The 120371-nt window shown below is 45.8% G+C and overlaps 2 protein-coding genes and 1 pseudogene across 3 annotated transcripts; all 3 read left to right on the forward strand.

Annotated features, from left to right (window-relative positions):
* The first annotated feature begins 3178 nt into the window (after positions 1 to 3178).
* Positions 3179 to 46596, forward strand: Tmem87b (transmembrane protein 87B). Of its 2 annotated transcripts, none has more exons than XM_042276207.2 (19): positions 3179 to 3677; positions 7648 to 7708; positions 9330 to 9424; positions 11930 to 12061; positions 14195 to 14245; positions 16099 to 16189; positions 16625 to 16686; positions 17237 to 17420; positions 20152 to 20251; positions 24565 to 24658; positions 28271 to 28342; positions 30253 to 30361; positions 30443 to 30501; positions 32679 to 32782; positions 36614 to 36687; positions 38028 to 38098; positions 40748 to 40800; positions 42438 to 42468; positions 43434 to 46596. In XM_042276207.2, exons 1-19 carry the CDS (start codon positions 3513 to 3515, stop codon positions 43491 to 43493), a joined length of 1668 nt encoding a protein of 555 aa, XP_042132141.1. In that variant the 5' UTR covers positions 3179 to 3512; the 3' UTR covers positions 43494 to 46596. The 2 variants fall into 2 exon arrangements, with proteins under 2 accessions (XP_042132141.1, XP_076426729.1); XM_076570614.1 differs by lacking the exon at positions 28271 to 28342 and adding an exon at positions 26546 to 26616 and having other exon boundaries at positions 3463 to 3677; positions 30252 to 30361.
* Positions 38826 to 40607, forward strand: LOC121829186 (large ribosomal subunit protein eL33 pseudogene; annotated as a pseudogene).
* Positions 46597 to 63270: 16674 nt separating the features above from the next.
* On the forward strand, positions 63271 to 104034 carry Fbln7 (fibulin 7). Its single transcript, XM_042276210.2, has 8 exons — positions 63271 to 63492; positions 78684 to 78843; positions 81339 to 81509; positions 93353 to 93478; positions 96692 to 96832; positions 97986 to 98123; positions 100663 to 100801; positions 101077 to 104034. Exons 1-8 carry the CDS (start codon positions 63418 to 63420, stop codon positions 101447 to 101449), a joined length of 1323 nt encoding a protein of 440 aa, XP_042132144.2. The 5' UTR covers positions 63271 to 63417; the 3' UTR covers positions 101450 to 104034.
* Positions 104035 to 120371: the final 16337 nt, after the last annotated feature.

Here is a 120371-nt window from a genome sequence, read left to right on the forward strand (position 1 = left end):
GTGCAATGTCAATTTTTGTTTCATTTTATTCTATGCCAATAAATAAATAAAATTGTTTCCACTATAAAGCAGAGAGAGAGAACGAGTTGGGATATGGTGGTGTACTCCTGTGATTCTACCACTCAGGAGGTAGAAGCAGGGCATCATGAGTTCAAGGACTGGGATATATAGTGAGACTATAAAGATAGGCATTTGATGCATCTGGCCTGCAAGCAGCCCAGCTCAGCAGCATAGCATACTACAGAGTTTCTTCCATTTTGTTAGTTGACTTCAGGCTGCCCAGGACCACCAAAAGAGCACCACATCATACATCTCCAGCCAAGGACAGATCGACATTCAAAACACAGTCTGTACTGAGTGTGTGGTGCTTCTATAATATCATAAAGGTGAAAAACTCTGAGTCTGTCCTAGGCCGGGAACCATCTACACACACACACACACACACACACACACACACACACACACACACACACACACAATCCAGCTTCCTGGTTAGGTGACTCCGGGACATTGCTCACACACTTATCCAAAGTCTCTTTGAGATTACGTGCCATTTGCCACCGTGGTAGCTGACTGGATGGTTATCTTGTTTTTATTGTTCCCGTTCCATTCCCTGTCACATCTGCTCACTGTCTGGACTGATTTGTTATGACTGACAAGCAAGACAGCAGGAGGCTAGACGACACCACGTGAGCTCCTTGTGGTTGAGGCTGAAAGTCCAAGACAAAGCTGTTGACACAGGTAGGTTCTTCTGACTGCCTCTGCCTTGGGCTGACCCTGCCTTGGGCTTGTCGCTGTTCCTTTAGTCTATAGTATCCTCCCCAGGCTGTGAATGTGTCCTGAGTTCATTCTGTGCAAGGGATGCTGGTCAGGCTGGATAAGGGCCCACCCTTAATTATGTCTTTCTGTAAATATCCACATTTGATGGAACTGGTGCTGTGGAATGTCTTTCTGTATACTGTGTTGCAATGATTGGTTAATAAAGAACCTGCTCTGGCCTATGGCAAGTCAGGATATAGCCAGGCAAGAAATCCAAGAGAGATACAAGAAGAAGAAAGGCAGAGTCAGAGGGAACGCCATTCTGCTGTCCAAGGAGCAGCATGTAATGGCACACAGGTAAAGTCACGGAACGCATGGCGACATATAGATTAATAGAAATGGGCTGAGTTTAGTTATAAAAGCTGGCTAACAAGAAGCTTGAGCCATAGGCCACAGCCATACAGTTTGTAATTAATATAATAGAATAGAAGCCTCTGTGTGTTTATTTGGAGATTAGAACTGTAGCACATGACTGAATTTCAGGGCACAGTATCTGCCCCACAAGGCTAACTTATTGGTGTTTACGATCCTTTCCTGACAAACTTGGAGTCTTGACCCCAGAGACTACTTCTAGAAACATCTAAATCAAAGAACTCTGTAAAATATAAGGATTTTTTTTTTTAAAAAAAACGTTACTTATAGACTTTTACAATAAAAAATACTTTTAGGTTTATTTGTTTTATCATGTGCTTGAGTATTTTGCCTGTATGCATGAACGTGGACCACATGGGTGCCTGGTGCCCTGGAACATCAGAAGAGAGGGCAACAGATCCCCTGGAACTGGAGCTGAAGAAGGCTGTGAGCTGCCATGTGAGTGTTGGGAAGAGAACGCTGGTCCTCTGTAACAGCAGCCAGTGCTCTTACCTCTGAGCCATGTCTCCAGACACCTCAGGATGTGACCAGCTTCTCCTGTCTATTAGCTCTTTCTGGAGTGCCGGGGATCCAACCAGGGCAGGGTACATTGGTCAATGCTATATCCACTGCCTACTGATGGATCTTCCTGTGTGTTAGGTTTTATTGATCTTATCCAGGTAGAATGCTGTGGATGTAGGAGGTAACAAATGCAGCCTGACTTAAAGAAACCATGTTAGTACCACAGCTCCTTGGAAATGAAATGACCCTAGAATGAGAACCATTACAAAAGTAATTACTCTTTAAAAAATTTAATTACATTTTATTTATGTATTGAGCGGGGAGCATGTGGAGGTTCAAGAACAACATGTCACAGTCTGTTCTCTCCTTACACCATGTGGGTGCCAGGGATAGAACTCAGGCAGTCTGGCTTGGCAGCAAGTGCCTTTAATGGACCAGCTCACTAGTCCCTGTGCTCTTTAATAATGTAAAATCCCTGCTGAGTCTATTACTCGAAATTGGTACCACTGTGCGCTACTTAATGAGTAGTAAGACACAGGTGTTCTGAATTGATTACTGGTTTAATGATCTCTTTTAAAGGCATTTCTTGTAGCATGAGATGTTGCTTAGGTGGGGGGAGGCTTGTTGGGAAGACCAAGGAGATATTAGAACTCTAGAGATAAATTCCTATTTCACTGTAAACTTGAATGTGCCTGCAAAATAATTAACTAAAAATAAGTAAATCAGAGATATGGACAGCAACTCCTACTGAAGTTAGCAACTGTTATCTAATAAGGAGAAAAAAGGCCTTCGGGGAAGATTCAACTTTAAATAAAACATCATCAACTTACTAGTGCCACCTACTGGTGCGATCTAACTATTGCTCAGAAACGATTTTTTTTTTCCTTTAGAGCCCGTTTTGATGGTTATTTAACAAGCGGTCGTTTTTTTTTTTTTTTTTTTTTTTTTTTGGTTTTTCGAGACAGGGTTTCTCTGCCTAGTTTTGCGCCTTTCCTGGAGCTCACTTGGTAGCCCAGGCTGGCCTTGAACTCACAGCGATCCGCCTGGCTCTGCCTCCCGAGTGCTGGGATTAAAGGCGTGCGCCGCCACCGCCCGGCTCGGTTGTTTTGTTTTGCTTTTAGACAAGGGCTCACGTAGCTCACGCTGGCCTCAAGCATGCTATGTTGCTTAGGCTGTCTTTGAATTTCCTCCTACCTCCACCTCCCAGTGCTGGGATCTTCATTTCTGCCAACTCCTAATTAAGAGTCCCATTATCCTCCAGACCAGATCTTTACTTTCTAGGCTCCCTGCAGGCCCTGCCTCTTTTTCCTCCCCTTCCTCTCCCCGCTCCTGTCCCCGCCTCCATGTCCCTACACTCAAGCTTCCCCTCCAGGCTGCTTCTAGCTCCGCCCACCCGGCCCTTTAGTTTCGTGGCCGTCCAGCCTCCCCCCACTCTCCCGGGAAGGCCCCGCCTCCTGACCACGCCCCGCGTCCATAAACCCGCCCTAATTAAACTTTGGCCCCGCCTCAGCCCTCAGCCCCGCCTCCTCCCTGGGTCCCGCCCCCTCCCTGGGCCTGCAGGTCCTTCTCCCGACCCTCCTCCCTCCCCTCCACGCTTCCTCGGTTTCTCTCAGGCCTGTCCCTGGAACCCACCTCCAGGTTCCGCCCCGCTCCCCAGACTCTGCCCGCGCCTCCTCGCCTCAGCCCTAGACGCCCTCCTCACTCGGGCTCGAGCGCGATTTCCCGCCGTGGCCCCGCCCCCTCTGGGGGCGGAGCCACGCCAGGTGCGGCCCCGGGGCGTGGCCGGGTTCCGGGAGCGCAGGTGCGGCTTCCGCGTCAAGATGGCCGCCGCCTGTCGCTCTTCGGCTTGGCTCCCTCCCGGGCTCCTCGGCCGCCTGCCCGCCGGGGCCCAGCTGCTGCGCGTTGCCCTGTGCCTCCTGTGCTGGGCCCCAGCGGCTGTGGACGCCGTCCCTGAGCTCGGGCTTTGGACGAGGACGGTCAATGACGTAAGTACAATGGAGGGGCTGAGGCGTGGCGCCTTTCAGGCTCTCAGGGCCCGGGCAGGGTAGCTCCGCCCGCTCAGGGATCTGGCCTTGGGCTTGTTCTCGAGCGCTCCGTCGGGCCAGCAGTGGGTCCTCTGACAGTCTAGACTGGGCTCTGGGAAAGGAGCGTCCCCTGCTCTGCCCGGCGTGGGCTTCAGGGAAGAGCGATCCCCGTTGTCCCTGGGCCGGCTTCCCCTTCCGAACGCTCTTGCTGTTCATGGGGCGCCCCGCCCGCTTCGTCCTGGCCCCTCACGGTGCCCTGACACAGTGGGTCTAGATCGTGCCTTTATTTGTTCAGAGTCCCCCCGTCTCTGCATTCGCAGCGGCATCGTTGGGACTGAACCCTTCGGCTTAGATTACTGCCACAGGGGCCACATGCTCAAGGCCACGGGTTCGTCTAGCCCTTCTGTTAGAGTGTACATTTAATGTGCTCCGTAGCCGTGTGTACAGTCACCTTGCCTTTCTTTTACTTGCGTTTCTGTATATTCCTTTGCGGTCCTATCACAATTCAGGGACTTCTACGTGTGTAGGCGGGGCAAGTGTGTGTCTAGGGAGTGTTTAAAAGGCGAGTCTGGAGGCTTGGGTGGATGAAAATTTCCTTAACTGGGCAGGCCATTAGAGAACTGAACGTTCTGTGTGGTTAAGAGATGATGTGGGGGAAAATGCCGGGGTAGAATTATGGAAAGTCTTGCAAAAGAGACAGGATATTGGGAAGCGGCATTGTCTCTAGTTTCTCTAGAGGATGACTCACCCAGATCTGCTTAGGGTGCATAGAAACGACGTTCAAGTTTTAAAGATGAAATTTATATATTTCTTCAACCAAAAGTAATATCAGAAGCTGCACATGGCTCAGTGTAGCATTTCTTTTAAGATTGTTCTGAGTCGGTGTCCTGTGTTATATATAGACATATATAGATAGGGGCTGCCCATCTCAATTGCAACGTTTGTTGAAGCACACTTCACAGTTTCCTGCTGCCTCTGTGGTGAATGTGATTAAGCCATTGTTTGTAAACTCAAAATAAAAACACTACACAAACACTGTTGCTCTACTTAAGCATGTATGTAAAGATCATTGCCAAGCATACACTAGATGGTAAGAATCCCATGGGGTAGAATGGCAGGGTCTTTTGACAAGCAGCAAAGCTTGTTTCTTGACTGTAATGTGCTATAGTATGGCTGAGTTTATTTCCTATGTAGCTCAGGCCAGTGGTATCAGCAAGCCTTTCTTTGCAAAAAGCAGGCTGATTATTTTCTTCTTAAATTAACTTGTCAGAATTTGTCTTTTACAACAGAGAGAATGAGACTTTCACTTGTTTTGTGAATTCATCGAAAGAAAAATAAAAGGTTCTTTGAGACATAAAAACCGGTTTGCGCACTGCCATGTGCCATGTTCTAGGCTGGCCGTTACGCTTGCAGAGATGAATTTTAGAGACAGTGCCTTCTCTCAAGAAGCTGACACAGTATGGGGACAACAGTTCTGAGTAGACACTTAGCCCATAGCATTCTTGGGATATGAGTATTCAAGTACTGGTGGTGGAGCCGGCCTGACCCTGGTTTGTGGCCATGGGTAGCTAGTCTGAAAAGGTGAATAGGTATCTCCTTTGTAAGAAAAGGAGTGGAACAATAGCAGTGTGGGTAATCCTTGGTGTTTGTTGAATGACGTCCTAGAAGGTTGGGGACTAAGGTCACCATAGGCCTCCCTCACTAGACTTCAGCCTTAAACTCTAGGACCTACAGGGCTGAGACAGAGCATGTCTGAAGTAAGCTCAGTTTGGACAGCATGTCACTTGAAATTGGTAACTGTTATGCGACTTTCCCTCTGAGACTGTTTCTAATAGAACAATGACAGAGGAAAGAAAGGACTCTGGAAGTCCAGCTTAGTGAATCCGTGAGTACATTGGGGTTCCTCGTAAGAACAAGGGTGCCCCTGGCACGGGTGAGAACTGAACACTGTGTCCCTGAAGTTCCACCATACAACGTGCAGGCAGCTACTCCACCCCAGCAGTGGTTCCCTGCTCCTGTCACTTCAGGGAGGACCCTTGTCAGCCTCGTGAGCTTCTTGAGCTTTAGACCGCCCTCTCCCCTCAGGAAGAAAGTTTGAAGCCAGCTATACAGAGCAACTGCCATTTGGCTCCAGAGGAGGAAACACTCTGGTTCACAGGCACAGAATTGCCAGAACTCCTTTCAAGTAAAGCCCAAAGCAATATGCTTATTATGCCACCTAACTTGGATTTTTTTTTTTTAATTGCTCATCATGGGCCAGACATGCACCTTCCCCACATTTTGAGGTTTGATTAGGCCCTGGGATCATCAGTAGCTAGTTTTGGATATGAATAACAGAGAGCCATTACAGAGATATTGCTAATTATTCTGGCTGTCACCTAAGGATAAATTGTAGGCTCAGGTCTGGAGACAGAAGCACCAGTTGTCCTGTTGAGGTCAAAGCAGAAATGTTGAAGGGCAGCATGACCACCATGTTGGTAGGTGTGGGGAGAGGGCAGCTCCATGTGAGAAGCATGCGCAGTAACCAGGCATGTGCTGGGGGTTGGGGTTGGAAGTGGGAGTGATGACTTGGGGGACTGGAGGGAGGAGGGTTTGATCTTCACGGCAGACTGTGTAAGACTTGGTGAGAACCGAGAGGAGTGGGCCTGGTTACTGCAGGTTAGCGTAACGTGCCTGTGGAACAGATCCGTGAGTGTGTGGCCCTGGAGATCAGAGGAGGGATCTGGGCTGCTGGTTTTGTTACTGTGGAAACTGTTGGGGAGGGGAAAAGGTTACCAAAAAAGGTGACCTGTCCTGTCGGGGGCGCTACCCTTCCTCACTGCTCTTCGTTCAGCATGGCTCCTTCTTGCAGGATTTTTGTCCTTGGGAAGAACTGTTTGACTTGAATCAGGGTTAATGTTGTGAGGCACAGGGGCTGCTAGAGCCTGCATAAAGGAGGGAAGGAGGGATGGGGTCCCTGGGGAGCACACCCAGGGTCGGAAGCACGTGCAGCTGGCTCTCTAGCTACATACTCCCAGGCAGCAATGGGATGTTGAGCTGGCTCTTGAGGTAAGGAGCTAAGCAGGTGAAGGAAAAGCGTGAGAGGGGTTTGCAGTTTTCAGGTCTGCTGCTGAGGTCCTAGCAGCAGGAGTTCTCCAGAAAGCGAACATTGCTGGAGAGGCGAGCCGGCTTTGATTGTTTGGGGTCTGTAGGATTTAGGCCCGCTGTAAGTACAGTGGTAAACAAAGTCAGTTTGGAGAGGGATGTTATTTATTGAAAATACTTTTAACTTTGATACCAAGAGAAGAGCATGCAAAAGGGTGGTTTGTGTTACGTCCAAGAGCACTGACCATGACGGCCAAAGCCCTTCTGCCTTGTCTGTCACCAAGCTCCAACTTTGACTTTTTGAGGTCTTTTGTTTTTTTCCAAAGTTCACTGTGTGACTCAGGCTGGCCTTGAACTCAGGCTCTTCAAAGGCAGGGCCATTACTTCTGATCCTTACAACAACTAGGGAATAGACAGAGCAATAATATTTTAAGCCAGCAAGAGGTGTGATCAATTTTGTGTTTTAAAGATTAATTTTTAATTATGTGTATAGGGGTGTGGGAGAATGTGTACATGAATACAAGTACCTGCAGAGGACAGAAGAGGGTACAGATCCCCTTGAGCTGGAGTTATAGGGAGTTGTGAGCCTTGTGTTATGGATGCTGGGAACTTAACTCAAATCCTCTACAAGAGCAGTAGGCATTCTTAACCACCCAGCCATCTATCTAGCCCCAGTTTTATGTTTTTAAAATGTCTTAACTTGAAGGCTAGATGTGGAAGCTTTAAAATATAACCACTCTAATCAGTGTCACAGGAGTAGAGTGCTGTATTTAGAGGATAAAGCTACATTTAAACAATAGAGAAAGAGAGCTTTAACTAAGATTTTTCTGTATTTGTTTTTCTTTAGAAATCAGGACCTTTGATATTTAGAAAAACTATGTTTAACTCTACTGAGATCAAGTTTTCTGGTAAGTATATTAATATACAATTCTGATATATTATAAATGAATACAATAATATACATCAATATAAGATACATTAAGTTGAATTGTGCCAGACTTTTTCTTTTAGGCCACCAATCAGCTCCTAAATCATGACACAGAGACTTATTATTAGCTTTGAATGCTAGGCCTAGCTTAGGCACGTTTCTGGCTAGCTCTTTTGACTTAAATTAACCCATTTCTTTTTATCTACCTTTTGCTTCGGGACTTATTACCTTTCTTACTTCTGTATATCTTGCTTTCACTGCTTGTCTAAGTCTGGCTGGCTAGTGTCTGCCTGGCTTCTTGCCCTGAGTATGACCCTCATTCTCTCCTCCTTCCTTGTTTGTTTGTTTTTCTCTCTTAAGCCTAGATTTCTCTTCCTATTTATTGTCTCTGTCCACCAGCTCCACCTATCCTTTCTTCTGCCTATGGGCCATTCAGCTCTTTATTAAACCAATCAGGTGCCTTAAGCAGGCAAGGTGAAACAAATACAACACAGCTTTACATGATTAAACAAATGTAGCATAAACAAAAGTAACACACCTTTACATGGTTAAGGTAATATTCTGCAGCATAAACAAATGCAACATGTCATTGCCCAGTTAAAATAATATTCTACAACACTGAATGTTTTGTTTTTAAACTGATTCTAAAATTTTAGAATTTTGTTTCATTTAAGGCTTAGTTATTTGCAAGAGTCGAGTTTTTTCTAAAATTCTATCAGCCTTATCTGTGGGCTCTGTTTGGGTTACTATCCTCTAAGATGATACTCCGTGTTCCTCACCTTCTGGTACTCATTATCCACCATAGTCTACAGGGTTGCTCTTAAATGTCTGAGGCTATGTTGCAAAAAGATACTCTGGCTTCTCTGCCCTTTCCTGATCCTTTGCTCTGGGGAAGCCAGCTGTAGTGGCATAAGACACTCCCAACAAGTGTTTTCTCTGGCTTTAGACCTAACCCTTTCAGTCTTAATCATACCACCTAGAACTTTAAGCATTGGTGGTGCTTTATGGTATTCAAACTAAAGGTCGGATTGCTTGGTCTGTTTGAACCATATCTAGGCAGTCATCCTTGGTCTGGGCTCACACTTAGACTAGGCTGGAGTGCATCTCTTTACCCTCCTCTTCACTTGATTAGCTCCTGCTTTTCTTCCTCCCTAGATCATGTCAGATGTCCAGTGCCCTGTTCTCAGCCTCTTGGGCTTCTCAGAGCACCCACTTGTTAACTCCCACAGCATTTTAGTTCATAAAAAGCAGTTGTTCTTGTTAGCTGCTGGCCTTTCATGGTACACAGGCAGGAATTCATTCAGCATGTTTTGGATGAGTAAGTGAGTGAGAGAATGTGGTAGACCGAGAGAAGCCATAGCTGAACAAGCCAGGATGCTCAGTTGATTACATTGGACTTACATTTGAATAGCTGTAGCAAGTTCTGGCCAGCTGTTAAAGTTTAATGAATTTATCCTTCTCATTTTACAGTGATTTAGAGAAATTAGGTAATGTTTTACTCGTGTTATCATTAAAACAGGCAGTTTCAGACAGTATTCTTGAAGTCTCAAGTTCATACTAGACTGTTATTAATGTACAATAAAAGTGTTTTGTCTGAACAGTGAAGTCGTTCAGTTGTTCTGGACCTGTGAAGTTCACCATAGAGTGGCACTTGAAGTACCATACCTGTCACAATGAGTACCCTGAGCTGGAGGAGGTAAGTGAAAACAAGTCTTCAATGTGTTCAGCGCTGTGAAGGGAAAACTATAAAATGGACAGATGTAATAGCACCCTGGGTGAGGAGGCTGGAAGTGGAGCTCACCATTTGAGAGATGCTCCACATTGGAAGTGTCTGCTTCTTGACAAAACTGTAAGCTTTGTAATCTTGTGAGGTATCTCATTAAAAAAAAAAAAAAAAAAAAAAAAAGTTTAAATCAGCCTTATAGGAGCCGTTGATAAAAGGGCTATGGCAAGTCAACTTAATTTGAGAAGGAAATTGAAGTTTCACGTCATTCAAACAATGAGTTGCGTAGGAGCACGAGTAGATTTCGTGAGTTCACACCAGTCTCTGAGGAGAGAAGAGTAGAGACATCTGAGGAAGGGCAGAGAAGAAGGAGGCTGTGCCAGGGCTGGCTTCTCCTCTCTTGGATGGGAGGCGCTCTTTTGTTGTTTCTGCTCTTTTTACTCTTTTGGGGGCCCACCATCCAGCTCCCAATAAATCACACACACAGGCGTATTCTTTAATTATAAATGTCTGGCCTTAGCTTGGTTTGTTTACTGCCAGTCCTTAACTTTCCGTTACCCCATCTACCTTTTGCCTCTGGGCTTGTCCCGTTTTCTTACTTCTATAAATCTTACTCTTACCTTACTCCATTGCTTGCTGTGTAGCTGGGTGGCTGGCCCCTGGAGTCCCCCTCCTTCTCTGGCTCTTTCTTTTTCCTCCTAGATTTCTCCTTCTGTTTATCCTCTCTGCCTGCCATCCCCGCCTATTTCTCTCTCCTGCCTCATTATTGGCCGTTCAGTTCTTGTATTAGACCATCAGATGTTTTAGACAGTCACAGTAATGCAGCTTTACAGAGTTAAAGAAATACAACATAAACAAAAGTAATACACCTTAAAATAATATTCCCTAACAGCTTTTCTTGTGGCCCCTTACAAGGTGCTCTTTGATGAGTCTCATGACGATTGCCTAGAAAGCTTCTCCATTATGTTTGGCTTCTATCCTGAGTAATGTTGGGTTTCCATTTTATTAGTGCTGTCTTTTCATTTAGAGCAAAATGTCCCTCAATTTAACTAGCTCTGCTTCTTCATGATCAGATTCCAGGTAGGTACTTTTAGCAGGCATTCCACACAATATCGAGTTGTCCTTTGGAGATGTTAACTCAAACAGTTGATAGAGGAAGTATTTGGTGATCCCTCCACTGTAGAGTTACTGCTTTTTGTTGGTGTGTGGGACAGTTTTTTTTACAGCTATAAAAATGTTCTGTTTTGGTTTTTTTTTTTTTCCATCAAATATCTTATCTGTTCATGTTAGCAGCCTTTTATGAGTCTTGCCTTATAAGTCAATTGTAATTGCCAAACAATGATTTTATTATTCCCAGTTTTCTTTTATATTTCTTAGCATTTTTTCTTTATGAATGAGCTGCCCTGTTTCTTCTTTTTTCTGTTGATCCCAGGCAACAGTATGGACACATTAATTTTTACTTTGTTTTATAGGCAATAATCAGTTAATTTTTGTTGTTGTTTTTATGTTTTTGTTTTTTCAAGATAGGGTCTTTCTGTGTAGCCCTGTCTGTCCTGGAACTGTCTTTGTAGACCAGGCTGTCTTCGAATTCACAGTGATCATCCTGCTCTGCCTCCCAAGTGCTGGGATTAAAGGTGTGTGCCATTATTCCCAGCTGTTGTTTTCTTGTTTGAGACAGTCTGCCTGTGTGTCCCAGAGACAATTCATCTTTTTCTTTGCTCCAGTTGTCCTGTGTTTGGTCTGTGAGAGGCAGTTCTTGGAAGACTGGGTGCTTCTGTTAGCGGCTTCGCTTATTCCTCTGTTGTTTGTCCCAAAGTATTCTGTTAGGTTAGCTGCTTTTGCGTTATTCACCATTTTGTTCTGCTTCTTTGTAATTAAATGCTCTGCTCTTCTCTTTGTAATATTTCTTACATAGAGGATAAAGTAGAAGTAGTCCTAGGGCATGCTTTATTTTTTTGGAAGCTATTTCTTTGTGGTAGCACATTGATTTTTGTTTTTGTCTTAAAGCAGGATTTCGTTATGTACCCCTAACTGGCCTGAAACTTAACTAAGCTGGTCTTGAACTCAGAGATCTACCTGCCTCTATCTCCACAGTACTGATATTAAAGATGTGCACCACTAATTCCAGCTACTGTTTTGGTTTTTGAGACAGTTTCTCTGTGTGTCCAAGGTAGTTTTGAATAACCTTCAGTCTTAACTGTCTGGGTTTAACAGTCATGCACCCATACATCTTAATCTCTTTCCTCACAGTAACACCATGATTGTACTTGATACTGGGTACAAACACATTGGAATGGCTAAAATGTAATGGTTATACTTAGAATCACAGCATTTTTTTCTCTTTGGTATTTTATTTTATTACATATTTTCACATATTCCAAACTAAATTAATTCTTGGTATTTTTTAGATATGAAATTTTATTTCTTCTGGGAAAAAATGTAGAAGTAAATTATAACCTAGAATTTTGCCTTGGATAGGAGCTGTCCCAAAAACATGAACTTAATGCTGATGCGGACTTCTGTGCTTATTTCAAGAACGTTGACTGTTGGACAACAAAAAGTGAAAACTTAGATTGCAGCAGTGATTTACAGGCATTTCCCTCATTAAATGTGAGTATCTGCCTTGCCATGATAAAATCAACTCATTTTATTGAAGTGAAGACAAACACCAAGCTTGAATAATGTTTTGTCAGTATTTTCAGAAAGGAAGGTGCTTGTCTTTAAGTCTTAGTTTTAGTTTTTGCATGTGTGCATTAAGATATAAGAAAGAAATTGGTATCCTGTTCATTTTTCTTTTCCTTTTTTTTCTGTTTTTGGAGATAGTCTTATTATGTAGCCCTGACTGACCTGAAATTCTCTATGTAGATGAGGCTGTCCTTGAACTCAGAGAAATGTATCTGCCTCTGCCTGCAGATTGTTGGGATTAAATGTGTGTACCACATGCCTCTGGTTCGTTCTCTTTTCAACCTTACAAGAGGTTTTTATGATCTACTGTCTCCCATTTTATCTCTCACTCTTCTCTTCACTGTTCTCAGGCTTTTGCTCCCAGCATCCTGTCAGATGAGCCCTAGTCAAGGTTACCAGTAACCTACATGTTGTTAAGGCCAGTGATCTGTTACCCTTACCAAAGGTCTTGCCTTGTCACCAGCATTTAACAACCTGAACATTCTTATGCGCTGGTTTCCTCTCCCAGCAAGTGGAGTTATAAATGTTAATAAAACAGTCATATCTGGTATCCTGGGTTTTTTTGCCGGGGGCAGGTCAACTTGACACAAGCTAGAGTTATCTGGGAAGAGGAGCTTTAATTGAGAAAATGCCTCCATCAGATTGCCTGTAGGCAAGTCTTTGGGGCATTTTCTTGATTAATGATTAATGTGGGAGGGTCCAGTTCATTGTGGGTGGTGGCACAGGATCACTGGGCAGATATTCCTGGGTTGTATCAGAAAACAGGCTGAGAAAGCCACAGGGAGCAGCCAGTAAGCAGTGTTTCTCCATGGCTTCAGCTTCAGTCCTCCCTCCAGGATCCTGCCCTGACTTCCCTCAGTGATGGAGTATTACGTAAGCATCATAGAATTAAAGCTTATCACAGCAATAGAAATCCTAACTAATGTAAGTGGATAGGAAGATTATGGAGCATTATAATTTACTTTTTCCTAATTCTAAAATGAAAATGCCTTTAGTAAAAAATGTAAAGTTCTTTTAAAAATGTGTTTAAAAGCATAATGAACATACAGAAAAGTAGACATATATGCCTCAGTGGTTTTCAGAACTACAGGTCTCAACCAAGTACAGAATGTTAGCACCTAGAGCCCCTGCTCATTTCCTACACTTTCCCTGACAGTACCCTGTAGCTAGAGTTTTCCTGCCTTGTCCACAGTCAGGACAAATCTTTGTCACCCGCCAGTCCCACAGCCGCTCAGACCCAACCAAGTAAACAGAGACTTATATTGCTTACACACTGTATGGCCGTGGCAGGCTTCTTGCTAACTGTTCTTATAGCTTAAATTAATCCATTTCCATAAATCTATACCTTGCCACGTGGCTGGTGGCTTACTGGTGTCTTCACATGCTGCTGGTCCTGGCGGCGGCGGCTCGCAATGTCTCTCTGCCTCAGCCTTCCGCTTCCCAGAATTCTCCTCTCTCCTTGTCCCACCTACTTCCTGCCTGGCCACTGGCCAATCAGTGTTTTATTTATTGACCAATCAGAGCAATTTGACATACAGACCATCCCACAGCAGTACCCACTCCAACATTAATCACACTATAAAGGAAGCAATTTTTAAGCAGAAGAACTTTTTTTTTAAGGTAACACTTTTTTAAACTTGATTTATTTTTATTTTATGTGTGTTGGTGTTTTGCCTACATGTTTGTGTGAGGATGCCAGATCCCCTTGAACTGGAGTTACAGACAGTTTTGAGCTGCTGTGTGGGTACTGGGAATTTAACCCTGGTCCTCTGGAAGAGCAGCCAGTATTCTTAACCGCTGAGCCATCTCTCCAGTCCTGAAGAAGAACTTTTTAAATTCATGTTCAGAGTACAATGAGACTTGTTCTCTGATATTCAACTTTTAAATCTATTTTCTTCTAACACTTTTGTCTTAATTGTTAAAAACTACTTTTCTCTAATTTAGAATGGATTGTTATTAAATAATTGTTGTAATTAGATAATTAGGCAATAAATCCATTGTTTGGAATGGATTATCATCAGCAGTAATATAGAATGGTATTGTTTTATTCTTTTCCAGAATAAAGAGCTAACAGGTAGCAGAAATGTTTCAAGCCAAGAAGGAGCAACGGTAAACCCTTTTGTCTTTAAATCCAATATGCACAAATTATAGTGAGATTAAAAATTCAATCTGATGGCTGCTTGAAGAATGATAATTATAAAGTTGGAAAAGAAAAAGAGAAACTATTTAAAACAGTATATTTTCTTTTGTTTCAATATATATTTTACATATACTATTTCTGCTTTTTAAGAAAAATCTCTTTGAAGACTAGCTCTGCAGCCAGTTTTTTTCTTTAAAAAAAACAATTCCAGTTCTCATTGTGCAGGACACCATAGCTGTCGGCTGCTGCTGTCACCCTGCAGTGAGAAAGGAGTGTAGCACAGCAGGGGATTGTGGCATTGGGGGAATTACTAAGAGTCAGACTGAGTAAGATGTACAGAGGCTCGGGAGGAGTTATGTGCAGGTACTGAATTGGACATAGGACAGCTTAAATTTAGCTTTTAGATACTGACTTCACATGTTTCCTCAGCCATTCCAAAGAGAAATCTAATAGGAAGACATTTTCTGCAGTGGCTGGGACAGGACAGACTCTTGGCACAAACTGTCGTATTTTGTAGAAGAGTAAGAAATGAAAGGAAGAAAGTACTCACAGATGTGGACTGTGCCATATTGATTTTATGTCATTCCCTAGACAATCCTCTATAACAACTGTTTGTATAGTATTTACATTCTATTAGGTAATAGAAATAATCTAGAGATGATTCTAAGTATACAGACGGAGACTGCAAATACATGGCATTTTATATGAAGGACTTGAGCATTCAAGGATTTTGGTACCTATTGGGGGTGGTGCCTATCCCTTGTGGAGACTGAGGAACAATTCTGTGATTTCATTTTGTTTTGTGACATGGTCTGCTCAGACTGGCCTCAGACTCAAGCTCTCTGGCAAGTCAGACTTATTTTTGACATTATCTCACTTCTCTCTCATCTCCGTTTTTCTTTCTTTTTCTTTTTCTTCTTCTTTTTTCTTTTTTCTCTTTCCTTTTTTCTTTTTTTTGAGCTGAGGACCGAACCCGGGGCCTTGCACTTGCTAGGCAAGCCCTCTACCACTGAGCTACATCCCCAACCCTTATGGGTTTTGAACTTTTACTCATCTGATTCTACTTCTCTGGTGCTGGAATTCTAGACATGCACCATCAGACCAGGTTCATGCCTTTCAGTTTTTAAAAAAACAACATTTTTGTTAGCATGCTTGGTAATATTAGGATGGAAGGTAAGGATTCCAATATTAGATTTTTTTTTTTTTCTTTTAAGACAGGGTCTCACTCTATAGTCCTAGATAGCCTGAAACTTTATGTAGACCAACCTGGATTGAACCCACCCACAGAGATCCACTTGTCTCTGCCTCCTAAGTATTGGGATAAAGGCCTGTGCCACCAAGACTAACCTAGAAAAAAATATTTGAATGATAATCTTTTTTTTTTTTTTTTTCTTTTTTTTTGGTTTTTCGAGACAGGGTTTCTCTATGTAGCTTTGCGCCTTTCCTGGATCTTGCTCTGTAGACCAGGCTGGCCTTGAACTCACAAAGATCCCCTGCCTCTGCCTCCTGAGTGCTGGGATTAAAAGCGTGCGCTGCCGCCACCGCCCGGCTTTGAATGATAATCTTAAAGAAAACATAGAATGAGAATCTAGGGAAACATGTGGCAGTATATGTAGTAGAAGAAACTGAGGATGAGGACATTTGTCCCCCTCTTGGGTATGGGGGTGTAGGGTAAGAAAAAATTGGCAGCAATGTCTTCTTCCACTGCCTGCCATTCCTTCCCTCACTGTCTGTTTAGTTACTAAAACTTTAGAAATGTTGACTGTCTGTGTCTCACACACTGATCTGTTTAAAGAACAAAGGCTTCTTCTCCCTCTTGCAGGATGTTGTAGCCAGGACCCAGAAAGATGGCTTCCATATTTTCATCGTGTCTATTAAAACGGAAAAAACAGATGCAGTCTGGGATTTGAATGGTATAGTTAACTCCTTTGTATTCATTCTCTGTGTTCTATAGTTTTTGTCATTAATGTGAATCTATATTGTCTGTTTAAAACATGTCTTTCAAACATGGATTTATTAGCCATACACCTATTTTGAATGCTTAATATTAATATACTTTTTTAATAGATAGGGAGAAATGAGCTTATGTTTAAAATGTTTTTAAAAACCTGATTATTACCAGGCATGATAGTGCACACCTTTAATCCCAGTACTTGGGAAGCAAAGGCAGGTGGATCTCTGTGAGTTCAACACCTGCCTGGTCTACAAAACAAGTTCTAGGACAGCTAGGGCTACACAGGGAAATCCTGTCTCAAAAGACCTAAAAACAGAACAAAACAAAACAAAAAAAACCTGATTATTAATTAACTCTTGTATCTCTTCTTCTCCCTCCCTTCTCCTGTCATTAGTTTCTCTTTCTATGGTGGGGCCTCATGGATATATCTCTGCATCAGACTGGCCTCTAATGATTGTGAGTATGTCTCATCCTTTTTCCAAATGAATTTTTAAAAAAATAATTATTTAATGTATATGAGTGACCTGTCTTCAGGGACACCAGAAGAGGGAATCAGATCCCATTATAGATGGTTGTGAGCCACCATGTAGTTGCTGGGAATTGAACTCAGGACCTCTGGAAGAGCAGCCAGTGCTCTTAACCACTCAGCTATCTCTCCAGCCCCAAATGAATTTTTTTTTTGGGGGGGGGGGGGGCGGATTTGAGCCAGGGTTTCTCTGTGTAGTTTTTGGTGCCTGTCCTGGATCTTGCTCTGTAGACCAGGATGGCCTCGAACTCACAGAGATCCACCTGACTCTGCCTCCTGAGGTTAAAGGCATGTGCCACCGTCACCTGGCCCAAATGAATTTTTAAGGGTTCAGTAGTATAACTTCTCTGTAGGTATGCTCTGACAAGCCCTCTATTTCTGCTTCCAGAGTGACGAGAAAATGGAGTGGGGGAGGCTCCTGAGATATCAGCTCTCTAGAGTCAGGAGGATCAGAAGCTAACACTGTTTTTCTTCCTGCAGTTTTACATGGTGATGTGTATTGTTTACATATTATATGGTGTCCTCTGGCTGATGTGGTCCGCCTGTTACTGGAAAGATATATTAAGAATCCAGTTCTGGATTGCAGCTGTTATTTTCCTAGGAATGCTTGAGAAAGCAGTTTTTTATAGTGAATACCAAAACATCAACAGCACTGGACTGTCAAGTAAGTTTTGACTGTTTCCATGAGTTCTGTGTAGTGTGTTTTAGCTAGTGTGAGCAGAGCCTCTTTTTGTACATAGGTGAAGAGGATAGAAGCCAACCAGAGAATGTCAGGACGCTGGGAACATAGCTCAGTCCATAAAGCACTTACTACATGCATGAGGACCTGAGGCAGGATTCCAGTACTCACGTCAGAGCCAGATGTGGCTGCACACACACTTCCAACCCCAGCACTGGAGGGATCCGTGAGCTTCCTTGCTAGCAGCCTAGCTGCAGGTCCAGTGAGAGTCTCCCTCCCAGGGAATGAAGTGGAGAGTGAATAAATGAGGACACTGTGTCCTCGGCTGTATAGACACGTGTAGGCATGCGTGCTCTCCACACCTACACAAAAGTGAGAGTGTTAGAGTGGGAACCCGATCATCTGAGCTCGTATATGTGTTCTCTCCATTTGTTTTCTTTCTGCTAATTTTCCCTTCACCTTTTTTTTTCTGGAAAAAGAAAATTCCTATTCTCTACCAGTATTAAAACAGTACCAAGACATGGGTAAGGGTACCTTAGGTGTGGCCAATGCTTTTGATATTTTTCCTTCTCTACTTTTTTTATCTCTTTGAAAAAGAAAAGAGAGCCACTTAGGCCCCAGAGAGTGAAATGAATAGCACTGAATTGTGTGGTATCTGTAGTCTGTGTTCTCCTCTTCTCTTCACCCTGCAAGAGCTCCTTAGGACCAAAGGAGGCACTGCTGTGGTTTGCACAGTGGGATGTTTGAAGCTGGGAAGGATGCTGCTACACATTTCAGATGTGTGCTTCAGGCTTGTAGAAGACAAAGTCAAACAGGCTGGAAAAGTGAGGGGTCGCTCTTACTGCTGACACTTTGGAAGTGGTAAAGGAGAGAGGATCTCAGAGGGGTAAAAATGACCTTTTGAGTGCAGTTACAAATGGTCTTGGCATAGATTATTAAAAGGAATAGTGATGCTGGCCAACTCCAGGAAAAAAACTGAGTTCAAATACACATGAAACCACTTTGGACTCAAGTTGCTATTTATTGAAGCTGAGTGATAGGTTTGTAGAAGTTTATTATACTAATTTTTTTCTGTTGAGGAATGTTGGAAATTCATCAAAATAGAAAGGCTAAAAGCATATCTACAAAAGACTAAACAAAGGGCCAACATGGAGGTCTGCATAGTAGAGCTGCTGCTGCTGTATGTGTGCTTGTGTATACTTGCACACAGATGTTTGCACATGTGCTCTAAGTCAGAGTGAAGTGCGGGGGAGTATCCCAGTGGTAGATAACTTGCCTAGCATACATAGGCTCTGCATTCCTTCCCAAGCTCTGTCAGGGGCACGTTGGGGGTAGTATCAGATGGTAAGGATTGAAACCTGACTGGGTGTCAGTGAAGGCAGTTCCTTCCTTTTGTGTTCTGTTAAGTACCTAGAGAGAGCAAGGGTGGTGTGAACTGAAGAACAGCAAAAGCCAGAGATCCATGAAGAGATGGTGTGCCATTGTGGCCATCAGGGAATCCAAGTCCTTCATCTGAGGTGTCGCTAGAGGGGTGGTCAAAGAAGCTATGAGTCACTTTCAGTATGTTTGAAGAGTTGTGTAAAGGCCTGGCCATGTATTTTTAGCTTTGCACACCACATGGTCTCTGTTGTAATCACTCAGCTCTGCCATTATGAAAAGTAGCCACAGACAACAATAAATAAGCATGTCTGTGTTATGATAAAACTTGATTTACAGAAATATGCAAGGCCAGATTTAGTCCCTGGGCTGTAGTTTACCAATTCCTCTGCTGTATTTACTGTGGTTGACTTCCCGCTGCTCTTAACATCAAGTCTGGACTCCATAACAGAGTGTCCAGAGCCATGAATGGTCCTGGTCCTGGCCTCTATCCCACCTACCTCTTCTCTGTTTCCTGTTGACTTCCACTGCCTTCAGCATTGTCTAGACTCGGTAACAGAGTCTCCTGAACCATGAGTGGTCCTAGCTTCTTTCTAGTCTATGTTCTTTTCTTGGCATCCGATGTTGCACTCAGCTGCATACACACTCTGAGTTTCTCTTCTTCATGCTTCCTTCCACACATACGTCCACTTAGTCTTGAAGTCCTCATTTGTTCACTTTGTGTGGGTTTTCCAGACCAACTGTGTACTGTGTATTAGGTTGTTCTTTCTCCTAGTCCAGTGCCACTGAGTCACATGTAGCACTCCCCATGCTGAGTTGTGTCTGTGTCCATGGCCTAACCAGAGGTCAGAGTCTGTGCAGACAGGGGCCGAGATGCCGCTTTTATTATTACAGTCATATGGCAGGAGTGCAATGAATACTTTCATTGCTTTTTGTGGTGTTAGGGTTTGAACCCAGGGCCTTGCACATTCTAGGCTAGCACTTTACTGCTATAAATATACATTTTAAGGGAATAAATGATGAAGGCACATGGAGAAAAGAGAACTCCAGAGAGCATGATGGCTTTCAGATATTTGCTGGACATGAAGAGGGATGTAGCTGGAGGGTTGGCATGAGAAAACTGCCCAGTAGACCTGATCAGACTTGAGGTGAGACTTGAGGAGGTAGTACCACCTTCCTCTGAGGTCTGTAATATCAGTTGGATTAAATGGCTTGGAAATCACTTATGTTTAGTTAATCTGAGGTCAGTGTCATTGCACATGGTAATTTTTTACAGTCTTAGTTAAAAGGCCTTTAAAAGTGCACATAATGAGTTGGGTTTTTTTTTCTTCCCCCTCAGCCCAAGGTTTACTGATATTTGCGGAGTTGATATCTGCAGTTAAGAGGACATTGGCTCGCCTACTTGTGATCATTGTGAGCTTGGGCTATGGCATTGTGAAGTAAGTATTGCTGCTTGAACAGCTCCTGACTCTCCAGTCTAGTGCTTCAGCCCATGCATACCACGACTTCTGCAGAACTCAGGCTTGTCAGTATTGCAGCCTGAATCCCCAAGAGAAAACTCTACAAGGGCACAGGTTTTTGTTTATTTATTTATTTAATTTTATTTTTTGTTTTTTTGGAGACAGGGTTTCTCTGTGTAGCTTTGCACCTTTTCTGGAACTCACTCTGTAGCCCAGGCTGGCCTCGAACTCACAGAGATCCACCTGGCTCTGCCTTCCGAGTGCTGGGATTAAAGGTGTGTGCCACCACTGCCCGGCCTACAAGGGCACAGGTTTAAAAACGTGTTTGGACTAGTCATTTTATCCTTTCCAAATGAAGATCCTGATTGAAGCCCAGTAGCCTGAGGTGGCCTGAGCCTCCCAGAGTGCTGGGATTCTAGGCATGTGCCACCACACCTATCTCTTAGGCAGTCTGTGTCTTACTGTAAAGGTGCAGCAAATCCAGGCCAGAGTACAGAACCATCATAACTAGGGACCACCACTTTTTTTTCCACTGGACATATGACCTTCCCTGGCCTACAGACAAAACCATGATGTTCTGGACACCATGTTCTAACATTAGAGCCGCTGAGAGCTCCATGCAAGGTACAGAAACTGCAAGTGAAGGCAGGAGGATGGGTCACACTACACTGACTCCTCCTTTCTCAGGACCTCATTTACCTGTGTCTCGACTTCTGTTTTAACAAGCTTACAGAAGAGGCTAAGGGCTGGTAGAAGAACTGTGCATCGAATGAGATGTACCTAGGTAGACAAGAAACATGGGATGGGCCCAACTTGCAGGGTTCCACTGGTAATAGTAGTGGCAGAGGGCTGGTGCTCCCAGCCATCCAGGTAGCAACACTGTTACTGTCTATAAAGCAATCTAGGGTGGGTGTGTGTACCCAGACAGGAACTGGTGCTTGGGAGGGCTGTAACCCACAGGAACACCTACCCTTCTTTTGTGGGTGCTCTCTGGTAGGAGACTGGGAAAATGGTCATCATCTGGGTCACTCCCATCTGCAGGATTCACAATGGGCTGTGGTACCACTGACCTACCCAGGGAACCAGGAGAGGCCATGCACTCCCAGAGTAGCCCTCCCACCTGAGGCTAACCCCACCCCTGCAGCTCAGGCACAGGCAGCTTGGAGAGGTGAGAGGATGGTCTTTGTGAAGTAGAAAGCCCTGTGTGTAGCTTCAGCTGGTCTCTGCACGGTGCGAATGTTTGGCGGGTGTTTTAGGTGCATGTCTCAGGATGTTTTCAAGTTAAGGTAGGCTCCCTGGGGAAGCAGCATTGACGTCCACTAATAAAATCACCAGGATAATCTAGGAAGTGGTTACTGAAGTGTCCCTGGCGAAGGCAGAGATAGAAAGGTGGTACTGAGAGTGTGGCTTCAGGGGTCTGCATTCCTTACGTCTTCTCGGCGATTCTCACTGTGTTTGGGAGCACAGCCAGCACCGAGATGTCAGGCTCCCAGGCCCTTCTGAAGAGTTGACAGGGTGAAGCTGAAGCAAATGATGGAGTTGGCTTCCGTTGACTATGGGATCCAGGCAGAGGTGACGTTGCTGTGTCTGATGTTTCGTTCCCAAGGGCAGTAGAGACGGTTTAGAAACTGCTCTCTAGGGACTGGAGAGACGGCTCAGTGGTTAAGAGCACTGACTGCTCTTCCACAGGACCCAGGTTCAGTTCCCAGCACCCACGTGGTGCCTCATAATTGCCTGTGACTCCAGTTTCAGGGGATCCAACACCTTTACACAGACATACATGCAGGCAAAACATGAATGTACATGACATAAAAATAAGTAAATTATTTTTTTAAAAAGAAAGAAAGAAAGAAACTGCCATCTAGTCTCAGATGCAAACATGGGAACCGGGCTGTGTCTTTGAATTACAGACCGGCCTTCTTAACTGTCACACTTCTGAGGTGCCACCCCCTCCGGTGTAAGGAGGGCTCTGACCACCAGAAGGACTAAGATGACGTACTTTCATTTAAGCCCTAATCTGTCACATATCATTGGCTAATTTAACTTATAGGTGTCTTGGAGTTCTGGTTGTTTTAGTAAATGGTTTTTTATCTTATTTTACTTCTAATTGAATGTGGCTGGTGTAGCTGGACAACGCTAGAGTAGGGATTAGCCAAGGTGTTCAGCTTTTGATGGTGCCGAGAGCCAGCCTGGTGGTGTTGGCTTTCTAGTAGGGGATCATTATCCTCACGTAGTTCTGCCCAGTTCTTTGCCTGCTAAAGGCAGGAAGGTGAGCAGGAACTGTGCTTCCCTGCAGCTTTCCATGAAGTGTGTCTCCTGAAGGGTTCTGTTACATATATAATTTTCCCAAGGTAATGGGGATGCTTCTCTCCCTAAAGGTGTTGGGCTATTACTGGCTGGTAAAAATTTTCCTCCTTAAATCTTGGCAATAATGGAAAAGCTATCATGATCACTCACAAACAGGCTTTTAGGCTTTCTTATTTTGTTCTTCTTAAGTATCTTGAAATAGACTTGTTAGGTCACAGCTAGGTCTATCAACACCTGTATTCCCAGCACTCAGGGCATGGAGTCCAAATGATCTCCAGTTCAAGGCCAGCCTGGGCTGCATTCCAAGCTCTTTCTTGCCTATAACCTGAAGGAGGCCACCACCCTGATCGCCTACTCCACACCTGACACTTAGCTCCTTGCCTTAGGTTTTGTTGTTTTTTTTTGGTTTTGGTTTTGGGGTTGTTTGTTTGTTTGTTTGTTTTTGTTTTTGTTTTTTGAGACAGGGTTTCTCTGTGTAGCTTTGGAGCCTGTCCTGGAACATGCTCTGTAGACCATGCTGGCCTCGAACTCACAGAAATCTTCCTGACTCTGCCTCCCGAGTGCTGGGATCAAAGGCATGTGCCACCACCACCCGGCCTTATGTTTTAACATGACTGTCTTAGGTTTTCAAAGCCATTTTTTCATACTAATTACTCTGAGAAGAGGGTTTTGAAGTATTGTAAAATGTATGTGCAATCATCTGATTTGTAGATCCCAATCTGTATTCAGATTGTTAATTATAAAAGAAAATACATTTTCCCCTACTCATACATGTTTTAAGAATCAAAAAATATTGGCCGGACGGTGGTGGCTCACGCCTTTAATCCCAGCACTTGGGAGGCAGAAGCAGGCAGATCTTTGTAGCTAGAGTTTTCCGCCTTGCCCACAGTCAGGACAAATATTTGTCACCCGCCAGTCCCACAGCCGCTCAGACCCAACCAAGTAAACACGGAGACTTATATTGCTTACAAACTGTATGGCGTGGCAGGCTTCTTGCTAACTGTGCTTATAGCTTAAATTAGTCCATTTCCATAAATCTATACCTTGCCACGTGGCCGGTGGCTTACCAGCATCTTCACATGCTGCTGGTCATGGCGGCGGCTGGCAGTCAGTCCTTCTGCCTTCCTGTCCTTTTATTTCTCCTCTCTGTTAGTCCCGCCTATCCTTTCCTGCCTAGCCACGGCCGATCAGGTTTTATTTATTAACCAATCAGAGCAACTTGACATACAGACCATCCCCCAGCACAGCCAAGTGCAGACCATCTCAAACACCTGCACTCAGGCCCATGGTCCTAATCATCCTCTATACGGACCTGCTGGGTAACTGCCCAAAGAACCCAAGAAGGGCTCCCACAGGACATACAGAACATCCCACAGCAGATCTTTGTGAGTTCAAGGCCAGCCTGGTCTACAGAGCGAGATCCAGGAAAGGCACAAAGCTACACAGAGAAACCCTGTCTTGGAAAAAAAAAAAAAAAGAATCAAAAATATTATTTTAACTTTTAAGTTGAAAGAGTAAAAACCAAATTATGTTATCACCTCCTCTGCTGTGGATAACAGGCAGGAAAGAGAGGAAGGGCTCTGGGGTTCCTTTTGTTCATACTCTGCTCTGTGGCCAGTCACTAGATCAGTTGGCTCCTCCAAGACTGCATTCTTTGTGGTTTGCAGGTAATGTTAGTAGAAGTTATGATCTCTGTCAGCGGCCCCTAGAAGCTGGCATCTCCCTTCCTAGGTTCACCAGCCTGCCCTCTATTCTCAGTAGTTCTTGGTTCTGTTCATCCTCCTGCTTGAACTTCACATCCTCTGGCACGTGCACAGCTTCAGGTCCTAGAGGAAAGGCCTGGTGTTCCTGGGCCTGTGAGAGAGAATGCAGAGTTCAAGCACAGCCGCGTAACTATATAGTACCCTGTGTGTTGACCCTGTGAGTCGTGTTCAGATGCACCCTACTGACCCATGCTTTCTCTCCCGCCCCCCTTCTCACTCCAGGCCCCGGTTAGGAACAGTCATGCACCGGGTGATTGGACTGGGACTGCTGTACTTGGTCTTTGCGGCTGTCGAAGGCGCCATGAGAGTCCTCGGGGTAAAAGCCACGTGAACCTAACCAAAGAAGGCCGTTGTTCTTAGTCTCTTCATTTTCCATGAGAAAGTCCCAACTCGATCTTTTTCCAGATGGAATAGTCTGCTTTTTTAATACTTGGTGAAGGAAGAGCCCAGCAGACTGCTTCCTAAAATGGCAGACTGTGAAAGACTGCTGATAGCATCCCCCTTGGACGTAGCTCCGTCCAGAACTGTCTGTGTTCATTATTAGTGGCGTCTATTTTTGCCCTTACATAGTTTAAACACAGACATCTCTTTCTTAATCCTGGACTTAGAAGTGGATCGAATGGGCAGAAAGGGAATTACTCCCTTCACTCATGGAAGCATTTCTCCTCTCATTTGGCTCTAACTCTGCCCTGACTGGACTTACTCTCTGTGGAGTCAGAAAGTCCCACAGTGGAAGAACCAGGTCATGTTCAGGGAAGACTCTGGTCATATGGGCAGCAGCACTTTGTCCTCTGAGGAAGTGTTGGATTTTAATCTGTGAAAATCCCTAAGAAAAAAGCAAAACCAAACAACTCGCATGAAAGGAGCTTGGGTTCTTAGGAAGCCAAGTGATTGAGAAGCTTACTGCAGTTTACTTGATTCAGAGACTTGCATTTTACCCAAAACACATTTAAATTCAGTGTGTAGATCAGATCACTGTGCACAGAGCAGTTAATCTGTATGTTCTCATGTAACTTTACCTCACATATTTTTGTTTGGTTTTTTTTTTTTTTTTCTTTTGGTTTTTCGAGACAGGGTTTCTCTGTGTAGCTTTGGAACCTGTCCTGGACTCCTCTGTAGACCAGGCTGGCCTTGAACTCACAGAGATCTGCCTGGCTCTGCCTCCCAAGTGCTGGGATTAAAGGCATGCGCCACCACAGCCCAGCTCTTTGTTTGGTTCTTAAAGAAGGACATTTCTCAACAGTATTAAAAAGCCTCATTCCATTGTCTTGATACATCTACATTCCATGCCACAAACCTGTTCTTTTACTCTTTGAGTATATTTGTTCCTTTGCATAATCATGAAGAATCCCTCATATATGTGTGTGTATACATACGTGTGTGTGTGTACATATATATGTGTATGTATACATACATACGTGTGTGTGTGTGTGTGTGTGTGTGTGTGTGTGTGTGTGTGTGTGTGTGTATGGGGTTTTTTGAAATAAGGTTTCTCGGTAGTGCTGGCTGTCCTGGAACTCACCCTATAGACTAGGCTGGCCTTGAACTCAGAGATCCACCTGCTTCTGTCTTCTGAGTGCTGGGATTAATGGCCTACACCACCACAGCTGGCTAGCCTCATATATATTTAAGTATACATATAATTCATAGGAATTAGTCTTTGCTAAAAAGATTATAGGAAAAGTAACACCCCACATATAAATTCAACATTATACATTTTAAAGTTTACCCAGTCAGCAGTTTAGATAGTGGCTGTTTTAAATGTAACCGTTGAAGCAGGTGTCTAATTTACAGTTTGTTTCTCCCTTTCCACATGTTACCCCGCCTTCCTTAGTTTTTTTTTGTGTGTGAGTGTGTCCCTTTACCATCAGGGGACATCAGGAGCCTGTTCCTTTGATAGACTCGGCTCTGAGTGTGGGGTGATGAGGCAGGAGATTGAAATGGCAGGTCTGGGTGAGACTGGGGCATGGCAAGTGTTTTGTTTATTGCCAGTCTATTTCTAGCATGAAATAAATTGGTAAGAAATTACATTAGTTGTTTCCAAAACAGATGATTTCTATGTGTTAAACACAGTCCCATCAAGATATAAACTCTTAGGTGGCATAGTAGGTGACACAGAGCGAAATTGTTTTTCTTCAGATGATTCTTGTACACTGCAATGAAACTTGTACAAATTTAGGCTTTCCCTACTTTTATCTTCCAGGGTTCTAAACATTTAGCTGTTGTTTTGAGTGACATTATTTTAGCAGTTATTGACTCCATTTTTGTGTGGTTCATATCCTTTATCATGTCCTTCCAAAATAGTTTGTGGTATTATTAAAATTAGATTACTTTTAATTCATAATAATGGTAGAATGAAATATAATTGTGCATTATTGTTTTCTCAATAAAGGAGTTTAGCTAAAGACAAGAAAGTAGTAACTCCCCAGATAGGAATGTCTCTATTTTCCTGTTAGTTCACTAAACATGTAAATGCTCAATGTACACCCACACAGTGAGGCATACACAGAGAATATCGTCTCTGCGTTTACAGAATTCACAGCTGCTAGAGAGACAAAGAGACAACTTCACTGAAACCGCGTAGCAGGAGAAATTGCCATCCTAGAGTGCTGGTGTGAGGGTAGAGGCGAAAGGAAAACTGGCAGAAAAGATAAAGACTGCACAGAAATGGTTGAGTACATAGGAAGAGAATTGAGGGGAAGCATAGTTGAAGTGTGACATAGTTAAAGAGGACAGTGGCAGAATGTCCCAGCTTAGCTTTTCTGCATGTAAATATGGTGGTGAATCATGATAGATGAGACCATGGGGAAAGATGTAATAACATGGGAGGGGCCTGTGCCACCTCGGCAGTGGCTTCTTAGAGATGCTTGCCTTCCTGCAGAGAAGGGGCAGGAAATAGACACCTCTGGAATTGGATGGCAGAGCTTCAGTAGAGATGGGGGCAACCCCGCCTTTAGCAGTACATCTCTGTCCTGATGCTTGTCCTCTGCCACTGTGTATTTAGAAAAGCCTGAGCTGCCCCTTTTGAAATTGCCTCTTTTCTAAAGTAGTTTGTGCTTGGAACTTTTGACAAGTCAGGGACTATGCCCTTGCATTAAGCAATTGAGCTTTAGACTTTTCATCCAGAAGAATTTTGTAGGTGGGTGTGGTGGTGCACGCCTTTAATCTTAGTGCTTGGGAGGCAGAGGCAGGTGATCTCTGCGTTAGAGGCCAGCCTGAGCTTCAAAGAGAGTTCAGAAACAGCCAGGGCTATGTAAAGAGACCCTGTCTCAAAGCAAATAAACAAAACATGCTGTTTTCTCTTGGGATTTACAGATAGATATTCCAGAGATTTCTTCACCATCCACAGAGTGATTCATTGGGAAAAACTCAGGTAGTAACTGGCGGAAAATTCTAAGGAAAAAACTCTGTGTTTTCTGATCCCATCTCTAGGCAAATGTGGGCAGGCCATCTCCTTTGGATAGCATTGACTTTGTTACCTTCCAGTACAGTGAGCAAGTTGGGGTAGGGAGGTAGGGAAAGCAGGATGAGAGGTTTAATTTTCTTGGAGGTTATAAAGAAATGCAGAAATTAAAACTACCCTGGACAGTGTTAAGTGGTGACCAGAAGTAAGTTACTCTAATACTCCTTTCCTTTGAACCTGAATTTGCCGAGTTTGCTATCACCTGCGATTTGGTCATTTTTACCACTGTAAGTGAGAAGTAGGTTTCCTGGATGGTTACAGATGGCAAGCAGATAGAAGCAGGGCTGGATACAAAATTGATGCTTTCGGATGATGACCTTGCTCTCTCTGATTCCAATGAGCCTAACCAAAGGCAGTTGATCCTGTAAGAATCTTCCTGACAGAAATTCAAAGTTGGTGGCCTTTCTTATGTCTCCCAGTGCCCTCCTTTGCTGCTTGGTTATTTGTTTTGCTGTTTTGCTGCAGGCGAATGACTCTGATCTCGTTCTTCTGGCCAGCCTGCCTCTCTCTCTTCTTGACTCGGGCTTGTGCTGGTGGATATCCTTTTCCTGCCGCTGCGGCATGCTCGCCTGGCTCGCTCCACCTTGTGGAGCCTGTGTGCTTCCATCACTGCTTTCTCTTCTGCAGGGGGCGCCGGTGGGGGGCGGGGGAGTTAACCTTGACCTAATTAAACAGTGCCCTGGTAAGTAAAGGCTTAGGCAGCTTCAAATTTGCTTTTGACATTTTTAACCCCTTGGTTTTAAGATCACATTTGGATTTTCAAACAAGAACAGGTTTGTTTGTTTCATCTGATATGTGTAAGGAGTACAGTGTGTTTGCGTTCTGGTAGGATCTCACAGTAGGACCTAATTGGTTAGAGTGTGTTACTGTAGAAGCTGATCTTGCCAGGCATGGTGGTGCACATCTTAATCCCAGCACTTGGAGGCAGGCAGGAGGATCTCTGAGTTCCACACCAGCCATGGCTAGCTACACAGTGAGGCCCTTTCTCAAAGAACTTCTTTAAAAGTAACTAAAACTAAAAAAAAAAAAAGAAAAACGAAAAAAAAAATCCATCTTTACTGTAAAGTATTGGGCATGTAGAATGGTTGAAAAAATAGTTTTTATAAAATAGTTTTAGTATGAACAGGAATTTTTTTGTTTTTTGTTTTTTTAATGAAGTATTTAGTCTTTTGTATTTTTGAGACAGTTTCTCTGTGTAAGAGTTCTGGCTGTCCTGGAACTCTCTTCATAGAACTCTCTTCATAGCCCAGGCTGGCCTCAAACTTACAGAGATCCGCCTGCCTCTGCCTCCTGAGTGCTGGGATCAAAGTTGTGCGCCACCACCGCCCAGTTTTTTGAAGTAGTTAGTCTTTTAAATAGGTATAAATCCAAAGCTTGCCCTGCTCTCTGTTAGTGTTGGTATCTGGTTCATAAATAAAGGCCGTTGGTCTGCATGAGTAGACACCTGCAGGCCTCTGCTGACCTGAGGGTCAGCAAGGAAGTTTCTGTTTCCTCCTTCTGGACGGTGTTAGCCTTCCTTGAGCCTGCTGCTCCTGGAAAGCAACCACTGCTAAAACTCCCTCTCCACCATTTGTGTTCTGGGAAAGGCTTTTGTAAGGCGCTCCCTTCCCATAGGGCTTGGCTCAGAGTCCAGGATGCTCCTACTTTACCTGACTAAGCTGGACCCAGGCCCTCCAAACACCCATTACTGCCTCATGGATGATTAGCTGAGCCTTCTGTGCCCATTATGTAATCAAGACAAATACTAACTTCATCAGACGCCAAGACTTTTCCCTCTGATGTCCTTGAACCTACTGTTAGCCTGAGCCAGTACACAGCCTCTTTAAAGGTCCTCGTGAGAACTGACAGACCTCCAGGAAAGACGTGTATGTTGTCACTGTGCCCGGCCACCTTCCTGTGCTTGCGTCCTTCTGTCCACAGGCCTTTTCTCCCTGGGCTTTAAGTCACTTGAAAAGCTTACATTCCTAGTATGCCCCGTCCTTCCAAAAGATACCACTTAAATTCAGGCTTGTCATTTTTGTTAGTTTTTTAATTTATAAAAAGGAACCGATAGATGCTCTAACTACTCAACTATAGCTATTTAGAGAATAACAAGAATCAACTAGAACAAGAAAAAATAAGAAAGTAACAGTCGTGGTGTCATAGGTAGCAAGAGGTGTCTTAGCTGAGAGTTTCTGCTTTGACTGTGCACACTGCACTGGCCTGTGTCACAGGAACGCATCACAGGTCTTCTTGCCCTTTTTTTTTTTTTTTAAGTCTGTTCATTCATTTCAGACAATGGAAATTTTATATAGAAAACTGTAATTAAATGTAATTTTAGAATGGTATAGATTAAGATACATTTTCTGTGTTTTGCTGTGTTTGGGACTATAGTATAAGATTCTTACTGTGTTTTCTTTTAACTATAGTTTGCCATTTTCCTTGTTTTTCCTTAACTAGTTTTTCACATTTTTATAAGTTTGGCACAGACTATGAAGACTCTAAGGCTAAGAAAGAACACAGTGAAATTTTCATTATATAGGCATTTTACAAATACACTCATCTTTGCTGTTCTGGGTAAGCCATCTCTGCCTCTTTCTAAAACAGCCCATTTCAGTGTTGTATGTTCTTTCAAAGGTGACTATCTCTGTCTTTCAGCTTCTATAGTGTTTATGGTGTGGACAACAAAGACCTTCAGGATTGCAAAATGCCAATCAGTAAGTAAAATCTTAAGTATTTTAAAATTTAATTAAATCATTGGCTAGATAATTAAAGTCGTTTGTTGTGGGGTATTTGTACACTGAGTGAAGATGTATTGGTGTGATTGGTGTAATAAAAAGCTAGATAGCCAATGACTAGGCAAGAGGTATAGACAGGATTTCTGGGGAGAGAAAGGAAGAGGAGGAGGAATCCAGGTGCGCAGGAGATGCCAGGAGACATGGAAAAGAAACCTGAGGTGCAAGATGGATGAGAGGTAATGCATTGTGATAGAATATAGATTAATATAAATGGATTAATTTAAATTGTAAGAGCTAGTTAGAAATAAGCCTAAGCTATAGGCCAAGCTTTTATAATTAAAAAGAAATCTCCATGTCATTATTTGGGAGCTGAATGGCAGGACAGAAAAAGACTTACTACTTATAGCACCCAATCTAGGGCACCAGATGATGTTTATTATCAGTGGCCCCACAGCCCCCTCAGTCAGCATCCTGCCAGCCACTCAAGCCATGGTCTGGCAGGGCTTCTGGTCCCACTGCCCTGGCTTTGCCACCACCTTGATATTTAGGTTTAAATTAAGTCTCCTGTTGTATTTATCAATAAGACTCAGAAGTCAAAGGCTGGGGTAAAAACCTGCTAGCTCAGAGAGACTGACTAGCAACTAGATGACCTTGTTTTTTTGGCCCGAGACACCACAAGAGGTGTGTCATTTTATTTAGGCAAAAGGGGGGAAATGTTATGGGATATTTTGATCACACTCTGACACTCCCTAGACTGATCAATAAAGTTATACCTTGACTCAGGGCGAAGTGAGCAACTGACTTACTGAAATTGGCCATTGAGAAGTCAGTAATTTGGATAGAAAAGATACACAGGAAGGAAAGGGCAGGAACTATAGTTCCTCTTGGGTTCAGGGATGAGGGAAGAGATGTGTTCTTATGGTATCTCCAGCCAGAAAACTAGGTCAGCTAGTTGCTAGCCTCTCTGAGCGATCAGGTTTTTACCTCAGCCTTTGACTCCTCGGTCTTACTGAGAAATAGAATGATGGAGAGCCCTGGCTGCAGGACACAGCCCCACCAGGCAGCGGCCTGCATGGCTGGCGCAGCACTGACTGAGGGGCTGGGGGGCTACAGATGATAATTAAAGTATCCGTAGATTCATGTGCAGCTGCTAAGCTGACAAAAAAAATGACTGCTTAATTAAATTATTAAAGAATTAAAGTGCTTAATTAAATTAAATATTTAAAGTTACTGTTTTTAATTCTGTTTTTTTGTGGAATTTCAAAGTTTAGTTTGTAAAGGTATAATTTTATTGGTCGTTTCCTTTTACTTTGACCAATTTTTTTGTAGAGTTATCAAAACTTTTTTCTTTTAAATAACCTGAAGTTGGAGGTGGATCTCAGTTGGTAGAATGCTTGTCTCACATGCACAAACCCTGGGTTTAATCCTAGCGCCATAGAGACTGTCATAATTGCACGGTCCTGTAATCCCATCACTCAGGAGCTAGAGGAGGCCAGAGGATCAGAAGTTCAAGGCCAGCCAGAAAATACTAAATAGCGGAGCAAGCTCCTCTCAGATTCATTATCCCTTCTTATGAACTTCTTTTTATATACTTGTGCCCTTTTCTCCCTTTCCTTTCTCTGTGCCTTTTGGTGCAGAGATGGCACCAGGGCATTGAGGTGCTCTGCTTCACCGAGCTGCACCCCAGCTGGCTTCGTGCCTGAGTGGGACTGAGCACTAAGGTGGGCTGCTGCTTTGATGTCACACTCTGCATTGGCTTTGCAGGATGTCCCTACTTCATCCTAGTCCTCACTCAGAACCTGTTCTGGAGATGACAGGTGTGCTCACAGAGTGCCCAGAAGCCCTAATCTGCTGCAGTGTAAGAGACCCTGGAAGGAAGAAGCTGAGCCTTTTGCCATTTCCCCCTCTTTAATAATTTCTGCTTGAAGTTCTATGTTTTGATTTTTCCCTACATCTTTCTGTTTATGAAGGGAAACATGTATGCTCTTTAGAAACAATGCTTAAAACATAGGTTTCCTTAGAAGAAAATTATTGTTTATTTGCTAAGAGAACTTGCCAGCTAGAGAGGTCTCGGTACTCCTGTGTACTGTTTGAATGGGACACTTGCACATTTATCAGGAAATTGATGGTTTATGTTTGGATCATCCTTGTTCTAGGATTGGATGGAGCTCTGGGTTGATGATGCGTTTTGGAGCTTTCTCTTTTCACTCATCCTTATTGTGATAATGTTCTTATGGAGGCCATCGGCAAATAATCAGAGGTAACAACATGGGGAATTATGACTCGGAGGCATGTGACTTCTGTGGTGTTGAGAACCCTAGGAGGCACAGCTCACGGAAAGCATTAGACCATGCAGAACTGTTAAACACGGGCTTCTTTCTTCAAGGGAAGGAAGTGACGCCTTTTCACCCAGAGGACAGGAGTGGATGTTGTCTAACAACCTGGTGATCTTTTGCTATTCTATGGAGCCAGACTTTGCTTGAGTTCCCTGAGCTTTGTTTAGGCCCCAATCCCGAGCTTTGTCTCTCACTGAATAGAACCCTTCCTTATGAAAGAGGTCCTGTGTACTTTGCATCCTCCATCGATAGAATCTTTCCTTATGCTTATTACAAATCCTTCCTCCCTAGACCCTTACCCTGAGCACTGTTACCCGTCAGTAGAACTCATTCTTATTGCAGAGGTCCCAGGTGCTTTGCTAGAGAGGTGTGCTTTGCAGGGGAATTTTGATGTTGCCATCCCTGAAGCTTTGTTGTGATCATTGTCACATGGAGACTTTTTCCCAAAGTTTTACTGTGCTTAAATGTATAAGACAAAGAAACTTCGAGGTCAGACTCTAGAAGTCTTGCTAAAGCACGTGCTAAAGTGATGCTGTCCTGAGTTTCATCTCACCTCACTGATCATTTCCCTGCTGACCTTGACGCTTTCAGGGACCCCAACAGAAAGCACACATAGAGACTGCTGGGAAAGACTTTTTTTATGCAGGTGTATAGTAAAGTGAGAAGACAGGCATTGCAAATGGGATACAGGAAGGTAAGGCATTAAGCAGTCCAGGAGGAAGAGGAAGACTCCATGAAGAGCTGGAATTTATGGAACAGCTTTAAGATAGCAATAACACAGTGAAAGATTGGGCTGAGAAAGAATATAGATTTGGGGAGAATTGTGGAAAAGTCATGCATGGTACATAGAAGTCCATGAGGTGTGCAGTATAGTTAGTATGGCAGGTGCAGCATTTTTTTCCTTCTTTGTTTTTATTTATTCAGTGTGTCTTTCACATCATGCAGCTCGATTCCATTCATTTCCCCATCCCTTTGCATCCACCCTCTGCCCCTGCAATTCCTCCAAAATAAAACAATTTAAGAGGAAAAAAAGTAAAAATCTCGTCATGGCAGCTGCAGTGTGACACAGTGAGTTACGCAGTAGACCCTTTGTCCATATAGCTTTACTTGCAAGTGTTCATTGCAAAGAGTCGTTGGTCTGGTTCGAGGCCTCTGGTTTCTGCTACACCATCGATGCTGGGCCCTCTAGGACTCTTCTTGGATATCCTGTTGTTGCCCTGTGTTGTGGAAATCCTGCAGCTTTGGGTCTGTGGGTCAGGTCTCTTCATGTGCTCCAGCAGATCATAGATGGGGTGGATGTTGGGGCAGGCCAAGTCATAACCCTGGTTCTGGGCCTGGGCAGCTGCAGGGTTGGTCCGCCTACCACTTCTCCCCGTCCTCACCACCAGGCTGAGCTTTCCAACATTGCCCCAGATAATTCACCTCTTATAGCAATGAGTGAGGGACGGGGTCAGTTCTCCTGCTTTCACATCTTCGGTGTCCGCTCTGCCCCACCTATGCTATCAGGGCCAGCTCTACTGTGTTCAGGTGCAGCCTTCTTATCCCACGTGCTTAGAAGTGCTTTTGGTTTAGAATACTTGCATAGACTTTACTGGTTAAGCATCCTAATCTGAAATCTAGGATGCTCAGAGTCAGAAACTTCTAGAGCAACTGACCTGATACTCAGACAGGTATACAGTTTGGGATTCAAGATGGTCAGCCTATTTTTTTTTAATTTTAGAAAGCTGTACAGAAAGAGTGAGGTGGAATGGCAAAGGGCTGAGTACCAGTTTGGAAATGTGTACTTTCCACTGTGGTGGCCAGCCCACCTTCTCCTGCCTACCTTCTTCTCCGAGAGAGAACTATTGAGTTTCTTACGTATCCCTCTAGGGAAGATGAGACAGGCATACTGGGCAGTGTGTTTCCTTCTCCCTTTAACGATTAACAGTCACAGTGGCCAGTGAGGTGGCCCAGCAGGTAGAAGCTCTTTCCATCGAGCCTTCGGACCTGAGTTCATTGCCTGGGACCCCGTGTTAGAAGGAGAGAGCCAAATCTAATGAAAATTTAAATAACTAGGCATGTTGGGTCATACTTTTAATCACTTTTAGTCAGGAGGCAGAAACAGGTATATCTCTGAATTCAAGGCCAGCCTAGGATGGATATCAAGACCCTGTCTTTAAAAGAATTTTTAAGCTGTGCAGTGGTGGTGGTGCACGCCTTTAATCTCAGCACTTGGAGGCAGACGCAGGTGAATCTCTTGAGTTCAAGGCCAACCTGGTCTACAAAGCGAGTTCCAGGACAGCCAGAGCTGTTATGCAGAGAAACCTTGTCTTAACCCCCCCCCCCAAAAAAAAAGAATTAAAATAAATAAATTACTGTTCTACAACTTTCTTTTTAAAATATACCTCTGTATCACCATGGATAGATGCATTACAGTAACCAAAGGCTGTGCGGTATTTTATAATGTGATTGGCACCATATATATATATGCGCATTCCAAAAGTACTGGACATTTGACTTTTGCTGTTGTAGATGTAATTCTGAACAGTTTTATTAAATAAGAAACAGAGCCAAATGCAGAGTTAAAAACCAAAGAGGTCAGAGCAACAGCCAAGAGCTACGACCAAGACCTCCTTCTTACCCCTCGCTGTCGCTGTGGTCCTTCCCCTCAGAAAGAGACCTACTTCCTGTGTGTCTGTCTTTTTATTGACTTTCTGTTCTGCCTTCTCATTGGTTGTAAACCCAACCACATGACCTCCTTGTCACTGCCTGTCTATACAGACCTTCAGGTCTCTATGGTTGGTATTGAGATTAAAGGCATGTGTCTCCATGCTGGCTGTATCCTTGAACACACAGACTTTGCCTGCCATGTGATCGGATTAAGGGTATATGCTACCACTGCCAGACTTCTGCTAAATGCCTTGCTATTAGCTCTGACCCCCAGGCAACTTTATTTATTAACATACAAATAAAATCACATTTCAGCGTAAATAAAATATCACCATATGCTATTATCAGCAATATTTCTTGAATGCTTTTGGAGGTACTTTTCTATTGTACTATAAGGCAAAGGGACCTTTACTTTGACAGATATGGACCAAAAGACCTTAGGAAAGATTATTTCCATCAATGGTGCATCACATCATTTATTTAATGTATCATGTATTTAATAATTAAAATACAAAAATGCTTAGAGGATTCTAAAATGTAAATGTTTGTTTAAATATAGATTCATTTGGTGATATGAAAATAGAACATCAGCCCTGTAAACACAATGCTTTTTCATCTATAAACATTTTCTCCTTGATGGCTAGAGAGAGAGCTCAGTGGTTAAGAGCACTAGTTACTCTTGCAGAGGACACAGGTTTAGCTCTCACTAACCACATAGTAGTGACTCCAGCTCCAGGGCATCTGATCCCCTTTTCTGGCCTCTACAGACATTAGGCATGCAATTTAATATATTAAATATATTTAATATATGCAGGCAACACACTCATACACATAAAATAAATAAATCTTAAATGTTTTCCTCCTTGCTATACTGGACAATTTGTAGAAATCAGTTTTGTCATCAACAGTATTTTTGAGAAGGTATTTGCTCTGATCACCTTTAATGTCACTAACCACATTAGCACCTTTCTTTCATTAGAAAAATGCTGAAATGGCGTGGATGGGAGGTTAGTTATTATCTAAGCATAAGAAACTTGGGCAGTACAGTTTTTATGTGCAATTGACTGACAGTGATCAGATTGAAAGGCTCTTTTGTTTTTATCTAGGTATGCCTTCATGCCCTTGATAGATGATTCTGATGATGAAGTCGAGGAATTCATGGTAACATCTGAAAATTTAAGTGCGTGACATGTTTCTTTTCAAATGACTGTTGTACATATTTTAAGAGAAATCTTTACTTGAGATGCAAGGTCACATGTATTGTTTAAATTTTCTCTTAGGATTGAGATGTCTCAACCTGTAAAGTGTTTGCCTTGCAGGCATGAGGACATGAATTCAGTCCCCAGAACCAATGTTAAAAAAAAAAAAAAAAAGCCGGGTAGCATGCATGTACAGCCGCAGTGCTGGAGAGGCGGGTCACTGGAGATCACTGGCCAGCCAACCTGGCCTTCTTGGCTGATTCCAGGCAAGCGTAGGTGGATGGCACCCAAGGAACAACATCAGAGTTGTCCTCTGGCTCCACCACACACAGGCACACAGGCACACAGGCACACCGGGGAGGTGGCCCAGCAGTGTTTGCTAAGCACACAGGAGAACTTGAGTTTGGATCCCAGCACCTACTTAAGACCCGGGTGTAACATCAGTGCTGGAGTGGGGGAGGGAGGCGGAGGCAGTGTAAACAGATCTACTGCAGGGCTTGCTGGCCAGCAGTCTTCCTGAAACAGTAAACTTACTCTAGGCTAAGTGAGAGACGCCACCCTGCCCCCTGAAAAGAAATAAGATAGAGAGTGATAAAGGGAGACATCCGTCGAGAGGTTACCCTCATGCTAAGCAGTGCCAAGCCGACTTGGACGGACAGTATGCACACTGACAGTGCTCGGTGTTCTCAATAGTCAGGGAGACACAGACAGCAGTGAGCTACTGCCAACCCCACAGTGCTTACGTCAGCATGACTGATAGCCGCACACGCCACTTACTACAAGTCATGGCAGTGTGAAGTCTCTAAGAGGAGTGTGACATGCCCACATAGACACGTGCATAATTTTAAAAAGCTTTTATCATATATGAAGAAATAATTTTCGTATTGTATTTTATACCATAAGTATACCCTGCTGTTTATATGTCAAGCAAGTAAAAATTTCTAAGGTGTGTGTGTGTGTGTGTGTGTGTGTGTGTTGGGGTGCTAGTGATGAAACCTAGGGCTTCACACATTCTGGGCAAATGCTCTACCACTGAAATAGAGCCCAAGCCTCCAAAGATGTCTTATTTTTGAAATATTGTAAATCTTATGCATTTATTCTTAAACTTGAAATTGAATTGGGGAAGTGCATTTCAGAACAGCTTGTTGTGAAATACAGTTACCAGAGCCCAAGGCATATTAAAGTTACTCCCCTGGCCAAAGTGGCTACTCCTAACTCTTTAAAAATAATCTTTTTTCTTATTAGGTATTAAGTGTGAGGTTACAGAGGAAAGTATAATTTTGTGATCTTTTATATGTCTCTGTGATGTTTTTCATTGTAGCTGAAGGAATAAAACTAAGAGCCTCAAAAGCGGTTTCAAACGGAACAGCTAAGCCTACTTCTGATAATTTTGTGAGTATCTGTGTATTTAGTGGGGTCTCTGTCTAATACTTTAGAGTCTGTCCATGTCAGAGTCACTGACTGTCAAGGAGCTTTTGCTGAGGTGTGGTGTTACTAAGTTAGCTGTTTCCAGGCACCAGTGCACGTCAGGCCCGGAGCTGCGATGCCGCCGCTGTCTGTTCTCATTTGTCAGGGCCTTTGCTGGAGGTGTAGCACCTCAGGCTTCACCGCCCCGTTTTGTCTGAGGCCGTGGCTGGCCAGGGCTCTACCAGGTTCATCCTACATGGTGAGGCTTTGTCTTGGTAAAAGTCAGTGGTGGCTTTTCAGCACATCCGAGCAATTTCTTTTGAAGCTGCTTTAGGTATTGGTTGTCATCTTTTGGGAAAAGGACTTCTTACGTCCTGTTCACTTTCCAAAATAGCAGACTTTTAAAACCATGAAAGCATGAATAAAATCTAGACTATAAGGCAGGGATGAGTTTATAATTATTTGATTTATTTTTTATGTCTTTGAGTGTTGTTTGCATGTATGTATGTGCATCATGAGTGTGCCTGGTGCCCTCGGGCTAGAGGAGAGTCAGAGCCTCTGGAACTGCAGTTATGGCTGGTTATGAGCCACCACTGGGGTGCAAGGAACTGAACCCAGAGCTCAAGCTGTAGACCTCCAACTCACAGATCTGCCTGCCTCTGCCTCCTGAGTGCTGGGATAAAAGGCCTGCACTGCCACCCCTCAATCAAAGATGAGTCTTAAATCCTTACGTCTGCTGCTGTGCACAGAAGTGGTGGTGATCACAGAGGAGCAGAAGGAAGCCTTACACACCCTTGCATTCCGCTGCCTCGGAATGATGCTGTATAAAATGGCGTTTGTGTGGGAGTTCCATGACAAGTGCTGTGGGACAACACTGTCCTCGGTCAGAGTTGACGAATTCCCTTCTTTTGACTGCTGGCAATCTGTAAAATGTATTCTTCGGGTAGTTTCATGGTAATTTAAGCTTTTAAAAATCTCTAGTTTTACTTAGCTGGTATTAGAGCTTCAGGTAGAGCACTCTAATCTGAAAATTTAAAGCCCCCAAAGTTTTGAGCATCAATGTGACACCACAAGTGAAAAAACGACTGTGAAACTCGATTTCCTCTGCTAAACTCTCACAAATGCTGTATAAAATTGCCTCCGGCCTCTGCATGTAAAGCATATACGTTATAAATGAATTCATGTTTCAGCTTGGATCCCATCCTTATGCTTTTCATTATGTGTATGCAAATGCTTGGAAATATAAAATGTGAAATCTAAAACACTTCTGGCCCCAAGAATTTTAGATGAGGGATACTTAAGCTGTGTTAACGTTTCCACCTTGTTAGTATTTTCCTTTTACATTGCTTATCAGTTTATTTAAAACTCAGTAGTCACAAACATGTCAAAGGATTTCTATTCATTCTTCTAAACTAAGTGTTGTCAACTTTTGATCAGAAGTTAGAGATTTTACTTTTCATTACTAATTTCTACCTGGGACCCCCTCACAGAAACAGGACTCTATTGCCTTCTCTCAGTCAGCAAGGTGCTTCCTGCTTTGAGTAGAGTGACCTGGGTCCACAGGAAAGAAAAACTTGATTTCTGTTGTACTGTCCTTTCTCTTTTCTCCATCTGATTGACACCTAGAAGTCAGTTTCTGTTAGAGGGAAACCCCTCCTACCCCCAGCTGATTGGCCCTCCTTGCCTCAAGTGAGGATATGGACAGGTATAGACACTCCATTTCAGTGCTTTACTGAGGGTGGAGCATTGTCCATTAGCATTTTCAATTGAAAAAAAAAAAAACCCTCCAGAATTTGTACAAATTAGGGATAATGAGGGATAGAAGCAAAAAATCAAAGTGAACCTTGCTGTTTTCTGTCTTACAAATCAATTCTACGTTTTTATTTTGACTTCTGGAGACACAAAGAAAAAGAACAGGCTTTTTCCGCTGTCTTGGTGCCTATGGAGGTAAGGGAGGTTTTTGTTGCTGAACATTGGAGGCAGATTCCTGAGATCCGCTGGAAACAGGACTTCTAAAAGGGCAAATCTGTCTGGAAGGCTGTGGGGTGAGGCCGTGTGTTTGCTGGCTATATGTGAGGTGTCGGGAACCAGAGAGAACACACAGCCCTTCTTAAAACTGGAGGTGTTTGTGCCCAAGAGGAAGCTGAATTCTACCTGAGCAAGAGATGTGCTTATGTGTATAAAGCAAAAAAACAACACAGTGACTCCTGTAGGCAAACCAAACAAAACCAGAGTGATCTGGGGAAAAGTAGTTTGGGCCCGTGGAAACAGTGGCATGCATGGTTCATGACAGTTTCCAAAGCAACCTTCCTGCAAAGGCCACTGGACACAGAATCCATGTGATGCTGTACCCTTCCCAGATGTAAACTAATGAAGAAAAGTAAATAAATAAAAGTGGGAAAAAGCAGTAATATACTTAGCTAAAACCAAGAAACAGAAAAATCAGCAGTTTTCTGTCTGTTTCTGAAACGCTGTCACACTTGGTGGGTGATGCCCTGAGCTCCTTGGAGCACATGTAGTACTAACAGACGCCATGTATCTGATTTCAGTCTGAATTTACAAGCATGCTACCAAAAAATGTATGCTTCCAGGTGATACTTAGCAAATACTAAATATAAATATTTATTTCTACAGGATGAAGATTTGAAGTGGGTGGAAGAAAATATTCCCTCTTCATTCACAGATGTGTAAGTATCGTCTGTTCAAGTTTGAACCTGAGACTAGTTTAAGGGGATTTTGTTGGATGTTTCTCAAACTCTGGGGGGGGGGGGGGGGGTGCGCGCGCGCACATGAGCGTATGTAGGACCCCTGTCACTTCTTACAGAACTGAACACACCCCCAAAGCCCTTTTCCTGCCTTTCTACTGTATAATCATTTCAATGCTAGCAGCCTGCAACTAACTACCTCTCTTTCTGGTTACAGTTTTCAGAATCATTTCTTTTGTTTTAAATTTTTATTACAGAAAAGTTCAGACATATGTAAAACCATTTTTTACATCCCATTGTATATGTGCACACACATGCTCGCCGAGGTTATAACAAAGGTCAGGTGTAGCTAGAGTTTTCCTGCCTTGCCCACAGTCAGGACAAATCTTTGTCACCCACCAGTCCTACAGCCGCTCAGACCCAACCAAGTAAACACAGAGACTTATATTGCTTACAGACTGTATGGCCATGCCAGGCTTCTTGCTAACTGTTCTTATATCTTAAATTAACCCATTTCTATAAATCTATACCTTGCCACGTGGCTCGTGGCTTACTGGTGTCTTCACATGCTACTTGTCATGGCGGCGGCTGGCAGTGTCTCTCTGACCCAGCCTTCCACTTCCCAGAATTCTCCTCTCTCCTTGTCCCACCTATACTTCCTGCCTGGCCACTGGCCAATCAGTGTTTTATTTATACAGAACGATATCCACAGCAGTCAGGTGACAAGTTGTAAACGTTGGTGCCCTCCCTTCCTCTGGGCCCAGTGATCTAATCAGGTCATGTTGGTGGGTACTTTCCCATTGAGTCGTCTCCCCATCCCGACCTTTCAAGACTTTGGAAGGAGTCTACTTGAGTTCTCACCCCTGCATGTTATGTGGACTTCGTTTTGTGTCACTGTAGTTTTATATTTTATGTATTTGCTTTTTTTCCCCAGCTTCCAGTTTTTTTTACATTTCATCCCTAAGTACTGGGAATTTTAGGTGTGTTTGCGTCTGGCACATCAGGCAAAGGCAGTGAGTTAAGGAGAGAGAGAGAGAGCTGGCCCCTGAGTAGCCCTCTGACGCCCACACCTGTGTGCCACGCCCACACCTGATACATACAGTAAATAACTACATCTCCAAACAAATGTTTTCTGTAAAAAAACAAATAGTACCCTTGATAATGTGGTGCTTATCTCTCCTCATTTTCACAAAGGCACGAAATTTGAGTTTTCTAGTTAAGTGGCAGATACCCAGCCAATTGTTAAAGTGAAAAAATAGCCAAGTAAATAGGGAGTGGGTGGTTGTGTTTGAATACTGCTGTGAGTTTTTAACCAGCCGCCCCACGTGTAGAAGGGTTGCCCTTGTACTAGCCTGTTTCCAGTTAAAGTTCAGAGTTTTAAAATATTTCTGTTAATTTAGACTGCACATTTTCAAAGGAACACACATTCTGGAAATTGCATACACCTAGGAAGATGTCAATGCAGTTTTTAAATGAGTCCCTTTCTGTCATCTGAAGGCAGAACACTGCCAGTCCCCCAAGCCCCATACCTGCCGATTCCCCCCCCCCTCCTCTCCGCCCGCACAGCACTGGCTGTAGAGTTCTTGTGGAATTCACTGTTCTTGTCTCTCTTGTTTCAGAGCTCTCCCAGTGTTAGTGGACTCAGATGAGGTAAATCTACTTCTGCTTATTTCCTTAGAGCTGTTTCCATTTTCACAGTGTATTTCAGAAGTTAATTCTGAAAATAACCTTTGAAGCAATTACCAGCTTAGCACAGGGCACAGAAGGACACAGCGCTGGCTTAAGTGTGAAGGATTGTGGGCTAAGTTTCAATGCAGGCAGAAGCAGGATGAAAGATGCTTGGTGTAAATGAAGGGAAGAGGCTTTTCGTGAGATTTTTGTTTGAAAGTCTGATTTTTAAGGCCTCGTGTATCCATTATTTAGCTTCTGACACATGTGGATAATTTATTGGAATAGTTTCTTTCCAGCTTTACTTACTAAGCATGACATTTAAATAAAGGTTTTGTGGGGGAGTTAGCGTTTGGTCAACTAGACATTGCAGGGTAGCCCAAGGAAGGGCACATCTTCAGTGTGTGGATTAAAGGGTCAGTGATGAGCCTCCGTACAGAGGCGGTGGCAGTTAGCAGGTGGTGTGCACTGTGGTGGCGGGTGGGCGAGCATCAGAGCTGGAAGGAAAGAGGCTGGGACGTAGCGCTGTGCTCCTTGGTGACGGTGGAGGAGGGCTTGCCCCAGGACAGACTGGGATCTACAGCCCCAGGGGTGGCTGGGCGGCTCTTCAGTGGTGCACTTCATCGTTTGACATGATAAGTAACTTCTTGGGTCCAGTAACATGAGACAGGTCTCCTGCGTAAGGTCCCTGCTAGCTCTGGTTCTGCCTCTCACAGAGAACCTAAACTCAGTTGTAGGTAGAAGGAAGCTGACCTTTTCTAACCTTGGCTAATATTTGACTTATTGTATTAGAGAGTATGGGGGCCATGGTTTTATCTTATCTGATACTTCCCCAGAGTTAGGTCTATTAAAAGATTAAATGTAGTAACTTGTAAGATTAGAACATTTTGGTAGTTCTGGATATAGCCCCAACAATTGACACTTAACCATTTTTTTTTCCCCCCTAGGAAATTATGACCAGATCTGAAATAGCTGAAAAAATGTTCTCTTCAGAAAAGATAATGTGACTGGGACCTGCAGTCGAGTGATGGGAAAAGCCTGTCTCATCAAAACTGACGGCTTCGCTAGGATACATGTTTTACTGTATTGTCTTGGAGGGCTGTGTATGCAGATAAAGAATTCAGGTGTGGGAGGGTCTGCCACCCTCATAAAGCCATCTTTAAAACTGACTCAGTCAGTTTAGTTGCCATTGTGTTGCCTGAATTTGGAAATAATCTGATAAGTCTTAACGATGTGTGCACAGATGCTGTTAGGTGACAGCCACAGAGATGCGGATTTGTGGTCTCGGTTTTCTGCAGAACAAAGATTCTGTAGCTGGGTGTGCTGGCACATGCCTGGCAGTCAAGTCTCTGTGAGTTCAAGGCCAGCCTGGTCTAGTTCCAGGACAACCAGAGAGAGCTACATAGTGAGACTCTGTCTCCAAAAACACACAGACAGCAAAAACAAAAAAAGACAAAAAAAGAAAAGAATCTCTGAATTCTCCTCCTCCCTCTCACCTTCGGGACCGAGTCTCCTGAGTGGTCCGCAGCAGTGTTCATCTTTTGTAGCGATAATTTTAGTCGATTTTTACACTGACGGGACTTACTGTTGGAACAGGGGACACTCATCCGTTGACGCTTGTCCCCTCTGTCGGTGTACACAGAGCTTTTATTTGTAAATACCACCATGCACTGCACGTCGTGGAGTCTGAGCTCGGGAACATGAGTGCACAGAGATGTCTGAGGGCATGTCCAAAGACTTGCAGGCCACGGGTACACATGCTGCTGCTAATTCCGCAGTGACCCCTGGCCATGTGGCTCCCCTAAAGCACTTTCTTCCAGCCCCTCGGTGCGCTGTTCCTTGTGAGTCTCGTGGGGACTTGCACATTCTCGGTGTTTCTGTTCTGTGATAAACATCTAATTATACCATGCATCAACATGTAATTAACCAGCCCTCAACCATATTTTACACCTTGTTTTGTTAAATTATGTTCATAATGTATGATTGAAAGTTTCTATTCTAATATTTTTAAATATAGAATGTTCTAGACTTGAAAGGCACTTGAATGTAGTGTGATGAAAATGTGAATGAATGCTCCTTTCATGACCAAAGATACCAGGCTAGTGGACTTTTAGTAATGAAAGGCAGGGTCTTATGGCTTTTCTCTGGAAAACTTCAGGCTTTGTGAATTAGAACAACTTGGAATAATTGAGAAAACATGAAAATCTGATGAGGAGCACTTCACCATAACCTGCAGTGATTCTCACTGTGACACAGCAACCAAACCTTTCTTTCAAAAGTCTACTCTCTGAGTTGATTTCCTGCGTACTCATTTCAGAGGGTTGGTAGAGATGTATTCTGAAGTTGTATCTCTGAAACCATGTTCCCCTAGTGAGCACTGGGAAACTGTGCAGTGTTGGCAGAGCTGGTGGAGAAAGGCCGGTTCACAGACCCACTGCTTCCTGGCGCTTCCCAGGGGAGAGGGGCCAGTTCAGCCATGCTGGGTCCATTGATCCTGCCACTTTCCACCATGGTGATGGGCTCCTGTCCACTCTGTTTCCCTGTGTGCTTGTCTGTTTTGGCTTTGGCATAGTCCACCTTCTGACCCGTTGTCTGAGAACTGAAGATGCCCTTGTGGGGGTGGGATTTGCAGGATGTTGCTGTGGCCCAGGCTGATGTTAGATTTGTGAATCTTAAGATTGCAGGCCCACTTACATTTGTATTTAATGCCCTTCCCTCACGGGGTGAGGCAGCTGACCTACAACCCATGTGACTGCAGGAGCTACACACTGAGTAGGGTGTGGTGGTGATGGTGGTGGGGGGGGTTGATGGCCGGAGAAATGCTTTTGACACCACCTCAGTAGTGTTTCTAAAAACAAAACAAGAAAAAACCGGGAAGACAGATGCTGATGCCTCTGGCATAGCTCGAGGCTGAAATGAACACTTCTCTTCCCATCTTACAGAGAGTGGAGTTTCATCTTAACGACCTCTCTAGAAATATTTTGGAAGGGTGCATGTGGTGTCTATTGCTTTTAGTGGTAATTGAGCAGGTGCTAATGTTCAGGGCCTGAGTTGAGTATTTCTTGGGGGGGCCTTCTTAGCCCAGCATGTGTCCCTGAACTGTCAGTGCAGTTCACAAGGACTGGGAGGTCCCCCAGGGCCGCCTTGCAGCTCCTCAGCCTCCTTCCCCATCTGCCCTGAGTCTCCAGACTGTCCGTCTTGGGACTGTCCCGGTGCCCAGCCCCGTTTGTTCAGGATGCTGTTGGATGGGCCTCTCTTTTAATCGAGCATTGTGAGGATAAGGCTTCTGTATTGTGCTCAAGATATCATGTTAGACGGTTCGTGTTAGATTTTGATGATGTATGAAGTTTGCTTGAGACATTTTTCATGATTTGAATTAGGTTAATATTTAAACATGTGCCTTCTGAGGAAGTTATTAATATTTCGATTAAGAATCAAGAGATGGACATTGTAAGCTTGGGAGATGGTAGGATGTCCCCATGCTTTTCTGTTTGTTTTTTGGATTTTGTTCGTGTCTTTTAACTTTTCCTATCCTGTGGAAAGTGCCACCTCTCCCTCTGGATTATGGCACATCATGTTCAGACTACTATAATGTCAAGATTAGGCTTGAAGTGTATAGACAAAGTTGATTTATATGCCCATTTTGAAGGAGATTTGGGGCTGTTGACCTGGCTGTCTATGACTGAAGCTGAGAGAGACTTGCTAGGTTTTGTCTCCTGTTCTGATACTCATGTCTGTGTGTGATTGACAGCATGCAGTTAGCAATACAAAACACCAAGCCTTACACCTATCAGAGGAAGTTTAATATATGAAATTCTGAGCATACAAATGTATATAAGTGACAAACCTAGATTTTTAAGGAAGTGTATGTTATAGGACAGGAACTTGATACTGTATTAAGTACTTTAGAACTAGGAAAACATTCATTCTTTGGGGAGAAAAACTTAGAGGTTAAAAATATACTGTCTATTTAAAAAGGTTAAATTATTATTTGGGAGAAATTTCTTTGAATATAGAATGCAATTTAAAGGACTTTGTTTGAAAAATTGTATTTTTGTGCCTTAATATTTGGGTTGGTTTTTTTTAATAAATTGCTTTCTGACATTTGGAGATTGTTTTCTGAGATTGTCTGTTAGTGCTGCCTCATGAAACTCTGTAGGAAATGCAGACTCCAGGAGATGGCAGGACAGAATTCTTCCAAAGAGGTACAGCTAAAAGTCAGAAGAACGTTCAACCTCAGGTGTGATGAAGCGGAACAGAATGGGGACTATTTAACTCAAGCTAATCTAAGTGTGTACACCTGTGTGTGCATTTGTACATATTCATGAACATGTGTGTGAGCGAGAGACCCGTCACCTCTCAGTCCTAATGAAATGAGAGTGCTCATTCATGATGGCATCATTGATTTGGTCTTTGTGAGAATGTTTAAGACCTTTGAATAATACCAATTCTCTTGATGTTTTCAAAGATGTCTGAAAATACAGAGGAAGGTTTCTGCACATACACACACACACACACACACACACACACACACACACACACACACAAGTAAAGACAAGCTAAATGTCAGCACTAGACAAGAATAGTGAGTGAATTGTGGCCAGTCCACCTCTTACAGGGTGGGTTCAGCTTCTGAGTGAAAATGAAGAATGTGTGATAACAGAAAGTACATAGATGAAGCATGAACAAGGGCACATCTGTGGAGGGATGAGTAGCCCGGTGTTGAGTGGCCCCACAGCTTGCACTGCTGTTGAGTTCCGGTCCCATAACCACAGCTGGGTTCCAGCCCTTCAGAAAATTAAAGTCAAAGCTATCTGGGGCTGGAGATGATGGCTCAGTGGTTAAGAGCACCTGTTCTTGCAGAGGACTTGGGTTTCCCCAGCACCCACATAGCAGCTTACAACTGTCTGTAACTCTGTTCCCAAAGGATCTGATGATGCCTTCCTCTGGCCTTAAAGCATTGCACATGTACATGCAAGCAAGAATTCAGACACATAAAATATGTAAATCTTTAAAAAAAAAAAAACAGATGGGGTTTTAAAAAGTTATCTGAACCAGGCATGCTGTGGGATGATCTGTATGGCAAATGTGTTGCTCTGATTGGTCAATAAATAAAACAATGATTGGCCAGTGGCCAGGCAGGAAGTATAGACGGGACTAACAGAGAGGAGAAAAGAAAGAACAGGAAGGCAGAAGGAATCACTGCCAGCCACCACCATGACAAGCAGAATGTGAAGATGCCGGTAAGCCACGAGCCACGTGGCAAGGTATAGATTTATGGAAATGGATTAATTTCTTTTTTTTTTTTTTTTTTTTTTTTTTTTCCCCGAGACAGGGTTTCTCTGTGTAGCTTTGCGCCTTTCCTGGAACTCACTTGGTAGCCCAGGCTGGCCTCGAACTCACAAAGATCCGCCTGGCTCTGCCTCCCGAGTGCTGGGATTAAAGGCATGCGCCACCACCGCCCGGCTGGAAATGGATTAATTTAAGCTATGAGAACAGTTAGCAAGAAGCCTGCCACGGGCCAGGCGTGGTGGCACACGCCTTTAATCCCAGCACTTGGGAGGCAGAGGCAGGCAGATCTCTGTGAGTTCGAGGCCAGCCTGGACTACCAAGTGAGCTCCAGGAAAGGTGCAAAGCTACACAGAGAAACCCTGTCTCGAAAAAACCAAAAAAAAAAAAAAAAAAAAGCCTGCCACGGCCATACAGTTTGTAAGCAATATAAGTCTCTGTGTTTACTTGGTTGAGTCTGAGCAGCTGTGGGACTGGCGGGTGACAAAGATTTGTCCTGACTGTGGGCAAGACAGGAAAACTCTAGCTACGCCAGGCATAGTGGCACACACTTAATCACAGCACTTGGGAGACAGAGGCAGGCGGGATCTCTGAGTTCAAGGCCAGCCTGATCTACAGAGTGAGTTCCAGGACAGCCAAAGCTGCACAGAGAAACCTTGTATTGACAAACGAAAATAAATAAATGTTATCTGGTCAAATAACAATTCTGGGGTGGTGAAGAGGTAGGAGGAGCAGAGTATGGCCCTGGAGGATCCCATAGTTTATTTCCATCTGTGGAAGCAAGACTGCATCCAGCCAGCAAAAGGCAAGGACATCCTGGAAACTTCAGAGTCTGGACCCTGAAGTGGTGGCCTTTGCTTCTGGGTATGTCTTACAGTCATATGGCCACACCAGTCTGCCAGTTAATGTAGAAAGTGACACAGTCATACGCCTGTCACTGCTCTAGTTCTGCAGGAGACAGACTAAAACTAGGCTGTTTGGGGGCAGTGGATTATGGGAGACGTGAAGCCCTGCCCCCTGCTTTCCTGTTTTCCTAATGTTTTTTAAAGGAAAGCACACTAAAAATAAATACATAAAACAGGGCAGTGCCTTAAGAAAAGGCATGTAAACTGGGTGGGGTGGTGCAGTCTTTAATCTCAGCACTCCAGAGGCAGAGGCAGGTGGATCTCAGTGAGTTGTTCAAGAACAACTTGTCCTACATAGAGAATTCTACATAGAGAATGCCAGCCAGAGTGATATAGTGAGACCTTGTCTCAAGAAAATACATGATATCAGAAAAAAAAGCCAGCGTGGCCTTAGGGCACAGGACTGAAGCACACTGTGCTGTAAGAAGCAGGTATGGGGACGCTTCACAGACATCCTCCCAGGTTTGAGCTGTGCTGGGGAAACCACACGGACAATCTCAGAGGAAAGCCTGAGCTGTTTTGACAACGGCAATAATCTTGGAGGGCCAGGAGTGTTTGCAGGGCTCCAGGCTTTGTTCACTGCTGTACCACCTGAGTTTCAAGGAGGTATATTTCTATAACTCGCCCCTTGGTTTAAAGGTGAGAACACTGAGCGTCACCCTCCTGGCAAAGCGAAGAGGCAAGCATCATCTAGCAGGAATTGTCTGTGAGCGACGGTCCTCACAGTCCTGGGAGAGGGAGAGTTTTATTTACTGGCTGGTCAGATGTGAAGGCAATACAAAAGGGCCTGCCTGGTGTGCAGCCTTCCTAAGGCAGCTGAGGTAGATGTGGAAGCTCCAGCTGAGACTGGGCCGTGGGGAGGCCGTGGCTAAGAAACTCCACCTGAAACATTCGTAGGTTGACCGACTCATATTGAAGGGAAGTTGCCCAGGACAAGCCCCCCTTAAGTGATCATGGATTCACAGTCAAATTCCTTCTACCACAGGCAGTCCTGAAGCTGAACTCAAAGGAAATAACCTTGACAGTAGTTGCTCAAAATCAGATTATAGGCAGGCAAACATACCCAAACTATTCAGCAGGTGGTGCCACACACCATCCCTGAAGAATTCGGTTTTCCTTTCCTGTAACCGGCTCATAAATGCATTTTTCCTTACTAAATGTCAGTCTGTGACTTTGAAGACGAAAGAAAAGACCTTAAAGACACGAAGATACAACATTTCAAAAAGTTTATTTTCTTTTATAGACGGGTTCTGTCTACACAGCCCTGGCTGCAAGGGAACCTACTCTATAGACCAGGCTGGCCGCAAACTCAGAGATCCGGCTGCCTCTGCCTCCTGAGTGCTGAGTTAAAGGTGTGTGCCATCATGCCCAGTGCTTGCTACATATTTAAATGTCAGACTTTCAAAATCTGTTTATTGGCATGAGTCCCTAGGTTCAATTCCTAGTACCACACACACAGAATAATGGAGGAAAGAGCTCTAAAGGGCAGGGTAGCCGGACACAGGTGCTGGAGGGGAGAAATGGGAAAGGGGGAAGGGGTAGTTTGAATGTAATTGGTCCCCATAAGCTCATAGGAAGTGCCATTATTAGGAGGTGTGGCTTTGTTGGAGTGGGTGTGGCCTTGTTGGAGGAAGTGTGTCACTGTGGAGGTGGGCTTTGAGGTTTCCTATGCTCAGGATACCGCCCAGTGTCTCAGTCCACTTCCTGTTGCCTGCACCATGTAGAAGTCTTGGCTACCTCTCCAGCACCATGTCTGCCTGCACACCACGTGTTCCACCATGATGATGATAATGGACTGAAACTCTGAAACTATTATCCACCACCTCAATTAAATGTTTTCCTTTATAAGAGTTGCTGTGGTCAGAGTGTCTCTTCACAGCAATAGAAACCCCAACTAAGACAAGGAGGCAGGAAGAATTTAGCTGGAAATGGGTGAGGGAGGCCAGGACAAAGGGAGAACGTGAGGAGGGATAAATAACATTAAGGTATTTGAAAAACCCTTAGAGAAGCGTAGTTTTATGTTAATTTAAAAATACACATTTTTATACACATATTAGATGATAGATTAGATAGATGGATAGACAGACTGACAGATAGATTTTGAATGGAATTATGTCATTTAGGGTAACAATTCTTTCCTCAAGAACCATAGACTATCTAACATAAACCTGAGTGCCAAGCATAGGAATTCTCCATTCAAACTGTTGGTTGGGGGAATCTAGAAGACTCCCAAAACAATATATGCTATTGCCATTACCCTTTGTTACCTTCCAGAACTTGGGGGTGAGACCTTATGGCCAAAGACACCACACACTTTGGAAACAGTACTTGCATGAATCCCCAGCTGGAAGTGACCAGAAGCCCCTTCCCTGGGGACTAACTCTTAGAGTAGGCAAAGTTGTTGTGCAAACTGCCAAGAGAGAAAAGCAATTGACAGTCCTACCCCTGTGTGACAGTTACAAAACACAACAATGACCCGCATGACAAAATATCTCTAACGTGCAACAGTGGCACTTGTGTCCTGGGGCTAACCAAGAGAGAAGCCACATACTTGGACATAAGGGCCACTCAATAGAGGGGACTTTGTACCTGATACTGTAAACCCAGCCAACTTCATTGTGAGGTCATTGGCCCTAGAGGAGAACATACTATTACCACTTTCCTAAACAAGTACAATTTATTTTATAAAAATATTTATTTTATTTTATGTGAATGGGCATTTTTGCTTGCATGTATGTCTATGTACACATGCATGCCTGGTGCCCACAGAGGCATAAGAGGGCATCAGGTCCCCTGGGACTGGAGTTACAGATGGCTGTTAGCTGACATGTGGGTGCTTGGAACTCAACCATTGTCCTTTGGGAGAATAATCAGTATTTCTAACCACTGAGACATTTCTCTAGCCCCTGATATAATTTCTAGCTGCATGCTAAGTACTTACCCTTGTACCAATAGGTAAGTTAGTTTTTACTCCTCATCAGGGAAGCTTCTTTTTGTAGTAGATAGAGACTATTACAGAAATCCACAGCTGGTCAGAGTTCAGAGAACCACTGACCACAAGGTACCCAGCCCTAACTGGTACAGCTACAACAGAACCCATACAATCTAAAACCCAGGAAATAATGTCAAAGAGAGTGCAGAAAGATTGTAAGAGCCAGAGGACCAGGGCACTTGCTATCGTATCTCATATATATGACAAGAAAACTGTAAATCTCAACAATATGATTGTCTAAACAAGACCTACACAATAACATGTCAACATCAGATGACATGCTGTTGTGGATAGGCGAAATTTCACAAGACTCCACTGTTAGGTAAAGAACTACAGGCAATTAATGGCTGTTGAGAGAAGGAGAATCAGTCTTCTCCAAGGATGAGCCTCCTGATAGGTCCCACGTGTTAAGCCTGTAAGACACATACATGCAAGGAACACTAAATGGACCCCACAGATTGTATTCATGTGTGTGAATGTAAATATAGATAACATTAATAATTAAAGAAGAGGTTATGATTTGAAAAGGAGTTGGGGGCACAGGAGGAGTTTCGGGGGAGAGGATGGGATAGAAATGTGAAAACAGTATTATCTATGCAATTCTCAAAAAAGAAAGTTAATGTTAAATGGTCTGCTCAACAAAATAAAGAACTATGGTGACATCAGGCAAAAAAGAAAAGATAAAAATGTCTGAAAGTTTGCAGTGGTGTTTGAATAGGAATGGCCCCCATTGGCTCATACATTTGAACACTTGGTGACACTGTTTGGAAAGGCTTAGATGTGCCCTTGTTGGAGGAAGTGTCACTGAGGGTGGCTTTTGAGGTTTCAAAAGACTCAGCCCATTCCCAGTGTCCTCTCTGCCCTGTGGTTGATAAGTTGCCATGGCCATGGTGTTTTATCACAGCAATAGAAAAGTAACTAAGACATCACCCTCAAAAATGGTAAAACATCAAACAGAACCTCAACTTAAAAAACAAAACCACAAAACTTTGGAAATTAACCAGTGTTATAACAACCCAAAGAGTGTTTACTCAAGAAAAATGGCTGTGTCAGTAAGAAGAGAAAGCAGGTGGCATTTGGGCTTGCCCAGGTCCCTGACTCTGCCCCCAGTTCAGCAGACGCCTCAAAAATACCAGATATCGTTCCCTGTACTCCTGAGTCGAATGAGTTGGAGGTCTGTTGAAGCTCCATTCCCAAAGATTGTCATTACGTGTGGAATATCCCTTGTCCAAGTTGTGTAGAACCAACAGTATTCCAAATTTGGGGGGGGGGGCATGTTTTGTTTTCGGGTATTGGAATTTTTACATATCCAGAATGAAGGATTTTGGTGGTAAAGCTCAAATCCCAACACAGAGTTCATTCATATTTCATATTCACCTTACACCGATGTACTGATGACGGCAAGAGTTATAGTGCACCTTCATTTTGACTGTAACCTATCACAGAGATCACGTGCGGAAAACCCTGATGGTGGGGTCGTCTTGGCACTCAAAAAGTTCTGGGTTTGGGAACGTTGTGAAGATTTTGGGGGTCCAAATTCTCAATCTGTATTAGACGTATCTGGCAATGCCCTAGATGACTAGAAAGACTTGTCTCATCTGAACCAATCAGGTCTTCCCCCTGCTAAACCTCTTCCCAGCTGATGCTTGTTTCAAAGGCTCATGGGTGCATGCTTTAGGGGCCTTGGTTTTGGGATGGCAACTGTGAATATGAAGGCTGTTGGGCTGTAAGTTTACTTCTAAAATTAAAATGTCCCATTCATTACCTCGGGCGCCCTGGCCCGAGACACAGGTTGGAGAGCACCCCTCACCCCACTTTTCATCTGGACAGTACTGGCGTTATGAGAAGAGTGAGGATTTGTTTGTTTTGTTTTGTTTGTTTTTTTAGGCCTATGGTAACCAGGTTTCTCATGACTGTGATGAATGCCTGTCAGAAACAAATGTAAAGGAGAGAGTTTATGGTTCATGGTTCCAGAGTTTTTAGCACAGTGTCAGGTGGATCCAATGCTTTGGGCCTGCGGTCAGACACAGTGGGAGAGTGTGCAGACTCACCTCATGGTGGCCAGGATGCAGGAAGAGATGGGTGAAAGAGGCTGAGAGAAGATGCGTCTTTGCCAGGACATTTCCCCAAAGGCCTACAAGCATCACCCACTTTCCTTAGATCCATCCCTTCCTAATAGTCCTTCCATGGATTGAATCCATCTGTGAATTAAACCTTGATTTGGCTTTCTAGTGGCCTCTGAATACGCCCTCAAAGGCACACTCAGAAGTTTTACTTATCACCTAGGTGTCTCTCAATCCAATTGAATTGACCATTAAGACTCAACATCTCAAGATGTGACCATCAAAGGGACATCCCTGATAGTCCTGTCTGAATTCATGATTCTGCTCCAGTGAGTACCGAAGTCTTGTTCCTCCTGGCCTACACTTCTGCCATTTTGGATTTCTCCTTCCTATGGTCTTTCTAGATGCTGGTTTCATCAGGGACAGATGGCTGGAGGTCTCAGAGGTTAGTACTGGCTTGTTCCTGCTGATCATTTGCCCGCTGTCCACTCCATGGCTCACTGTGGCAGTCCTGGTGTCAGCCCATGCCTGCCTGCCCTGCACAGTGGGAGGCTGCACATCCAGAAGAGGGTGTCGCCTGGTCTGGAAGGGCTTCTTCCACATCTTCTTCCTTCACCTAGCAGGCCTAAGTATGGCCTTGGGGGACTGAGGTTAACATCTTGGGGAATCAAAGAGGCAGAAGCAGACCCAAACATATGAGGCATGTGTAGTCAGTCTGTCTCTGTACCACCAGGCCCCAAATCATGATACAGAGGCTTATTATTAATTATGAAAGCTCAGCCTTAGCTTAGGCTTTTTTTTCTAGCTAGCTCTTATAAAATTAACCCATTTCTATTCATCTACATGCTGCTATGTGGCTTGTGGATTTTATCTCTCCTCCTGCTTGTCCTGCTTCCTCTCCATTTCCTCTGGTGTCTCCTCCATGCCTAGATTCATCTCTTCTTCTTTTCTCTCTGCCCAGAAGTCCTGCCTAACCTCTTCCTGTCTAGCTATTGGCCATTCAGCTCTTTATTAAGCCAATCAGAAGGCACCTTGGCAAAGACATCTCTTCATAGTGCATAAAAAGATTATTCTACAGCATGGTGTTTGCAGGTAAATAGGGCACTTCCACCTCTCTCATCCCCACCCAGCCTGAAATCCAGCCCCCCTGAGACAAATACTTGAAGAAATTTGAAATACAGTCAACAAGCTGGAAGAAACGGTGTCCTAAAACCAAAGCATGAGGTTGATGTCTGGAGCCAGAAATTTCTCCGGTCCTGCTCAGCCCTGCAGTCAGGATGAATCTCTCCCACCTGAGTCCCACAGCTGCTTGGTCCCAGGTAAACACACAGAGGCTTACATTATTTATAAACTGTATGGCCTATGGGTCAGGCTTCTTGTTAGCTAGCTCTCATAACTTAACACATTTCCTTGGCATTACCAGTCTGTTGGCATCTTGTTGCTCCTTGGGTGGCGGGCTGGCATCTGTCCTGACTCCAACCTTCAGTCTGAATGTGCTGCCTAACCTTATCCTGCTCTGCCATAGGCCAATGCAGCTTTCTTTATCAACCATTCAGAGCAACACATATTCACAGTATACAGAAAGACATCCCACAGCAGATGTCTAAATAGAAAGTATTAATAAAAAAAATGACAATTATAGCTGGGCAGTGGTGACACACACCTTTAATCCCAGCACTTGGCATGCAGAGCCAGGCGGATCTCTGTGAGTTCAAGGCCAACCTGTTCTACAGACTGAGATCCAGGACAGGTACCAAATTACACAGAGAAACCCTGTCTGGAAAAATCAAAAAAAAAAAAAAAAAGATGACAATTATAAAAACATGCCAAGTGGAAATTGTAGTGCTGGAGAGTAACTAAAGTAAATTAATTAATACCCAAGCAGATTTGTTGGACAGAGAAAATAATCAGTGGCTTGAATATTGGCCAGTTTCTGTTACTCTGTCTGAGAAACAAAGAGAAAATAATAGAATGAAGAAAACCCACAGGGTCTTGGAGACTGGTGTGGCAACGCACACACATGAACACACCAGGAGATAGACCACTTATGAACACACACACACATGAACACACCAGGAGACAGAGCACTTACACACACACACACATGAACACACCAGGAGACAGCACACTTACACACACACACACATGAACACACATGAACACACCAGGAGACAGAGCACTTACACACACACACACACACACACACACACACACACATGAACACACCAGGAGACAGAGCACTTACACACACACACATACACACATGAACACACCAAGAGACAGAGCAGGAGGGAGGCAGAAGAATATTTGGAGAAACAATGGCTTAAAAAATAACAATCTGCCCAGCTCAGATGATTAATAAATTTCTGTAAAATAAACTCAGTGACTCATACGAAATACAGCATCATCAAATGGCAAAGGCAAAGGTAAGATTTTTTTTTAATTGTTTTACGCTTTGTTCACTTTTTGTTTGTTGTGGGTTGAGGGTGTGTGTGTGTGTGTGTGTGTGTGTGTGTATGTGTGTGTGTGTGTGTGTGTGTGTGTGTGTGTGTGTGTGTGTCAGAGGACAACTTGCAGGAGTCGGTTCTCTCTTTTTACCATGTAATTCCCAGAGATCAAGCTCATGTTGTCAGATCTGGCAGCCAGCAAACACCTTTACCCTCTGACCCATCTCTCCAACTCCAAAGATAGAATTCGGGTTTTAAAATGTATCTTTATTTATCTACATATTATTGTTTTAAATATATAATATTTGTATTAATTCATTGAGAATTTTGTACAATGTATCTTGATCACATTCATCCCCCACTGCTCCCCAACTCCTCCCATACCCACCCCTTCTCCATACCCCCACCACCTCCTCCCTACTCCTCTAATACTTCCTGTCTTTTTTCTTTTTAGAAGAGACTGTCTCAAAGTAGATGTTCCGATCCTGTGACTCCTACAATCTTTTCCTCTCCTATGATGTTCCCTGAGCCTTAGGAGTTGTGTTATAAAGTCTTGACTGGGGACACACCCCCCACAGTCAGGTGATCTTTTCGGACAATGTGTAGCTTTCTATAATGTCTCCACTTGCTGCAAAAAGAAGCCTCCTTGATGAAGGATAAGAGCTGCACTTATCCGTGAGGATTAGGAAAACTATTTAGGATGCAGTTAGCAATTATACTGGTGTAGGAGGCTGGCAGTAGTAGGGTCTCTGTAGGAGGAGTTTTTTGTAGAGACAGCCAGCTCCCCAATAAACGCACAGACTTAATATTAATTAGAAATGAAAGGTTATTCCACAGCACTCCTCAGATCTCATGGCCTCTCTAGACACAGGTAGTTGACTAGTTTACAGTGCTGGGTGTGGATTCCTCCCTGTTGAGCCAGCCTGAAGTCCAATTAGACAGCTCTTTGTTTGCCCCCAGGACGTAAGAACCACTGTTGCCCTTTCAGAACATCTTGCCGCACTGATGATCGTTGTTGCGGTCTGTGGGTGCTTACCACTGATAAGACTAGTGATTGCCTCTCTCCCTCGGCAGTGTGATGGCTCCATCCGATGCTATGAGAGCTAGTCCCCAGGGAGGAAATTTCCAGGACAATTTCAGCTCCATTCCTTAAAATTCTGTGTCCACCATGTGTGGTATCCTCAGCAGTAGAGTCTCTTCCTGGGAGGCACCAAGGACAACAGCAACAGCCTCTATTGTCTGGGGAGTCTCTCAGACTCTCATGACTAACAGCTCAAAAGGAAGTGTCCCATGCCCGGCCCTGGGGTTTTTGTTAGCTAGTCTGTGATTTTTAGGGGAGGGAGCATTATTATCCCAAGTGATGTAACTTCAATTAAATGATAGATGGTAGGTAGGTAGGTAGATAGATAGATAGATAGATAGATAGATAGATAGATAGATAGATAGATAGATAGATGATAGATAGATAGATAATAGATAGATAGATGGATAGATAGATAGAATAGAGAGATGAGAGAGAGAGAGATGTGTGTCACATAACTTTAAGTAAACATAAAATAATTTCCTGTGACTTCTTCAACCATCCATAGTGTTATTTATACTAACACCTTTATCATGTCTGACTCTTTATTATTTAGGATGCCTTAATATGTGGTGGTATTGTGTTCCCCAAAATATATTTTGGGGAACACCCTAATAAACTTATCTGGGGTCAGAGACAGAACAGTCACTAGATACAAAGGCAAGAAAATGGTGGCACTCACACCTTTAATCCTAGTGTTCCAGAGGTGGAAATTCCTCTGGATCTCCGTGAGTTCAAGGCCACATTGGAAACAGCCAGGCATGGTGACTCACACCTTTAATCCCAGAAAGCCAGCCTTTAATCCCAGGGAGTGGTGGTAGAAAGCAGAAAGGTATATAAGGCATGAGGACCAGAAACTAGAAGTCTTTGGCTGGTTAAACATTTTGGCCTGGTTAAGCATTCAGGCTTTTGAGCAGCAATTCATCTGAGGCCCATTCTGGATGAGGACATAGAGAAGTTTCCAGTCTGAGGAAATAGGACCAGCTGAGAAGTTGGCCAGGGGAGGTTAGCTGTGGTTTGTTCTGTCTCTCTGACCATCCAGCATTTCACCCCAATAACTGGCCCCGGGGTTTGGTTTTATTAATAAGAACTGTTAAGATTCCTGCTACGTTATTAAATCTGATAAATGTTTTTATTCTCATATAAATGAGGAAAGAGATTTCTGCAAAGAATTGGAGTGTTGCAAGTCCCCCTTGGTACGTGCAGGTGATGAGGTTTGGCTCAGGCCTTTGTGACTCCAAGAACTACATTATCCACAACTGAGCCCACTACTCTGCCCCTTCCACAGACATTTAGACTTCATTGTGGAATGGCATTTGTGGATTTTCAAAGCCTCTCTTCCCTTGGCAGACACTGAATGATGCTTGGTCTATAATTATGACACAATGAAGTCTGGCTTTTTTTTTTTTTTAACAGCATTCATCTTGTAAGATTGGAAATCGTCTTCAGGGCATGGCCAGCAGCTTCTGCTGTCTGTGCTGATGTACACAGGCAGACAATGTCTTCAATGTTCTACACGGGACTGCATGGTTGCTGGCCGAATCTCTGGATATAATGTGTAAGCATAATGTAGTGCCTGGCTCAGGCCCAGGCCTGGAGTTGGCACTTGATAAATATTTGTATAATGAAGGAATTGGATGAAGTCATGGCTCTCCTGCTGAGTGATCCCTCCCTCCTCTTGCCCTGGCATCCCCGGTCAGACTAACATGCCAGCTTTGTTCCTGTGACCGTTCGGACTAGCTTCTGAGAGGCTTGATGCCACTGAGAGCCACGGACAGATGCGGAGCTGTGACTGTGCCAGCAGTAAGACTGGGTCACGGATGGATCAGGAGGAAAGCATCACGATGTGGGCACCCTACGAGACCCTGAGGGCTTCACAGGACAGCCCTGGAATCACCGTTTTCCATTGCATGCTGCCAGTGGCCAGGCATACATACATCAACACAGATTTCTACAACAAATCTTTCTCTTTTAGCCAGGGGTGGTGTGGCTTCTGTAACCATAGCCTGGGCTACCTAGCAAGAGCCTGTCAGCTATAAATAAATGAAGTTTAAGTGCTGAGGGATGGTTTGTGCGGTTAAAATGCTTTACTTTGTAAGCATGAGGGCCTGAGTTCGAGCCCCAGAACCCACACATATAAGCCAGGGCGTGGCGGGGCACACTTCTAATCCCAGTGTTTCGGAGGCAAAGACTGAATCCTGGGGCCAGCCAGCCTAGCTTATTTGGCAAATTCCAGGCCAATGAGAGATCCTGTGTCCAAAGAAAAAGGTATAAAGGAGTTTATCTTTGACAGAGAGAGAGAGAGAGAGAGAGAGAGAGAGAGAGAGAGAGAGAGAATATTAATAAAAATTAAAATCCAACCTCCTTCTTCTTTCTTTGCATTCTCATATCACACAGGAAACTGGGGACATTACAGCATCGCCTGTGTAGCCCAGGCTGGCTTCAAGCTCACTATGTAGCTGAGGATGTCCTTGAACTTTAGAACTTCTTACTTCCACCTCCAAGTGCTGGTTTTATAGGTGTGTGCTCCCACACCTGGCTTGTGCGGTGCTGGGGAGTCAATCCAGGTCTTCCATGTTAGTCAGGTACCCTACCAACTGCTGCACTCTTAGCCCCTAGAGCCCTTTCTTTCATTAAAAATAAATCATATTCATTTTATTTATTTATTTTGCACTCTCTTGAACATGATGGCATTCATGGGTAGGGTGGGGAACAACCTGTGGAATTTGGTTCTGTCCTACTGTGTAGATTCAAAGGATCGAATTCAGGTCATCAACCTCAGTGACAAGAACCTTTGTCTGCCAAGTCATCTCACTGGCGCCAAAACAGCCCACCAGTTTCCTCAATAGAGAGGAAATAGAGAGAGCAAACTAGCTGGTATGACCATTTATTAGGCCAGTGGGAAGCCCTAACTGAAGAACTTATTTTCAGAGCCACTGCCTTTTTAGATTTAGATCATACTCATTTGTGTATGAGTGTTTTGCCTGTATGCGTACCACATGCATGCCAGGTGCCACAAAAGCCAAAAGAGGATGTTGAATCCCCTGGAACTGGAAGGAGGGATGGTTATGAGCCATCATGTGGGCAGTGGGAACTGAACCCAGGTCCTCTGCAAGAGCAGCAAGTGCTCTAAACCACTGAGCATTGCTCCAGCTGCTAGCCACTTTTGAAATAGTCTTGGCAAGTTCTGCTGGTGGGGCATCTGCTTTGGGTACCACCTAAGGACACAGAGAAAGGCAGCCAGACCTCAGAAAACCGATTCTGATGAACCCTGAGCACCAAAGGAGTCAGCCACAGGACAAAGGTCCCAAATGGAAGTTAGCAAACAGGGACAACAAAAAAAGCAAAAGTTCCCGTTGACTTTTAGAAACATCAGAAAAGCAAAAACGTCGACAAGCCCGAGGCATCTGTGTCACTTTAAGTAAAATTGCTGAAGTCTTGAGATTCCTAAAAGTAAAGAGAGGACTAGGTCAAGATGGAATGTCCTGGAAGCACTTTTCTGAGAGGGGACATTTAGAATTGAACCTACATTCCCCAGGCTGGTCACTAACCATGCGGTCTTTTATTTGCCTTTTACTGTAACAAGAGGCAACTGAAAGAGGAAGCATTTCTTCAGGCTCATGGGTTGAGTGTAGCATGGAGAAGGATGCAGGTCATCTGGCTTCTGCTTTCTCCACTCTTCCTCAGTCCGGGGACCCCCAGCCCAGGGGATGGTGCCGCCCCCACATTCAGACTGGGTCTTCTCTCCTAATTTAACCTCTCTGGGAACACACTCTTTGACGTGCCTAGAGGTGTATCTCCTAGGTGATTTCAAACCTTGTCAAGCTGACAAAGGAGATTAACCACCAGATACTTTGTTTCATTCTCTTCCTCTGTGAGATCTGGTCTGTTGAATGACTCCGAGGAGAGGGCAACAGGAGAGAAAAGAGGACTTGCTTACATCTGCCCAGCCTCTAGTGTCCAGTATGCAACCAGAGCCAACTAAGAGTGCTTGGAGGTTGCCATGTAAATACAGGGTAGGATAAAACTCAAATAGCCACTCCAAGCAGAATGAAACCTTTCATTCATAGGAGGTAAGCGCAGCCAGGAAACCGGTAGTTCTCTCATAGACAGCAGACACATTGGAGACTGACACGAACCCCATCATCTCGATGTGCTACTCTGGTTTGGCTGCTGTCCTTTTCTCTCTACCTGGACAGTGACAAGCTGTGTTCTGACTAGGTCGCCCTGCAAGACTTCCAAAGCACAAGCACATGGACTTTGCTCTGCTTCAGGGAGCCAGAGGAAACAGTTCAGTGGGATTTGTTGGGCAGCTAAAACTTGGGTGGTCCCCAGGCCCCATGCCCAATGCCCCACGCTCCATGCTTTCCAGGGAACTGGCCATAGTCATATTTTGAACTCCCTCCTCGGTATGGTAGTATTAGGAGATGTGGCCTTAGGATATTTCTGAAATAGATCACTATAATGTTGTTATAAAAGAGGCCTTATATAGGGTGGGGATGGCACATGCCTTTAATCCCAGCACTCAGGAGGTAGAGGCAGGTGGAACTCTGAGTTCAAGTCTAGACTGGTCTACAGAATAAGTTCCAGGGCAGCCAGGGCTACATAGAGAAACCCTGTCTTGAAACACCCCCACCTGCCTCCCCCCAAAAGAGCTCCCCTGCCTGTTCTCACAAGTGAGGATGAAGTAAGCCCTCATCACCACCAAATCTTCCAATAAATACCTAGATCTTGACTTCCTAGCTCCGAGTCTCGAGGCACATGTTTATGTTGTTATACACTGCCTAGTCTGTGATACTTGGTTATAGGAGCCCTCACAGGCCGAGAGAGGACACCCGGCTTGCCTTTTTGATTTCTATTGGAAAACAGCTCCAGGTCAGGGACTGTGAGCTTCAGAACCATTCTGTACAATCAGAGTGAGCTACACAAAACGTTCTTCCAGGGAGAGCTGCATTTTCCGTGGGTAGAGGTCTGAAGCACCTGGTTCACCCACAGCCTGGGTGCAGAGACTTTAGCTTCGAGCCTGTCCATCCCAGGGCTGTTACCTACAAGACCTTAGTGAGGTTCTGTTACTGGGCCTCTACCTGAAACTCTTGGGAAACAGACTGCATGCTAGAAGGCAGGCTGGAGATTCTTAGTCACTGGACATGCGTGCTCCTAAAACCTTGGGGAGCACTATTTTTGAAAATTTTAAGCTTAAAGTAATTCTTTGCTATAAATATAATTTTACCATTTATTAAAGACAAAGGGAAATTTGGTGTGCTTATTTTTTTCACATGAAGAACGAAATCTTGTCTGAATATCTGATATTAAAGAATGAGATGCATTTTTGACACTTTTTTCCAAATTGATTGATAGTTTGATATTGTAATTGTCATACCAAGAACACCACCTCGCATAAATATGTAGTACAAAGTGGCAGAAAATTTTGTATGCACAGTAAAATCACTTCATTTCATAACAGAAATAGTCTTAGATCTGAATCGAGTGTCTTAGGTGTCTCAGGCAGGTTCATTCGTGTGGTGCCCAGGGACAACTGACCAGCACCAGTTATGGAGACCAAGGACACCTTGGATTCATTATATTTGATTCTGAATTAACTTTTGGTCTTCTGTTTTTACCATTTGCTAAATTCAGCAACTCAACTTGCATATTGCAGCCCAAAGTTTAAGAAGACATATTCCATCCTAGGCCAAGTTTATGGAACGGCTCTTCCCGCCACACTAGCCTTGTTCTCTGCTGTCCTGGAGGAAGGTGTCCCTTGTGTGGGCTTTGAGGTAGGATAGACCGAAGTTTGGCTCATCAATTAGCCACGTGTAGCTGGCGGAAGCCTGGGTCGCTCCCGGTGGGAAGTGGGGGCCGTGGGCAGTAGGGCAGTCCAGGGTGGGCACCGGCCACCCTTGGTGGCGCCCGGCCTCCTCCCGGAGTCGCGGCTTGGGCGCGCTCCCAGGCGCATTCCAGGCTCTGCAGCCCCTCCTCTCTCGGCCTCCGCCACGGGGCTGGCGCCTCCCCGCGTCGCCCGGACGGTCTCGTGCAGGCGGCTGCGGACGCTGGTGGCCGCGGGAGCTGCAAGAGACCCGTGCACCGCGCGGACTCAAGGTCGGCCAGGGAACAGCGACCTGCCTTCCTCAGCAGCCAGGTTGTGCTGGGCAAGATGGGGCCCGGCTCTCCGCGCGCGCTCGTCCTTCTCCTGCTGCTCCTCGCCCGCCCCGGAGCGCGGGCTTCCCAGGTCAGTGTCCCCCGCTGCCCCTCCCGGGGTCCGGCTTCCCGAGGAGGTAACGCCGAGGCTGGGACATGCTACGTTCCACTCATGTGCTGGAGTTGAGGGCTTGAAGCGGAATCTCGGGCTGGGGTTCGTTTGTTGGGAGAGAGGAGTGGGGTCCCCCATCTGTCATCGCGACCTGGGAGGATCTGAGCTGCTGCAGCCCAGCAGGGGAAGGCGTGGGAATCGCGGGCAGGGGAGAGTTGCCCTGGGACTTGTGAGGCATTGGTCTTTTGTGGGTCTCGGTGAGAACACCTGGCCGCCCAGTTCTGTTAGAGAATGTTCTCGCCCTCCAAACTCAGCATTTACATTTCTAACTGAAATAGTCTTGCTGCCACCACACCTTCATCGTTCTCAGAACTTCTTGGTTTTGGCCTGGAGGATCCTCAGGTGGTCTTATTCTGAGCACCTGTGGCCTTAGGGTTGCAATTACATTTTCTTATTCATATGGGCAGCGGCAGTTTTTCCTTTCTTTTCTTTCTTTCTTTCTTTTTTTTTTTTTGTCATTTATGTGTCCGAATCCCACTGTGTAATTACTTGATCAGATTCTTTTTCTTTCTTTCTCTCTCTCTTCCTTCCTTTCTTTCTATCTTTCTTTTTTACATTAACCATTGGAAACTGATTTTTACAATTAAAAATGTAAATGAAAATTCATTTTAGGGACTTGGTATTGCCAGGTTCCTGGTTCCAGTAGCCAGAGCAGTCTCCTTTACCCCTGTGAATATCCTGGCGGAGGAGCAGGCCGCCAGCTTCCCATGCCAATAGCATCATAAACAGCTGTAGGATGTGGAGGGATGCTGGGTGCCTGCTGCATGTCAAGATCCTTGCTGGTCTTCCAAGCCTTCTAGAAGGCCACACAGTCAGGGGGAGTGCTAGGAATTCTGTCTGCGGTTGGACTCTGACCTCCTGATCCTTGTCCACACTGCATGTCTTGAAGCTAAAGGCAAGCTTGCCCCGGGGTTACTGAGAAGCCCCCCTGGGGTGCAGCAAGCGTTTCCAGACCTGAAGAATTTGGTTTAGATCAGACCTGCTCATGTTCGTGCAGAAGAAGGTAAGGAGTAGGCGTCACAGGAAGCAGCTGAACAGCCAAATGGCAGAGGCCCAGCCTGGGGCTACAGCGAACCCACCCACAAGAGCAATGGGATCGCCCGTTTTGCAGATTACAAAACCAAACTAAACCTTCATCCCATGCTCAATGCCAGAAGCACAGAAGATACATCTCTGATGGGCTTCTCCACCCCAGGCTGCCAAGGGACAGGACACGAGAGAGGAGATGTTCTAGAGCTCCACCATCTCCTGGTCTCAGCAGGGTGGGCATCTGTCACATGAGGTTACATGGGAAATAGTGGGATCGGGGCAATTGGTGAATCTGGTGTAGAGGCAGCATGGAGCGTGTCTCAGCTGGACCGTGTGCCAGAGTTACTGAGATCCGATCCCTTCCCCGCCCTGGCCAGCTTTTTCTCGTGCCCTTACTGCTCAGTATTGCCTTTTTTTTTTTTTTTTTTTTTTTTTTTTTTTTTTTTTTTTTGGTTTTTCGAGACAGGGTTTCTCTGTGTAGCTTTGCGCCTTTCCTGGAACTCACTTGGTAGCCCAGGCTGGCCTCGAACTCACAGAGATCCACCTGCCTCTGCCTCCTGGGTGCTAGGATTAAAGGTGTTCGCCACCACCGCCCGGCATCAGTATTGCCTTCTTTATCGGCAAAACATTTGCTGCAGGTGAGGTCAAAGGAAGCAAAAAGGATCAGCCATAGATGTCTGTTTCCAAGTTCTAGTGAAATTAAGACGGGCGGTGGTGGCGCACGCCTTTAATCCCAGCACCCAGGAGGCAGAGGCAGGCGGAGCTCTGTGAGGTCCAGGCCAGCCTGGGCTACAGAGTAAGTTCAGGACAGCCAGGGCTGTTACACAGACAAACCCTTTCTGGAGAAGGGGAGGAGGGGGAGTGGGGAGGGGAGGAGGTTCTAGAAAAAAATTGACTAAGTTTGTGGTTGGGACTACCTCGGCCTTCCAGCTCCAGGCTGGGCAAACCCAAGGAAAGAACCACAGGAAGTCTCCGTGTTACCAGGTTCTTTCTCATCTTTCAGATCTGTGCTCTGATAAGCACATCTTTGCAGAGGCTTCCTGGCCCCCTACTCTACATAGATTCCTCCCTGCATCTGTTTTTTGTTTGTTTGTTTGTTTGTTTGTTTGTTTGTTTGTTTTTTCTGCCTTGGTCTCCTGAAGGGCAGATCAACACTGACCAGTGCCAGGGAGTCTCTGGGTAGATCTTGGCTGTCCATAACAGGACCCAAGAGACTTCTAGAAGTCCTGATAACAGCCTTACCTCCAAAGGCAGCTCCAAAGTTTGGGTAATTCTTACAGTGAAAATGCCTGAGACCCAGAGCAAGGCCAGCTCTCAGAGTCACAGTGTGGAGTCAGTTACAGCTCAGGAGAGGTTGAGGTCAGGTTGAGACTTCACAGTGGACTCAGTATGGGACTTATGAGAAACTAAAGTGACATGGTGTACCTGGTGTCTACCTGACAGTATAAACCCCCGAGGCTCTCAGATCCAGCGATGAGACCTCCGGGCAAGCAGAAAGAATGGAGCTTACCCACAGGATCGCCTCTTTTCATGGAGGAGATTGGCTAAGATGGGCAAGGGATGTCAGAAGCCAGAGGGCCACCAAGTGGAGCCATTGTGAGCTCCTGTGGAGGAGCCCTGTCCGGGGTTCCTCTGTGCCTGTAAATGTTCTCATTTTGCTGTCTTCTGTGACATCTAAGAGTGACATTATAGGTGTGTATCTGTGTGAGTGTGTAAGTGCATAAATATGTCTGTGAATTCACAATTGCCTTGTGTGTGATGAAAATAAATGAGTGTTTGCATATGTCAGAGCATGTGAAGGAGTGTGTGTTATTCTGTGTGTATATGAATGCATGGTTGTGTATGTGGTGGTGGGTATATGTGTGTGCATGAGTGGAGATATGTGTGTATGAATGTGTGTACATACGTCAAAGTACATACTGTGCGTTATCATGCGTCTATGTGGTGAAAGCATGGCTATATGAAATGGTGGTATTCTGGTTTGCCATCTATTGCTATGATAAAACACTGACCAAAACCAGTTTGGTGTCACTGTATTGACAAATACTGTCCCGTTTAGGGATGAACACACTTTATGGGTTCACCTATAGAACAACATCCGTGGTGTCATTTCTAGATTTTGGCTATCATGAACAGAGCATCATGGGTCAGGGGAGGGAGCCGGCTCAGCAAGTAAAAGCAGTTGCCATTTAAGGCTGGATGAGCAGTCGGCATCGTGGCACACTCCTTCAGTCCCAGCACTCGGGAGGATCCCTGTGAGTTCGAGGCTAACCTGATTTACAAAGCACATTTCAGGACAACCAGGGCTGTTACATAGAGAAACCCTGTCTCAAAAAACAAAACAAAACAAAACAAACAAAAAAATAAATAAACACACACAAATAAATAAATAAACAAACATTTTTTAAAAGCTTTGCACAGAATTTTGCATAATATAAATTTTCTTTTCTCCAGTGCTGCTTTGTAAGTGTGATGATAGAAATTCAGGTCCCTGAGCCCATAAACACTGGGCGGGTGTGGTGACTGGCTCCCTGATGGCCTCAGCTCATGGGAGGGAGAGGTGGGGGATCTTCAGGGTAAGCGGATAGCCAAAGGAGCCAAAGTGGCATGCTCCAGGTTCATCAAGAGACCCCTTCTCAATATATAGGATGGAGAGCAACTAAGGAAGACACCCAAGGTCAACCTTGTACCTCTGTATGCACACACACACACACACACACACACACACACAATGATTCAAATGGTGTATTTCTAGTAGATAGCAAAGCAATGGGCTTCCCCCCACCCCACACAGGGTTTCTCTGTGTAGCTTTGCACTTTTTCTGGATCTCTCTCTGTAGACCAGGCTGGCCTCGAACTCACAGAGATCCGCCTGCCTCTGCCTCCCAAGTGCTGGGATTAAAGGCGTGAGCCACCACCCACCGCCCGGCGCAATGGGCTTTTTGTGTTGACCTTGTATCTTGTTTATTGTAAAGATAATGACGATTACGATGATGAAGATGATGTTGCTTGACACCTGTGTATAGAACTTCCTGTGCTGGTTCACAGGGGAGAAGACATCTTAGCCTGGTGTCAGAAAACATTGCGCTTCCCAGCACCAAGTGTGGTGCTAGCTCTAGGTGTGTGGTTGCCATGGGTGTGGTCAGCGAGTCCTCCTCATTCTGCCTCAGTGTCACAGAGTACCAACCAGCAACGGATGTTGAGTTTGAAACACATTTTTTTTTCTGCCTCAGTTCATACAATCCTGTAGTTTTTCAGTCCCTTGAAGAAACTGGGTAGAATTGGTGTCAGTGTTTGTCTGTCTGTCTGTGTGTGTGTGTCTGTCTGTCTGTCTGTTTGTTTCAAACAAGGTTCCTCTATGTAGCCCTGGCTGTCCTGGAGCTTGCTCTGTAGACCAGGCTGGCCCCTCAGAGATCTTCATGTCTCTGCCTCCTGAGTGCTGGGGTTAAAGGCATGTGATACTACACCCAGCCTTGGTGTCAGCTTTTGAAATGTGTAGTAGCATTTGCTGATGAGCCCCTGGAGGCCTGGAGATCCTTTTTCTGGAAGATCATACCTACAAATTCAGTTCCTGCCACAGAGCAGAACCATTCCCGTTGCGAAGTGTGTTTCTCTCGGGAAATTAGTGACTGGGCATGACAGCACACACCTGTCATCCTAGCAGTTTGAGGCCAGCCTGGGTTACACAGCAAGACTCTTCATTAAAAGGTGAAAGAAATGAATTCCTAACTCTGCTCCCTTGAATCAGCTCCTTGAAATATAGGCCACTCTGTATGTCTAAAACAGGTGGGCACCTGTTTGTCACCGTATGTCACCACAGGTGGGCACTTGGTTCCATGGTCACCACAGGGCCAGGTGGTCTGCTGTGGTTAACTTCCTGTCTTGTCTAACAGTCTGCATTTCCTGGCATGTTTCCCCTCAGCTGAGTCTGTCTGTCATGGACATTGCCACGACTACTGGCTCTTTCCTATTAGCCATTCAGCCAGGCTGTCTCTTTGAGGCCTGTGCATTCCGGCCCTCTACTTAGGTTTGCAGGGCTTGTGGTCCTGCCTGCTGACGTGGGGACTTGAGGACAGGGCCTCTCTGCTCTCATGAACTTTTTTTTTTTAACATTTGTTTATTTATCATGTATACAGTGTTCTACCAGTATGTCTGCCTACAGGCCAGAAGAGGGCACCAGTTGTGAGCCACCATGTGGTTGCTGGGAATTGAACTCAGGACCTCTGGAAGAGCAGTCAGTGCTCTTAACCGCTGAGCCATCTCTCCAGCCCTCATGAACTTTTTGAGGCTCTGATCATTCTCCTCCTTGGATTGCTCCCTTACATTTTGAGCCTATTGTTATGAAGGTTATTCCTAGCACATGACTGCTGGGCCGGTCAGGTTTGGAGGCTAGCAGATGAGCACAGATACACCGATAGATAAGCTCGAGGGAAGACTGGTCCTCCTCTCTTGAGGAAGGTTGTGCTTGATTAGTGATGTCTGCTGTGGTCACAGCACTAGGAGATTGTCAGCCCTTCAGTACAGGGTTTTAGACTAAATCTATAGAAATTAATTGAAAACAACAGGGTCTTATGAGCCATCCAGATCCAAATGGGGTGTGCCATGAAACAAATATTTGATGCCTTCAACAGCTCCTACAGTAGAAGCAAAACAAACAAGGACCCTGAGTTTGAATAGGGCACTTAGACTAGTATAGGCAGAGCAGGGTGGCAATCTGAGCTGGGCTCAGGTGAGTTGCCCTGATATTCGGGTCCGACTCTACTCCTCTGGATATGGCTTGCTCATTCTCTAGGGTCAGCTGTCAAAGTCAGCTAGTGGGGTGGTCTGTGCATCTTCTCTAGGATATCATGGCTTTGTTCCATGAGGCTAGCTGGAACTTCTCTCACGGAGGTGGAGGACCAAGACTGAATAGAAGAATACAAGGCTTCTGGAGAACCAGCCTTGGAAGTGAGCTGGTGCATGACTTTCACTGCCTTTCATTGGCCAAAGCCAGCCTAGGGGTGTGTGTGTGTGTGTGTGTGTGTGTGTGTGTGTGTGTGTGTGTGTGTGTGTGTATGTGTATATTTGTGTTTCTTCTATGATAGTCAACTGCATCGACCACCCTGTGGGCACATATGTACAAAACAGATTCCCCTCTTGTTGAGGAACTTCAGAGTCCTTTTGTAAATGACCTGGGTGGGCTGTGGTCATATTCTTGCAGACGATCCAGCACTGGGATCCAGAGTTTACCTTCCACAGCACCCGTGCATCCGGAGGGTGGGCTGAGGCTGGGGTGAGCCACACCTCCTGTTTTCTCTAGCAGCCTCATGTGTGCATTCTGAAACATGACCTGGGCCCCGTCAAGGACAGACAGGCTTGACTGCTGGGAAGAAGGAGCCATCTTTGCTCCCAGGGCTAGAAAAGGGAGTAAGTGTTGAACTGAGCCCTGGGAGGCTGGGAGGAGATGTAGGCAGCCATCTGTGTGGCTTCTAGGGAGGCCCTTAAGGAACTGATGTCCTCCTCCATGCTGGTCTATTTGACACAAACTTTAATTCTGAGGAAGGCCAAGCCAAAGCATTATGATATCACTTCTCTCGATACCTGGGCCCTGTCTCTGCCCCGACAGGCTTGCTGGGACCTGCCTCTTGGCCATTTGCCCCACGGAGGATGTCATTGTTCAAGCATAACTGTTCACAGAGACCTGTGAACATTCTGGTCATTCTGGTCACACCCAACACACACAATTTTTAAAATTCTGAGATGGGGTTTTTGTGGCCCATGCTTGAACTTGTAACCCTTCTGCCTCAGACTTCTGCATGCTGGGGTTATGATCTGTAAGTGAAAAGGGGCAACTTATACAGTCCCAGGGCTCTGGGGACAAAGGCAGAGTGGGTAAAACTTTTATATCCTTTCACATTCTCTTCCAGAAACTTCCATGCTCTCAGTAAGCTCCTAGGACTTGTAAGAACAGGACAGCTAAATAAATAAATAAAATATAGGATCTTATTATGTAACCCCTGGCAGGCCTCGACCTCATTATGTAGACCAACCAAGCCTCTAACTAGAAGCAATCCTCCTGCCTCTGCCTCTTGCTGGGATTATAGGTATGCACAACTGCACATATTTTTTATTAAGGAAAAATAGCACCCATAATTTGACAGCATTCAAAGCCACCAGTTTAAGAAAGTGAAATGCACGAGCCTGGGGAATCACCATTTGTAGGAACATGTGCATCCAGAGGAAGCTACTGGGCATGAGACTTGAAGAGACAGACCTGGGCTAGGGGTGAGCAAGACAGGCAGGCAGATAGGCAGGCAAGCAGATAGGCAGACAGGTAGGCAGGCAGGCAGGCAGGCAGGCAGATAGGCAGGCAGGCAGATAGGCAGGCAGGTAGGCAGATAGGTAGGCAGGCAGGCAGGCAGGCAGGCAAGCAGATAGGCAGACAGGTAGGCAGGCAGGCAGGCAGGCAGGCAGGCAGGCAGATAGGCAGGCAAGCAGATAGGCAGACAGGTAGGCAGGCAGGCAGAGAGGCAGGCAGGCAGATAGGCAGACAGGTAGGCAGGCAGGCAGATAGGCAGACAGGTAGGCAGGCAGGCAGATAGGCAGGCAGGCAGATAGGCAGACAGGCAGATAGGCAGGCAAGCAGGCAGATAGGTAGGCAGGCAAGCAGATAGGCAGACAGGTAGGCAGACAGATAGGCAGGCAAGCAGATAGGCAGGAAGGAAGGGAGGAAGGAAGGAAGGAAGGAAGGAAGGAAGGAAGGAAGGAAGGAAGGAAGGAAGGAAGGAAGGAAGGAAGGAAGGAAAAGAAAGAAAAGAAAAAAGATTGGTTGTAGACAAGTGCAGTCATTTACAATGTAGTGTAAAAACACATTAACATGCTGGTGTCATGTGACCATGCCAGTATCACCCTAGAGCATCTGTCCCTGACTTAATGAAAAGAATGCATGTCACTACCCACAGCCTGGTGGAAGCTTAGCTTGCCACCAGGACAGGCACTGTCCCAAAAGGCAGCCGGGGCCAGGTGATACCGACTTCCTATGGTTGGCCCATGTCCTGTCCTGCACAGCCATTTCCTGGCTGGGTACTGGGGCAGGTTTCTGCCCCCTGACACTAGCTTCCTCCTCTGAATAGTGATGGCAATCGATGTCCCTGTCTCGTGGGGCATGGTGAAGAGGAAATGCATAGAAGAGAAGACGTGTGTTGCATGTTTGGCACATGTCAGGGAGAGAAGAATGAGCTGGCTCTGTTCCTGCTGTCACGCAGACTGCTGAGCAGTGAGAAACAGGAGGAGCCAATGTTACTGTTTCCATGACTGAGAAAACAAAAAATACGGTTTGGGTATGAATATAAAATCACCAACAGCCCACAGGGTACAAATTAAAATGGCAGGCTGTGTGTGTGTGGCACAGTGGTAGACACCTGCCTCCTGTGTGTGGATTCCATCCCTGGCACCACAAACACAGGGAACCTCAAAATGCCCTGGGCTCTGGCCCTCAAAGGGAGACTCCAGCAGGAAGCCTTTGATGATTAATTTTGCGTCAGCTTAGCTAAGCCATGGCTTTGCTATATGTCGCTGGGAAAGTGTTATTTAGATGTGATTAACATTTACATCAGTGGCCTTAATAAAAGAGATTATTCTCCTTAATGTGGAGTTTTCATCTTATGCAAATGAGGAGGGAGTTCTTCCAGGCTGCTTTTGAAGGTGCAAGAGCGTCATAGAAACTGACCCACAATTACGGGAGCCGATGAGCTCACCCCATCTCCCACACCTCTCTCTTCCTCTTTCTCTCCCTCATGAGTGTGTGTAGGAATGCAGATCTCACACACACACACACACACACACACATCAAGGGCTGGAGAGTTGGCTTGGTGGTTAAGAACACTTTCTGCTCTTGCAGAGGACCTAGGTTCAGTTCCCAGCACCCACATGGTGGCTTATAACCATCTGTAACTCCAGTTCCAGGGAATCCAGCTTCCTCTTCTGGTCTCCATAGGCACTGCATGCTTTTTGTGTACAACCTACATACCAGCAAAAAACCTATACATATCAAATTTAAAAATAAATCAATCTTAACAATAAGAATATGATATATATCAAATATATATGTTGTACCTTAGATATTAAACATATCCTAGTGTATTAACTACATGGCCATGTTCATTTCCTATTGTCTCTGCTTCTCTGGAGAACCCTAATGCAAGGGCTGCCAACAGCTCCTAACGTGAAATCTCTCTCTCTCTCTCTCTCTCTCTCTCTCTCTCTCTCTCTCACACACACACACACACACACACACACACACACACACTCTTTCTTGTGTGTGTATACGCGCGTGTGTGTGCACGCGTGCGCACATGCATGTACATGCTCAGTGGAGGAGTTACAGCCCTTGACTTGGTCTAAAAGCAAAGCTCTGGAGAAAAGCAATACAGGAATTTGACCATGACTCAGTGGTGAGGGCCTCGAGCCTTGGCTTAGCAGGCCCGAGTTGGCAAGTGCGCTCTGTCCTCTCTGAGACCTAAAGGCACCAAAACATCTGTGTTTCCATTAAGAATATGCTGACGAGACACATAGCTGTGGCTTAGGAGAGAGGAGCATGAGAGGCAACCCCTCCCAGTCTGAGGGGTCATCTGTGGCCGCCTGAGAGCCCAAGACTCCATCAGCAAGGTAACTCTGGAAATTGTTACCATGCTAATACACATCGGCATTGTGAAGAAGACCTCTGAGCTGGGTACAGAAAAGCTTCAAGGACCATCCAGAGCTCTCATCCCACACACCCTGCCTGTGGGAGTCTTGACAGTAGACTCTGGGTCTTGACTTTATTTATAAATTGAGCCTGATAACAAGGAGGCTGCATGGGATGAGAGGGAGGGGAAGGGCTGGGCCTACTGAGTTCTGGGATGGGGACAGGTAATCTTGGGGTCGTACACAATCCTTAGCTGTGGTCGCTTCAGTCAACTGGTGGGATCTGGGTATAAAATGTCTGCAGACTCATTTCTCCTGGTTGATTCCCAAAGAAAGGAGCATGGTAAGTTCTGAGGGACTTTGAGCAAATACTGTGAGAGAGACAAGTATGAAAGAGTGAACAAGGACTTCCCTGAGGAGGAGAGGGGAGATGAAATGTGTGTGTGTGTGCGCGCGCGTGCGTGCGTGTGTGCGTGCGTGCGTACACTTGCTCGTGAAAGCCAGAGGAGGACATCAGGTGCCCTGCTCCATCACTCTATACTGTACTCCCTTGAGACAGACTTTCCCAGTGAACCTGGAGCAAGGTCAACTCCGGTGACCCTCCTGTCATCCACTCCCACAGCCCTAGGGTTACAAATGCATGCACCCATGCCCAGCCTTCTACCTGAGTGCTAGGCAAGCATTCTTACCCATGAAGCCATCTCTCTAGGCCCCATACAGAGTATTCTCATCGCTCTCTAGACCCTTCTGGCGCCTCTGCCTAGTTCTCAGCACTGACATCATATTCTAGAATCATCTATGCCTGAGAAGAGCTGATGGTATGATCCCACTCCTCAATGAAGGCTTCATATCTGTCCACCCTGAGTCAGGGTTTGAGTTAGGTGAAGGGCCGTCCCTCTCAAGAGTAGCGTAACAACAGTGAGAAACCCTAAGCCAGGCATGGTGGCACAGGCCTTTAATCCCGGCAATCAGGAGGCAGAGGTAGGCAGATCTCTGTGAGTTCAAGGCCAGCCTGGTCTACAGACCAAGTTCCACGACAGCCAGGGAAACACAGAGAAACCCTGTCTCAAATAAAAGAAGATAAACTCTGATCTTTTTATTCCCTCAGAAATGGAAGAATTTCCCTGCCCATCTTGGTTTCACCTTAAATGTTATTAAAAAGTAATAGAGACAATTTTCTCATGGGTTCTTGTCAGTGGCATAAGCTGGGTCTGGAGCCTGTGGGTTTTGTTGTTTTGGTTTTCACTTTTGTTTTGGTGGTCATCAAATTAATGGGACAGATGCTCACATCAACCAAGGGAATCTCTTCAAGAAAAAGATGAAAAACAAGCAGAAAAAAAAAAACAAGGTGTTGAGGGTCCTGTGAGAAACCTGTGAGATTGAGGAACCCAGACAGTGTGGGTTCCTTTATCCTCCCTGGGTGTGGGGCCTCCTGCAGCCCTGACTGGGGTTGACCTTGCCTGGTGGCTGCCTTGCTGAATTTCCCCTCCAGATTGGGAGATCCGTTGCAGTAGGTGGTGGGGAGCCCAAGGTCACCTTGTACAGGCTGAGTCTGGGATCTTCTAGTGAGGAGGACTGGGCCCCGTCAGCCTTTAGCTGCCAAGCAGGGTTGCCTCTTACCCTCCGCCGTTCCTCGGGTGACCTCAGCAAAGGCTGTATTTGAGAAGTAGGAAATGGTTTGTTCCCATGCCTCTGGTGCTTGCGCTCTGAGCAGAGGATGGTGGTAGGTGGAAGAGCGCAGTGGACAGAGGGATGGGAAAAAGGAGCCCCCCTCCAGACTAAAAAAAGTCCACAGAGGAATGGAAGTGGAGATCCAGAATGAGACAGCCTGTGCCCACCGATGTGAAAGTAACACCACATCCAACATGAGAAGAAATCGACAGAATCGTGTCGTGAGTGACCTGGCCTCTCCAGATGACACTGCGCATGTGCGTATTTGGTCCAACGCGGAAAGTAACGCGGAGTAGGAAGTCAACGTTGGTCTCTTTTTGTTTGAATCAGTTTTGTGTTTTGAATTGATTTGCAAGGTGGATGCTTTCCCTGAACAAGTGAAGATGATAAATACTGTCTCAGTTTGAAAACGGGGACCATTTGGACCCTTTATCTTCTTCCTCCATGACCCACTTGTCCCCCAAACTCATGCCTCTTGAGCACCTGCCCTGGCTGAACAGGGGTTCCAGCCCCATCACCCCATTTGCAGGCGGACTTGGATTCTGGATTGGGGAAGCAAATTCTGAGCCTGCCTCCCACCAGCTCCAGGTTTAACACTTTGGAATTAGAGACCTGCCTGGTTAGTGGTGGCTGCGGTAAGGACCCTCAGACTCCCTGTGGAAAGTGCCATTCCCTCAGCCCTGCCTCTCATATGCAGGACAGCTAGCTGAGAGCACCTGAGATCTTCCTTACACTACCTGAGACGGGTCAGACAGGGGTGTGTGTGTGAGAGAGAGCCTTCCGCCTGCCTTATTGAGTCACCACAGACCTTCCAGCTGGCTCCCTCTTGGCCTGTGTTGTCAGCACTGCTAGGTCACGCCCCAGTGACAGTTGGAGGGATGAAGCATCTGGTGGTAGGTGTCCTTAGGGGCAGCTCTGAGGCTAGAGAAACCTGGCTGCCCAGTGGCCACATGGTAACCCGCCCTTTCCCCGACAGTCGCTACTTCCTGGGGCCCCAGGGCTTTGCTCCAGGTTCCCATGTGCTCGCCTTTCCCAGCAAAGCGTCAGGCATTGAGAAGTCTTCCCTTCAACACGGAGCCCTTGCACATCCCTGGACCCAGCAAGATCCCTCCCACACATCATGACCTGACATCTGGGTGAGCAGAGGTACCTCCCCACACTACTACCTTCCTGTCCCAGTGTTAAATCTCCAACTTGCACAAGAGTTAAACATTCACTCCAGGGGTGTTAATTCCTAGTGTAAATTCCAGAAAAAGATCCCACCACACAGTGTTATGTGAGAACAAGGGAGTCTGCTCCTTGGGGAAGGTTGGAAGTCACAGGTGTCCAGACTCTTCCACTCACAGATTACATGATTTGAGTCAAATCACTTGACTTTCAGCCTCTGTGTGACATGGGGACTATCATAATCCTAATAATAATTACATGTAGAGGCTGCTTTCTCCACACGTGGATGCCAGCCAGCTGCCAAGCAGCCTCTGAGCAAGAGAGCATGTCTTTATAGGCAGAAGCACATCCCAAATGGAACTGACACAAGCCACAAAGACATCCGTTTTCTTTTTTAGCACAGAAAGATTAGGCGTGGGAGCTCAGGTCTGAGGGAGTTGGCCACCCAGTGCCAGGCAGGTAAGAACTGGTCATCACCCAGATGCCCGGGACTGGAGTGGAAAGGATGGCCAACAGAGGGGGAGTAGAAAAACAAACTTCTCTTCCCGGTAGTTGCTTTTGGGGCCATGCTTCATCAGGCCCCGGTTATGGTGGAGGCCAAGGAGCCCCTGTGGATTAACGAGTTCCAGGGGCAACTGGGAACTCGATTTTGTCAAAAGCATCCATTGACTCTAGCCCGTGAGTCATGCCTTTGGTGAAAACAAGGTGGGACGGCCTGGCAGTCTCTCCGGGAGAGTGGCCCGTTGTGACCACAGCGGCTCCACCGAGACGTTGGACACTGCCCAGGCTGTGGAGGCCACATACCTCAGCTGCCCAGCTGCCTCACTGACTTGTACGCATTTCTTTTAATTATAAAACTTTTACAGGGGGCTGGGGAGATGGGTAAAGCGCCCGTAGAAACAAGAGAGCATGAGTTCAGATCTCCAGCGGCCATGTAAGAGGCTGGGGAGCCTGTAATCTCAAAGCTGGGGAGGCAGAGGCGGGAGAATCCCTGGAGTTTGCCGGACAGCTGGTCTACTGGAACCAGTAAGCTCTGTGGTCAGCGAGAAAGCAATTGGGGAAAACATAAACATCAACCTCTGGCCTCTGCATATGTCCATTTGCACACACATGGCCACACACATGAACATATATATACACAGTACAATACACACAACTGATACTCAGGAAAGAGCCCAAATTAAAAATGATCCAAGTCCCTAAAGATGCATCATCACAGTGTTAATGTATTGCCTTTCCTCCTGTGCAAGTAATCCAAGCCAGGTCAGACAGATTATGCTTCATGATTTACAGTTCCCAAATGAATGAGAATGACCTTAGGCCAGAATCGATTACCCAAGGCTAAGGGCCTTTCTCCTTCCTGGATACTCCCTTTCTTGCCCCCACCCACGGCTCTTTTTAAGATTTCTACTATTTCAACTATGTGTATATGTGTGTGAGGGGTGGGGTAGGGGAGCGGCAGTGTGTGAATGTGTATGTGCAGAAGGCCTCAGAATCCGGAAGACGGCGGTGTCAGATCCCCTGGAGCTTTCAATGTCTCAGCTGCTTTTATGTGTGTTGGAAACTGAACTCGGGTTCTCTGCAAGAGCGGGAAGCTATCCTCACTGCTGAGCCATCTCTCCGGCCCCTGATGTCCTCACTCTTGATAGTCATGGAGACTGCAAGGAAACCTTGCCATTTTTATCATCCAATATGATGCTGAAGTTGCTTTAAGTCAGATAGTCTTTGCCATTGTTAAGTACAATCCCATTTCCCTCAAAAAAAAAAAAAAAAAACTATTAAAAATCATCAAAACTGGACATTTGACTGTAACACCTCTTTCTCCTGTTTTCCCCTTATTTTACTTGTTACGTTTTTAAAAGCCGAGGCACCACCAGGGGTCCCTGACTGTCTGTATGCTTCACTGTTGTCTTATTTTTCAAAGTGTCTAATGGAAAAAGAAAGGGAATGTCACCCAGCCTGGAACTGAGTCTTCACTCAGAGTGAGGAGGAATTCGTGTGTCTTTTGGAGTGACAGACCAGTGACTATAGGAACTTGGGGTTCACTGGTTGCTTCAGCCCCTGGTCATTCAGTCACCAGCTCTGCCTTTGTTTTGTGGTGTCAAGGGGGTGCAGTGGGGCTATGGCGTGTGTCTTGGGCTGTCACCAAGCAACTTAACCCTGTAGATGCCGTTGTTCAGGTAGAGCTGTAATTCTCAACCTTCTCAATGCTGCGATCCTTTAATCCCATTCCTGGTGCTGTGGTGGCTGAGACCATAAAATTATTTTCCTTGTGATTTCATAACGGCAATTTTGCTACTGTGATGAATCCTACATATCTGATTTGCCGAGGGTCTTAGGCAACCCCTGTAACAGGGTTGTTCAACCCCCAAAGGGGTCGACACTCAGAGGTTGAGAACAGATGAGGCGGAGTACCTGGCAGGGAGGGGTGCCGGGGAGAGGCTGCTCGACCAAGGCGATTTACTAGGCGCCGGGGAGTTTGAAGCCGGTGGTTCGGATTTCTGAAACCCAGAAGCACGACGGCAGGATGAGCACTGTGGTAGAAGGAAGCCCGCTACAACAGTCTCTTCTCTCCCCAGAGCTGTCTCAACAAACAGCAGCTCCTGACAACCATCCGCCAGCTGCAGCAGCTGCTGAAGGGCCAGGAGACCCGCTTCGCTGAAGGCATCAGAAACATGAAGAGTCGGCTGGCTGCCCTGCAAAACACTGTGAGCAAAGTGGCCCCAGATGCACCTCCAGGTGGGTCCCGAATCATCAGGCCAGGGCCAAGAACTGCACTCAGGAACCTTCTGGGCAACTCTCTCCATCCAGTCTGCCCCTCGTGTGTGTGTGTGTGTGTGTGTGTGTGTGTGTGTGTGTGTGTGTGTGTCTGTGTATGTGTATGTGTATGTGTGTGTGCACACACAGGCACACACACATGTGCTCACTAAGGTTACTCCTCTCCCCATATTTGACAGTCACCTATTTCCAAGTTGTTGGGTTTTTTTTTTTTAATGATTTATTTATGTGTACCTGTGTGTATGCACATGTGTGTGCATATGCCCGAGGAGGCCAGAAGAGGGCACTGGATCCCTGGTCCTTTGCAAGAGCAGCAAGCCCTCTTACCCACTGAACCATCTCCTCAGCCCCCTTGTTTTGTGTTTATCTTTTTTTTTTTTTTTTTTTTTTTTTTTTTTTTTTTTTTTTTTTTGGTTTTTCGAGACAGGGTTTCTCTGTGTAGCTTTGCGCCTTTCCTGGGACTCACTTGGTAGTCCAGGCTGGCCTCGAACTCACAGAGATCCGCCCGCCTCTGCCTCCCGAGTGCTGGGATTAAAGGCGTGCGCCACCACCGCCCGGCTGTGTTTATCTTATATAGCTCAAGTTGACCTCAAACTTGCTGTGTAACCAAGGATAATCTTGAACTCCTGATCCATCTGCCTCTGCCTCCTGAGTGCTGGGATTATGATTTGCATCTCCAGGCCTTTTTTTTTTTTTTTTTTTTTTAAGATTTATTTATTTATTTATTATGTGTACAGCATGTATGAGTACAGGCCAGAAGAGGGCACCAGATCCCATTACAGATGGTTGTGAGCCACCATGTGGTTGCTGGGAATTGAACTCAGGACCTCTGGAATAGCAGTTAGTGCTCTTAACCTCTGAGCCATCTCTCCAGCCCCAGGCCTTTTTTTTTTTTAATGACAGAGTCTGGCCTGGATCTCAAAATCCTCTCATCTCTGCCTCCCAAGAGCTATGGTTTCTCACCACACCCGGCCCATTTCCTATTACACCTTTTATTCTAGGCTTAATAGCTACATAGGTAGCAACCTATGATCCCACAGAATTGTCAAACACATCACTCTGTAAGTCTAGGTGCCTTTCACCTCTCCCTGCCCTCCCCAGAGAGCACAATGGACTCTGATTTTGCTTTTGTTCCTGTTTTATTTTTAGTGTAACAGTCTATTTTCCAAACTGGTTTTTAAGTTCGCAGCCTGGAAGGCCCAGACATTTCTTACACATGCCCTCCACCCAGGCTCACCTTCCACCCCGACCTGCCCAGAAGGTTGCACTTACAGTATTTGCTATTTTCCATGAACCAGCATGGCTCTGGCTTTTCTTTTTTCTTTTCTTTTCTTTTCTTTTCTTTTCTTTTCTTTTATTTTATTTTATTTTATTTTATTTTATTTTATTTTATTTGTTTTTAGTCTTTTGAGACAGAGTTTCTCTGTGTAGCTTTGGAGCCTGTCCTGGAACTTGCTCTGTAGACCAGGCTGGACTCGAACTCACAGACATCCACCTGCCTCTGCCTCTCAAGTGCTGGGATTAAAGGTGTGTGCCACCACTGCCCAGCCGGCTCTGGCTTTTCATACCTGAAAGCACATTCTTCAGGGACTCCACCCAGTTGGGGTGAGAAGAGGGCTTCTAGGATAAGTCCCACTTGTCTGGGTTACAATGGGACACCCCAGTTTCCCCTCCACTAATGGGAGAGCTCTAACACTGGGTCATGTTCTCCTGGTGACATCTTTTACACTATTGGTCCCCTGTGACTGTTGTCTTCGGGTCTTCTTAGTTGTGTGAGGTAACATTTCCTGGGGAAGGCTTTCTTCAGAGGTTCAGTCAAGCATGTTTCTCTCAAGGCTCACTTGTAGAACATACTCTGTGTGCCATGCACTCGGCTGGGGACAGCAGAAAGGACACAGGCCAGATTGCACTCAGGCAGAGAACGCAGAGAGCAAGCGTGAAGACACACTGCAGTCGTCACAGACGCTAAGAAGAAGGCAAAGTGGCCTGCAGACAGAGATGCTTGTTAGCCAGGGACCCCTCTGGGAGGTGGTGACATCTGAGTAGAGACCTGGAGAGCAGGAAGGAGGGGCTGGCCTGGTGGTAGGGTGAGGCTGCTCGGGAGACTTAGGACATCCGGGAGGCTGGCAACAAGAGAAAGCAGAGGCAGCTGAGTGTTGGCCTCATCAATCTGATGCTTGGCACTGCACTCTATGGCCCTGTGGTCTCTGAGTGACCCAGGGCCTCTGAGTATCAGTTTCCCCAGCTTTCACTAGGCCAACTGTGTGTTCCCTTCCTGGTCTTCAAGAACACAGGGAGGGTTTCGTGAGATGTGGCATTTAGAAGGTCCAGCTCCATGCCCAGTCTGCAACAGTCATTCAATGGGGTGGGGGTGGGGGGTTCTTCTGAGTGACCTCCATGCCTCCACAGCTGCAGCCCAGGGGGAGGGCTCCTAATCCTTCCTCTTTGCCTTACAGTTTCCTGCCCCGCTCTGGACGCCCCTCCTGATGGCAAGAAGTTCGGAAGCAAGTACTTGGTGGACCATGAAGTCCATTTTACCTGCAACCCTGGGTTCCGGCTGGTTGGTCCCAGCAGTGTGGTGTGTCTTGCTAACGGCACCTGGACTGGAGAAAAGCCCCATTGCAGAGGTATGGCCGTCTGCCCTGTCCACAGTACACAGCGTGGGTATGCTGGTCAAAAAGGGTCATCCCAGAGACACACCTGATTCTCTGTCTCTCTGTCTCTCTGTCTCTCTGTCTCTCTCTCTGTCTCTCTCTCTCTGGTGTGTGTGTGTGTGTGTGTGTGTGTGTGTGTGTGTGTGTGTGTGTGTGTGAGAGAGAGAGAGAGAGAGAGAGAGAGAGAGAGAGAGAGAGAGAGAGAGGGAGAGAGAGACAGAGAGACAGAGAGAGAGAGAGAGGGAGGGAGGGAGGGAGGGAGAGAGAGAGAGAAAGAAAGAAAGGGAGAAGTTCAGGTGAATACATGCCACTGTAGTCAAGGCTAGCCCTCATTCCTCCCCCTGTCTCACTGTTTGCCGCTGTGTATGCCGGGCTGACGGGTCAGCAAACTTGCAGGGTTGTCTTGTCTCTGTTTCTCATCTCACGGCAGGAGCGCTGGGTTCCAGGCACTGCTTCCCAAGTCTATGGGTAGGTTCTGGAGATCCAAACTCAGGTTTTCACTCCTAAGTGGCAAACATTTCGCCCACTCAGCCATCTCCCGCTCCCCATGGTTCTTCAACCATTCCTCAGCTGAGACACAGGTGAACATATCTGCTCCCTCACCGCTACGTCAGGCCTGAGTGGTTTCCATCACGAGCTTGCTTAGTCTTGGTCTGCCTATAGAGAATCTGAGGTGCAGATTGGGTAAGGAGCACAAAAAGCCACTCTCTGCTTCTCAACAGCTCACCCTGTCCTGGACTCCAGTGATGACTGAATATGTTTGTTGTTTGTTTGTTTGTTTGTCTGATATAGGGTCTTATATAGCCCAGGCTGACCTTAAACTCACTTTACAGCTGGGGTTGGCCTTGAACTCCTGGTCTTCCTGCCTCTACCTCCCACCTTCCAAATGCTAAGCTTACAGTCGGTTGCCACTTGCCTGGCTGCACACTTTTAATCCCAGCACTTGGGAGGCAGAGGCAGGCAGATCTCTGAGTCTGAGGCCAGCCTGGTCTACAGAGCTAGTTCCAGGACAACCAGGGCTACACAGAGAAACCCTATCTAAAAAAAAAAAAAAGAATGGCTCTTATCTGGGTAAAGTGTCTCCAAATATAATCCCAGCACTTAAAAGGCTGAGGTGGGTGGGCTGCCTGGAGTCTGAGATTAACCTGGGCTACAGAGTCTGAGATCCATATCAATGTCATGGCCTGGGTCCATCGAGGCTAAGAGGAGGAACTAGAAGAGAGGACAGCTGAGCTGCCCTGGGGCTGTGAGGCTCCTGGTATAGTCTAGGGAAGAAGAAATCCCTCAGCTGTCCTTTCAGTCTGGCTGGGGCTTGGTATGGACAGCTCCAGGAGAGACCTTCCTGAGAGCATCACGGGAAGAAAAGTTTTCTCTGCATTGGGCTTGAGAACAGAACTGTTTTGACAATAGAGAATAGTGAGGCCGGGCACACGTAATTTATTGACTTTTCAAAAGCCTATAGACTGCAATTAAAAAAAAATTCATGGCTATCAATCATTTTTAGGCATCCATGGAGCATCTTTTGAGGCAAGATGCCCATGATTTTAGCCAGGATTAAAGGGAGCATAAATCTTTTTAATTTATTTATATTTTATGTATGAGTGTTCTGCATGTATACCTTCATGCCAGAAGGGGGCATCAGATTCTACTAGAGATGGTTGTGAGCCACCATGTGGTTACTGGGAATTGAACTCAGATCCTCTGGAAGAGCAGCCAGTGCTCTTAACCGCTGAGCCACCTCTCCAGCCCCAGGAGTGCTTTGGGCCGCAGAAATATATCATAAGAACTCAGCTGGTTATGGCAAAGCCACTACCTGAAGGATCAAGGAATTCCTTCAGAGGAAGCCAAATTCCAAGGAGCTTTTGGTGTTACTTGGCTTGTTATATATCAGCTGTCTTCTGTTATGAAAATCATGTGTGCCTTCATAGTTTTCCCAATTGATTTTTCCCTAAGAAGGGCTAACAGTGTGGACTGATCACTCTCTGGACAGACACATTCAAGGTATTTGGAGAACAGCCTCAGGAAAGGCTTCCTCTAGAATCAGATATCTCCCTTAGCCACTTTTAAGGACAAACTGTAATAACAGTCCACATGCTAGTCTCCTGATTTAAGGTAAATTCCACAAGGAGACACCACCTAGGTCAGGTGGATGTTAAGTAATAGCTTTATACAATTTAGCTCAGACCCTCCTTTCTTACATCCTTACTAACTTTATAAACCTTTAACTCCTTACCTAACCACTTCTAGGAATATTTAGATAACCTTCTGCGCTGACAGCTATGCTCAGCCAGAACCCCAGTTCAAGCTTCCCTGTAATTGTCATCATTGGCAGCATCCAGCCAGGTCCATCCCCAGATGGAGGAAAGTACTTTATCAGAGATACCTCTGTACTCTCTAAGAACAGACTTAAGCATCCAGGCTACCTGTTTGAGAAGGCCTGGCGGATGTGCCCATTAAGCTTAACTTCCTTCTTTCCCAAATCTTACCTCTAGTTTCAGCTCTCCCTTTAACTATCACCAGAGGCATCTACCTGTACACAGGTTGCCTAGCGACTGAGCACACTTTCTCCCACCCTGCAGAAAAATGGCAGATAGCTTGGACAGATAGGATCCATAGGAAAAAAAGAAGGCAGTTTTATTTTCTCCCATTGACCTAGCAACTTACAGATTTTTAACATTTTCTACCAATCACATTTAAGACTATAGTGGAACACATAAGATCCCTCTTCTTAGATATTACCCAAATTTAGCCTTTAGTTAATTAATTTCCCCATTAGTCACTTCCCTTTTGGGTTGCAAATGATAATTAACAATTACTGCCCCTCTATGTGATTCTTATCACCCCTCGTTTGACCCTGGAAGCCTGGTGGTCACTGCCTGAGGAAAATTCTTACCTACCCTTATGACTCCATAGAATTCAAGCCTGATGACCTTGCTCGATCAGGGGATTGCTATTGCTTGGGATGATAACTGGACTCCTAGGAGAGAGACTTGGGGAGGACAGAGAGATGGAGAACAGAGAGGGATAATGAGGATTTTGACCACAGAGAATGTGTGGATGAGATGGAAGATGAGGAAGAGTCAGATGGAGAAGTACTAGCTGGGTAAGAATGAGAGAATTCAGATAGAACTTAGAGGGAGCAGTAGATAAATACAGAGAGAAATCAGGCAAGAAAGGAGCTGGGCCTGAGAACAGAACTGAAGCTGTGTAAATAGAATGTTACTCCAGAGAATTAAAGTGAATGGACAATAGTCTCTATAGAACTTGGTGTGCTGAGATTGTATTTCCCGAAAATAGTCCTCGCCGTTCATCGTTCTCTTTCCTGAGTCCCTGGGATGTATAATATGAGGCTGGTCCCGCTAATATTATACAAGACAGGAGCATAAATCTTAAACCAATGCAAGTGCACTGTGGACAGGGGACTTGGGGGTGGTATTCATTTGAGATAGGGCCTCTTTATGTTGCCCAGTCTGCTCTCAAATCCTCATTGAGTACTAGGAATTTAACCAAGGGCCTCATGCATGGTAGACAAAGAGCTCCGCCATTCTGCTACAATTGATAGCCCTGAATACTTAAAAACCTTGGAGATAGTGGGGATTACCAGGAGGAGCTGGGCCATGGCAGCACTCTCTGGTCCAGGGTGCCCTTTCCTGTTTCCTGAGGTGGCTCAAAGGTTAATTACAGGTTCCAGCTCTCAGACCTCACTGGGAACCACTGAGATGATAAATCATGAGCTACGCAAACACCACACCTGGACAAATGCCAGAGCCTGCTGTTCACCCTGACTCTGAAGGGATTCCGTCCAATTAAACACCTCATGAATGATAAAAATGCCATCCTAGGTATGAACACAAGCTTTTCATTGCTTTGGGCATCTGTAGTTTTAACTTCCAGGCTGAGCTGCAGACCCTTGGTGGGGTCTCTCCATGTCCACTCAGCACCTTCAGGGCCCGTTCACTTGGCCACTTGTGGCCTGATCTGCCTGCCTGTGTTCTGTAGTGTGTACCCCACATCTGTCTGTCTCTTGCTCTGTTATGGACATCTGTTTGTAGTCCACCCCTGGCCACCATGACAGGACTGACATGGTCTTCTTTCCCCACCTTGTCCCTGGACTGAGGGTCTGTGTATCGTCTTTTTGTTTGGTTTGGTTTGGTTTTCGAGACAGGGTTTCTGTGTGTGGTTTTGGTGCCCGTCCTGGATCGCACTCTGTAGATCAGGCTGGCCTCTGCCTCCCAAGTGCTGGGATTGAAGGAGTGTGCCACCAGCACCCAGCCTGTATATCGTCTTGGCTGGTGACTTGAGTTCAATTCCTGGAACCTACATAGTAGGAGGAGAGCGCCAACTCCTAAAAAAGCTGTCCTCTGACTTCCACAGGCATACTGTGGCATGCATGCACCCATACACACATACACACACACACACACTTATATACACATATACACACATATACACTTATATACACACACATATACATATACACTTATATACACACTTATATACACATATACACACATATACACTTATATATACTCATATATACACACGTATTATACATGCTCACACACACACACACACACACACACACACACACTAAACATTAATTTTTTTTCTAGGAAGCTGGAGAGAAAGCCCAGCAGTTAAGAGCTCTTACTTACTGTTCTTGCAGAGAACCTGGACAGTTCTCAGCACCCTCCAGTTCCTTAGTTCGGGTCCCCGGCATCCACATAAAAGCCCTGTGCAGAGCTGTGTGCCAGTAACCCCAGCACCGGGGAGAGAAGGGACGGGGGCCTCACCAGAGCCCACTGGCCAGCCAGTCTAGTTGAATTAGAGGGACAAGTTCTTAAAATAAAGTGGACTGTTCTAGGCCATCTGACACCCTTTTCTGGCTTCTGTGGTGCACAGACACACACTCAGGCACACAAATACACATAGCATAAATGAATATTTTCAGTTTTCCCCCAAAATATTAGAAGATGAAGAAAGACACACAGAATGGAGGCAAAGACACGTGAGCCATAAAGACACTACGGAATTTTTATTCTCTGGTTTCAACTCTGTGTACATAGACATATGCACACAGTGGATAAGTGAATTCAAATTTCTTGCTATTGAAGTAGCTAGAGCCATTAAGAAAAGAAGTGAATAAGTAAGCAAAGGAATTGATAGTGAGAGTGTGGAAGCCTATGTGAGGCTCCATGGCTTCAGAGTGGCCGTTCTGACTGTGTAGAAGTTCACGGAGACAGACAGAGTCGGGACTGGGCCAGGGTTGGAGTGGCTGCCTTAAACTAGCTGTGTGATGCTGGATTTCTGAGTTGGTTAGAATAAAGTGATTACATTTATTTATTTATTTATTTATTTTTAAGATGGGACCTTGGATATTTTTCATCTCACTAAGTGCAAACTGGACCTGGATGTTTACTCTGTACTGAAGGAACAAAATAATTGTGTGTTACAACCGACTGCATCAGCAGGCTGCCAGGCTCAGCCTCCCCCAGCTTGGCATGCTGTGCCTGCACTGGCACTCACGGATGCTGTCTTCAGCCAGAGCCCCACAGCAATGCCAGACAGCTACTATTGGATCTTCTCAGGGAGCTGTGACAATCTGGATTACGGGGATGAGACTTAGTGTTGCTGGAGCTATTAGGATCAGAGCCTTGGCCCTGGCAGCCTTAAGTACACTTGGCTACCCGTCCTTGATAGGCCGATTAAACAGACGAGTAGTAGTGAAAAACAAACATAAAGACCTGGGCTGGGGTCCCCAGCACCCACATAAAAGCAGGGTGTGATGATGTGTGCCTGTAACCCCGGCGCTGGGGGCAGAGAGACAGGCAGGTCACCAGAGCCTGCTAGCCAGCTAGTCTAGCTGAACTGATGAGCTCCGAGTTCTCAAAAACTACGATAGAGGGACTGGAAAGATGGCTCAGTGGTTAAGAGCACTTGCTGCTCTTCCAGAGGACCTGAGTTCAATTCCCAGCACCGACATGGTGGCTCACAACTGTCTGTAACTCCAGTTCCAGAGGATCCAATGCTCTCTTCTGGCTTCTGTGGGCAACAGACACATACAAAATGCACAGACATACATGCAGACAAAGCATACATTCACATGAAATAAAATAAACATGGACAGCAGTAGAGAAAGACACTCAGTGTTGACCCCTGGTCCCCATTCTGGCATGCAACACCCACCCCTGCCCCCATGCAGCACATTAACATATATATGAATCACACACACACACACACACACACACACACACACACACACATACACACACACACGAACAACAAAGAACTATATGCAACCTCCTCCTGGGAGACAAGTTCCTCCTCTGGCTGGCACCAAGCTTAGCCTTTTCCTTCCCCACAGGATGAGATTCCTGAAAAAATTCCAGTTCGTGATGTACTTTGTCTCAGTGCCGTGAGAGCCCGTGGGTGGGAGCAGCGATTCCAAATGTCTTCAGAACACCTCCTCTCCTGCCAGGACAGTTCCGTCCTGCTGGAGCTCAGCAGCTGCCGAGTGTGCCCAGTTCAGTTTCCACATCAGCAGTTCTGTCACTGTGTGTTGTAACCACGGGGGACAATAATCTTAATTACAGCCATTCGCTTCAAGACACAAAATGATGTCAGTGCAGTGAAACACTTGGCGACACTCTAATAACTGGCCGGTCCCCCACTCTGCAGGCCACTGATTTTTCAAGAGGGTGATGAACCCTACTTGGCATAGAAGGAAATTATACATAACGACACCATTAAAGATGCAGTGGGCAAGCCAGGCGGTAGTGGCGCACCCTTTAATCCCAGCACTTGGGAGGCAGAAGCAGGTGGATCTCTGTGAGTTTGAGGCCAGCCTGGGCTACAGAGTGAGTTCCAAGGACAGTCACAGCTGCGTAGTGAAGAGACCTTGTCTAGGAAGGAAGGAAGGAAGGAAGGAAGGAAGGAAGGAAGGAAGGAAGGAAGGAAGAAAGAAAGAAAGAAAGAAAGAAAGAAAGAAAGAAAGAAAGAAAGAAAGAAAGAAAGAAAGAAAGAAAGAAAGAAAGAAAGAAAGAAAAGAAAAGAAAAGATTCAGTGAGAGAGAGATGGCTCAGAGGTTCAGAGCACTAGCTGCTCCTGCAGAGGATCTGGGTTCAGTTCCCAGCACCCACAGGTCTACTATAACCATCTATAGTTCCAGTTTCAGGGAATCCAGGCACTGCACACATGTGGTCCTCACACATATATGCAGGCAAAACATTCATAGACATAAAATAAAAATAAACTTTTTTTAAAAAAGAAAAAAAAATCCAACACATAAAAATATAGAAAAAAGATCTTATAAACCAAAACTCCAATAATTTTCACAAAACAAACTCCTTAGTGTCATAAAACATCTAATTAAAATAAAATTCTCCCTATTGTCATATGTATTTTTAGCTCTTTGTTTAAGTTGGAAGTTTCTCTGGTCCCACCAGGCCCCTGCAGTCCCGCGGCCCGCTTACAAAATAATCACTCAGAAGCTTATATTATAACCACTTGGCCATTAGCTCAGGCTTAATACTGACTAGCTCTTACACTTAAATTAACCCATAATTCTTATCTATGTTTAGCCATGTGGCTTGGTACCTTTTCTCAGTTCTGCCTTGACATCTGGCTGGTGACTCCTGACTCAGCCCTTCCTCTTCCCAGCATTCTCCTTATTTGGTTGTCCCACCTATATTTCCTATCTGGCTACTAGCCGATCAGCGTTTTATTTATCAACCAATCAGAGCAATACATATTCACAGCATACAGAAAGATGTCCCACAGCAGACCCCAGATCAGCTCCACATTTCTAAGTGGTTGTCCTGTCTCTTACATCTTGGAAAGTGTCACTCGGGTCCTCCTTTTGAGATTTATTGGTTGATTCTTCAAGAAAAATTCAGGGTCAGTTCTCTGAGCTCACACATTTTTGAGACAATTTGCTAGAGGTCAGCTTGATTGGATATAAAATTGCCCACTTCATTGACTCTGTTCAATACTATGCATCTGATTATAGGAGATCACACCCAGTTTTATGCTGAGGACCAAGGCTAGCTCTTGATACATGCCAGACAAGCAGTCTGCCAACTAGGCAACACCCCCAGCTAGGACTCTTCAATAGGAAACCTTAGTTCCAGGGAGAATCTGAGCAAGAGTCCCCCAAAGTTTCCTGCCAAAATGCCGGGGATAACCAGAGTTGAACAGAAAGAAAACAAATTCAAATAAGATATGGTTGTTTACATAAAAATGCCATCAAGAGGGTTACAGAGTCGACTCAGCAGTTAAAAGCACTTGTTGCTCTTGCAAAGGACTTGGGTTTGATTCCCAGAATGCACATGGCAGCTCACAGCCATATGTAGCTTCAGTACCTGGGGACCTTTTGCCCTCTTCTGGCCTCCACAGGAACTGCATGCATGGGGTGCACATACACATGGCAGGTAAAGCACTCCAACACATGAGATAATAAAATAAATTTTAAAACAATTTTAATGCCATCAAGACATTGGTGAAGTAGGAGGCTCTGCTTTGGGTCACAATGGAAAAATAACAGGAAAGGAAATTTTAGAGGCACAAAGCGGCTAAAGGTACACAGGGAAATGTACCTCATGTAAGTGGGGTGGGGGGGAGACACGACACGGGACGGGACACACTCCTGTCAAAGCCCATGCAAGCTGGCACACAAAACTAAAAATTAAAAAACAAAACAAAACAGAGGACAAAATTTCCATGGACAACAAAGAATTGTCAGAAAGACATACCCCTATACTCATAAAACAGAAGGAAATTACAAGCCAATATTTCAAAACATGTCTATAGACGTTTTTAAAATAGACCACAGAAACAACATGTAGGCAAGAGAGATGGCCAGTGGGGAGAGGCCGTGCCCCCAAACCTGATGGTCTGAGTTCAGGCCCTGGAACTCACAAGGTGGATGAAAAGAACGGACTCTGCAGGTTAGGTTACTCTCTAACCTCTCCACTCATGACGTTCGTGTGCCGCCACACACACACACACACACACACACACACACACACACACACACTAACCCAATGTAAAAGAAAAACCAAAAATGAGAAAACCTTAGAAATAAATAAAGTCACTGGAATGATGAGAAATTTGAAACAAAATTCAGAACCCAAGAACAAAGAAAGAAAAAGAAAAAAATAGGAGGATGAGATGCAGCTCACATGGTAGCGTGCTTGCCTAGTGAGGATGAGGCCCTGGGTTCAATGCCTGGCACTGCACAGATCAGGCATGGTGGCTCATGCCTGTAATCCTAGAACTCAAGATGTGGAGACGGGAAACCAAAGATCAAGGCCATCCTCAGCTACATATCACATTCAAGGCCAACCTCTGCTACTTGAGACCCTGTCTCGCATACATACATGCATACATACATATTTTTTAAAAGAGAAAAAAGTGTACATATGACAGTTCACTTTTATAGAAGAATAAGTATTCATGAAACAGGCGATGGAAACATGATCGTGGCCATGGCCTGCCAGCCTTTTCTTACCACCTTTGCCATTGCCCTCTTTACAGTTCTAAAACCATAGCTGAGGGCCACAGCCTGGGGCACCCTTGAATGTGATGACAGCTAGCCTTCAATTGGGACATAGCATTGCCAGCCTGGGCATCAGGCCATTGAATACCTCTGACTGCTCATCAAGATAAGAAATGCAGAACGTCTGTCTGGAGCCAGTAATGAAATGAATCCGCTGGGACACCTGTTCACGTCTCTATCCAGCTGATGTCAACCTAGCCCCCCCTGAGGGGTTCAGGTGCAAGCTCGGCTTGTTTTCCACTGGAGTCTCCCTGAAGACAGACAATGGTGTGGGTGTGCTAAGACCAAGCTGAGGGATATAAACACTCACTTTCTGGCTTCCTTCCCATACCTTCATGGTTTATTGATCTGCCCACTTTCAGAGGGGTGCAGTAAGCAGAGATAGGTTTGGATCTTGAGAGACCTTGGAATATTGACAGGGGTGGAGGGATGGCATTTGTGTGTGGTATGGTCTCAGGCACATTCCTGGACGTTAATCATCCGAAAACAGGCTGCCCGGGGAAGCATGTCACCGGCCTGAGGTTACAGAGAAATGGATATAGGGTCTTCCCTGTGGACAAACTGTTTGGACAGTCTGAGTCTTAATAAGGGAAGCCAAGGTCTCTTTCACCTGACCCAGAATGAGGATATGGTTCTCACTGGATGAAAAGTCCCTGCTTCTTCCTCTTGAAGACACACAGAAAGAAAGGTCACTGCTAGGCCTGAAAGGGGACGTTCTCAGGTTTCCCTCCTCTGAGAGATGCTCAGAGGTTAAGAGCAAGCACTGTTCTGCGCCATAGGGAAGCCAGAGAGCTGACAGAGCTCCTCTTGGATGGAAATGGCTTGTGTATGTGTGTGCTTTAACAGGCATGGGACATTTGTAACAGGGAAGGTTCTACAAAGCCATCTTTTCCAAAGTAAGACATTTTACAAGTATTTGTTGTAGAAAAGGGAAGGATTAAAAAAAAGGATAAATGAGGAAAAAAAAAACCTCACAAACAACAAACACCCTAGCAGAGAAACAACAACAAACCTAGCAGAGAAAAGCTGAAACTCAAGTTTCTTTGTGGGGGCAGTACTGGGGATTTGAACCTAGGGCCTCATGCATGCCGGGTAGATACTCAACTGCTGAGCTAACTAACTCAGAGAAAAAAAAAAAACCTACTGAACTTTACAAGTTCTCTCTCTTTCTCTCTCTCTTCTCTCCTCTCCATGGGACAAAAGAGTATGCAACCCCAGAACCAATTCCCTTTATCAACACTCTGGAACCGTCAATAGCTCCCTATTGGTGGAGCTCAGGGGAGCTGAGTGTACATTGGAGGGTTAACTTCCCCCATCTCTGGATATTCCAATGGGCCATCCTCTCTCCCTCTTTAATGTCTTGGAATTGAGCTCCTGTTTGAAGGATGATCCAGGGATGGAGATGTGGCTCAGTTAGTACAATCAGTTTAGCATGTCTGAGGCCCTGGGGTCCACGCCAGCATCGAATAAAACTGGGCATAGTGGGGCCTGGAGAGATGGCTCAGAGGTTAAGAGCACTGGCTGCTCTTCCAGAGGTCCTGAGTTCAATTCCCAGCAACCACATGGTGGCTCACAACCATCTGTAATGAGATCTGGCGCCCTCTTCTGTATACATAATAAATAAATAAATCTTTAAAAAAAAACAAAAAAAAAACTGGGCATAGTGATACACAGCTGTTAATCTTAGCACCCAGGAGGTGGAAGCAGGAAGATCCTAAGTTCAGTTTCATCCTTGACTACACAGAGAGGGAGTTCAAGGCCAACCTAGGATCTACCTTGGAGCAGAGTTGCAGGGCCTCACTCACAGGCAGAGGCCAACACCTGGCTACAGCTGTGTCCACTGCACCCTCGTAAATTACAGCATCAGGTTCCTTCATGGAGCATGGGCAGTGTTCTGCCAGTTCCTGCACATAGAGCCCCCGTGGGCACAGTGGGAGGCAGGTACTCAAGAAGCAATGACCTCAGCTCATAGGTTCCCTTGCAGCTCCCACAGGTAGAGAGAGTGCAAGGGCAAGGTAGAAAGCTGGGGTGGTGATGGTGTAGTGGAACATGTCTGTTCCCAGGAGGCTGAGGCAGGAGGATCACAAACAAGCATGCCAACCTGAGCTTCATAATGAGACCTTGTCTCCAAAACAAACCAAAACCAAGCCAGACAGGAAGCTGGAGTGGTCCTGCAGTATGAGGGAAAACCCACTACTGTTAGCGTTTGTTCAACTGAGCACTAGAGTCCACATAACCATGTGCTGACATCCTTCCCTAGACATCAGGGCATGCTCCAGCCAGCCTTGTCACAACGGTGGGACGTGTGTGGAAGGAGTCAACCAGTACAGATGCATCTGTCCTCCAGGAAGAACTGGGAACCGCTGTCAGCATCAGACCCAGGCTGGTATGTAGCCACTGTGGGACTTGGTGAGGATGCTCCCCTGGGGGCTGGCAAGGATGCTGGTCGTGGTCACCAAAGGCAGATGTGTTAGGAACTCTGTGCCTCTCGTAGACTCAAGCTTTTCCTCTGTGGTTCCCATCCACTGGCTGACCCTGCTGGTACCCTAAGGCGCTCCTGTAGATGGGCTCTGCTCTTTTTTTTATAATCAGAGTTTTGACCCTTCTTTTGGAGAGACAGGCTCCAACTTAACAGCATGCAGATCAGAGACATGGCCTGCTACACGGGGCACGTTTGCCTGCTTAGTGTTTCGCCCGCTAGCAGAATCACTTTTCCTTTCGATGGTTCTATCACACCCTGCAAGGTCAGCAGCCCAGGGTATTTTAAGATCTGAAGAACCAGACATTTGAGTCCCAGCACAAGGCAAGAAAACCTCATGATAAGCAATCTATGAAGGATGGGTGAAGGGTTTCACACCACTCTGCAACTGAGAGGTGTAACTGAAAGATGCCCTTTTCCTTTGCCAGACAGGCCTGGCTTGTCGTTATTTCTGCGTAGACACATCCTGTGGGGGGAAGGGCAGTTTGGTGGATAGTGTAAGGTCCAGAGAATAAGAGCCGACAAACTCTTGGGGCTGGAGAAGTAGCTCACCTTGTAGAATGCTTGCCTCCCAGGCAGGAAGCCATGCATTTGATCCCTAGCATCACAGGATGCTGGGCATGGTGGTGGGCATCTGTGATCCCGGCACCAGTGAAGAAGAAGCAGGAGGAGCAGATATCTGAGGCTGTGCTGTCCTTGGCTTCATAGCAGAGTCTAAGTCCAGCCTGGAATACAGGAGACCCTGCCTCAAATAAAATAAAACAACTGCTTCATGCCCTCTGGAGCAGCCAGCTCCAGGTCAGGGCTAAGCAGTGCACCTATGAGGTTGCTGCTGACTGCCTCGGCAAGTCAGCGGGACTAGCCCGACAGATCCTTTCTCATAGTGAAGTCGTCCCCTGTAGCTCTTATGTCTGGAGTCACCTCCTGTTGAAACAGTGGGAGGTGGGGCTTTCTTGGAAGTTCACTGACTCTTTACAAAGAAGAGCAGAAAATTTTCTTTTCACCTTGGTGATACCATACTAGCCACTAAATGCCCCCCTGTTACGGGGGGGGGGGGACTTCTGCTGTGGGACCTTCGGGTCATCATCATTCCTCATTTTATGAAGTGTCTCCAAGACTGGAGTCTTCTCCAGGAAGGGAGAGTAAGAAGTGAACAGGTCCACACTAAGAAATGACCCAACAGACTTACCTAGAACCTTCCTGGACTGTCTCTTTCCCAGTACCCTGTAAGCCTCTCCCCAATATTTTTCTAAATTCTAATTTTTAAATTGTAGGTGCGTACGTGCATTTGTTTGTGTGTGGATGTGTACACTTGAATGCAGTACTAATGGAAGCCAGAAAAGGGCTTCAGTCCCCTGGAAATGGAGTTACGGGCAGTTGTGAGCCTCCAGATGTTGGTACTGAGAATCAGACTCTAGTCTTCTGGTAGTTCTGTCTCTTAACCACTGAGCCATCTCTCCAGTCCCTAATATTATTTTGAGACCCGGTCTGACTCTGCTACCCAGGCTGCCCTTGAACTGGACTCAGGTGATGCTGCCTAAGTCTTGAGAATAACTACAAGAATTGTTTTTGTTTGTTGGTTGGCTGGTTGGTTTTGTTGTTGTTGTTTGTCTTTTGTTTTGTTTTTTCGATACAGGGTTTCTCTGTGTAGCTTTGCGCCTTTCCTGGAACTTGCTCTGTAGACCAGACTGGCCTCCAACTCACAGAGATCCGTCTGCCTCTGCCTCCTGAGTGCTGGGATTAAAGGCGGGCGCCACCACTGCCCAGCCAAGAACTGTTTTTTAATAATCGATTTACCAGAGCTGGAGAGATGGTCAGAGGTTAAGAGCAGGTACTGTTCTTGCAGAGGTCAGGATTTCCCAGCATCCACATGCCTCACAGACACCTTTAACTCTCCAGTTCCAGGGAGATGAAGAAACCGACTTCTGGCCTCCACAGGCATCAGGCACTACATGTTGTGCATGTATACACGCAGGTACTTACACATAAAATAAAATCTTTTTTTTTAAATCCTTTAATCCCAGAACTCAGGAGGCAGAGGCAGGAGTTAAAGGCCAGCTTGGTCTACACAGTGAGTTGCAGGCCAGCCTGGGCTACATAGTAAGACCCTGGTTTTGCTTGTTTGTTTTGTTTTTATCCCATTTACCTTATTTTTATTGTGGTTAGAAAACTATCTTCTGTTCTTGGAAAGATGCAAAAACTGTAATAATAAAACTACCCTTGAACACATAAAAGAAGCCGCAAGCTGTGTAAACACACACACACACACACACACACACACACACACACACACACACACACGACAGAAAAAGTGGAGGCTCAAGATTTTAAATTCTAGTGGTCACTGCATCGTGGACGTTGTACAAGATTCTCAAAATGAGCCCGGCATCGGTGGCTCACACCTTTAATCCCAGCACTCGAAAGGCAGAGCCAGGCGGATCTCTGTAAGTTCGAGGCCAGCCTGGTCTACAGAGCGAGATCCAGGAGAGGCACCAAAACTACACGGAGAAACCCTGCCTCGAAACAAACAAACAAATTTCTCAAAATGAATCTCGAACTTCACACTGCACATGTCCCGCTGTTATATCGCTCCTTCACGGGTCCGGGTCCTTCCTCTCAGGCTCACAGTAGTTTAGGTTCAACCACCTGTCATTCCTTTCCTGCCGTACAGTATGCACAGGAGACAGGGTCTCGCCAGCCCCGGGGCGCACGGCAGGTGCCGGGGGCGGGGTGGTCGGGCGCTGAGCGTGTCTTCTTCCCGCAGCGGCCCCCGAGGGCGGCGTGGCCGGCGACGCCGCCTTCAGCCGGGCGCACGGCAGGTGCCGGGTGTGTGTGTGTGTGTGTGTGTGTGTGTGTGTGTGTGTGTGTGTGTGTGTGTGTGTGTGTGTGTGTGTGTGTGTGTGTGTGTGTGTGTGTGTGTGTGTGTGTGTGTGTGGTCGGGCACTGAGCGTGTCTTCTTCCCGCAGCGGCCCCCGAGGGCGGCGTGGCCGGCGACGCCGCCTTCAGCCGGGCGCACGGCAGGTGCCGGGTGTGTGTGTGTGTGTGTGTGTGTGTGTGTGTGTGTGTGTGTGTGTGTGTGTGTGTGTGTGGTCGGGCACTGAGCGTGTCTTCTTCCCGCAGCGGCCCCCGAGGGCGGCGTGGCCGGCGACCCCGCCTTCAGCCGCGCGCCGCGCTGCGCGCAAGTGGAGCAGGAGCAGCACTGCAGCTGCGAGGCGGGATTCCACTTGAGCCGCACCGCGGGCAGCGACAGCGTCTGCCAGGGTAGGCTCCGGCTCCGCGGGGGAACGGGGATCGCGGGAGAAGAGGCGGGGACGTGAGCCTGGGAACCCAGGGTCCCATCTGCAGCCCTGGGGCGGAGTGCGGGGTGCGGCGAGGGCCTTCCTGGGCGTGATCTCAGAAATACCTGCGATTTGCCACGAAGAATGAAATTAAAGGGTAGACTTTCGGGCGATTCTGGAGACCGCACGCCCTTCTTGGTTCTCCTCCCTGCGTACCCCTCTTATCTGGCCTCCAGTAGGGTGCATTGGGGCCTTCTCTGAGACAGTGTAGACAGCAGATGGAGTGCTAAGGATATGCATTCAGTCTCTAGAGTGCTTGCCTAGCACGCACGAGGCCCTTCGTCCATTCTCATCACCACTTAAATTTGGAGTGACAGGCCTGTAATCTCAACCCTTGGGACATGGAGGCAGGAGGACCAGAAGTTCAAGGTCATCTTCTGTAACACAGCGGCAAGGGGAGGAGGAAAGCAGCCTGGGGTGATAGCCCGGAACTACTGTGCCCAGTCGTGACCACAACCTCCTCCCTGCCCCCTGGCAGCGTGGCAAGGGAGTTGCTGGGAACACTTATGGCAGACAGAGCCAGGGATGTGGGCACACACTGAGACTCCCTCCCTAGCCACCTCCTCTCAGTTTAGCGGACTCTAGAGCGGCTCCACCCTGAGATCTGGCCAGCTGATGCTCATTTCACAGCATCGGAAATAACACTCCCCACCCGCTTCTAAAGCGGAGTCTTACTATACAGCCCAGGCTGGCCTCCGACGGAGATCGGTGCCTCAGCCTCCCAAACACTGGGGTTACGGGCCTGCCTCGCCACACAGGCCGCAGGGCTCCCTTACTCCGCATCCCCATTGCTGGAGATGAGGAGAGCCGAGATGGGTGTCTGAGTCTGGTTCTCCTCCCCGACCGTGGTACTTGACTAGCTAGGCTTTGTAGAGTTTCCCAGGTTAGACTGAGGACCCCTCCCCCCCCCCCCCCCCGCCGAAGTCCCCCACATCAGCATCTTCCACTCCTCCCTTCAGCCCTCTTGGCCCTTGGGGGCGGGGGGGGGGGGCGGACATCCCAGATGCTCCTCTGCAGGTATACAGCTTGTCCCTTTATCCCGCGACACTTGGAATCAAGGGCACTTTCGTCCCCAGATGTGAATGAGTGTGAGATCTACGGGCAGGAAGGACGCCCCCGGCTCTGCATGCACGCCTGTGTGAACACCCCTGGCTCCTACCGCTGTACCTGCCCCAGCGGATACCGGATCCTGGCTGATGGGAAGAGCTGTGAGGGTGAGTGAGACGCGGTGACCACGAGGCTCGAGGTCACCCTCCACACCTGGTCACCCGCTGCTGTGATGACCCCTGCTCTCATCCCTGAGTCCCATTCAGGAGTGATTAGGCTAAGAGAATCAATGATCTGGGCACACATTCAATCTTGGAAAAGAAATTCAAAAGAACTCTCAAAAATCAGCCTATCCGTTCTACACAAATCAGCAGTTGAACCATCCAGCCTCTTCTGACCTCATGTGAGTGACATTTCTAGGTAAGGTCACTTCCTCTTATTCAGCACTGCCTTCATCCAGACCTGAACCCAAAGGCCAAGAAGCCAGCCAGAGTCCACTGTATTGGAACCTGAAGGGACCTCGGAGGCTTCATGGCCCTGTGTGTCCACATGCTAGTGTCCTGTGACTACAGGTGCTGTATCTCAGCTTCGCCAGGCTGGACAGCCCTGGCCATGTGTGGTGGCTAGCTGAGGACAACAGACAGAGCCACCGATGACAGGCAGGAGCGAGGAACAGGGCTCATAAGAGCCTGATGACAACTGTGGCTGGAAGTATTCATCGGCCACCAGAACTGAGCCCAGGCTGAAAACAGAGACCGACAGCTGCTCAGGCCTCCATTCGCCAAACTCCACTACACACCAGAAGACCTGGGAATCAGACGGCCTGGAAGCCTAGGCAGACGGGCCGGGCCAGTCAGTCTCCCAGGGACAGGGAAATAGATTAGAGGGTGGGTTGTAAATGCAAACACCTGGCTCAGGTTCTACTTAAGTGCCACCCTGTCCCCAAGGATGATAGGGCTGAGATTTCTGTTTATGGTGCAAATAAGCACCTTCATCAGCAAGGAATGTCTGCAGGTAAAGTGAGAATAGGGGGTAGAAAGGAGAGGCTGAAAGCTGCAGGCACCATGGTGGACACCAGAAAATCTAGTGGAGTCTGGGCAACCCAATAGGAGGCCTCCTGTTACCATACCTCCTCTGAAGACAAACACAGAGATTAAGAAACCGAGACACATCAGTTCTTCATATTAGCACAATCAGAATATAGTAGCCCCCACCCATCCATGGGTCAATACCCAAATTCAGAATAGTGTCAACCCTACATGTATGATGTTACTGTCCTACAGTAAATACCTAGTGTTATGAAGTTTAATTTATAAATTAGGCAGAGCAAATATTAACAACAACGAATAGCGAGATAAATAACTATAATATACTATAATAAAATTTATTAAAAGCTAATGAACTGCTTGTTTCTAGAAATTTTTATTTAATATTTTCAAACTACATACAGTTGGCCACAAGTAAGTCAAACCATGTATAAGTTGGGACTGCTGTATACAATTCAGGCCTGAAGGCAAAGGAGAGTCTCCTCTTGCTCATCTTGATTAGGAGTTGGGGCTGCAGGGGACCTCTGGGGAGAAGGCAGCTGCTTCAGGCTCACATTGGGAGGATGTCCAGGCCTGACTCCCCCATGGACTAAGGACACTGAAGGGCACCCAGTGGGTGTCAGAAAATGGCTCTGAACTATGGAGGAGAAGGCAAAGAGAAAGGCAGGACGCTAAGCCACAAGCTGACTTGGAATATAAAGAGAGAGGTAGCTCTCTGGTGACATCTTGTTGGACTCCAGTGTAAGCCGCAGAGGAGTGGGCAGCTGGGAACTAGAATAGGAGATGTCCAGATAGCCATTCTTACATCTACCCATCCATACTTGTGCGCATCCACCTACCCATTCACCTGCCCACCCATTCATTCACCATCCATCAATCCACCATCCATCCATCCACTCCATCATCCATCTCACAGCACTCACATGGGCCCACGTAGGACTTGGGAAGGGACAGCCTCTAGCTGGGTAAATTCACGGGATGTTTGTAAAGAGCACAGAGAACTCTTATAAAAAATAACAGAGTCGAGATGTCTGCTTTCGGTATCGGATGTGGTTAAGGAGGCAGACATTCCTAAAGGGTTGAGTCTGAGTGTGAGGACAACCATGGGTAATACGGAGACTCAAAAGCGCCTGGGACTGAGGAGGCAGCAGGTGACTGGTATCACTCATTCGGTGTCGGCAGGGACTCCTATCACTTGTCACAGCCCAGGACAGGAAGACAGCATCCCTCTCCCCACCCAGGGAAATTCACCACCACAGTCCTAGAGCGCTTCTGAAGGACCTCCATTCCAGATGTTGAAAGAAAACAGAATGCCTGATAAGGTTCTTGCTGCAAGGGGATGGATCCCTGGCACTCACGAGTCAGCCAGCCTAGTGGAACCAGTGAGCTCCAAGTTCAGTGAGAGACCCTGTTCAAAAAATAATGTGGAGAAGTGATTGAGGAAAATTCCCAAACTGTCAACCTCTGGTCTCCGCACACAGGCACACTCACATGAATGTGTGCTGCCCCCGACACACACAGAGTAATTGTTGGGTATTTGGAAAATTTACCCTTTGTGGAGTCTCCCATCCCGTCGCCTGTGGGGGTTTCAAGTGGCTGTATGATGCAGGAAAGTCAGGAAGATAGATTCACAGCCTTCATTGTGTCTCCTGAAATATAGATGTTGATGAGTGTGTGGGTCCACAGCCCATGTGCCCCCAAGGGACCACATGCATCAATACTGGAGGAAGTTTCCAATGTGTCAGCCCCGAGTGCCCCGAGGGCAGCGGCAACGTAAGCTACGTGAAGACATCTCCCTTGTGAGTAGATCCAGGGCTGCCCATGGCTGGGCATGCAGTTAATGGGGGTGGGGGGAGGCAGATAATTTCATCATACACAGGAAATATGAAAGACAGAGAAGCTTCTCTGAGCGTCCATTTCCCCTGTAATTACCAACTCACATGAAGCACAGACAATTTGTTCTTCAAAAGAGATACTAGAGTCTACAGGAGTGTGGCCTCTTCAGAAGGGCAGATGGGGCAGCCCCTCTTGAGTTTTCCCAATCCTAACTGTCTCCATTTTACCTCTGCTCCAGCCAGTGTGAGCGAAGCCCCTGTCCCATGGATAGCAGGCCATGTCGCCACCTGCCGAAGACCATCTCCTTCCATTACCTCTCTCTACCTTCCAACCTGAAGACACCCATCACGCTCTTCCGCATGGCCACAGCCTCAGTTCCTGGCCATCCTGGGCCCAACAGCCTGCGCTTTGGAATTGTGGGTGGGAACAGCCGTGGCCACTTCGTAATGCAGCGCTCAGACCGACAGACAGGGGAACTCATCCTTACACAGACCCTGGAGGGGCCTCAGACTCTGGAGGTAGATGTTGACATGTCAGAGTACCTGGAACGCTCCTTCCAGGCCAACCATGTATCCAAGGTCACCATCTTTGTGTCTCGCTATGACTTCTAAGGATGCCATGGCAGTCGGGGGACTGAGATTTGAGATCTGGGCTGATTTCTCTTTCCCAAGGACACAACTGTAGGCAAGAGCTGCAATGGTCATTTCTCCTCTCTGTCATGTTCCCATCCACTTGGCCTGTTCACCCAGACTTTTAGAGCAATGTACTGTGCTCTGTCTCACGGGCTGGCACAGGGAAGCCAGAAAACAAACGCTGTACCACCATCACACCTTTTTTTTCTCTGCTTTAAGCACCACTGTAGTTACCCACTTTGGAGACAGAACAGAATCTCAGAATGCTGTGTGAATGTGTGAGTTTGAAATGAGCTGAGGTGGGGGAGGAGCTCCTGGTGCGTGTCTGAGACAATGGCCAACTGTTCTGCGTTGAGGTTGCCAAGCTTGTTCTGACTGAATATGTTCTCGCTCTGTTAATGGTCTAATACCCCTGTGAGCCTTCTTCTCAGGGGCCAATAGGAGAGAGAGCCTGGTAACCCCAAGTGGATCCTTCTAGATCAAGGAGTCAACATTAAATCATGGATTCTGCCAGAGTTTCTTCACTTTACAGAAAACATGTCTCAAAAACATGACCCAGTATTATGGCTGTGGAAATAGAGCCTGCTCCTGTCTGCCCATCTGACTTCTCCCTGAGCTGGAGAGTGCCTTCTAGGAAGGAATAGCTCTCTTCCTGCCCAGCTTGGACATAGAGGGACAAGAGAGTAAGAGAGGCAATGTTTAAGATTGCACCTTTAGTTGGCAATCTCCATCAGTATGGGTTGGTCACATGGGAGACTGGTAAGAACGGCATCTGGCCACGGAATGTTTAGAACACCCCAATTATCTTTCATTTCATGGCTTTCTTCTGCTGCTGCTGCTAGAAGAACCAAGAGGTGATGCCTTCCAGATGAATGAAGCCCTGAGAAGTTTCCAGAAAACTCTGTGCAGCACTGAGAAGTGGGTGGGGTGGGGAACCATTCCAATTAAAAATTTAAAACTAGATGGGTTGAGAGGATTTTCCCATGTCCAAATACACATTGATCTACTGGTAATATTGCCTTATATACATTTTATTTAAAAAATATTTCTAGAGGCTAAGACAGGCGGATCGTGAGTTTGAGGGCAGCCTGGATGACATAGTGGGACTATGTCTCAAACAAAACAAGGCAGGAAGAGGAGTAGAGGGGGGCTCAGTTGGGAAGGTTCTTGTCTAGCATGCACGAGGCCCCAAGTTCATTTACTGGCTCTGCATATCTTGGCTACATAGCCAGTTTGAGACAGGCCTGAACTACACAAGACCCTGTATCAAGCAGAAACAGAAGGAAGAACGCCAGCTCCCCATTTCCCATCTAAATCTTCGTGTTTGTTCAGCTAGGAAGCTGAACTAGGTGCCCCTAGTTTAGTGGTAAGTCTAGTATGCAGCTCCTAGGAGAGCTTGTCCCTGGCTCTTCTGTGAGACAAAGATGGAGACTCGTCCCATGGCTTCAGCAGCGGTCTCTAATGACAAGACAAGGGCCTGACGATGCTTTTCCAGGTCCTTATGTGACTCATTAAAACATTATCCAGAGTCTTGTGTCTCTACATGGTAGTGTGATGGTTTATGGTGGCGACTCTGGTGTCCAACAGGCCATGTGCTAAGTGGTACTTTTCTCCACCGAGATGTGTTATCGGCAAAGCGCTTCTCACTTAGTGCCTGCCTGCCTGCCTCAGACTCCATCGTCGTGTGGGTTATACTTAGGACCTTCCTCCTCTTCTCTCCTGTCAGTCAGCTTTCCATTACTGTAACTAAGTAGCGTGACAATCCACTCACGAAGAGAAAAGGTTTATTTTTGCTCTCAGATCCACTGGCTCTCTTGTTTTGGGGGCCATGACGATGGCAGGAGGCAGAGCATGTTCACCTCATGGTTGGGGGTAAAGACAGCAGAAGACCTTGTCTCATAATCTATTTCAATAGCATGCCCTCCCCTTAGGCCCTCCCACTCCCCGATACTTCCAAACACATGGGATTTCGGGGAGCCATTCTGGATCCAAACTGCAGCAAAGCTCTTGTTACTTTGAGAGATCTGCTTCTGGGTCTTCTTAAGGCTGCAGTCTGTGTTAAGTCGGTGTGACTGGCTGTCAATGTGTATTAGTTTACATGTTTCTCTGGGTAATAACGGATCCAAGGACTGAAAATGCACAAACTAGAAGAGCATAAGGAACTCTATGTGTCATCATCAGCTCCAACCATCAGCGCCTGCCAATCACCTCCTCCTCCTTCTCCTCCTCCTCCTCCACATGATGACTTTGAAGGAGGCTCTAAACGTGATATCATTCCATCTGTATTTCATCCTCTACAGCCTGACCCCAACATTATCCACATTCAATGTTATCTAGAAGTTCAACAACAGGGCTCACAGGATGGCTCAGCAGGAAAAGGTGTTAGCTACGGAGACTGACAGCCTGTCTTCAATCCCCAGGACCTACATGGCGGAAGAAGAGAATCAACTCTCACAAGCTGTCCTGCGATCCCTCCATTGTGCTGTGTCCACTCACATCCATATTCATTGCAAATAAATAAACAAGTAAATAATATAATTAAAAAACAGAAATTTAACAATGGTTCATCAGTACCTCCAGCCACTCAGTCATTGTTTAAATTTCTCTGATTGACTTGGGTTTTTTCTTTGCTTGAATTAGGTCCATGTGGTATAATTTATTGATAAACTTTAACATGTAGCAGGGAATCCTCACATTTCAGCATATATCAGATGACATGGAGGTTTGTTAGAGAGTAGAATATTGGATTGCTTATTCTTTTCCTTCCTTCCTTCCTTCTTTCCTCCCTCCCTTCCTTCCTTCTTTCCTCCCTCCCTCCCTCCCTCCCTCCCTCCCTCCCTCCCCCCTCCCTCCCAACCTCCCTCTCTCCCTCCCTCTCCCCCCCTCTTTCTTTCTTTCTCTTGGTTTTGGGGTATTTTAGGGACAGATTCTGACTATGTATCCCTGGCTGTCCTGGAACTTGCTCTGTAGCCCAGGCTGGCCTCAGACTCAGAGATCTGCCTGTCTCTGCCTCCCAAGTGCTGGGATTTAAGGTCTGTGCCATCACCACCTGATTGGATTGTTTATTCTTGTAGAATTTCTCGAACTCTGGGTTTTCCTGAGGGCTTTTCTATAGAACCTGTAAATGTGATCCTCTGTCCTCTCTCTTTCATATATACCTGTGGTTCTGTTCAGATAGTTCATGAAATTTGCATTGTCTTTATTATGAAGAATTCTTTATCAGTATTGGCTGGTACCTCAAGTGGAAGGCACATAGTATCTGTTGCTTTCTTTTTAAATTTATTTTATTGGGGCTGGAGAGATGGCTCAGCAGTTAGGAATTTTTTTTTTTTTTTTTTGAGACAGGGTTTTTCTGTGTAGCTTTGGAGCCTGTCCTGGAATCTGCCCTGTAGACCAGGCTGGCCTTGAACTTACAGAGATCCACCTGCCTCTACCTCCTGAGTGCTGGGATTAAAGGCGTGCGCCACCACCGCCCGGCATCTTTTTTTTTTTTTTTTTGGTTTTTTGAAACACTTGTTTCTTTTGCAGAGGACCTGGGTTCGGTTCCTAGAACCCTATTGCAGTTCCAGGCCAGCCAGAGACACAGTGAGACCCTGTCTCAAAACACAACAATAATAATTTTACATCTTGGAAAACATCTCCCAGAAAAACATCATCAATAGTGCTGGTAACAATAATTCTTTTGTGTTTTGTTTTTTTTTTTTTTTTTATCCTCAAGTTTGTTGTCATCAAGCAGAGTGTTGTACAGTTGGTTTGCTTTTTCAAATCACTTAAAATATTCTTTACAGCTCTGGCTCAAACTACAATCCGAATAGTTGCATTTCATTTTGCTAAAATTTTTGATTATTTTTCACTATTTATTTGTTTGTGAGGGGGTGGTGCGTGCCACACCTGTGGAGGTGAGAGTCTGTTTGGTCCTCCTACAGTAGTGCTTCCAGGGCTCACCTGAGGCGACCGATCCTGGCAGCAAGCATGTTTTCCACTGAACCATCTCGTTGGCTCTGGCAGTCTTAGCCACTGCTTGTGATTTCTTTCATTTAATTTCACTTAATGTGTGTGGGTGTTACCCTGCGTGTATATCTGTGTGCCACCTGTGTGTGCCCAGTACCCGATGAGGCTTCATCTCCAACCCCTCATATTTCCTCCCTCTCAATAGCCAATTTTCCTTCTTTATCTTTTTACTTAATATAATGGGGCTGGAGAAATGGCTACATAATTTTGAGTACTGGCTGCTCTTGCAGAGGACCCAGATTAGATTCCCAGCACCACCCACACAGTGGCTCACAACTATCTGTAACTACAGTTCCAGGAGATCCAACACCCTTTTCTGTGGTGTACAGATATATAAATAAGCACAAAACACACACACACACACACACACACACACACACACAAAACAATACAAATATATTATTATTAATATAAATAAAAATAAAAGTAAAATAATATAAATTAATGATAGATGATAGCATAATATTCAATGCTTCCTTTGACCTTTTATTATTGTTATTATTATTATTATTATTATTATTAATAACATTGGCTATTACTCCTCACAGCCATATCCCTTATCAATCCTCTACTTTGAGAATTTACCACAGTTTATTCATCTAGTTATTTGGTGATGACAGCTAGGCCATTTTCAGCCCCTTGACACTGAAAATGTTACATCAGTGTGTGTTGTTTTTAATATTTTTGCCTTCATGTCTTAGAAGCCAATATTTCCTCCACAAGACATAGGCAACCTTCTAACCCCCAAAAGGCAATGTATGCAAGGCCCTGTTCCTAACTAAGGCGGGTCCCAGCAACACCATTCTCACGCCTGCTCACTGAGCAGACCCTACTGTGGAAGGAAGGGCAGGCCCCAGTGCAGGGCTGATCCACCGTCCAACTGTCTGCGTTGGACCTCCGAGTAGCAGTCAGCAGCCACCAGGAAGACGGGAGCAGCCAGCCAGGAGATCATGAGCTGTTGAGCAATGGAAAGTTAAGTAGGATTTTGGATGATATTTTTAAAATCACTTTATTTTTAAATTGTAACATGTCCAACAGTAGCAAACAAAAAGGAAAATATGCCAAACCCCAACATGCCATCCCAGGGTCACAGTCAACCTGACAGGTTTATAGTCTGAGGTCAGACTGGGATGCGTCACTTTCTTTCCATCAGCCACTGTCCCAGCTTTGCCAAGCCCTCACTACAGAGCTGGAAGGATGAACCCTCCAGACTCTGGCCTTGTTCATGTGAGCGTTTCTCCATGTCATCAATCATCTAGAAATTGCAGAGACAGCCTGCATATCTACTGAGGACTGGTCCCTGCTCTGGTTACTGAAGATACGATGATGAAAAGATCACTAGATCCCGATCTACTGAAGCTTATATTTAGAGGAGGGGATTACAATGTATGTGAAGACAAGAAAAGCATGTGATCAAAGAGGAGCATGAACTGCAAAAATAACAACAACCCAGGTGTGGTGGCTCACACCTTTAATTTCAGCTCATAGGAGGCTGAGGCAGGAGAAGTTCAAGGCCAGCCTGGCTTACGTGAGTGCTAGGCTAGCCTGGACTACGTATGAGACCCTGCCTCAAAAACAAACAAACAAACAAACAAAAAACCAATAAAACAAGAGTCAGAGGGGACTGGAGAGATGGCTCAGCTGTTAAGAGCACTGGCTGTTCTTCCGGAGGACCCAGGTTCAATTCCCGGCACCTATAAGGCAGTTCACAATTGTCTGTAACCCCAGTTCCAGGAGACCCAATGCCCTCACACAGACGTACATGCAGGCCAAACACCACTGCACATAAAGTTAAAAAAACAAACAAACGAAAAGTCAGGAAATATTACTTTTCCCTAAACCTGCTACAGTCTTGACTATTCCAGTAAACTTAACAGAGCTTTCTATAAATAAGTAAAATTGAAACAATAAAGGAGGGCTGTGAGCATACAACAAATGTGTATACGTTATATATAAATACTGCATATCATCCATGCAACCTGCATGCTGCAGACACGCATCATGTGTGGTGACAGTTGGATCACACATCCATGGTGTCTGGGATTACAGCTCCAGAGACAATCCCACACAGATGTGCTCACAGGCCAGTCTGATGGGGGCAGTCCTTCAGTTGATTCTAGGTCATGTGGAGTTGATGAATAAAGCTCAGTAGGACAGTTACTCATATTTGCGATCTCTGGGTCTCAAAAAGGAAGGTGGAAGGTCAATTAAGGATGATTCCCAACATCCATCTTGGACCTCTCCATGTGCACATATGTGGGCACCCACACATATCTACGGCCACACACATGCAAAGATATGTTCACAGATATATACAATGCACACATAGAAAATAAAAAGGGGGAAAGATAAAAAGGATCGCATCGAGCATTCTAACACCATTCAATCCAAAGATATACTAAGTTTGTACATTTATGCTAAGAAATCAGAGTAGGATAATATTAAAAGACTTCATTTCCATAATTAAATCATTACATTTCCATTAGGGCAGAACAGATTGTAAAATAACTGCAATTCACAACATACAATGGTCTCAACTTGGTACCATGGTGTTTCAGATATCATCCAATGGTGTTTTGTGGTGTGACTCTGTGTGCATACCTGTTGTGTGTTTCAAACCAAGGCTACACTGATGTGTGATGCAACCCAGGTGAGCCCTGCCAGAAACACCTCAGATTCATTACATGCTTGCTTCTGAATTAATTTTTGTTCATTACCATCTCAGAAACCTTTCACTGTTGTCAAATATTTTGCAACGCCTCCCTTTAGTTATATGACTCCGTATGTGGTCATCACCTGGTTGAAGAAGCCTGGAGCTACAGCATTACAGTGTCCACCAGCCATAATACTTTCTGAGCTGGGAAGACTCCATGCCTGAGGCTCTGGTTACCTAAGGGTTATTTGGTCACTCTTGTAGTTGGCTTGGGTTCTGTTAAGTCAAAGATGGACCAACAGTTGGGATGCCTGCCCTTGGAGACTCCATGTGATTAGCCCACTCAGAGAGCATGGTGGCCTTGGAGTAATTGGACTTCTGACACCATGACTCAAGTTTCCAGCAGAAGGGACATTTCCTGGAAGGGTCACAGACAGTTCATGGAGAAGTTGGCACTTGAAATGATTCTCTTTAGAGTAAATTTGATGAGAAACACAGGCCACATCCTTCTGATACAAGGATTTCCAACAAAAGCCAGCATTAGCAGAGTCGTGGGAATTGGAGTTGACTCACAAACAAGAGAGTCTGATTGATGCCAAGTGGGTTTGGGCTGATGAGTCCGACCCTCTCCTAATGAAAGATAAGGTGTTAGCTGTCTAGTTCTTTATCTCAAGGAATCTTCTCAGAGACCCTGTTTGGAGAAAGTGGGCTCTACCGTATACCAGAACTCACAGCCAGTACACTTGTATAATAAATAGCTTGCCTTCATGTCTTTCTACTTGTGGAAAATATATAGCTGTGCAAAGTTACTTGGCCACTGAGTTGTTCCACAGACCTCGTCTTCAAATGGGATTGCTGTGTTTTCCCTGAGGCAGCAGGATATTGGAGTGAACCTCTAAATTCTTGCATTGATAAGTGACCCAGCTGCTGTGGGATGTCCTGTATGCTGTGAATATATGTTGCTATGATTGATTGATAAATAAAATTCTGATTGGCCAGTAGCCAGGCAGGAAGGACAGTGTAGGCAGGACAAGGAGAGAGGAGAATGCTGGGTGGAAGAAGACTGAGTCAGGAGATGCTGCCAGCTGCCATGAGGAGAAGCATGATGTAAGATACTGGTAAGCCATGAGCCACGTGGCAACTTATAGATTAATAAAAATGGGTTAATTTAAGATATAAAAACAGATAGCAAGAAGCCTGCCATGGCCATACAGTTTATAAGTAATATAAGTCTCTGTGTGTTTACTTGGGGGATGCGAGTGGGAGAGATTTGTCCTGACTGCTGACAGGCTGGGACACACACACACAAAAAAAAAACTTCAGCTACAGATGGTGCCCAACATGGGGCTCAAACCCACGACCCTGAGATTAAGAGAGTAAACACACAGAGACTTACATTACTTATAAACTGTATGACCGTGGCAGGCTTCTTGCTAACTGTTCTTATGTCTTAAATTAACCCATTCTATTAATATATAAGTTGCCACATGGCTCATGGCTTACTGGTATCTTAACATCTACTTCTCATCATGGCGCCTGGCAACGTCTCTCTCACTCAGCCTTCTTCCACCCAGCATTCTCATCTCTCTTGTCCCGCCTACACTGTCCTTCCTGCCTTGTTACTGGCCAATCAGCATTTTATTTATCCATCAATCATAGCAACATATATTCACAGCATACAGGACATCCCACAGCCCACCCAGCCCTGCAGATCTCCTGGGCCCCAGATTGGCGCCATTGCTCACAATGCCCCTTTATGAGCCCCTGATTCTGCCAAGCACCTTCCTATTGCTAAGCCTTTGTCTTTGCTGCTTCTTCCCTCAGCCCCCCACTTGACTGGGGCTCAGAGTCTCCTCAGAAAAGCCTCCCCATCCACCCTTGCCAGTGCTGCCCACCCTCCTAGGCTTTCTCGGTCACCTTATCCTTGCTTATCTTTTTAAGAACTTTTTAGGACTGAGGATGTAGCTAAGTAGCAGAGTTCTGTCTAACATGTGAAAGCCCAGGGTTTAAGCCCACACTGGAGGGGAAAAGGGTGAGTTGATGAAACTTAACTGGGCATGTGTGGTAGTTCACATCTGTAATCCCAGTATTTAGGAGGTTGACTCAGGATTGCCATGAGTTCAAAGCCATCCTGGATTATAAAATGAGTTCTAGGTCAGCCTTGGCTAAGGAATGAGACCTTATCTCCAAGAAAAACCAACCCAACCAACCAAACCCCAAAGCATGTTTCTCTACTTGAAATTATCATTAAACAAATCTTTCTCTACATTCTGGGCCCATCCTGTTGACTGCTCATCCGGTATTCATTTCCCTTTTCCACATTCTGAAAAGAAATATTTGGTTCATTGCATCTTCCTTCCTTGTTCTGAGCTAAACTGTGTTACCTGCCCCTCCACCAATCCGTATGCTAATGTCTTAATCCTCAGTGCACCAGAATAGAGGCAGGGTCTTAAGTCATTGGAGAGGGCCGTAATCTAATACACCTGCTGTCCATGTAAGAGATAGGACATGAACACACCCTTAGGGGAGATGATATACAGATCTAGTGAGTAGGCAGCCAAATATAAGCCAAAGAGTGGCTTCACAAGAAATCACCCATGGCAACACCTTGATTTCACACTTCTAGACTCCAGGTCTACAAAAGAATATCTTCCTGGTTATTTATCATCATCATCATCATCATCATTATTATTATTACTATTACTACTTTTATTTTTACTTTTACTTTTATTATTTATGAGACAGGGTCTCACTGTGTGCCCTAGCTGACCTGGAACTCACTATGTAGAGCAGGTTGACCTCAAACCCACAGAAATCCACTTTCCTCTGCCTCTCAAGTACTGGGATTAAAGGTGCATTACCATGACCGGCTCAGTTTTTAAGATTTGTGTTTGTGTGTGTGTGTCTGTGAAATTCACAAGAGGTCATCAGATCCTCTGGAGGTTGAGTTACAGGCAGTCATGGGCTGCCTGATGTGGGTGCTAGGAACTGAATTCCAGTCTTCTGAAAGAGCAGGAAGTGCTATTTCTTCAGCCCTGAACTTTCCATTGTTCAGCTCATCGGGTCTGTGGTACTTGGTGATGGCAGCTGTGGCTGACATATGCCTATAATTCCAGCCTGTGTCTCCATGGAAGATGACCACTCACCTCCCACCCTCCAGCCACCAAGGGCAAATGCTCTGAGTCATTTTCAGCAGAAACTCGGGCTAGGGCAGCTGTGAATGGACAGCATTCCTAGATGACTGCTACATCTTGCCGTCTCAGGCAGAGTGAAGAAAATAAGTTTAAAATAAATAGTCTTAAAATAATGTTTTATTATTTTTCATCTGTGTATGTTTGTTCTGCCTACATGCATGTCTGTGCGCCATGTGTGCGCCCAGAGCAGTCAGAAGAAGGTGTCAGATTCCTTGGAACTAGACTTACAGTTGTGAGCCGCCATGTGGGTTCACGTAAAACCGAGTCCTCTGCAAGAGCAGCCAGTGCTCTTAACCACTGAGCCATCTCTCCAGCCTCTGAAGGAATTTTCTTTCTGAATGATCTTTTTCTTTTCCACCAATGAGAGGAAATATCTCATCACAGCTGTTGCTGGAAGCCATCTTTTTGGCAACAAAGGAAGCCAGGAAAGGTCAAAACGTCCTGGTGAGTGGAGCCAAGAAAAATGGAGATGAGCCCCCAGCAGGAATGGATCTGGAATCTTTCCTGCCTCTGGACTTCCAACTATGAGATGACATAGGATTGACGTGGTTTCAGATGACATTCTCACGGAAACCAAAGGCATCCTTACAGACTGAAGCCGCTGGAATCCCACCTCCACCGCAGCAGGCATCTTGAAGCAGCCCCGGCCCCCGCCTGCACCATGGACAAGATGATGGACAGGCTACAGAAGAAGAGCTGGCGTCTGAGGCTGGCAGCAGTGAATTTGGCCACCTCTGGGCCTAATGGCAGGCTGGACTTCTGCCCCCTTGCAGTTCACCCCTTCACAGTGGGTGAAGAAGTGGTACAGTGGCTGGCAGATGCTGGAACCACCAGAGTGCTCTCCTCTTTCAGATGGCAACTGGCCCACTTAGGGTGGAGGTTGCTCTATCAGCTCAGCTGCCTGAGTTATGGCAGGGAGCTGCTGCTGCAGATGCATGCAGGCTTGGGCGGAAATGGTCCTGTTCGTTAAGACTGTAGTGTTCTTACTCAAGCATTACTATCCAGACAGAAAGGGGGAAATGAACTAAGACGCCTCCCACCACTGACATTAAGATCACACCACGGACCGAGACACCGAATGGATTCAACTCCTTCTACTTGCTTTACAATTGTTTTCCTTAAATTGTAAAACTGGAGCTGGAATGAATTTGAGAAGGTTCTTAAGACCAATCCCTAGCTTCATCCCAAACACTTGCCTAGAGGGCATTACAAGCCCATGTGAGCTGAAGTGTGTCCCACATAATGCTGTTTGGTTCTAACGCCTGACACCTCTCAAGAGGACCTTAACCGGAAGCAGGGTCTTCTGCAGATGTAACCAGTTGAAAAGAAGTCATTCCAGATTGTGGCAGGCCCTTAATTCAGTAACTAGTGTTTAAGAGGAAACAGACACCACAGAGAAGAAAAATGGTGGTCAAACCGCTATGGTGATATTTTATTTGTGCTGAAATGTGATTTTATTTGTATGTTAATAAATAAAGTTGCCTGGGGATCAGAGCTAAAAGCAAGCCATTTAGCAGAAGTCCGGTGGTGGTGGCACACACCCTTAATCTGATCACATGGCAGGCAGAGTCTCTGCGTAGTCAAGGACACAGCCAAGCCGTGACCGGAACCTTTAATCCCAGTAACAACCATAGAGACCTGGAGGTCTGCATAGACAGGCAGTGACGAGGAAATCATGTGGTTGGGTTTAGAGCCAATGAGAAGGTAGAACAGAAAGGCAATAAAAAGATAGGTCACGCAGGAGAAGGTCTCTCTCTCAGGGGAAGAGACGGCAGTGACTGGTAAGCTAAAGGTAGTCTTGGACTTCGCTAGTGCTCTGATCTCTTAGGCTTTAACTCTGTATTTGGCTCTGTATTTCTGATTTACTAAGGCTGTTTAGAATTTCATCTACAGACCGCAATTGTGCTGTGAGAGCCATGAGATACTGAGGACTGCTGGAAACATCCAGAAGCCAGGAAGAGGCAAGAGAGATTTCTTCCCTAGAGTCTTTAGTGGGAAGTCCCTACTGAAAAGGTGTCCCTGCTGACACCTTTTAGGATTACAGCCTTCAGGACTACGAGAAAATACATTTCGGTTATTGGCACCACCCAGTCTGTCTGGCTTTGTGATGGCAGAGCTAGGACACCAACCCCAGACAACCCCCCCCCCATCGCTGGCCCCATTCCCCCACCCCCACCAAACATCAGCTGAGCCTACCACCTCCCCTTGCCAGGGGAGGGGCAGCCCCATCCTGGGGAACACTGGGTGCCACCACCTGCTAACTACAGACATCTCTTCCCAATGCGCTTCCAGCTAAGTCCCCCTTTCCTTTGCCAAGAATATGGAGCAAAATGGTGATTTTATTAGTGTAATTGCTGTGCAGCTTAGTCAGGGAGGCAAGCCGTTTGCAGGGAGTACAGAGTAGGACATTCAGCAGGCCAGTCCTCAAACATTGTGCTCTTTTTCTTTTTCTGAAAGAGACATTCACTAATTTTATATCTAATAACGACGGCACAATTCTGCTTACTTCAGCAGTAAAAATTGAAACAAGCACCCAATCAGCAGATTTCATAAAGAGATTCATTGAATTCGGGAATGGGAAGGAGTCAGACTCTTGATGCCAACCCTGGATTAGCCTAGAGTCCAGCCTCTCACACTCTAGGACTATAGGTTGTAACTGCACATGATGGTAACTGAAGGTGGTGATGGACGGATGGACAGACACATGCGCTCTCGCGCGCTCACGCACATGCAACACAATAAGGTTTCTGAACATGACAATCAAAAACTAACTCAAAACCTACTGTGCCATGCATCTGAGGTGTGGTAGCTCCAGGTGTGCCTGCAGCTTCAGTATTGCTTTGGTTGTGAACACACAATTCATGCGTTTGGCACTGTGGAGGCCGTCACACCACACTGTGCCCATAAACACTGCCTGAAATACCCGGGCTGAGACGAGGCCATTGTATTATCCAGTACAGCGTTTCTGCTGTACAAACTAAATTTTCTGCTCTTCTAGAAACATAATGGAAGCATGGTAACACAAAGCACTTTTAATGTGCAATGTTTTCCTATTATCATTTCTCTGCTTACAATTATTAAATTATTGTTTCTTTAGATTGTATTGTCCTAGAATATTTGATTTTGAAAATTATTGTTTGAGTTGCTGATTTGAGTCTCATAAGACAAATAATCAGTGAATTATGACTTGGGATTAGTAAAAAGAAATTCCAATTATTTCTGAAATGGCCCTACGCATATTTGGACTATTTTGTACTATGTTTCATGGATTAAATGCATTAGCAATGACCTCTGAGTCACCAACAATGTGCTGGTGTTACATTAAGAAAAGAAATCAAAGAACTTCCTCTTGGCCTCATTTACCAGAGTGAGGCCAGATTTGAATTCTCCACTTCACGCTTCCTGTGTCTCTGCCCTCTATCTGTCTGCTGTGTGGCTCTGAATCTGGGCCTGGAAGACTGTTTTGTCAATCTGTCCCTGTCCCTTTCTCTCCGTGTGTATGTGTGTGTGTGTGTCTGTCTGTCTGTCTGTTGTGTCTGTGTATATCAGTGTGAATGTGTCTGTTCCCAATAAAGGATTTTAGATTTATTGAACAGCACAGAAAACATCACATGGGGAAGGAATGGGATACTTTACAGAAACCTTTAACAGATTTTTATAAGGAATTAAGTCACTGACTCGAACTGGCACTTACTGACCTAGACAACAAACAGTATTACAAATATCATTGTTTTATCAGGCAATATCCAAAGGTTGTGTTCAACACTTACGATGGATATTCATTTTTAAAATTGTTTTCAACCTCAATTTTGCTGCTTTCAGCAGCTGAGTATTAGGACATGGGTGCATTACTCTGGATCAGGGACATGGAAGAAGATATAACTTAATATTGCAGCTATGTATGCATGAGCTTAGGCTGTAAATGTTGGTTACATGGGAAATCCAAGGTGAGTAAGGTCGACTATTATATTGTTCTATTAAACATGGGTTAAGCTGGGTGGTGGTGGCGCATGCCTTTAATCCCAGCACTCGGGAGGCAGAGCCAGGCGGATCTCTGTGAGTTTGAGGCCAGCCAGGGCTACAGAGTGAGATCCAGGACAGCTAGGACTGTTTCACAGAGAAGCCCTGTCTCGAAAAAATAAATAAATAAATAAAAATAAACAAAAACCCACCATGGTTTAAACAAACAGGGTGAACACACAGTAGAATAGTAGCTTTAAGTCTTAAATGACTTCAAAGTGTATCATTAACTCTGGCTGTGAGGTCTGCCAAAAGTTCCAGTTTCTTAGAATGTAAGATATTTTTTACCATATGGCACCACCACACTACATATTTATGTCAAGTGAGGTGGCAAATTCAGTATGGATGATGATAGAATCAAAAGTGTGAAAGATGATTTACTTCCTACTCTGTCCAGTAGTCAACTGGCACTTAATTCTTGTCATATGTGTGCATGTTCATGTATATGAGCATATGTGCATATGTGTGTGGAAGCCAAAGGTTAACATTGAGTATCTTCCTCTATACTCTTCTATGCTCTCTGCTTTCTTTATTGAGACAGGGTCTTTCGTGGACTTGGCGTTCACCAATGCAACTAGATGGTCAACAAGCCTTAGGGACCCTGTGCTCCCCACATCCAGCACTGGGATTACACAGTTGCATTCCACTACACTTGGCTTTTGCATGGGTACATGGGTGCTGGACTTAGGTCCTTATGCTTACATGGCAAACACTTCACTGACTGGGCCTTATTTCCAGCCCCAATATCTAATTCTTTTCTTCCTTCCTTCCTTCCTTCCTTCCTTCCTTCCTTCCTTCCTTCCTTCCTTCCTTCCTTCCTTCCTTGTTTTGTTTTGTTTACGAGACAGGGTTTCTCTGTGTAGCTTTGTGCCTTTCCTGGAACTCACTCTGTAGCCCAGGCTGGCTTCGAACTCATAGAGATCCGCCTGGCTCTGCCTCCCGAGTGCTGGGATTAAAGATGTGTGCCACGACCACCTGGCTCTAATTCTTTATGTAAAAATAAACATGCATGTTCATCTTATTAGTATGTAAAATTGCTTTCATCTTTAATAAATTGTAAATGTATACATATACCAAAGAAAATTTTAAGATTTGTTTTATTGTTAATTGTGTGTGTGTGTGTGTGTGTGTGTGTGTGTGTGTGTGTGTGTGTGTGTAGGTGCATGTGAGTGCAGTACCCACAGAGGCCAGAAGAGGCCATCAGTTCCATTGGAATTGGTGTTCCCACTGTTACAGTGGTGTTACAGGCAGTTGTGGGGGTGGGGGACTGAAATTAGATCCTTGGCTAGAGCAGGACACACTCTGAACCACTGAGCCAGCTCTGCCAAAGAACTGTTTGAAAATGAATTTCTTTGTGAGGTACAACCCGTCATGGCAGAAAAGGAAGGCAGCGGAAGTGTGAGGCAGCTGGTCATGGCGTGTCTACAGCCAGGAAGGAGACAAAGATGAAAGCTGATGCCCAGCTCACTTCTTCCTTTTTATTCTAAGTCCAGGGCCAGAGACCACAGAACAATGCCACCCACATTTAGGAGAGCTCTTCCCACTCCTGTTAATCCAGTCTAGAAACTCTGTCACAGACAATTCAGAGGTCCGTCTCCTAGATGATTCTAGATCCTGTCAAGATGACAGCATTAACCATCACAGCCACAGGCAGGTTTGTTTTTGGTTTTTTGTTTTTGTTTTTTTGTTTTTGTTTGTTTGTTCTTAGTTTTTGGTTTTTACGAGACAGGGTTTCTCTATGTATCCCAGACTGGGATCAAAGGTATGCACCACCACCTGGCTCCTCTGACAGGTTTGTAATGAGCTCTTAGGAGGTGATGAAAACTTAGGATGTAATTGAAGAGGTTTCCTTTCTGAGGCTCCTACCCTCTTGGTTTCCTGGATGCCATAGGGTGAACAGCTTCCCGAACCATACACTCCATGATGTTTCTACCTTTCCATACCTTAACAGCAGCAGCTCAAAAACCCTGACACTGTGAACCACAACAAATCCGCTTTAAGTTGATTTTGTCTGAGGTTTCTCGTCACGGTGAAGAGAAGCTGACTACAGGAAGGGACTGGATGAGGAGTGTGCCACCTCACATACGGGATTGGTGTCCTTATAAAAGAGACCCAGAGAATTTGTTTGCTCCTCACCATGTGAGGACGCAGCATCCATGAAGTGGGCCTTCACCAGACCCTGAACCTGTTGGTACTTTGATCTTTGATTTCCCAGGCTCCCAAATGAGGAGAAATAACTTTCTGTTGTTATAATTCATCCAACCTAAGCTAGTTAGACATCACCTTATGGAAGCCACAGCAGCCGACTTTTCCAGAGTCTATCAGGGAAAGAATCAGCCTAATTCCCCCCCACCAAAATCTCTGCTTTTGTTAACTTCAGATGACAGGAGAGAGCAGGAGTGTGTGTGATCACGCCAGGCCATGGAAGCGCTTGCTTTCCATCTCAGAGCTGGGGAAGCAGAGGCAAGTGGATCTCTGTGAATTTGAGGCCAGCCTGGTCTACATAGGAAACTCCAGGCCAGCCAGGGCTGTATAGTGAGGTCCTGCCTAAGAAAGAATCAAATGATGAACGGGAGGGAATTCCACAGAAATTCTTCTCAGACCGGAGAAGGCACCTCCTCACTCTCTGATGGGCATGCAGCTTCTCCCCTACACACACTGTGCTGGCAGGGGACGATATGAGGCTGGGAGGTCATTACTCAGTCTCTTCATCTCTCTCATTTGCTACACTTTCCTCATGATGGAGAGGAAAACTGGTCACCAGAAGTGAGGCAGCTGGAGAAAAGTTAAGAACTGAAATAGAAACCACAGCTCTTCCAAGCACTCTCTTCTGGGGCTTGCAGCACTCACGGACTGTGCCCGTTCACAGCAAGAACACCACAGACCATGTAAGCGAGCACTCTCCTAACCCTGCCCACAACGCCATCCAAACATCACTGACTCTTCCAGCAACTCTCACCTATGAACTCTGGCCTTTTCCTTCCAGGCTCATCCTAAGGTCTCAAACACCCTGTTACTGCCTTTAGCTTCCTACTGTTGCGATGCCCCATATACGCAATCTCTCTTTTGTAGCAAAATCAGCCTTCTTTTGTTGACAGTCAGCGGATGTTTGATGGTCTCTGACTGATGGGTATCCACCCAACATGAGCAGCCAATAGTTTCAGCAGCTGTCCCTAGATCACCAGTATGTATGTAGTGATCAGCTTTAAAGTGTGTGCTGGGGAGTTGGTGGCTCGTACAGATTAAGATCCTCAAATTTGGAAATGAGAACATAACTCACTCAGGAACTATGCAATGCCAAGCGAGACAGCTTGCGTGTACATGTGACTGTCATTTGTATATTCCTGGTCCACGCACAGGGAACCACTGAACTGCATTCTCAGGCACACTTCTTCATTTACGCCTCTGGGGAATTCTTGAATTGCCTGGGTATAAGGGTACATTGCCCCTCTAAGTGCCGCTTCATGAATTGACCTCGCCATGGCAACGTTTGAACACTACAGAAAAAGTCTTTTTATTCTTTCATATTAAAAAAAAACCCTAACTTTTTTTCTTATGGCGAAAAGAAAAACCTTTTAAAATAGTTTACTTTTATTGGTTCAGTGAATACTGAACTAGTAGCTTCTCTTGACCTGCTTCTGCAGGAAATACAGCCTTGAACAGAACAAATAGCTTGGTTGTCTCTCATATTCCAGAATATCAAGTGGCAAATTTAAAACCAGGGCCCATGAGGGTAGAGGCTGAGGAGTGGCTCGGCCTGGTCTACAGAGTCCTTCAGTAACACAGCCAGGGTGGGCGAGGCCTCAGGTACAGCAGCGTGGCCCATTAACAAGGTCTTCCAACACCAAACTTTAATTCCTGGGTGGGCACAGGAGGCCCTGTTAATTGGGTTTTCCTGCAGCTCCCACGTGGCCGCTCACCACAGCTATGGTATTCTGTATTATTATTATTTGTTATGTTTATAGGTGTTTTGCCTGCATGTAGGAGTGTGCTATTGGATCCCATGGAGCTAGAGTTATAGACAGTTGCCGGTCGCCATGTAGGTGCTGGGAATCTACCCCAGGTCCTTTGGAATAGCAGCCAGTGCTATTCTTAATCACTGAAACCTTTCCCCAGCTCCCACAGCTATGGCATTCTTCCCAGGATTTTTTCGTTTTCTTTTTTTTATTTTATTTTTATCTTTTTCTTTATTAAGAAATTTTCAGCCGGGCAGTGGTGGTGCACGCCTTTAATCCCAGCACTCGGGAGGCAGAGCCAGGCAGATCTCTGTGAGTTCGAGGCCAGCCTGGTCTACAGAGGGAGTTCCAGGAAAGGCGCAAAACTACACAGAGAAACCCTGTCTCAAAAAACCAAAGAAAAAGAAAAAGAAAAAGAAAAGAAATTTTCTACTCATTCTACATACCACCCACAGATCCCACCTCCTTCCTCCTCCCACCCCCCAGCCCTCTCTCCCAAGCCACCCCACATCCCCACATCCCCCAAATCAAGGTCTCCCATGGGGAGTCAGTAGAGCCTGGCACACTGAGTCTAGGCAGTTCCAAGCCCCTTCCCACTGCACCAAGGCTGTGCAAGGTGTCACACCACAGGCACTGGATTCCAGAAGCCTGCCCATGTACCAGAGACAGATCCTGATCCCCCTGCCTGGGTGTCCTTCAAACAGTTCAAGCCAAACAACCATCTTCTGTATCCAGAGGGCCTAGTCCAGTCCCACGGGGGCTCCACAGCCACCAGTCCACAGTTCATGGGCTTCCATCAGTGAGGCCGGTCATCTCTACACATCTTCCCATCATGATCCCGACATCCCTCTCCCGCAGAATCCCTCCTTTCTCTCATTGATTAGATTCCCAGAGCTCAGCCTGACACCTGGCCATGGATCTCTGCATCTGCCTCCATCAGTCACTGGACAAAGGCTCTATGATGACAGGGTATTCACTATACTGGTCACTAGAGCAGACCAGTTCAGGCACCCTCTCGACCACGACCAGCAGTTCAAGGTGGGGTCATCTGGAAACAACCTAAATGC

This window comes from Peromyscus maniculatus, chromosome 4 (genome assembly GCF_049852395.1).
Source record: "Peromyscus maniculatus bairdii isolate BWxNUB_F1_BW_parent chromosome 4, HU_Pman_BW_mat_3.1, whole genome shotgun sequence".
NCBI lineage: Eukaryota > Metazoa > Chordata > Mammalia > Rodentia > Cricetidae > Peromyscus > Peromyscus maniculatus.

Bases quoted from the DNA above. Each gene is read 5' to 3' on its own strand.
- Tmem87b (XM_042276207.2), top strand. From the start codon at position 3,513: ATGGCCGCCGCCTGTCGCTCTTCGGCTTGGCTCCCTCCCGGGCTCCTC. The intron at 3,678-7,647 runs GTAAGTACAATG...GTTTTTCTTTAG, and splicing joins GGACGAGGACGGTCAATGAC to AAATCAGGACCTTTGATATT. The intron at 20,252-24,564 runs GTAAGTATTGCT...TTCTCACTCCAG, and splicing joins TTGGGCTATGGCATTGTGAA to GCCCCGGTTAGGAACAGTCA.
- Fbln7 (XM_042276210.2), top strand. From the start codon at position 63,418: ATGGGGCCCGGCTCTCCGCGCGCGCTCGTCCTTCTCCTGCTGCTCCTC. The intron at 63,493-78,683 runs GTCAGTGTCCCC...TTCTCTCCCCAG, and splicing joins CCGGAGCGCGGGCTTCCCAG to AGCTGTCTCAACAAACAGCA. The intron at 78,844-81,338 runs GTGGGTCCCGAA...TTTGCCTTACAG, and splicing joins GGCCCCAGATGCACCTCCAG to TTTCCTGCCCCGCTCTGGAC.